The 141,885-nt window shown below is 47.5% G+C and overlaps 6 protein-coding genes and 1 long non-coding RNA gene across 7 annotated transcripts in view; 3 read left to right on the top strand and 4 right to left on the bottom strand.

The window, feature by feature from the left end:
• Positions 1–2,195, top strand: part of LOC120402117 (serine protease 27-like) — an 8,051-nt gene extending 5,856 nt beyond the window's left edge. The window contains exons 5-6 of the mRNA XM_039532517.1: positions 907–1,076; positions 1,525–2,195. Of these exons, the coding sequence (XP_039388451.1) occupies positions 907–1,076; positions 1,525–1,827 (473 nt within the window). The 3' untranslated portion in view covers positions 1,828–2,195. The remainder of the gene's footprint in view (positions 1–906; positions 1,077–1,524) is intronic.
• A 13,170-nt stretch (positions 2,196–15,365) lies between these two features.
• LOC120401567 (serine protease 27-like) lies at positions 15,366–18,675 on the top strand. The gene is made up of 6 exons (XM_039531677.1): positions 15,366–15,475; positions 15,908–15,934; positions 16,182–16,344; positions 16,529–16,800; positions 17,293–17,462; positions 18,160–18,675. The coding sequence occupies exons 1-6, from the start codon at positions 15,418–15,420 to the stop codon at positions 18,421–18,423; spliced, it is 954 nt and encodes a 317-aa protein (XP_039387611.1). The 5' UTR covers positions 15,366–15,417; the 3' UTR covers positions 18,424–18,675.
• A 12,224-nt stretch (positions 18,676–30,899) lies between these two features.
• LOC120401133 (serine protease 27-like) lies at positions 30,900–38,279 on the top strand. The gene is made up of 6 exons (XM_039530802.1): positions 30,900–30,917; positions 33,169–33,235; positions 33,747–33,909; positions 34,280–34,551; positions 37,290–37,459; positions 37,883–38,279. Exons 1-6 carry the CDS (start codon positions 30,900–30,902, stop codon positions 38,228–38,230), a joined length of 1,038 nt encoding a protein of 345 aa, XP_039386736.1. The 3' UTR covers positions 38,231–38,279.
• A 14,789-nt stretch (positions 38,280–53,068) lies between these two features.
• Positions 53,069–53,832, bottom strand: LOC120400466. Its single transcript, XR_005595826.1, has 3 exons — positions 53,768–53,832; positions 53,292–53,439; positions 53,069–53,112 (listed from the first exon to the last, which is right to left on the bottom strand). It is a non-coding gene; the product is annotated as an uncharacterized LOC120400466 (long non-coding RNA).
• Positions 53,833–76,691: 22,859 nt separating this feature from the next.
• Positions 76,692–88,914, bottom strand: LOC120401132. The gene is made up of 9 exons (XM_039530801.1): positions 88,866–88,914; positions 82,228–82,328; positions 81,397–81,492; positions 80,914–81,018; positions 80,429–80,564; positions 79,588–79,682; positions 78,950–79,102; positions 77,994–78,139; positions 76,692–77,061 (listed from the first exon to the last, which is right to left on the bottom strand). The coding sequence occupies exons 1-8, from the start codon at positions 88,912–88,914 to the stop codon at positions 78,038–78,040; spliced, it is 837 nt and encodes a 278-aa protein (XP_039386735.1). The 3' UTR covers positions 76,692–77,061; positions 77,994–78,037.
• An 11,200-nt stretch (positions 88,915–100,114) lies between these two features.
• On the bottom strand, positions 100,115–130,813 carry LOC120402197 (adenylosuccinate synthetase isozyme 1 A). Its single transcript, XM_039532643.1, has 13 exons — positions 130,577–130,813; positions 121,008–121,110; positions 118,510–118,572; positions 117,675–117,725; positions 117,216–117,282; positions 116,807–116,914; positions 116,351–116,432; positions 115,202–115,328; positions 109,562–109,716; positions 108,313–108,437; positions 104,360–104,457; positions 101,857–102,006; positions 100,115–100,377 (listed from the first exon to the last, which is right to left on the bottom strand). Exons 1-13 carry the CDS (start codon positions 130,757–130,759, stop codon positions 100,325–100,327), a joined length of 1,365 nt encoding a protein of 454 aa, XP_039388577.1. The 5' UTR covers positions 130,760–130,813; the 3' UTR covers positions 100,115–100,324.
• A 3,285-nt stretch (positions 130,814–134,098) lies between these two features.
• LOC120400149 (inverted formin-2-like) lies at positions 134,099–140,345 on the bottom strand. Its single transcript, XM_039528542.1, has 6 exons — positions 140,275–140,345; positions 138,666–138,783; positions 137,547–137,711; positions 136,833–136,935; positions 134,600–134,740; positions 134,099–134,200 (listed from the first exon to the last, which is right to left on the bottom strand). Exons 2-6 carry the CDS (start codon positions 138,765–138,767, stop codon positions 134,172–134,174), a joined length of 540 nt encoding a protein of 179 aa, XP_039384476.1. The 5' UTR covers positions 138,768–138,783; positions 140,275–140,345; the 3' UTR covers positions 134,099–134,171.
• Between the last annotated feature and the right edge of the window lie 1,540 nt (positions 140,346–141,885).

Genomic DNA, 141,885 nt, shown 5'->3' with positions numbered 1-141,885 from the left:
TGTGTGTGTTTGAGCAATGTCGCCATCTAGTGGGTGCAGCTCACATGGGGAGTCAATTCCTGGCGCAATGAATGGAGGTTCATGAGTGTGTGCCCCTAATGTGGGTTTCAAAGCACATCTGTGGGCATATTTGGCACCTGTATATTTACCAATGCCGGCTCCAGACCAATAGGAAGCAGTGTCAGAGGTGGCTGCCAGCTGGCACCCAGCAATATCAGAGCACACACCTAATTATATCTTCACAGCCATGTGATAACCTGGCCTGGAACTGAGCGGCATCTGCTCAGAGATTTAAACCCATTGAACCAAAGCAGGGCAAACTGTGTGTAGACAAGGCTCAAAATTTTCACATGCGCCCTACAGGCCTGAGTGTTAAAGGGGTTTAGGCACGTAACGATTCAGATAGGCTCCAAATGGGGCTCTCAAACGTCGCTGTGCAGGTTTGGTGCCTAACTCCCATTGACTCTCCAGTAGACTTAGGTTCGAAAGTGCCAGCTTTTGCAGATGCCTATGAGCTTTCCAGAATCCCACTGGGCACCTTAGTGCCTATTGGTGCCCGAATCCCTTTGACAATCTGGCCCCAAGTGGGGCTGCAAAGCTGAGCAGAGCAACACCTAAAATATCTTTAAAATCTGGGTTGTTGCCTTTAGCGTGAGTTAAACTGGCCGACTGCCCTGCCCCCCCACCACACACATGCACACTAGGCCCTGCTCCCCTTCCAGAGCCAGGCATAGCAATCAGGAGATCTGACTTCCAGCCCCACCTGGTCTAACCCATTAGACCTGGTACCCCCCTTCCCCGCCCCCCAGAGTTGGGAACTTCTTATAGATCCTTAATGTGACAGCTTTTTATGTGACTTCTCCTCACGCCGCGGGAGTCACCCAGCCCTCGGGCCTTTCGTTTCAGAGAGTTCTTCCCTAGCGGAGACGCTGCAGGAGCTGGAGGTGCCCACCATAGACACCACGATCTGCAACGATCTCTTCCGGGAAGCATTACAAAAGCCTGCGGGTGACAACCCCATCAAAGAGGACATGATGTGTGCCGGGCACATGGAGGGCTATAAGGGGACGGCCCCGGTGAGATTCTCTGACTGAGATCGGGGCCGCTTTGTTTTGGGTGTGGCACTGGCCCTGGCTGATATTGCAAACCCCACAGTTCCTAGCACGTTCTCCCTGTTGACTTGGTGGTGTGTGTTGGGGGGACCCACCAAACAGGGGCCCAGATGGAAGGGCTGAGCCCTGAGTTCATTCCCCGGTGTCTAGACAAGAGTATCGAGCCCAGAGAGAACAAAGTCAGCGGGGTCCATTAAATCATCCATTCTGACCTGTACGACCCAGTCTACAATCTCACTGGGTTATCCCTTTACTGAGCCCCAAGACTTGTGTCGGGATACAGCATCTCCCAGAAAGGCAGACAGTGGGGATGTGAAGCCATCACGAGATGGAAAATCCACCACGGCCCTTGTGGACGATGCAGACTGGACCCCCACCCCCCATCAAGCCCCTTTTCTTTCCCTGTCTCTAGGGTGACTCCGGGGGACCCCTGGTGTGTGAGGAGGACGGGACCTGGTACCTTGCTGGGATTGTGAGCTGGTTACTGAAAACAACAGTGAACAGTGTTGCTGCCGGTTACCCCGGGGTCTACGACCGCCCGAATGCCCACAACGACTGGATCCAGGAGAATGTGCCCAGTGTGAGTTTCATGGTGGTGAACTTCACTCTGAACAGTGCCAGTCCCTCTACCACCATCACTACGAACAGTGCCGGACCCTCTGCCAGCGTCCCTGAGGTCCTTCTCCTCACTGTGCTTCTGTGGCTGACCCTGTGACCCCCCCTCCTTGACTGGTTCCCCATCCCACACCAGCCCTTCCTCACCCTTGGTGCAGAGAGACCATGTCACCTGTGACACCAGACCCCAGTATTCACACCCTACACACTATTGTAACAATCTTTGTGCAAAATGCACCTTGTGAGGTATGATTTGAAAACTAATAACTCTCTGATCGTTCCTATCCGTGTGTGATGTACGTACGCAAGGGCTGTTAAGGGTTAGGGACATACACTGCAGTGGTCACTAAAATGTGTTCAAACCAGGTGTGGCCGGTGGAGTTGTTAAACAGGTCTCTCCCAAAGAAAGGACCGTGTTTCGCTCCATTTCCTAAGCAGCTCACAAACCCATCGAACTAAAAGGGGCGGAGGCAAAAACCTCACACTGAGAAGAGGGCGAGAAGACAGCCTGGTGTCTACACTCGGCAGGAGAGAGAAGCTCGGGCTGGGTTTTACTTTTCCGAAGGATCCGTTGCAAAGATTTACTGGGCTATAAAACAGGGGGGGCTGAACCTCCAGTGATAAGCTACCGAATTAACTGGCTGTGTACGATATTCCTGCATTAGGAGCGTGTACGGAGCGAGGCCTTTTCTGAGAGCCAGTGACATGCTGGTGATGAATGTCTTTGTGAAATGTCTGTAGTAACACTCTAGGGGGAATTATGGACACTCATTGGGGTGACCAGATGCCCCGTTTTTAAAGGGACAGTCCCTTATTTAAGCCCCTCCTGCAGGTGTCTCGACTTTTTCTTAAAAACGGGCAAATAGTCCTGTATTTTCTGACTCCCCCCCCATCAGTACTGGCGGGTCCTGCTGCTGGCCGGATCCCGGCTCACCAGGCGCCCACCTACCAGGGAGTGGGGTGGGGGGGTCCAGTGGCTGACGATGGGGGTGGGTTTGCGAGGCTGGTGGTGGGGCGAAGCTGCAGCGTGTGGAGCCGGTCGCTCCCCATGCTGGTCCGTCAGCACAGTCCCTGGCCAGCAGGGCCCTGCCCCCTTCCCGTTTCTGGCTGGCACAGGCTGCGCGCTGTGAGCTGCGGTGACTGGTGCGTGCGGGGAGGCCCCAGGCGGTGGCCTGTTACGTGTCACCTCTGCTGCCCACCCATCGCCCCCTCTCACTGTCCTCTCCCTGCTTTGCCCCTTCGCCCCCCCCAGCCCCGCTGCTCCTCCATAACCCCCCGGCAGGGCCCGTCCCGCTCCCAGCGCTGTGCGGAGAACCAGCCCCTGGTCGGAGCGCTCAGCTCACCAGCAGCCTGGCCGGCGGGCTCCTTCCTTCCTTCCCCCACTGCCTCTGGCTCAGCCGGCACCCTGGGAAAGATCCACTGGCCAGGAGGAGCCGAGCCCTGCATGTGCCAATGCCCTGCACAGCGCTGGCAGGGGGGAGCCTCTCCGCCGCTCAGCTAAGCTCTGGAGTGGTGGGCGGGGGAAGTGATTTCCAGCTTGTTCCCGTCCCGACCCTGCAGGCTTCACAGCAGCCCCCCAGACAAGGACTTAGCCCCCTCTTCACACTCCCCCCTTCCCTGGGTCCTGCCCCCAGGGAGTGTGGGGCTGCTCCGTCCCCTAGGCACCGTCCCCTGCTGAGCCGCCTCCCCGAAGGCCCTGCAGTCAGGTTCCCTGGGCCCTGGTGCACAAGGCATCCCTAGGGCTTAACCCCTTCCTGCCCCCGCGGTTGGTGGAGGCGGCTGGGTTATGGCGGTGGCCAGCAGCAGCCGCTAGGTGTTAGTTGCCTGTCGACACTGTGCGGGCAGGAAGGGACGGGAGCTGGTTCCAGCCACAGGGGATGGGAGTGGGCAGAGGCCATGAGCTCTGTAAAGACACGAGCCAGGTCATCCCTTTCCCCCACCTCCTCCCCTGCGGCTGGAAGCAGCTCCCGTCCTTCCCTTCCCGCACAGTGTCGAAAGGCTGCAGCTGGCCACATTCTGGTGTGAACCCTGGCAGAAATCTGGCGGGGGGTGGGGCACATGACCCTATGTGCCCCCCACATGTTGCCTCGGGAAGATGCAGCACCAGGTACCAGTAGAGGTCGGTCCGTCCCGGGGGCCCAGCCAGGCATGGAGGGCGGAGAGCACTGGGAAGGGAGGGTCGGGTCAGTCAGCCAACCCCCCATTGAGAGAAGTGTGTGTGTGTGTCACCCCTCCCCTTGCGTGTGTGTGGGAGTAGGGGTGTGTGTGTCACCTCTCCCTGTGTAAACCCTAAAGCCTTAAAGACCAGAAGGTAAATTAAAAAATCCAACTACACAGTATTTCATAGAATATCAGGGTTGGAAGGGACCTCAGGAGGTATCTAGTCCAACCCCCTGCTCAAAGCAGGACCAACCCCCAGACAGATTTTTGCCCCAGATCCCTAAATGGCCCCCTCAAGGATTGAACTCACAGCTCTCAGCTTAGCAGGCCAATGCTCAAACCACAGTTCTTTGTAAGAGGAGCTCAGTCAACCTGATGTTAATCTGAATGTTTGTGCTGCATAGTTCTGATTTGGTTGCTGTTGAATTTGCTTGAAGATGAGTAATTTTCCCAGGGGTCCCATATTCAGCACAGGGAAATACGGTCACCCTGACACTCCTTGATAATATGTTTGAAAGCACGTGGAAGGAGCAGTTCCTGCCCAAGCGGGGAGGCTATTTACCTGTCTCTTAGGTAAATTAAGCCTGGTGGGATGAAAACAATGGAAGCCCCTTTTATACACAGGGGGACGGGAAGTCCCAGGCAGGAAGAACAGCCTGAGGCCGTCCTGCCTCTTGAAACAAGCTCGTTGAACTTTGGGAGATATAAGCCAGGAGAGACGCCATCTTTGGCCTCCGTCACTACACGCTGTGGCAGGGCCCCTCCTCCGTCTGGCCGGGTTCAGCACTACCCCGCTGGCGGGGCCGGGGCTGGCAGTAAATCAACCCCACTCTGGACAGGGCTTGTCCGCCCCCTCGGTGGCTATTGATCAACGGTCTCTGGCTAGGCCTGGGGCAGGCCCGACAACAGAAACACATTCACAAACACAAAATAGAGGGGGACCCCTTCCCCTGCCCCCTCCCTGGCTGGGGGGTGTTGACCCGTTGACCCCAGGGTGCCAGCCCTTCCCCTAGACAGGCACTCAGTTTGGTTTTTCCCTTGCCAGGAGGAGATCAGCCACCGGCAGCCCCACCAATAAACTCCTCCCGCACCCCTACAGCACCTCCCACCGGCCAGCGGCCCCACCAATCAGCTCCTCTCCCTCCCTCCCAGCGCTTCCCGCGTGCCGCGGATCAGCTGTGCAGCGGCATGCAGGAGGCGCTGGGAGGAGTGGGGGTGGGATGCACTCAGGGGAAGGGGCCGAGAGGGGTGGGAAGAGGTGGGGTGGGGATGAGGCCTTGGGGGAAGGGATTGAGTGGGTGCGGGGTCTGGGGCAGAGCCGGGGTTGAGCACAGCGGGAGAAATGAGAAAGCCGGCGCCTGTGGGGAAGGGTGTGTCGAAGAAAAACTCAGTTCTCACTTTTTGTTTGGATGCAGCAAAATCAAATACTTTATTATTTCTCCAGTAATTACCATGGAGGGAGAGAGTGCCATAGGACACAGGGTCCTGGACAGGTCTCTCAACTGGTAAAACAATCACAGCAAGCCTTTATACCTTTTACAGACAATTTCTAGCAATAATACAGACAGTAAAAAACAACAAATACATTTTGTTTATACATAAGTTTTCCTGCTATCTCACTAGAAAAACAAGACTGCAAGACTGCACATTGCAAGGTCGTAATAACTTTCACACAATTCACTCTGTCTTACATTATCTTGCTTCCTCACGTCACCAGGGTCACAGTTAACCTAACTCATGCTAACTAACATTCATTAAGATCTCTTCAAAACCTTGTTAATTATTTACTGGCTTCCACACTCCCCCCTTTTGTACTTCTAGTACAACAAACATTGCAAATCCCAATTTGCATCAAACCATGGATATCAGATTCTACAGCAAATATGTCAATCTTAGGGTTTTCATGGGATGTAATGACAATGCATGATCAGCACGAACATGAAAGGTATTGCTATTCTTACGTTATTTACAACAACAACAACAACAACAATATAATCCTAAATAACTAACAACACTACATATAATAACAATCCTATAGGAATAATATAATGGGGCTGTTGTACAATCGTGAACACAAAGCACAAAACATCATACCTAGTACATAAAGTAAACACTCTATAAGCTGTATGAAAGGCATTCCTTCCAGCTTGATATACATTCTAAAACATGGGAATTTGCCCTTGCAATTCAGAGATTCTTTGAACCTTTGGTAACAATGAAAGCAAATTTTGAAACTAATCAATCACGATTCTAGTCCAATCAAAATATACCTAAAATCTAAGAGCTACTTACAATATTCTATCTGCATTCTATCTGCAGGCCAGTAAATTATAGGATTGCCTGCAGCAGTGGTAAGATCAATATGTATATCTTGTAAAGTGGTGTCATTAACGCACACACAGCTATCATTAGCTTGAAAAAGTGGGTGTCCCGTCAGGGTAGTTCCTTGACCTCCACCCTCTCAACAAATATTATCATAAACAGTGATAACTTCCCCTAGCGTCAGTTCATAGATACACTGAGCTGTGGTGGTTCTAACGGCCAAAATGTCCATTGACTCTCTATTCTTATCCAAAATGTCAGGTGTCATTCCAGGGGTACTGTCTAGAAATCAGTTGGAGATACCAGGTGGTCTAATTTCCCCAGATGTCTCGGTAAACAATTACAGTCCCACAGGCATCCTCCCCATGGACCCAGCAGGATTCGGTATGTGGGAGCCGACACCCATCCTAACCGGTCCATATGCTTGGAAGGAGCACTGTGAATGTCCACACTTCCATCCAGAAAGTGTCCAAGTATGTCTTCATGACCACAGATCAGATGGTACTCCTGACGTCTGTAAGGGCAGTGGGCCAAGTCTAGTCTAGATCCCACTGCAATGCCTTCCCAGCCTCAGTGATATTCAATACCATCTCTGTCAGTAACTTCTGGGTCATAGAACTAAGGGTGGAAATTACATGTAACTCAGCAACTCCAGCCTGTACTGAAGATAGCTGAGCTTCAAAAATAAGACTAGTGGCATTTTCTAGTTGCCCCAATTTCCTATCATGTTCTTGGCCTGGAAGAATAGTCCAAATGGCTACTACACTATTGGCCAAATGAAATAACCCAGCCCACAGGGATCTGGTCAATTCCCTTTTTGTCCAGAGGAAATAACCCAGGCCTTGTTGTTGTGCTAATCTAATGGTAGCCCCTTGTGAGCAATCTGGGTATGTAAAAAACTGGATAAGGGCAATGTCAGGTAAAATCCAATTAGGGAGGGCAATACATACTGAAGGATTTATCCAGAACACAGGGCGCAGCCTGTAGAATAAACCCCCAAATCCAATTAATACCACAGTCCCAAGCATGGGTCCCACAAAGTTCTTCTTGCCAGTATGTAATTCTTTGTTTCTTCACCAGGGTCAGTTCTCAGTGTCCTTTTCAGTCAGGAATTCCTGGACTTTGGCAATGTCAGTGGAGTGAGTGTGTCTTCTTCTTTCCCAAAACAATCGAGGTTTAGCATCCCACAGGGGAGAGGTTTCCAGCACATATCACCCTGTAATAGCTGTGCTCTTTTCTAGAAAAGTCTAAAGGCACAGTTGGTCTGTCAGTGGTCAAGGAGCTTTTTCCCTGCTGTCCAGAAGTACAGTAGAACTAGAAGAAAGAATAGGCTAATCATCAATAGGAAAATTCTTCTGATGTGGAGGGGTCTTTTTGCAGTGAGAATCCTGGGTCCAAGCAGTCAGTTTGTGGCACTTCACAGCGGTGTCGGTAGTCAGCAGGACTGGGAAAGGGCCTTTCCAGCATGGAGCCAAGGCAGTCTTTCGCTGAGGGATCTTTATGTAGACCCAGGCTCCTGGTTCCAACGAGTGGCAAGGTTGCACAGGATCCTTTGGTAGTGCTTCCATCACCTGTGTATAAAAAGACTTAACACATTTCATTAGTGCCTGACAATATTTAAGCATTATGTTATCCAGCAAATGAATGTCCATCTGAGCTGGGGTCAGTGGGGGTGCAGTTGGTAGTCAGCATTGGGTGTCCTGTCAAATTTCATGAGGGCTGAGTCCAGTCGTTCGATTGGGAATGGTTCTCATACACATTAGTGCCAAAGGAAGGGCATCTGGCCACCTTAAGTTCGTTTCAGCACAAATCTGGGCCAGTTTATTCTGTAAAATCCCGTTCTGGCGTTCCACTGTCCCAACTGTGGGTGGTGAGGGCAGTGAGTTGCACATAACTCCTTCACAATCGGTCCAGTAAAATGAATTCCACGATCACTGTTGATACCCACAGGGATGGCAAAACGTGGCACAAAATCTTTAAGCAAAATGTCACAACAGTCCTGACACCTGCTTTCCTGCAGGGAAAAGCTTTAACCCAATTGGTAAATACATCAACTAAAACAAATACATATCCATAACCACAACATGTAGACATCGAAATAAAATCAATCTGAATATTTACAAAAGGTCCCCAAGGAGGAGAGTGGGCTGGCCGCTGCACACCAATCTCGTGTAACTGTAGCAACCATTCCCCCTCCCCTTCCCTTGGTAGGCAGCCAGCGGTGTCCTTGACTGGGGCCAGCGCATGTTAGCCATTCTCTACTTGGCTTTTTTTTTTTTTTTTTCTTCATGTAACCTACAAAGGAAACTTTTACTCTTCAATTATACACCTTTTTCATACCATGAACACATAAACAGTACTGTTATACAGTACAGAAGTATTATCATTCAATGTATGCCACATATACCCTTTCACTAAAATAACCTTATTACAGAACTTTGGAAGAACAAGCCAGGACAAGCACACCCACTTTGAGAAGTTCACTTAATATAACTTCTAGTCCAATAGCTATCCACCATCCCCAGCCCTCTGGCTAAAGTCTGAGGTACCCAGAAGGATCCCTTGTACAATATGGGGAGTGGGTTAACTTTTCATGTCCTTGCTTCCAAAGACTGTCAGTATGCAAATTTTAACAACAATTCTCAATTAAAAGATTTGGCCAATGTAGTTTCTTTCCCTTACTGAAGAAAATGTATTAGACTTTAGTATATCACACTTTTCTGATATAACTAAACACTTTGTACTCTAAGTTGAACAAAACAAGTATCTGCATTGCAATGCAACATTTTCGCTTGATGTCAAATCAGACCATCTCATGAAAATATTAAACACAACAATTCTTTGGCAAAACACCACAAAACAGAACATAGAATACACAACATAATTGTGACTGCCAGTAAATCATAGTATGTTGAATGCTGTGTAGCTGGCATTAATGTTCTTTGATTATCTGAAAGACAAAAACAGAGGTCCACCCCTTCGGGACAGTTAAATACTTAAAATATACAAATACTCTTGTTGATTCTAGGCAAAACAGAGGAATTACCCCATATTTTCTCGTATGTGCTTCTTAGACAGCCCTGGTTCAGCGGCCTCTACCTTATCAGTTAGTTAATTTGCATTAACACAGATGCTCTCCGGCTTGTTTTTTTTTCTTTTAACTCCTGCTTTTAAACACTGAAAGAAAACATCACTACTTATAGTGCCTGTAGGGCCTAATAAAATGTCATTACATAGCACTGTATACATTCTTCAACTGATTTAACAAAATTGTTCATAGCCAAATGATTGCAATCTAATAAGTTCTTTGCCTGAATTCATTCACAAACATTTCATAGACACCAAAAACTGTTCTCTTAAAAATCACTTGCTTTTCCCTTCCAACAGCCACTTTTATCAACTTAAATCACCATTCCAAATATCCTTCTGAGTATTTGAAATCCTCATGCTTATATTCACTTACTCCTTCTTTCCACTACACCCTCAAAAGTTTCCAAACCTCTCTGTCTGTTGCCCGCCTGCCTGGGCCCGATCCTTTTTCCTCACTGAATCGTCCCGTCCATGGACACGAGCTTGTTCCACAACCAGTTCTTAGCTAGGAGGGTGAGCTCCTCAACTAGCCCCACCCTTCTGGTCTTTTCCCAAAACATTTCTACTCACAAGACTACCTGAGTCCTTCCTAGTAAGGCTTGCCACCTGGGCAAAATTACATGGCCATTCACTTAACACATAATCCAAACCCTATGGGGACTACCCGGAGACCCACCCATTTGTCTGCTGACACTTAAACAGAAAAGAAAATTACACAAAAAGCAAAGAAAATTACAGTCTAAGCCAAATTTTTCTACTTCTATTATATTGTCCGCTATGGGGGGGCGGGACCGTAAAATTTCAGGACAACCCCAGAGCTTCATCGCACACATGGCTTCCACCCTGAGGAATTACGAACGAGAAGTTCAGTTCCGCCACACACCTAACGCCCAAATGAACAGAGCAGAAAAACATCAGTAACCGGTTAAACAAAACAGAGCCAAAGCTAAATAGTGCACCAAAACCAAATAGTGTTTCCTTATTCTATTAAAGCTCACCTATAATCATGCTATTCTTAACACCTAACACCAACAGTACCAAACAAAGCAAACATAAACTAACAAGGGTAAAACAGATAGATGGTGTAAATTCTACAGTGCTTTCCAATTCTCTATTGCTCACCAAACTGTGACAAATTTCTGTTACCAATTATCCCTTATGTCAGGCGATCAAACTGACATTGCAGGACTGGGGGGGTAGATAGAGAAATCACACCATATATCCAAATGTTAAAGCTTCATTAAAAATAATAAAACAACAATGGAGAGTGTTGGGAATGCTCCCACATCACTCGGGAAAAATATGAATGCCCCAAGCCTTAAGCCACTTTAATACTTACACATATCCAGACTGGCATGTCTGTGTATAATGTTCAGAGAAGGGAAATAGGTGGACGGGAGATTATCCTGTATACAGCTTGTCCAGCATTTCCAACATGCTGCCACTCTTGGGATGGCTGTTCTTTTACACCCTGGAATCTCCTGCGGCGTCTCTTTCAGAGATTCCAGGTCAGGTCAGCTGCCTGTCCGGCTTCAGGGTTGCAAAAACTGTTGGATCTCACTGAACCGTTAAGTTTTGCAAATGCAATCTCAGTTTTGTAACTTATACTGCTTTTTTTTTTTGGTTTGCCCTTTTTTTTTATTTTCCACAACCAGTTGGGGCTGAAGCAGTTTTACTTAGCACTTAGCATAGTCCGCACTAATTCATGACCTTGAAGACAAAACAACTTCTCCCTTATCTCAGGGCTAAGCCGAATTTCAAATTAACCCGTTCCTAGACAAATTGCTCACACTGTAACAGAGGTTTTCTTTGTGATTAAAGCTCCACTGAGATATATGATCTTATCTAGATTGAAGGTACCTTCTAATGGGCATTGTTTAAATGAATTTTCACGCGTATACAGATTCCAATCATTTAAATACCTGCAGGTTTTAGGACCATAATGTACGTACATGTAATATGCTGGGGTACCCTTAGGGGGTAAGGTGGAATATTTAGACAGTCCCTTACCCATTTTCCACTCACACAGGAGAGACTCACAAGGAAAGGGGAGGGAAGATGGGTTCACACACTCCTAGACCCAGGCAGCTTCCTCGCCGGACTATGCCAGGCTGAGTCAGCCCACCGTGGGTCGGATCTCCTAAAGATCCAGTAGTAACTGGGCTAGCCCGATAACAGCCACTCACACTGGTGTACACACACACACACCAAGGCCTCTTTTTCTTCCTTTTTCTTTTTCTGTCTTTTTTTTTTAACCCTTTTTCAACCTTTTTATCTTTTTTTTTTTTTTTTTTTTTTTTTTAAACCATGATGCATCTTTACCTGGTCCGGACCAATACCATGAGGCGGTATGACAACCCCTCTTGAGGCGGTAAAAACCCCTCAGCACCGGTGCATTCTAATGCATTTACCTATGCATTACCTTATGCATTTCCTTGGCCAACTCAGCAGTTCCCAGTACTGCAATAAACTAACCTTATTGGGGCCTCTCCCCAATACCACTTTGCATCTGATCCTGCTGCACAGTCAATAAGTTCAGATGGCGTGAGCCCAACAGAGAGACAGACGTCCTCACGGAAAGTCCTCCTCCGATACCCCAATAGAGATTTCAAAAGGTCTCATACCTCTCATGTGGCGCCATGGGGTTCGAAGGGGAATGATCCGTAGTAGTTGTCTGTGGGTCCGTGGGCGTTGCCATCCCGGACGAGCCCCCAAATTGTCGAAGAAAAACTCAGTTCTCACTTTTTGTTTGGATGCAGCAAAATCAAATACTTTATTATTTCTCCAGTAATTACCATGGAGGGAGAGAGTGCCATAGGACACAGGGTCCTGGACAGGTCTCTCAACTGGTAAAACAATCACAGCAAGCCTTTATACCTTTTACAGACAATTTCTAGCAATAATACAGACAGTAAAAAACAACAAATACATTTTGTTTATACATAAGTTTTCCTGCTATCTCACTAGAAAAACAAGACTGCAAGACTGCACATTGCAAGGTCGTAATAACTTTCACACAATTCACTCTGTCTTACATTATCTTGCTTCCTCACGTCACCAGGGTCACAGTTAACCTAACTCATGCTAACTAACATTCATTAAGATCTCTTCAAAACCTTGTTAATTATTTACTGGCTTCCACAGGTGTATCTACCCCCAATTAAGTTAATAAGCTGTGATGTGCTCATGTGTCTTTAAAGGAACAAACGAACCTTACGCTTTCTCTGAGCTGTCCAGGAGAGGGCTGGACACTTCAGGGCACAGAATGGGGAGAAATGGAGGACTGGGGGGCTGGTGTTGGGGTCACTCCTGCTGGTTGTAACTAAGGTTGGTGGAAGGCAGAGTGGGGTTGTGGGGCTGTAGAATTTGTTGGGTGTTTTGAGAAAAAGTTTTTTTTTCATGGGAAAATGGGTGTTACGGTGTCCTCACGTGAGGACAATTGTTTCTGTTCAAAGTGGCAGTGGGAGAGTCCTTAGAAAAAGGTGTTTTACTAATCAAAGTAGAAATGAAGGAGTAAAACCAACTTATTTCGGGAGCGGGTAGCATTGTGCCCGGTGCTGGACAGACTCTGGCCAAGAGTTCAGGGCCCCCTTTGTGAGAGGCGATTCATAGACCCCAACGGAGACCAGGGCCCCTGCGTAGACCCGGATGGAGCACTTACAAGACAGAGGGATCTAAGTAGACAGAGCAAAGGTTTTGGCCGAGCCTGCGAAGTCCCTTACATGCAGCTGATCGGCGCCGCTCCGTTCGGATGTTTGTCTCCCTGGCTGTAATACGGTAGCTTTTAAACACCACATCCAATCTACCACCATTTCTGGGAGGGGCGCTTTGTGCGCTGTTGATATCACAGAGCTGATTCTCTCGGGCAGAATGCAGTGAGTCATATTAGGACGGTGCCAGCAGGCCTGGGTTCATTTAGCAATTCACGGGCACACCCCTACGGCAGTTAAAAGCCAAAAATAGCCTAGTTATTTACCATTGTTCACACCAAGGCAAATTAAACAGCAGCAGGTGGCTTTTGGAGGTGACGAGCTGCTACCTTCTCGGTATTGACAATGTCCTGGGGAGACGTTACATAGAAAATGTGACCCAACTGGCCCAAAATCTTTCAGTAACATTTGGGGGCTTTGCCAGATTCTTTGTGTAAGAAGAAGAGGCTGATGCTATGAGTCAGGTCGATTCTTTGGGGCAATCCTGTTTGTTCACAAAGGACGCACACACAAAGCCCTGCTCCCCTGAACTCAGCAGGGACAAACCACAGCAGGCAGTTCTGTTGCTCAGAAATTCTTAAGGCTACAAATCCAGCCAGTCCGGTGCTGGAAGAAGCTCTGTCTCTTTGCCTTCATGCTGTCCATGGCTTCTCCTCTCAGACACAGTTTGCCCCTGCCTTTGCAACCAGTCCCTCAGCCTCCACAGCTTCACTCAGGCTTCAGCTTGGGCGGTGGCTTCTACTGTGTCCAGCTCTCTCACATCACAAAGGAGCTTAGTTGCTTCTTCCGTTTGGCCTGAATGAAAGAAGCTTAGAATACCCATCACTTAAACCAGGTCTGTCACTGTATAGTTTTCCTTTGATTTCATTTCCAATTCTTTCTTTCTTTCTTTCTTTCTTTCTTTCTTTCTTTCTTTCTTTCTTTCTCAATCTCTTTTATATTAACATTTAAAAAAATAAATCCAGATAATTTTCAAAATAAATCTTTCTTCAAAGTGATACGCCCAAATGTGTTTTTTGGACTATATCAAAAAAACAATTCCACTTTTTAGAATTTTTTGTTGTTGAAACTATTTGGCAAATTCCATCTGAATTTGTGAATAGTTTTGGTAGACTCCGAACTGCATATTTCAGCAATTAAACTATTCCTCAAAAAGACAGCACGCAGCTCTGCTGACTAGCGCAGTAAATACACAGCTCTAGACAAAATAGGCAGGACGCCGACGTGCCTCTCCCTGGCTAGGGTTCCTCACTGATAGGGAGAGTCCTTTAGTTTTAGACAGAGCCCCTGGAGTACCCCATATCCTTCATGCACAGATCATAGGTTTTCTTCCAGATCATGGTGTTTTTCCCACTCAGAAAGCTTTCTCTGACCTTGGCTAGTCCACAGCTAAACAGCAATCCCCTCCCAGCTATGAAAGCATGCTCCTCTCCTCCCCTCTCCTTCCCATCTCTTCCCTCCTTCTCCCCATAGTTTCCTACTGCTGTGAGTCTTTCCTCCAGGTTATGTGTCCCTGTCCCAACACTTGGTTTCTTTGTTCTCCCATGGTTGATTTTCCTCTTCTCCCTCCCTGCAGAGCAGTTGTAGAGATAGACCCTGCCAGCCTCAGCAAACCCATTTTCCAAGTTGTTTCGGCCTGAATGGGTGACCTTTTAGGGTCTAACAAGTGACCATTGTCCATAGTCTTGCTGACCCAGCCTTCCCCATTAAGAAATGTCATATTCCACATGGAGGCTCTCCACAGCACAACACTGTCACAATAATGACTTCACAGCATCAGCTGGAATTTGCAAGACATACGGGACAGATCCCCCAAATCTAGAGTGATGCAAGGAGAAGTGCCGCACGATCCAAGCAACAGGGCAGATAATGTCACTTAGCCCGAACCCCATGATAACCCTAACTCCATGATACCCTTATCCCTAATCCCCATGATAACCTTTGCCCTAAATGCCACAATAACCGCAACTCAACAATAACCCCAAAGCCAGCATAATGGTCACTCCATGAGAACCGTCTCACTCTCCTGTGTACTGGTTTTGGCTCTCTCTGCTTGGCACACTCAGTTGGCAATGACATGGGGAAGTGAAAATCACCGGCGGCCTCGACACAGTGACCTCGGCCATCGCGTGTTTTCGTTTGGTTTTCCAGGACGCCCATCCTGGGGTGACACCAGGCAGAGCAGAATGAAAGCGGTCACAACCAGTTCAGCACGTTGAATTTAGTAGCACTTATTTCCTTGCTTGGGTTACCAGGAAATCAGTCCCCATTATACTCTATAGATCCAGGGAGGGGCACACAGGTGTCCATAAAAACCTGCCCCAGAACTTTTATTCCCCAGTCGGGCTTTGGTTGGAGCAATGGAGGCAGCTGCATGCAGCCAAGACAGGCCTGCAGAAGGCTGAACCATGGGACTTCTCTGCTCTCCACTGGCCCTAGCACTGCTGGCGATGACACTGCTGCAGGGTGAGTGTGGGGTGGGGATGTAGGGACCAGCCCCTCCCTCCCAGGGGGAGAGGAGCGAGATACAGGTTGTGGGGGAGGGAATTGGCTAGTGACTATCAGGGAGATCCAAGCCCTTGGCCCTTCATAGACCCCTCCCCCCCCGCAGCCTGGATTGGTGCATTCAGTACTGAGCTGCCCCACTCAGATTAATGGGGAGTGTTGATTCTTGAACCTACTGGTGGTAAATCAAATAGAAACACGGCTATGAATTTCTGCTGGCACTGAGGATGGCAGGGCTGGTCTGGGGCAATGGGCGGAGCTTGGGAATTATGGGTGGAGCTACTGGAACTTACCTCCACACACCTTCTCAGGTTCCAGCAATGACTGTGCATAAACCTCCACCCCCGACACTCCCACATTAATATCTTTCCTTTCTTGTTCTTCACTCCCTAGGTGCTCAGGGGAGCTGGAAACAGGCAGGTAAGACACTGCCCTGGATTAGTGCCATGAGAATGAGGCTGGGAGCCTGGACTCCTGGGTTCTCTCCCCGGCTCTTGGAGGGGAGTGGGGGCTGGTGGTTAGAGCAGGGGGACTGGGAGCCAGGACTCCTGGGTTCTCTCCTCAGCTCTTGGAGAGGAGTGGGGTCTAGTGGGTTAGAGCAGAGAGGGGCTGAAAGTCAGGACTCCTGGTTCTTTGCTCCTCCCATGTCAATGCTGTTCCTCTCCAGGGTGCGGCCAGCCCAGGATCTCAGGCCGAATTGTTGGGGGCGGGGACGCCCCAAGGGGCCGGTGGCCGTGGCAGGTCAGCATCCAGCGCAATGGACAGCACTTCTGCGGCGGGTCCCTCATCTCAGCCCAGTGGGTTGTGTCAGCAGCTCATTGCTTCCAATTGTGAGTAACTGGGGTGGGTAGGGACCGGTGCAACAGACAGATGGCCTGCCTGGATCTATGCCAGGCAAGCCAACCCATGCGGTGTTGCTGTGTGACTGGTCCCTAGCTGCCCCGCCCCAGACCCTGCTGCATTTTTGGCCAAGTTTGCAAGCCATTTCATCAGCCTTTTCTCCCCCATTCCCAGATCTGCCCTTTTCTCTTCCTATCGTGTGAATCTGGGGGAGTACCAGCTCTCCGATCCCTCCCGGTGCCGGATCTCATCCCCCGTGAGCCAGATCTTTGTCCATCCCAACTACAGCAGCACGTGGAAGTCTGCCGACATCGCCCTCCTGCAGCTGACAGAGCCAGTGCAATACACTAATGAAATTCTCCCCGTCTGCTTGCCAGGCGCCTCCCTCTCCTTCCATGACAACCACACGTGCTGGGTCACTGGCTGGGGGACAACAGCCTCTGCGGGTAAGACCATCCCCCGGGAGGAGGCGCTATCACTCTGTGCCTGAAGCCCCGAGCTCCTGGAGCCCTGTGATTTCTGCAGCATCTTGCAATAATCCCCGCCCAGCTCTCTGCTGCCCTCTGCCAGCTGGCTACCCTGGATCGGCTGTATCCCTCAGCCATCCGTGAGACAGCTGATCCACAAGAACCTAACACAGAACCTTCTGTGTTAGATACAGATGGTCCCTGGTTCAATCCTCTCAGAAGAGACCCCCTCTAGGGGCAGCGGCACAGACTGGGTCCTATGGGGCTGGGTGCGGCTCTGGAAGCTGGGTGGAGATGGGGAATGGATGCAGGGAGGTGAAGGGAATGGGACATGGGGAGGGGATGGGGTGGAGGATGGCTAGAGGGGAGGGGAGTGGGTGGGGGAGGTAGATGGGGACAGGAAATTGTCAGGCATGGGGGTGGGTTGCAGGAGGCGATGGATCCAGTACCCTGGTTCTCTCCCCCCCCCAGTCTCTCTCCCGCCCCCCAAGACGCTGCAGGAGGTTCAGGTCCAGCTGATCGACACTGCAGCCTGCAACGCCCTCTACAACATCGACCTGGCCCCGAACATCGGCAGGGACCCCGTCAAACCCGACATGATCTGTGCCGGCTACGCCGAAGGGCAGAGGGACTCCTGCCAGGTGAGCGAGGGCTCTGGGCCGACTGGATGCACGTGAGCCGCAGTGTGTCTCCCTATCGCCATGTAGGGCCTGCAGTGAGTAGAACAACTGCTGCAGCTGTGCAGTTCCACAATCTGGCTTCCTTCGAGCAGGCGGGAGCAGCTCTGGCTTTTACATGCCTGTGGACTCACAGTCCCATGTCTAGGCCCCAGTTCTCGGAGTCCTGTGATTAGGGCAGAGCCCCAGCTTTATTTTTATCTAAAGTAATAGATGAATCTCTGCAGGTGGATAGAAAGGAGTAAGAATGTGGCTAGAGTGTAACCTGCCCCCACCCCAAGTTTGCAAAGAGCCTAAGCCAGTGGCTCCGAGATGGGAAAATACCCCGTGCATCTTTATGGAAGCTGTGCGCTTCCAGCCCCACTGCGCCGTGGAGCCCTTCCAGCCCATCCCGAGCGGGGTTCTCTGCGTAGGGCAGGAGCAGAAGGACACAGCCACCCTTTCTGCTGTGACTGTATTAGGGATCCCACTTTTACCACCAATGCATCCTTCAGAGAAAGGAGGGAGGGGCACAATGCTCCTTTCACTTCTCAAGTGGGTGTGGCAAAAATATGTGGGTGGGGCCATGGGATGGTCCATGTGCCTAGAGCTCCCAGGGGCTGAGCTGTGGATACTTGGGGCTGGGGGGGTCTCACTAATCCCAATTTCTCTGCCCCTCTAGGGTGATTCTGGGGGGCCGCTGGCCTGTGACCACAATGGGACCTGGTTCCTCATGGGGATTGTGAGTTGGGGGTACGGCTGTGGCCAGCCCAATCGTCCCGGTGTCTATGTCCGGACGGTGTCCTACGGCGAATGGATACGGGAGCACGTTGGCTCCGGAAGCCAAGCCAGCACCATGGGGAACTGCACCTCAGGGACGAATGATGCCAGACCCTGCTTCAGCAGCTTCATGCTTCTCTTCACCACTCTCCTGATATCACTCTGACTCCTCCTCCCATTGGGATGCCCCCCATCTCTTCCTCCTCCGTTCGCCCCCTAGTGAAACCTTGCACTGTCTGGGGGCAGTGTGAGATGCAGATAGGACCTGAGAGTTGCCAGCAACACCCACATGCCTGAGTCTGCAGAGAGCCTGAGCCAATTGCTGTGAGAAGGGGGAGCTGCTCCGAGTGTGGCTGACGCTGTTTCAGGTGGGATCTCTCAGGGATCTGTTTATGGCCCTATGCTAAGAATAGGGTCCATCTAGCCCAGTTTCCTGTCTTCCAACAGTGGCCAATGCCAAGTGCTTCAGGGGGAATGAACAGAACAGGGCAGTTATTGATTTATCCATCCTCCGTCGTCCACTCCCAGCATGTGGCAGTCAGAGGCTTAGGGGCTCCCAGAGCATGGGGCTGCTCCCTGCCCACCCTGGCTAATAGCCATTGTCAGACCCGTTCTCCATTAATTTATCTAATTCTTTTTGAACCCAGCCATACTTTTGTCGTTCGCAACGTTTCCTGGGAACGAGTTCCACAGGGTGGCTGTGGGTTGTGCCAAGAAATACTCCCTTTGGTTTGTGCTCAACCTGCTGCCCATTCACTTTATCAGGTGGCCACTAGCTCTTACCTCATGTGAAGGAGCGAATAACACTCCCCCATTCACTGGCTCCACACCAGTCAGGATGTTCTGGACCTCCAGCAAGGCCGTCGCTTTTCCAAGCTGAAAAATCGCCGTCTTTTTTCTCTCTCCCCATGAGGAAGCTGTTCCACGCCAGTCATCATGTGCGTGGCCCTGGTCTGTTCCTTTCCAACCCTGGTAGCTCTGTTGTCAGCTGTGCCGATCAGACCGCCACACCAGACCGTGGATTTACACTGCAGCCTTTTATTGAGTGAGGATGCAGCGGGGTGGTCACTGGAAGGGTACAAGCAGCCCTGGGCAGGGTGGCGGCTCTGAAAGCAGGGCTGATTGGGAAGCAGCCGCAGCTGTAGCTGGCTTGATAAGGGCCCAGCTGGCCCTTACAAGAGAGCAGTGGGCCAGGAGCAGGCAGGCTCCCTCTGGCTGAGGAGAGAGATGGACGTGGCCGCCTGAGCGCTAGAGGGCACTGGAGTGGAGCCGGGCTGGGGAAAGGCCAGAGGAGCTGGGGAGCTCCGGGCCAGCAACTCCCCAGGCTGCAGGGCCTGTCCAAGGCCCCTGGAGGTACTGGGCTGCAGGGACATGCAGCAGGTCAAAGCCGCCCTTGCCTATGACGACTGGCTTATACAGACGGCAGTCAGCCCAGTGAAAGGGGCTAGATGGTGACTGGCAGTAGCCCATAGGCTGAGGCAGGGTGGGGACAGAGGGTGGGGGTTCCCTGGGGAGGGGAGACCCAGATCTGTGGGGTATTGCCTGGAGGGGCAGCACCCCAGGTAAAAGGGCACCGGGGTCCTGGGAGGGACACGGGGGGCCAGCGGCAAGCAGGACACCGGCCTGCAGAAGGCGCTTTGAGAGCTGGAAACAGAGCTAATTCCCAGGAAGCAGCAGGAGGCGCCGCAGGGGTGAGTCCTGCCCCGTTACGGATGTTTTATTACTCCACCGTGGGTTCAGCTCTGGATGCCACAGTTTCAGATTCCATTATGAAAGTGGATTTTTCTCAGGCATCAGCATCTAGGGGTATTTGCCAGTCCCCCCTCATTAGATCAAGCGTGCTTATAAACCTAGCTCCTCCCAGTGTTTCCAGCAGATCCTCTATTCTGGGCATGGGGTAAGGATCAGGCTGTGCGATAGCATTTAGCTTCCTATAATCCACACAAAACTTCATGCTTTTGTCTCTTTCCGGCACCATCACAATAGGAGATGCCCAGGGGCTTTGAGACTTGGTAATTACTCCCATTTGCTTTCTACCTCTTCCTGAATCTGTGTCTGTCTTTGTTCCTCTGCCAGGAGCTGGGTGGGGACCTGCAGTTTGAATGGAGTGTATCATCTTACCAGTGAGCCCTGGCTTGTTCAAGAATGTTTGCCTAGGATGCTTTCATAGAGCCAAAGTTTCCCTCTTGTGAGTTGAAGTTAAACTCTCCCCCACCTCAACGCTCTCAAGAGGTGTCTCCTCTTTGCTTTCTGTAACCATATCAGCTAAAGGGACAGACATAGTCTCTTCATGGGCACAAGATATACCCACATCTACCTCCCTTTCATGGCATGCCTTCGTCCTGCTAACATGCACTGTCTGCCCAACTCCTTTTCCACGGGGTTTTCTCACATCATAAGGTAACCTTGTTAACTCCTTCTATTACTTCAAAGGGTCCGTTCCAAATGCCTTGCATTTTATACTTCCTCACCGGATCTAGCACCAACCCCATGTCCCCTATCTCAAGCGCTCTTTCCTCAGCATGTCTATCATATCAACGCCTCCTGAGCTTCCTGGCTTACCTTCCGGCTTTGCTGAACCAAACCCATCATACTCTGCAACTTTTCCTGAAACTGAGACACACACTCCGTCACTGGTTGCGCTGTCTCCTTGGCATTACCTTCCCAAGAATCACGAACCAGATCTAGAGGTCCCCTGACCTGCCTCCCCTAGAGCAGTTCAAAGGGAGCAAAGCCAATAGATTCTTGGGGTACACGCCTGTATGCATACAACAGATCCCACTCGTTCCGGCGCCTGTCCACATACATTTTCAGCCTAGATTTTAAGGTTCCATTGAACCTTTCCACCAGACTATTGGTGTGTGGGTGGTAGGGAGCAGCTTTTAGATGCGTTAGCCCCCACACATTTCCCGTAACTCCTTAAAATCGACAGACACGGCCAGACAATATTTCCCTGGGAAAGCCCACTCTGCTAAAAATTGCAAAAAAGGCTGTTGCCACTGTATCTTCCTCAACATCACACAATGCTACAGCCTCCGGATGTGGCAACATCTATCAGCACAAGGATATACTTCTGCCCATAGGTGCCGACACCATGGGTGCTCCGGGGCTGAAGCATCCATAGAAAAAATATGGTGGGTGCTTAGCACCCACCAGCAACCCCTCTATCAACACCTCCCACTCCCCCCAGCGCCTCCGGTGGGCCTTGTCCATCAGCACCTACCGCTCCCTCCCAGTGCCTACCACCTGCCATGGATCAGCTGTTTCGCGCATCAGGAGGTGCTGGGGGAGAGGGGGAAGGAGTGAGGGTGCAGCATGCTTGGGGGAGGAGGCAGAACTGGGCTGGGAAGAGGTGGGGTGGAGGAGGGGAGGGGGTGAGAAGAGGCAGGGCAAAGGAGGCGTTGGGGGAAGGGGTGGAGTGGGGGCGGGGCCTGGACGGAGTTTTGGGGGGAAGCTCCCCCCCGCAGATTGGAAACTCGGTGTCTATGCTTCTGCCGGTTCCTGGAAGGCTGAGGGAGTGGTCCCACAATACCCACAGACTCTCTGGCAAATGCCTCCCCAATAATGGGTAGAGGCAGGTGGGGCACCTGACCAGGTCCCCTTAAACCTTTGCACTTCTGGCACAGATCACAGCGCCTGCAATCATCTCTCACTGACTTAAAAAGATGAGGCCAGTAGAAATTTTGCTTCAATCTGTCGCACATTTTGCCTACACCCAGATGTCCTGCAAATGGTCCATCGTGAGCTAACTTCAGCAAGTCATTTCGATATCCCTCAGGTATCATATGCTGTTTGCACCCCCTCTCCCCCCGGGAACGCTTTCTTCATGAAGGAGATTCTCTCTACAACAACCCATCCTGCATGAAAAACCTGCCTCTTCCTTCCCCGGCTGGGACTTGACCCTGAGCATCGTTCTTTGCCCTTTCTAGGGACACATCATTCTGCTGCACCATATTGAATCCCTTCTGTGTTTCACTCAAGTTTGGAACCACCTCTGACACCTCAGACAAATTCTCAACTGGCCTAGGCCGAGAGACACCCTTGGTCTGTTCGCAGCCTCCCTTACTGTCGCCAGGCAGAGTATCTGCCTCAAAACCGCACGCCCTTTGTGATCTGGTTATGACATTAACTTGGTCAGGCACAGCTATTATGTCGTTCCCAAGCAAAACATCCATCAAATGAAATCCCGGACACCAAGCAACACGGCATCTTTAAATCCTTCCCATTCGAGGTTGACGTTAGCCACCGGCAGTTTTACAGAGTACTCAGAGAGAGTTACCACAGTTATACTCTTCACTGGCAGCCCATCTTCTGGCCTCACACGATGTCCTTTGACCAAAGTAATGTCAGAGCCCGTATCTCGCCATCCTGTCCCTTCAACTCCATTGACTTTTGCTCCCTTTATACATTTCTCATTTCCCTTCAATGCCTCAGTCCTAATGTAGTTTGTAAATTCAAATCCTTCGCCCACATCATCAGAGATCATTGGGGTAGTATTAACGACTGCAGCGACTGCATTTGGACGTAAGATGGCAGTGTTGGGTCTGCCTGCGTGGGCAGAATAACTGGATTAGTGTTTACTGGGATATTTGAGGGTGCCGGTTTTGGGGTGTTCCTTAGATTTTTCCTATCTGGCTTTCTATGGCCAGGCATACCACAGAGCTGGCATATAACTTCCCTTTAAGGTAGGAGTTCTTTCATTCTGGGCTCCCCTGAGTTCTCTTATTGAAGTTGGGGTTAGGTTTATTTTTAAATCCTTCCCTCCATTTAAAGAGGGGTGAATAGTGATCACTCTTCCATGGGGTTTATACTCTTTGCAAACCCTATTTTGTGTATAAGCATCTGCAATTTCTGTGGCCCACAAAACGGAATTGGGTTCTCTATCCCAGACAGCTGCTCTAAGATTTTCAGGAAGAATGTCCAAAAAATCATTCCAAAGTGATTAAATCTAGCAATTTTCGGAACTCTCATGACTCTTTGCTCCCACAACCCACTTTTTAACAAAACCCGTTAATTTATGAGCACATTCCACAAAAGTACAACCATTAGACATTCTAAAACGTCTAAAGTTTAGCCTGTACGATTCAGGAGTGACCTTGAATTGCTTTCACACGAGATCTTTAAATAGCTCATAATCGAACACTTCCTGCTCTCTTGGTTCATTGAATACCTCTCTGCCTTACCCAGTCAACCTGGTTAGCAGGACAGACCTTCCTCCTTCCGTAGGATGAGCGGCTGTTTCTCTTTCGGCAACAATTTCTTCAGTTCCAGCGAGCGTTTCTTTCTCTTGTGTTTGGAGTTTGCCCAGCTTTTCTTCACGTTCTAATTGTCGCTCATTTGCTGCCGGTTTCCTTCTAATTGCTTCTGCAGGGGGTGCATCTGGGATAGGCCACCCTGCTTTCTGATTGTAGTAAGAGGAGGCCCTAAGATATAAACCTTGGTATCAGAGGCCTGGTATGAGGCCTGAGGCCTAAACTAAAGTAATGGTCAAGACTTTGCTAACATAAAGCAAAGTGAAGCTGTGAGCTAGAGGCAGGCCCTGCTCACAGAAGCTGGCAAGGAAAGGGCTGATGCTGCAAGAAGAGACGTACCTAAGAGGTACTGAACACTAGATATCAGAACATTCACATACTTGCACATTCCACACAGATAACAAAGAACAGGCTGGCCCATCCCAATGACAGGGCCAAAAGGGTAATATGATGGATAGAGTTGTTTTGATCGAACCAACATGTACAAGGTGAGAGGCGGCACCTTAATACATAGAGGGGTTGTACCTTGCTGCGTAGAGGGGTTGCACCTCATACGTCAGGAGTGATGTGTAACTTGTTTGTACCTGTGTATAAGAATGCATCCCTGGGGCGGTGTCTTTGTCCGGCCTAGGGGGCAGTGGAAATTCCCGCCACTAACTGAGCCGGATCCATTGCCAAGAGGCACTTTCTCGTAGTATGCCCTGAGTTAGGCTAAGAAACCTACAGGGAACTGCCATTGTGTCCGAGGTCGCAATAAACCTAGTCGACGTGGCTTTGCATCTTACTAGACTCTGTGGTTATTGGGGGTTCTCGTTGGGTCTGCTGTGTCAGCTATCTGCACAGAGCTGGGGCAGCACACAGAGGGAACTCACGCACGCAGCCGAGTGATATCAACATTGGAGAAAGCAGAGCACCACACCGGTAGCACTCTGACAACACTCTGACAACACTGATCACTGGCCAGGAATGGATTTTGAAGTTCCTGCTCTGGGGCCTAGTTCCTAAAAGTCAGTCCTCTCCGTGAAGGCATTTTCTGTCAAGATCTTCATATGATCTTGGCTCACTCGTTGTAATTGATCTTTAACCCTTAAACTCTCAATATCAAAATGAATTCTTCACAAGAACGGGGTTCTGATCCCAAACCGAATTGCCGGTGGCAGTGTGTATCCTAGCCAGACTGTGCCAATGTGACTGGGTCCCCAGGGGGGGACACTGAGATTCCTTAATCGGGGCACACGGCAAAGAATGGGGCAAACAATCTGCGAAACGGGTGGTTATTTCTAATACTTAGGGTACGTCTTCACTAGTGCAACAGCGCTTTCACATGGCTTGTGTAGTCGCAGCATAGCGCTGGGAGAACTCCACCTCCACGAGGGGAATAACGACCTCCACAGGGGAATAGCTAGCTCCCAGCGCTGGGAGAGCGGCTCCCAGCACTGGTGCACTGTCTACACGGGCACGTTACAGCGCTGACACTTGCAGCGCTCAGGGGGGTGTTTTTTCACACCCCCAAGTGAGAAAGTTGCAGTGCTGTAAAGTGCCCACGTAGATAAGCCCTTAGATTCACCAAGCCAGCCACAAAACAACTTCTGCAATACCTTCCTGGTTACCCAGAAGCCAGAAATAAGAACAGTTCCCTTAAAACAATCCAGCCTTGGGCTCCCACTCCGACAGCCAAGTCAAATATGAGGAGGATTACTGAAAATCTTGTTAATCAGATAAAAGGATTGGCCACATTATCCACTACGTCACTGAATATTTCAGATCTTACCCAAATACTAGCTTACAGCCAATTCTCATTAACTAAACTAACATTTATTAAAAAAGAAAAGAGAGTGTATTGGTTACAGGATCAATATACATCTAGGTATGAATGAAATTCTTAGCTCAGTTTCATAGCAGCGCCGGTGAGCTTCAGAGTTGCAAAGAATTCTTTCAGAATTAGTTCCACAGGTTACAGGCCAATGTTCAATACCAGGGTGCTCCAGACTGGAGCTGGAGACCTCAGTCTCGATTCAGATGTGGTGTCTCAGATACCAAGTTTCTAATTGCACCAAATTATATTTGTTTACATTTAATTTGGCGTTTGACTTTCTCTCCTTCATGCTTTTTAATACTGTGTGGACAAGACCAATTCAAGATCTGGTTATCCCTAATTAATTCTGGCACTTTTCTCAGGTCCAAGAATTGTAAAGTATTATCAATAGTGTCTATTACATATTCACCATATTCTGAACCAATAATTTCCTTTCCGATGTTGTGATTTTTCCCCCCTGATCATTATTATATTTTACCAATTGAATAATCTTAATCTGAGTTCAATTGAATATTTTGGTTATTTCATGTGTATTATACACCATCAATCATTCTTCAGTTGCTAAACCATAAATTCCCAGTGACATGGGGTTAATTACTTTGTTAGCTTCTTGCTGAACCATGTAATTAATATGTCTTCCCCCCCCCCCCCAATATCCACCTGTGACGCTGGCAGACCAGGTGCCAGCTCATGTGGAAGGCCCAGGATAATTCACTTGTGTATTAGTAAAAACATAGGAGACAACATTTTTATCACTATAATTTACTTTTATAAGCAAGTTCTCTGTGTTTTTAAGCCTGTGATGTTTCTGCATGCTCACTTTTTATTGAAACATATGCGTAAGTACTAAATGAAGGAATGTGTCTTCATATAGGTTTGTCTTTTAAAGTGTTTATTGTGATACAGCATGGCCAGAGGGCAGCAGGAGAGGGTTAGAAGGGAGCCTTATTCCCTCTAAAGGGAAGAAAGTTTGCTATAGATTAACTAGAGCACCTGAAGCCAATTAGAGCACCTGCAGTCAGTCACCTGATAAAAACCCCTGCTTCAGTCAGACAGGGAAGGAGTTGGAGCAGAGAGGATTGGTGTTGGAGCAGAGAACAGTTTGGAGGGGTCAGAGCAGAGAGGATTGGTGTTGGAGCGGAGAACAGTTTGGAGGAGTCGGAGCAGAGAGGATTGGTGTTGGAGCAGAGAACAGTTTGGAGGAGTCGGAGCAGAGAGGATTGGTGTTGGAGCGGAGAACAGTTTGGAGGAGTCGGAACAGAGAGGATTGGTGTTGGAGCAGAGAACAGTTTGGAGGAGTTGGAGCAGAGAGGATTGGTGTTGGAGCGGAGAACAGTTTGGAGGGGTCAGAGCAGAGAGGATTGGTGTTGGAGCAGAGAACAGTTTGAAGGGAAGCAGAGGACAGTTTGGAAAAGTGCTGCGGTGGGCTAAGAAGTCCAAGACCCTAGGTAAGGGGCACCTGGCTTGTACAGAGGGAGGGCAGGAAGCCCCCACAAGCTGAAGGGCAGGAGAGGGAATTAGCCCAGGGGAAGGAACCGTCAGTACAAGTGGTTCATCACTATCCTCAGGGCCCCTGGGCTGGGACCTGGAGTAGAGGGCGGGCCCAGGTCCCTCCCTCTCCACTCCCCTCCTCCAGGACACTAGTGGGGCAGTTAATATTCCAATTCAGGGGCAAGAAATGGCACCGTGAACCCCCTCCCCCAAAGAAGAGACAGCGCGAGACCCATCATAATAGTGCTGGCAATTTGCCACATTATAAAGCAGAGCTTTATTCCTTTACTAGACTTAATGTAACTTTTACTTGCATTTGTTAAAAAGTTTGGGAAAGAAGCAGCCTTCCTATCTTTGATGTACTGACTCACGGACGCTGTTTTTGCTAACAGGGGCTTTGCTGCAGCTTCAAATTGTTCTTACTGAAAAAATGACCAATGTTAGTCTAAAACATAGGGGGAAATGTTTAAAACTTGGTTGTTACTAAGGGCTTATGGTTTTAACATTTATTAAAGCCCTTGTATAAAAGGGCTACATGGCAGGAAAAATGATTGGGGTCTGTTTTTTTAGATAAGAATAAGGCAGTTAAAGCAGTGGGGGGAGTAGAGAGGGGAGGGAAGGGAGATGGTTCTTGTTTAAAAACCTTGGGACTATAGAATTGATTCAGGGAAATGAATTCTATGACACTGCTGTAGAACAACATCTGATTGTGCCAATACAAAGGCGGCGATAACAAGCCTGAAGGGCTCTGACCCTGGGAAGTTGCCTCTTTCAGCAGACTCACTTGGAAGGGTAAGATCTCCCTCTCTCTGATTCACACACATGCTGTCTATCTTTGCCCTTTGCAAAGGGACTTTCTTTTCCCTTTTCTAGTCCTGTTCTCTCTTTTAACCTCTCTTTAGATGTTTCTCTTTTATTTAACTCTTTAAAAATGTTCTTTTTCTTAACCCACCCTTATATTTAATACACCTTTTACATTTATCTCATTTTTTAAATTCTTTAATAACATACCAAACTAGGCCTTTAAAATCATCTTTCCTTACTCAACCTCACCAACAACCTTTCTTTCCTTTTTTTCCCTATAAACCTTAACAAAGCTTTCTTTTTTAATCTTTAAGCTCTCCCACGCTATTCTTTCAACCTTTTTGTCTAAACAAACAATCAAATGTGTGAAAGCACAAGGACACAACATACCCCCTATCCAAACATAATTTTTTTCCAAAATGGCCAATGGTGCCAAACTTCGATGCCAACAGAAATGGGGATGGAGGGTGGGACATAAGCCCTAAATGGGGCGTGGAAACCTGTCAAAAATACACAGTGATGAATGCTATCGAGGTGTATACTACTGAAGTATGCCACGTGTTCTCATTATTCATTCTGGATCAAGTGGGTTAAAGGTATTGGCGTCATCTGTTGGACTTACAAGCTGCAAGGACTTTCATCTCTCATGGGAGAGATCCATACTTAAGGTTGTCTCCCAGCCTGCACCTGCACTGAGTTTTGTAGTTCACTGGGTTTCTTCTAATAAAGGACACAATTTAGGACAAGCCTGCAGCACTTCGTGACTTTTTCCCCTTTAGTGAATTTCCTGTGGCTGAAATTCTCTTCCTTCAGTGGCTAATCTCCGTCTTTTCCATCTCCTGTTCTAACCATTTAACATCCCTCTCCTCCTCTGACCTCTCACCAAGACTGCCTGTTTGTATTTCTTCTTCCCTTTCTTCATTGCTGACAAGCTCTTCAAATCCACCCTGTGCTCCCCCCTGAATCTTTTGCATCCGACAGTTCCTCTTTTTCTGGCTCTTCAGAGCGTTCATTAGTCCCTTTCTGTTCTTCATCTCGTCTGCATTTAGCCCTTGACCAGGTAGGTGAGGTGAGGGTCTATGTCCTAATGCTAGCGTATCCTTCCCAGGTCGCACCATAGCTAATGGAATATAGGAGTTGGGTCACCTGGTACTACACTAAAAACATAGACAGGTGGAATTTGCATCTCTGTACACATCTGTCTCACTCTTTATCTCTGGGACACCTTGGGCTTCCTGACCAGCCTCACTCAGATGCTATATATACTACCTGCTGATGCATGTCCTCCAGGATATCACAGGTTTGTTCTAGCGCTTCAGTTCCCTGAACTAATTCTGTTATTTTCACTTCTTGCCCAAACAAACATCCCTGCCCCATTGCTGCTCGAGCTCTCCACATTGTAATCTGGTCACCATCTCTTTGTAATTGCTGTTTATGGCAAACCAGTTATCTCTGATATATAAACACAGATTTTACTTCCAGTTGCTGAATAAGTTGCTCTCTCAATGTCTCACTCATCCCTTTCTCCTGCGATAACGCTTGTCTTGCCTGATCCAAATGCTCTATTTTCCTCTTCAATTTTCTCCCCAAAGTATTACCTACAATATATACACAGCCCATTGCTATATCTTTCACCTCCTGTATTTTTCTCTTTAATTTTTCTTTCTTAAAAATGGAATACCTTGAGTTCCATGGAGATGGGTGGTGGGTGAGGGTTTGATTATTCAGCAATTTTGCTAGCCCTCCATTGTAGATTTCAATGTAGTCCAGCAGAGAGGCCTGAATTGGCCTGAATTGGCAACTGACCTTGTTCAAATGTTACCTGGGGTTCCCCTTGAACCCAAAGCTCTTGGGAACCCTTGTCACCTGAGGTTGCACTGAACCCCAAGCTCATGGTAACTTTACTCTTTGCGAGTCAGTATCAGGACAGACCAAGGGAGACACAGCACCTCCATCTGCTATACGGCTGGCACAAACAAATCAAAACTACGTGCTTTCACTCAAAGCCAGTACTTTATTAGTCTCCAGTATTCCCATTAGAACATCTTTACTCAAAGTCACTGCTTTGTTTAGTCTCAAGCACACACAACACAATAGGTTATAGAGCATCCCAAATTGGAAAATACCCCTCAGGACTCTGGAGCAGTCTTTGGGTGATTTCAGCCACAAATTTCCAGTGACCGGTTCCGCCTGTGGCCGGGGATCTTCTTGATGTGTCCATGAAGTGTTCTGCTTGACCCAGACTCCCAATTCCTCTTTTATAGCCTGCGGCAGAGCTCTGACCTTGCCCCCTGTGGGTCCTGCGCTTCTAGGCGGTTTCACTAGCCTCAGTGGCTCACTGTGAGCCTCCACGGAGCCCTTCTCTCTCCAGGGCCAGGGTTACAGTCTACTGAGCCCTTTTCATCACAGGCTGCAAGGCGGTTGGTGAGAGAACTCCCACAGTCTCTGTTGTCCCTGGGGGCTTATTTCAGAACACTTTATCCTCCTGTCCTGACAGGGGCCTGACTTCTGTTCCTGTAGTGGTGGGTTGGGGGGAACCCGGGCCCGCCCTCTACGCCGGGTTCCAGCCCAGGGACCCTAATGGCAGCAGTTGTTGGCAGCCAACCTTTCACTGCCAGAGTTGCTACATGTCCCTGGGCCACTTCCCCACAGCTCTCCTGCTTCTCCCTTCTTCACCCTTACCTTAGGGCTCTCTTACCGATGGTTTAGGGTGTCTTCAGTAACCAGCCCTTCAGCCGCACTTCCTCTCCTCTGGCTCCCTGACTCCCCTGCCTGACTGGAGTGAGCCCTTTTTATAGTATCAGCGGGGCCTTAATTAGAGTCAGGTGGTCACATTAGCTTAATGGCCTCACTTGACTCTTTGCAGGTTAGAGTCAGGTGTTCTCATTAGCCTGGAGCAGCTCCTGCTCTGGTCAGTCAGGGAACAGAAAACTGTTAATCCAGTGGCCAGTATATCTGCCTTCTGCTACTCTGCTGTACCCAACTGGCCTGGGTCTATCATAACCCCCAAATTTACAAAAACATGCCAATCAAAAGTATGACATAGCTGATCAAATGGAGCAAAAACAAAGGTTACAAGATATGCCAAAAACAAGATGTGGTTTCTGCTTGTTTGCCTGTTTGATTCTTGATCTAGTCTGACTAATATGGGTGAACAAAGGGATCTTTACTCATGTGTATAAACAAAGGACAAAGACACTATGTATGTTGCTTCTGCCTAGCCAGAGGAGTTTGTTAGTATAATGGGAACAGATAAAAGCAGTGGAAGTGTTACCGGGCATGGCGGGAGTATCATATGTTAGTGCACACTTGAAAACTGCCTCAACTCCTATCTTAAGGCAAGGTCAGTCAACCAGTCAAGAGGGGCAAGGGGGGGAAGATATAAAACACTAAAAGGCCAGAGAAATGCCTGTCCCTGACCGTAGCCCAGCCTCACTCCTTACCCCACCCATGGGGTACAGAAGAGATGGGACAAAGACCCCAGACTCACGACTCCCCAAAATGGAACATGACCATAAATTGCGAGGGGTGGGACTGAGGGTGTGCATTGCAGGTAGGATCATGTCTGCTAAGGAGGGGGGACAACGGGACACTGGGACACAAGACTCTGCAGCGTCAGAGTTATGGATACACTTGCTGGAAACTAACCCAAATAAACATCGCATTGCCTGCACCTCAGACTTCTGGTCTTCTGCTTTCCGTCTGCGTGACAAGAACCTGGGAAGGGGATGAAGGGAAAACTCTCTAACAATACTCACATGCTCCAAGATGTTCTAGGATCCGACGGACCTCTCGCCAGTTGATCAGCAGCAGAGGGATAGTTCCTGCTGGGGGGTTTTCAGTGGGTATTCCCACTTTTATCCAACCAGGGAACCATTTATATATTGTAATTCTAACTACGCCTACCACCTTATGCACATGCATGAAGGTGGCAGCCCTCTTTCCCTTATCTGTACTTCCACACCCCAGGAACGTTGGGGTACCCCATTTTTATAGGTTGTTCAGAGTTCCTCTTATTCGTATTTGCCTTTATGCACAACATGTGTTCTGTGGTCTGGACAGACATTCAAAGACGTTATGATCAGGTGTCTTGTGGTCTCAGACAATACATTTGCGGTTTATTGCAATCCATTTTCCGTAACCTCAGCTATTGACAAATCTTATTCAGTGACCTTGTGACCTTGTAACCAGAGCAACCAGGCAGCCTGTGGTGAGAACCATCTAAGTTTGTAAGGGCACTGAAAGTGTTAAGAGCAGCTTAGAATGCATCTTGCTTTTATTTAATTTGACCAAATCCGACTTGTTATGTTTTGACTTACAATCACTTGAAATACATCTTTATAGTTAATACATCTGTTTGTTTATCCTATCTGAAGCAGTGCGTTTGGTTTGAAGTGCGTCAGAGAGTCCCCTTGGGATAACAAGCCTGGTACATATCAATTTCTTTGTTAAATTGATGAACTCCTAGAAGCTTGCAGCGTCCAGTGGGCATAACTGGACACTGCAAGACGGAGGTTCCTAGGGTCGTGTCTGGGACCGGAGATATTGGCTAGTGTCATTTGGTTGCACAATCCAAGGAGCAGCTGACACGCCAGAGGCTGTGCGTGACCAGCCCGGGAGTGGGGGCTCTCACAGCAGAGCAGGGTCAGGCTGGTTCCCAAAGTCAAGGATTGGGGTGACCTAGCTGATCACCAGTCTAGAAAAAACCAGAGGGGAACGTCACAGGCTGCACCCAGGAATTGCAAGGGAATCCAGATTTTTTTGCCTCCCAGAATTAGCCTTGTGATTTCAGTGGGATTCAGGATTCTCTTTTTCAATTTCTTGTCCCCCTGTATACCACCCTAGCCCGAGCCCTGATAATAACCATATACCCATGATAACCTTAACCTAATCTCCATGGCAGTCTCAACCCCATAATAATGCCAGACCTGTCTGCTCTTTCTTCACGCCCTAAGTGCTTGTGATACAGACACACCCAAACTCTGCTGGCAGGAGTGTTATATCTATACCTGACCACATACACCAAAAGGGACTCTTTAGGTCTCTGAAGTTGAGCTGATTGTGGCTTGTTGTGGGAATGGTTTTAGAGCTATTCACATAGGATGTTTTGTTCCAAATCCGATGGGGCATCTGATAGCTGGATACCCATAGACACCGCCTCTGTTTACTGTGTGGATGAGATGCAAGCTGGACATTTACAAAAACAAATGAACCGCCGGAGGGTTCTCAGAAGAGGGGCTCCCTGGGCTAAGAGGCGATACCTTGTGACTGGATAAGAGCAGAAGATTGGTGCACGTCTCAGAAATGGTAGATCCCGGCTTTATGGGCTGGACAAGGGCTGGAAGAACTAACGACTGAGTGAGTAACACCTTATCAGACAAGCCAGCACCAACGTGTGCAGGCGGTAGACTGTGTTTTATGTTTTTCATCTACCTGTAACCTCATGTTTCCACCTCCTGTGCCTGTATTTTGAATCTCTCCCTCAGCATCTGCTAAATCAGTCTCAGCTTGGTGTTACAATAAACACCTCTGAGTGCTGGGTGCAAAGGAGAGGGTTGAACTGAGGGGAAGCCGGGAAGTGCAGTTTCTACGGAGGCAGCGGACGGCTACACATTGTGAGTGCGCAGAAGACGGGGGACTGGGCACTGGAGTGTAGCAGAGGCAGGGGGTGTAAATTGCTGCCTGCAGAGGGATAGAGCAGGGCTCGCAGAGCACCAGGAATGCCAGCAGCTAGTGGCTGGGAGAGTTTCCCCTGGTGGGCACAAACCGGGCTTCCCTTCCCGCACCCGGGGCCAGGGGTAGTGGGGCAACCCAGACACCACGGGTCACCGGGAAAAGTATCAAAATGCTCGTGGGAGTTGGAATCCCATGTAAGATTCCAACAACAAAATACATTGCCCTGCATACGTGGAAACAGAATGTGGCTGGGAGCCAGGACTCCTGGGTTTCTTCACCCACTCTGGGGTCTAGTGGATTAAAGCAGAACCAGGACTCCTGGGTTATCTCCCTGGCTCCAGAAGGAGAACGTGTTGCTCTCTTATCATCAGGTAACACATATAATTATTTCACTTTCCTCACTTCAGCTCCCTTGCCCGGGGATAATGTAGTTTCCTCTTTTCTTCCCAGGCTGTGGCAAGTCGTTGGTCTCGGGGCGCATCTTGAATGGTCAAGATGCCAAGGCCGGGGCCTGGCCCTGGCAGGTCAGCGTGCAGAGAAACCGCTCCCACATCTGCGGCGGTTCGCTCATCTCCGAGAGCTGGGTGGTGTCAGCAGCTCATTGCTTCAAGCTGTGAGTACCCCAGGCAGGGCAGAGAGAGTGACTGCAGCCGTTCTGAACAGATTCTCTCTCCCTTTTCACTGGCTTGCTGTTGCGTGGCATCGCTGTGTTGCTGTTCCTCAGCTGCCCTGCCCCAGAGGTGGCTGCATCTCATTGCCAAGTGAGCCATCCCTTTGCGGTGTTATGTATGGCTGTTCCCCAGGTGCACCGCTCCAGACATGTCTGCATCCACGTGCCAGGCAAGCCCTCCCTGTGCAGCACTGCTATGGGTCTGTTCCATAGATGTCCCACCCCAGAGCTGGCTACATTTCAGCACCGTGAGAGCTATCCCTCTGTGGTATGACTATTTGGCTGTTCCCCAATCAGATTTTCTTGCATTCAGGCCTGTAGTCAATTCAACGTATTGGGTGCAGCTGGGTGAAAACAGGATTGTCGGTGAGACTCCAACCCAGATGTTCTCATTGGTGAAGCGGGTCGTCCTCCATCCCAATTACAACAGTAGCACTTTCCTTGCCGACATCGCTCTGGTGGAGCTGGAGAAGCCAATTGCCTTCGCGGCCTCCATCAGCCCCGTGTGTCTGCTCGACGCCTCCGTCCATGTGCCTGCTGGGGACGCCTGCTGGGTGACTGGCTGGGGGAACATTCACCCCGAAGGTGAGGCAGACTTGTAGCTGTTAGAGAGGGGAAGGGCAGGGGAAAGTCCCAGCACCAGATGATGGTCACAGGCTGGGTGATTGTAGCCCCATATGTACGCAGATGGACTGAGAGATACAGGGTTACGTGGGTACACGGTTATACAGCCATGGTTACACTGTTATAGGATTATACAGGCACATATTATGCTTGTACACATGCACAGTTACAGGTGGGATGTGATATATGTCCATAATATCATGACCGGTGTGGAGAACGTGAATGGGGAAGTGTTATTTACCCCTTCACATAACACAAGAATGAGGGGTTACCCAATGCAATCAATAGGCAGCAGATTTAAGACAAACAGAAGGAAGTATTTCTTGACACAGCACAAAGTCAACCTGTGGAACTCATTGCCAGGGGATGTTGTGAAGGCCAAAAGTACAACTGAGTTAAAAAAAAGAATTAGTTAAGTTCACGGAGGATAGGTCCATCAATCGCTATTAGCCACGATGGTCAGGGACACAACCCCATGCTTTGGGTGTTGCTAACCCTCTTACTGCTAGGAGCTGGGGCAGGACAGGGGATAGATCACTCGAAATTGCCCTGCGGTGTTCATTTCCTCTGAAGTACCTGGCACTGTCGGCTAGATCAACCGTTAGTCTGACCCACTATGGCCGTTTCTTAATGTTATACAGCCTCAGTTGTACGGTTACTCTGTTATATTTTTATACACATATGGTTGGACTGTTTTACAGCGATACGGTTATATAGCCATAGTTATATGATTGTGCAGTTGTATGTTTATACAGATACAGTTATACAGGTCTATGATTATATGATGATGTAGCCACAATGATCTGGTTCTACAGTTATCTAATTAGATAGACACAGATGTACAATTATACAGTATATGATTCTGGAGCCACAGTTATATGGTTGAACAGTTATGTAGTTATACAGGTACAGTTTTACAGTTCCACAGTTAAATAGTTATATGGTTGTACAGACACAGTACTATATATAGGTAGTTATTCAGGTATGTACATTGGACAGATATACAATTATGCAGCCATAGATATATGGTTATACAGTTATATAGTTATACAGGAACAATTAGAGTTATACCGTTGTACAGCCACCATTATATGGTATACAGATCCCATTGTACACTTATACATTGTGTGATTATCCAGTTATATGGTTATACAGGTACAATTGTACAATTATACCTTTATAGAGCTATAGTTGTATGTTATATAGTTATACAGGTATAGTCGTACGGTTATATGATTATACAGCTGTACAGATATAAAGACAGTATTATACACAGGCTTAGAAGGATTCAATTGTTATTGCTGAAATTCTGTAAATGTTGATTTCGCCATAAAAACACAAAACAACAAAAAATATTTCCATTGGTAATAACTGAAATTTACAGATAGACAAAGTCAGAAAAATGCTGCTTGAAAAGTTTTGAGAGTTTGATATAACGATATTTACTTTGTATTTTTTGACATGAGATACTGACAATTTCGTATGCATGGTTACACAGCTTTGACTCTCAACCTCCACTAAATCATTATTGTCTGACCTGCAAATGTGAAAATTTCCTGCAAATGTGAACATTTAAGCCAATAAACATTTTAAAAAGTGCTTAACAACCACCATTTTGCACAACTGTGGAAATCTAAATTGATACAGATTGGAAACATATTCTTAAAGCTCAACATCTATACGAGTCATCAAGCCTAGCTATACAGATACGCAGCTGTATAGGAACTGTTATACCGTTAGACAGTGATATAACTGCAGCTCTATGATTCTATACGTCAGTTATGCACTCCTCCTAAGTGTGGTATTAAGGACTGGTCTACACTACCGCGCTAAATCAATCTATTACGCAAATTCAGTTACTTGAATAATGTAACTGAAGTCAACATAGTTAGAGCCACTTACCGCGGTGGCTACACTGCGCTGTGTCGACGGGAGAGCCTCTCCATCGACTTCCCTTATGCTTCGCGGGGAGGCGGAGTACACAAATCGATGGGTGAGTGCTCCCCCATCGATTTAGCATGTCTTCACCAGACCCGCTAAATCAACACTCACTGCATCAATTGCAGCAGTGCCGATCTACCGGTCAGTATAGACATGCCCTGTGACACGATCTAGTGACTCCAGTATCTCTGGCCGTGCCAATGTTCCTATTTTGCTTTAAACCTGTGTCGTCCCATTTTACCGTAGCTCATTTCTGAGCAGGTTTAAGCTAACCGAAAATAGCCACTCTCAGGGCTGCACTGCACAAAGACGCCGCGCCAGTTTGGTGTCAATCTGTTTTGTGTGTGTGTGTTTGAGCAATGTCACCATCTAGTGGCTGCATCTCACATGGGGGATTCAATTCCTGACACGATGAATGGATGTTCATATTTGTGGGGGGGCCTGTATGTGAGCCCGAATATGGGTTTCAAACCTCCCCTGTTGGTGTAGTTGGCACCAGTATATTTACCGATGCCAGTTCTAGCCCAATAGGAAGCAGCGTCAGAGGCGGCCGCCAGCTGACACCCAGCATTATCAAATCACACACCTGGTTATATCCTTACTGCCATGTGTGTAGCGCTGGTCTGGAACTGAGCAGCATCTGCTCAGAGATTAAAACCCTCTGAACCAAATCAGGGCAAACTGTGTGTAGACAAGGCTTAAAATTTTAAAACACTCACGCCAGGCGAGTCACCTAGCCCTCGGGCCTTTCATTTCAGTGAATTTTTCCCTAGCGGCGACCCTGCAGGAAGTGGAGGTGCCCACCGTAGACACCACGATCTGCAACGATCGCTTCCGAGTAGGATTACAAAAGCCTGCGGGTGACAATCCCATCAAAGAAGACATGATGTGTGCCGGGTCCATGGAGGGCTATAAAGGCTTTGCTTCGGTGAGATTCTCTGACTGAGATCAGGGCCCCCATGATTCCTGCCCCATTCTCCCTGTTGACTTGGTCTTCTGTCGGGTGTGGGGGGCGGGACCCACCAAACAGTGGGTCTGGATGGAGGGGTGGAGCCTTGACTTCGCTCCCCAGTGTTTAGACAAGACAGACACATCTTGGAATTGTGGATGCATCATAGAGTATAAAGTCAGCAGGGTTCGTCCATTCAGTCTGACCCGCTGTATAACCCAGCCCATAAGTGCACCCGGTTCCCCCACCACTGAGCCCAGGGACTTGTGTCTGGGTAAAGCATCTCCCAGAAAGGCAGCCAGTGGGGATGTGAAGCCATCGAGAGATGGAGAATCCACCACGGCCCTTGTGAACGATGGAGACTGGTCCTTCCTCAAACCACATTTCTTTCCCTGTCTCTAGGGTGACTCCAGGGGACCCCTGGTGTGTGAGGAGGACGGGACCTGGTACCTTGCTGGGCTTGTGAGCTGGTCACTGGTGAGAGAAGTGAGCGGGGTACTCACTATTTTTCCCGGTTACCCTGGGGTCTACAACCGCCCGAATGCCCACAACGACAGGATCCAGGAGAATGTGCCTGGTGTGAGTTTCACGGTGGTGAACTTCACTCTGAACAGTGCCAGTCCCTCTACCACCGTCACTCCGAGCAGTGTCCATCCATCTGCCATCATCACTTGGAAAGGTGCTGGTGGCCCCTCTGCCACAATCCCCAGGGTCCTTCTCCTCATTGTGTTTTTGCAGCTGACTCTCTGACCCCTCGACTCGAGTGGGACCCCATCCCACACCAGCCCTTCCTCACCCTTCACGCACATAGACCATGTCGCTTGTGGGATCAGTTCCAGTGTTCTAAACCTGACTTTGATCATCAAATTGAAGTTACATTTAATATTATAACTGCTCTGTTTGTTTGGCTCCTGTATGGTTATTACCTGGCAATAAATAACTTTAATGGTTAAGGTGGTTGCTTCTTTCTCTCTCTCTCTCTCCCTCCTCCCACCTCCCCGTGGGTGTTTTTTTGGCTTCCTCATTTGCTCTGCAGCAACGCTCCTCGTACCTAAGCTAAAGATCCCTGCAGCGCCCAAAAATCCTGTGGGGTTTGCTCATCCAGTGGGTTACTGCCAGAACAATTGTGATGTGAAAGTGGGGATAGGGATGTGCTGAGCCTGGGACATATGGGGGTGGCAGGTGGAAAGTGCTACTCGATCCAGCCTGCTCAGGCGGGCTCTGTTGTGGTGCGGTGCCCATGGCATGTGAGGGTGACAGCTCGGTGGTGCTGTTCGACCCAGCCTGCTGAGTCCAGGGACATATAAGGGGTCAGCTTGGGAGTGCTGATTAACCTGGTCCTCTCAGACACGCTCTGTTAATATGTGTGTGTGTGTGTGTGTGTTTTCATTCGGGGGCTGGAAGAACCCAGCCCAGGGGAACCCAGGTCCTGCAGGGTAGCTCCATTGGGAGGGACCTTGCAGACAGGAGAAGCAGAGCCCCGTATGAACACACAAGTGACACAAGCAGCACATTGATAGAATTCCAGAACCCCCCACCCTCAGAAGAGTAACGCTAATAAATGAGCATACCCCAAAGTAACGGGCAAAACTGGTAACATAGGAGAAGAAATGTCCTAACAGATGAAGATGAGCTAATCACAGAACTAAAAGTTAGTGGGTGCTTAGGTACAAGTGACGATGTACAACAGAAGAAAGTCCAGAGAAGTGACAGAGATCTATGTAGTGCTTTAATAGGGCCAATTTCACACAGCTAAAAACAATTCTGAGACACAGCGACTGAGAGGAAGGATATAATCAGAGAAATGTGAATGATAACTGAGAAGTGTTTAAGAACACCGTACTTGAACCCCCCAAAGCCACAATCCCACAATTGAGGAAGAAGATTGTGCTGGTTAACAAACCGACCTGGTTTAGAGGGGAAGTGAAGGCAGCTGTAAAACATTAAAAAAAAAATCTAGCAAGTGGAAGAAAGGGGAAGTTGATAGCAATGAATATAAATCAGAAGTTAGGAATTGTGGAAAATTGATAAGGGAAGCATAGTGGCATAAGAAGAAATCTATGCCCACCAGAGTTAAGGACAATAAGGAGTTTTTAAAATGTATTAGGAACAAAAAGAATCCTGACAATGGTGTTGGTCCATTACTAGATCAAAATGGTAGAATTATCAATCATAATGCAGAATAGCCTGAACTATTCCATAAATATTCCCATTCTGTATTTGGGGGGAAAACAGATGATATAGGGTACACCTAGACTACCCGCTGGATCGGCGTGTAGTGTTCGCTGTATCGGGGATCAATTTATCGCATCTCATCTGGATGTGATAAATTGATCCGCTAATCGACGCCCATACTCCACCTCGGCAGGAGGAGTAAGCGGCGTCGATAGGGGGAGCCGCGGCAGTCGACTCGCTGCTGTGAGGACGGGCAGGTAAGTCGAACTAAGATACTTTGACAAGTTACGTATCTTAGTTCGAACCGCCCCGTTAGTGTAGCCCAGGCCTCTGTCTCATGCTATGGGAATCATAACACTCTTTCCAGTCCTCTAGTGTCTCTGAGGAATGTTAAACAGAAACTACAAAAGTCAGACACTTTAAAATCAGCAGGTCCAGATATCTTGCATCCAAGAGTTTTAAAACAGCTGGCGGAGGACCTTGCTGGACTGTTAATGCTGCTTTAAGTCTTGGAGCACTGGGGAAGTTGTGGTGCTAATTTTAAACAGGGTAAGTGGGATGATGCAGGTAAGTATAGGCCTGTCAGCCTGACCTCAACCCTGGGCAAGATCATGGAGTGGCTGAGATGGGACTTGATTAACAAAGCACTAAAGGAGAGTAATAGAATTAATGCAAATCAACGTGGGCTTATGGAAAACAGATTCTGTCAAACCAACGGATGTTTTCTTTTGTACGCAGCGTTGTTGTAGCCATGTTGGTCATAGGGTATTAGAGAGACCAGGTGGGAGAGTTAATGTGAGAGAGACAAGCTTTCAAGCATCCACAGGTCTGGGAACAGGGTGACCAGACAGCAAATGTGAAAAATCGGGTCTGGGGTGGGGGTGGGGGGTAATAGGAGCCTATATAAGAAAAAGACCCCAAAAATAGGGCTGTCCCGATTTTCACGCTATCTGGGAAACTACCTCAGAGTGTCACTGCTAAATACAAGGTGGAACAGTTTGTTTAACACAATTAGTTACCAGATATTTCAAGGCACCATTCGAGGTGGAGAGGCCTGTTAACACTGGTTCAGTCACTGGAAGGTAGGGCGGGGGTATGGAGTGAGGGGGGGTTGTTAGTGGGTGACAGACTGTTGTAATAAGCCATAAATCCGGTGTCTTAAATTCACAACTTCGCGAGACACTAAAAATCACGGACTGAACAGAGACACTGAATTTATGGCTTATTACAACAATCTGTCACCCACCAGCCCCCTCAGCTGATTATTCCCCCTTTCCTCCCCGTGCCTGGAGAGGTGTTCACGAACCTCTTTACCTCGAACGGCCCCTTGCAATACATGTTAACTACATATACTAAAGGGTTCAGGCTTGTATTTAGCAGTGACACTTTGATAAGGTTTCCCAGACCCGAAGAAGAGCTCTGCGTCAGCTGGAAAGCTTGTCTCTCCCCAGCAGAAACTGGTGCAATAAAAGATATTCCCTCCCCCGCCTTGTCTCTCTAGCTTTTTTGATGAGGTTCCAAGTTTCATTGATAAAGGCAATACAGGTAACGTAATATCTGTAAACTCCTGCCACGCGTATCAATTGGCGCCACACGATATTATGGTTAAAACACTAGACCAGGGGTCGGCAACCTTTCAGAAGTGCTGGGCCGAGTCTTCATTTATTCACTCTGATTTAAGGGTTCGCGTGCCAGTCATACATTGTAACGTTTTAGAAGGTCTCTTTCTATAAGCCTATAATAGATAACTAAACTATTGTTGTATGTAAAGTAAATAAAGTTTTCAAAATGTTTAAGAAGCTTCATTTAAAATTAAATTAAAATGCAGAGCCCCCCGGACCGATGGCCAGGACCCGGGCAGCGTGAGGGGTCAGAGAAGAGCCGTGAGAATTGACTGAAGGATTAGAAAACCTGCCTTAGAGTGATAGACTCAAGGAGCTCGGTCTATGGAGCTTAAGAAAGAGACCGTTTGTGGGTGACTTGATCCCAGTCTGGAAATACCGCGGGGAACAAATATTTAATACTGGGCTTTTCTGTCTAGCAGAGGAAGGTCTAACAGAATCCAATGGCTGGAAGCTGAAGCTAGACAAATTCGGACTGGAAATAAGGTGTAAGTTTTTTTCACAGCCAGAGTAAATAACCAGTGGGACAATTAACCAAAGGTTGGGGTGGATTTTCCATCACTGACCATTTTTTGCATCACGACTGGCAGTTGTTCTGAAAGTTCTGCTCAAGGGGTTATTTGGGGGCAGGTCTCTGGCCTGTGTTATGCCAGGGGTCAGACTGGATTATTAGAATGGTGCATTCTCAAGTTAGACTCTATGAACCCCACCGATAACCGTACCCCCACTACAATCTTACCTTTGCCGGGCATCTGTCACTGGCCAACTGTTCTTGGCAAAATCAATTGCTAAGGATACTCGGAAGTGAAAATCACCCCATGTTAACTTTGGCCACTGTACTTTCATGTTTGGGACAATTTCAGGCAGAGCAGCATGAGAAGTTCGTGCTGAATTCAGCAGCATTTGTTTCCTCGAGTGGCTCATTGTGGGACCGGTCACATCTGTTCTGTAGACCTGGGGAGGGCAGAGGCAGGAGCTGGTGTCTATAAAAACCTGCCCAGGGAGTTCAGTCCCCAGCTGGTATTTGGTTGGAGCGATGGAAGCAGCTGGGTTTGGCCAAGATGGGACCAGGCAAGGCTGGATCATGGGGCATCTCTGCTCCCTGCTGGTCACTGCACTGCTGGTGACAAGCCTGGTGCAGGGTGAGTGTGGGGTGGAGTGGAGATGGGCGCCTGGACCCTGCCTCCCCGGGGGCAGGGAGAGAGAGATGGGCTTGCAGGGAAGAGAATTGGGCTAGTGAATAACAGGGGGATCCAACCCCTTCACCCTTCATAGATGCCCCTGCCTATCTAGCCCCTAGTTCTGCTTTCACTCCTCAGCCACCCCATTCAGAGCAATAGGGATTGTTAACTCTGGAACCTACAAATGGCAAGCTGAATAGTGACTCTGCAAAGATTTTTAACTGTTGCTAAGGGTAGCAGGGCTGTTTCAGGAGAGTGGGTGTAGCCTGAGATTTATGGGTGAAGCTACTGGCACTCATCCCCCCAGACACATCGTGTCAGACCCCAGCGATGGCACCACCAACATCCTAATATCTTCCTCTTCTCTTTCTTCACTCCCAGGGCAGACAGAACCAAGCACGTAAGACACACAGCAAAACACCAGCCTCCCCTCCCCTGGGCATGTGGAATGAGAATGAGGCTGGGAGCCCGGACTCCTGGGTCCTATCCCAGCTGTGCTTGGGGAGTGGGGTCTAGTGGGTTAGAGCTGGAGGGATAAGATGGGGTCATGGGGGTTAGGGACAGGCGGTTAAAGTTATCATAGGGTTGAAGTTATAATGAGGTCAGGACGTTATAGCATGAGGGTTATCATGGGGGTGAGGGTCTGAGTTGAAATGTGGGGTTTCTTTCTTTCTTTCTTTCTCACATAGTGGCAGAATGAAGACAGGATGAGTTAAAGTTCTACCAAGATGGTTCGTATTAGCAGGGTTCTGGAGTCCTAGGCTGGCAGGGAAAACAGGCCCAGAGGCAGTCTCAGCACATCAGGTGGCAGGCCCAAGGGGGTGTCTGTGACACAATCTGTCACACAAACCACACCTATTGGTGGAGTTTGCATCTGTATATTCACACAGGCCGGCTCCAGACCAACAGGACGCAATCTCAGAGGCAGCCAGCAGATGGCACCCAGCAGCATCAAATCACACACCTAGTTATAGCCTCAGGTCCCTGTGTTAGGCCTGACCTGGAACTGTGCAGCATCAGCTCAGAGATTTAAACCCCTTGAACCAAACCAGGGCAAACTGTGTGTGGACGGGGCTCAAAATTGTCAAACGTGCCCCACAGGCCTGAGCGTCAAAGGGATTTAGGCACTTAATGGTGCAGCTGTGCTCCTTACAGGGTATTCAAAGGAGCTGTGCAGATTAAGTGCCTAATTCCCATTGACTCTCTATCATACTTAGGTTCGAAAGTGCCAGCTTTTATAGGTGCCTAGGAGCTTTTCAAAATCCTGCTTGGCACCTTCCTGCACTCATAGGTGCCCAACTCCCTTTGACTATCTGGCCCCATGTGTCTGTATTATGATTTAGGCTCCAAAATCAGTTCAGGGCTGCAAGGCTGAGCAGAGCAACACCTAGAATACCTTTAAAATCTGGGTTGTTGCCTTTAGCATGTTTTAAACTGGTCAACTCCCCCTCCACCCACCCACACACCCTCTCTCTCCAATCTACTAGACACACCACTCCCCTCCCAAAGGTGGAGCTAGAACCCAGGAGTCCTGGCTCTGAGCCCCAACCCCCGCTCTAATACACTGGACCCCACTCCCCTCCCAGAGCAGGGAACTTCTTATAGATCCTTAATATGACAACGTGTAGTGTGACCGCCCCTCACGCCACCCGAGTCGCTCTGCCCTCGGGCCCGTCATTCCAGCGGGTATTTCCCGCCCATCGCCGCTGCAGGAGGTGGAGGTGCTCGCTGTAGGCTCCATGAGCTGCAACAGTCTCTTCTGTGAAGCATTAAAAGAGCCTGCGAGTTACAGCCCCGTCACAGAGGACATGATGTGGGCCGGGTCCATGCAAGGCTGTAAAGGCTTTGCTTGGGTGAGGTTCTCAGAAGGAGACCTGGAGACCCCCTCTCTGTGTGGGGTGCTGCAGGGACCCCCCCACCTCATTGCTCCTGGCCCATTGTCCCTGTTGACTTGGTGTTGGGTGTCAATGGGACCATAGGGGCCATCGGGGCCCCATGGCTCAGCTCCTCCCCCTCCCTTTCCCCCCAATCCTCCCACCCACTGGCGGCCCCACCAATCAGCTCCTCCCCCACCTTCCCAGCGCCTCCTGCCCACCACAGTCAGCTGCTCAGTGTCATGAAGAAGATGCAGGGGCGAGGGGAGGGTGGGAGCAGGGAGAGGCAAGGGAGGGGGCAGAGTGCAGTGGGAAGAGGAAGAGGTGGGGCAGGCATGGGGGGGTTTGGGGGAAGGGGCAGAGTGGGGATGGAGCCTGGGGTGGAAGGGGGGTCAAGCACCCCCCCCCCCAGCAACTCAGGAAGTTATCACCTCTGAGTGGGACCCACCAAACCGTGGTCCTGGATGGAGGGGCTGAGCTCTGAGTTCATTTCCCAGCGTTCAGACATGACACCTCTTAGCGTGAGGCTGCGCCATAGAGTATAAAGTCAGCAGGATCCATCAGCCCATCCAGTCTGACCTCCTGGATACCCCGGACCATAACTGGACCCGGTTACCCCTTCACTGAGCCCAGGGACTTGCGTCTGGGTAAAGCATCTCCCAGAAAGGCAGCCAGTGGGGATGTGAAGCCATCGAGAGATAGAGAACCCACCACTGCCCTTATGGAGCCCAGACCCCACCCAAAACCCTATTTCTGTCCCCGTCTCTAGGGTGACAGTGGGGGACCCCGGTGTGTGAAAAGCAGGGGCGGCTTTAGGCACCAGCAAAACAAGCTGGTGCCTAGGGCGGCAAAATCTAGGGGGCGTCCCCTGCGGCCGGGGGGGGTGGCAGGCTGGGCCGGCGGACTTGCCGCAGTCATGCCTGCGGGAGGTCCACCGGAGCCCCGGGAGGACCGGAACTGCCGCAGGCATGACTGCGGAGGGGGCGCTCGTCCCGCGGCTCGGCTGGACCTCCCGCAGGCATGACTGCGGCAGCTCAAGCGGAGCCGCCGGAGCCGCGAACCGTCCGCTGCCGTGGGAGGTCCAGCGGAGCCACGCGGGACCAGCGGTCCCTCTGCAGTCATGCCCGCGGGAGGTCCGCTGCTCCTGCGGCTCCGGGGCGCCTCCCGCGCATGACTGCTTGGGGCGGCCAAAAACGTAGAGCCGCCCCTGGTGAAAAGGATGGGACCTGGTATCGTGCTGGGATTGTGAGCTGGTCACTGAGGACATCATAAAATACTTTTGCTGGACGTTCGCAAGGTCTCCTTAATTTGTTTCTTAAGAGCCAGAACAATAACACATAAGAACCCAAAACTCAGAGGGAGAGAACGCAGGCTACTGCCTATCACAGAGAGGCACAACTCACTGGGGACCTGCTGACTGGCTGCTGCTATGCCCCGATTGTGTGCTGCCCTACCAAGCTCCCCAACATGCAAGCACGCCCAGGAACCCTGCCCAACATTTAAAGTCACAGTATTCAATTTTAACAACCACAAATGCACCAGAGCATCAACATTTCCTGTTTTACAAGGCCTCTCCTTTTTTGGAACCCTTGTTTCTAAACATGCCATGTGGGATTTGAATCAAATTTCAGTGACAAATTACCATGCGGGTGGAATCACCATTACTGTGTATTCTGGGTAGTTATGTTGTTGGCTTCTTTAGGAAATGTGTGAAAAGAGGAGCACTGGGAAAGCCTCCCCCCCCCCCACAAACACACACACATCACACATTTGTTGCCCACTGGTGCTGCCTGAGCAGTAGCCTTGTCCAAAGAAGTGTTGCCCTGGCAGCCTCAATTCAGTCCTCTTGCGCATTTGCAGGATGATGCAGACTTTAATGACATGATCCCATAGTATTTTTTTCCCACAGGACCCCTGCCTTATTCAGCGCACAGGGTTTTCTGCTCTGGGGCTGGGTATTGAAGGAGTCTGTTGCCTGTAGGATCCCTGCCTCATTTCTTGCAGAGTTAACGTTGCACAGGCAATGCTCATTCTGGTATTTCCTAACTTGAGAGTGCTTCACTTTGCAGCCTTTTAGTCCTCTGTGCATTTCCTAATGTTTAGAGCTTGCTTTACTGAGGAGAACAGTCTCCATAACAAAGGGCTTGGTTATTTTTTTGTGTGTGCGATGTCTCCATTATTTATCTGGTCAGTGTCACTAGTGTGCACTTTACAAGACAGAGAAAGTAAGGACACTCCCTGATACAAAGCCCCTATGATCTAAGGAAGACTGTCACATACAAAGAAAGCAGGAGATGTAAGAATTAGGACGTTCTTTCTTTCTTCTGATGAATAGTAATTTATTATGAATTACACTGGTCTGCAATTTTTGAGAAGTCGTCTGCTTCAGAGATAAAAAGTGGTATTTATTATGTATTTTGATGTGCTGAATTCAAATATGACAATTAAAACAACTGATTGGCTACTGTTTCTTAGATATATAAGTTTTTACATTTTATGTCTATGTATATTGTGTAGATAGTAGAGTATTAATCATAAATTGTAAACCTAGGTCTTTTCATGTGTTTATGGTTGCTTTACATGATAATATTTCACCTGTCCTGTTTATGTAACACTTTAAAAATCAGCAAAAGGGTTATCTAACTAAAATTTATTATGAAACAAAAGGCAAAAAACTATTATGTACATAGTTTAGTCCTATTCAGTGTCTACTCAGCGCTTCTTGGCTTGTCTCTTGTATTCATTAAATGGAGCATCTCTTGTCACTGTCCAGCAATAGTCTGCAAGCATTGATGGGCTCCATTTGCCCTGATAGCGTTTCTCCATTGTTGCAATGTCATGGTGAAATCTCTCGCCGTGCTCGTCGCTCACTGCTCCGCAGTTTGGTGGAAAAAAATCTAGATGAGAGTGCAAAAAATGTATCTTTAGTGACATGTTGCAACCAAGGCTTTTGTATGCCTTGAGGAGGTTTTCCACCAACAACCTGTAGTTGTCTGCCTTCTTGTTTCCAAGAAAATTTATTGCCACTAATTGGAAGGCTTTCCATGCCGTCTTTTCCTTGCCACGCAGTGCATGGTCAAATGCATCATCTCAAAGAAGTTCACGAATCTGAGGACCAACAAAGACACCTTCCTTTATCTTAGCTTCACTTAACCTTGGAAATTGTCCATGGAGGTACTTGAAAGCTGCTTGTGTTTTGTCAATGGCCTTGACAAAGTTCTTCATCAGACCCAGCTTGATGTGTAAGGGCGGTAACAAAATCTTCCTTGATTCAACAAGTGGTGGATGCTGAACACTTTTCCTCCCAGGCTCCAATGACTGTCAGAGTGGCCAATCTTTCTTGATGTAGTAGGAATCTCTTGCACGACTATCCCATTCGCAGAGAAAACAGCAGTACTTTGTGTATCCAGTCTGCAGACCAAGCAAGAGAGCAACAACCTTCAAAATGCCACAAAGATGCCACTGACGTTGGTCATAGTTTATGCACCTCAAAAGTTGTTTCACGTTGTCATAGGTTTCCTTCATATGGACTGCATGACCAACTGGAATTGATGGCAAAACATTGCCATTATGCAGTAAAACAGCTTTAAGACTCGTCTTCGATGAATCAATGAACAGTCTCCACTCATCTGGATCGTGAACGATGTTGAGGGCTGCCATCACACCATCGATGTTGTTGCAGGCTACAAGATCACCTTCCATGAAGAAGAATGGGACAAGATCCTTTTGACGGTCACGGAACATGGAAACCCTAACATCACCTGCCAGGAGATTCCACTGCTGTAGTCTGGAGCCCAACAGCTCTGGCTTACTCTTGGGTAGTTCCAAATCCCTGACAAGGTCATTCAGTTCACCTTGTGTTATGAGGTGTGGTTCAGAGGAGGAGGATGGGAGAAAATGTGGGTCCTGTGACATTGATGGTTCAGGACCAGAAGTTTCATCCTCTTCCTCTTCCTCATCTGACTCAAGTGAGAATGATTCTGGTGCATCAGGAACCGGCAGTCCTTCTCCGTGGGTACTGGGCGTATAGCTCATGGAATGTTTGGATAATGCACAGTCCACTTTTTCTTCTTTGACACACCTTTCCCAACTGGAGGCACCATGCAGAAGTAACAATTGCTGGTATGATCTGTTGGCTCTCTCCAAATCACTGGCACTGCAAAAAGCATAGATTTCCTTTTCCTGTTCAACCACTGGCAAAGATTTGTTGCACAAGTGTTGCAGCATATATGTGGGGCCCACCTCTTGTCCTGATCTCCAATTTTGCCGACAAAATAAAGGTGATAGGCTTTCTTAACCATAGTGGTTATACTGCGCTTTTGTGATGCAAAAGTCACTTCACCACAAACATAGCAGAAGTTATCTGCACTGTTCACACAAGTACGAGGCATCTCTGCTCACTTTGGCTAAACAGAAATGTGTCCCTTTGCAAAATCAAACACTGACAAATAAGAGAGCACAACACTGTATGATTTCTAGAGCTGATATAGGGCAATTTGTTCAGCAGAGTGATGTAAGCTTCGTTACGATTGCATCATCCATGACGTCTAGGAATAACATGATGCAATGCATATCATGTATGACGCAATACCAGCTTCAGATTGCATCATTCATTGTTTTGCCTAAAAAGCAAGTACTGTCCAAACCACATGCAGCTGATCTGAAGTGCCGCGCGGTGCTAGGTTTTGGGTAGCAAGCCCCCTCACAATGGCAAAGAGCCTTTTCAGAACTCTGATGCCATCTTCCCTTGATGCTCATCATCTCTGGTGGCCTTTAACCTTAGGCTCATCTCAAACTCTTTCCACCTCTGGATGCTCTCTGCTGATTGGCTGCCTTCTCGTGGCATGCCACATTTCTAGCCAGATTTGTCCAGTCCTTTGTTCCTGTAGAACTCAGTGTGGCTGGAACATTAGACTGGAAGAGTTTGCAACAAAAACAGTGTGCAGCATTCTGGGGTTTTGAGTACTGTGGCAGAGCTCTGCCCTTGCTCCCGTGGGTCCTGCGCTTCTAGGCGGTTTATGCTGCCTCAGTGGCTCACTGTGACCCTCCACGTAGCCCTTCTCTCTCCAGGGTCAGGGTTACAGTCTACTGAGCCCTTTTCATCATAGGCTGCAAGGAGGTTGGTGAGAGAACTCCCACAGTCTCTGTTCAGCCTCCTGTCCTGACAGGGACCTGACTTCCCCTCCCAGGAGCTGTTCCTGTAGTGGTGGGTTGGGGGGAACCCGGGCCTGCCCTCTACTCCGGTTTCCAGCCCAGGGACCCTAATGGTAGCAGTTGTTGGCAGCCGACCTTTCACTGCCAGAGTTGCTACATTTCCCTGGGACACTTCCCCACCGCTCTCCTGCTTCTCCCTTCTTCACCTTCTTTAGCTTAGGGCTCCCTTAACGATGGTTTGAGGGTGTCTTCAGTAACCAGCCCTTCAGCCGCACTTCCTCTCCTCTGGCTCCCTGACTCCCCTGCCTGACTGGAGTGAGCCCTTTGTATAGTATCAGCAGGGCCTTAATTAGAGTCAGGTGGTCACATTAGCTTAATGGCCTCACCTGACTCATTACAGGTTAATTAGAGACAGGTGTTCTCATTAGCCTGGAGCAGCCCCTGCTCTGGTCAGTCAGGGAACAGAAAACTGTTAATCCAGTGGCCAGTATATCTGCCTTCTGCTATTCCGCTTTACCAAACTGGCCTGGGTCTATCACAGTACATAAGCCATGGCCTCTCCGCTTTGTCACCATTGGGGATTTCACACCAGGAATGTGGTGGATGGAAACTTCTATTTTCATTGTCTTTGGGGAACATGAAGTTTTTCACTCGCTGTGGCCCAGGCAGTACGAGGAAGTCCCTCAGGCTACTGCTCAAGTGGGTCCACAGTCCTGGATCATCTAGATTTAAGGAACTGAACTCAGCAGCAGCTGTTTCTTGTGCCTCCACCACACTCTTCTCTGATCTACACTTTTCTTCAGGAATGTACATGGTTACATCCATCTGAGATGGAGATATGGATGCTGCAGTAGCTGTCAGGTCACCTGCACTCTGACTACCTGGAAGATCAGGCATCTCCTCACCACTCACATCCTCACTGGGGCCGGAAGGCTCACCGTGAACATTTGTGTCTCTGTATCTCAGGAGAGCTCCTTCCTGCTTAGACAGAAAAGCTTCCTTTGCTTTCTTGCTTTTTCTGAATGCTGCCCCAGAGGGGCGTTTTCTTCTTTCACTCATGACTGCTGTTCTGTGCCAGCTAGAGTGACAAATAAGCAGGCTGGTAGCGGGGTCTGAGCGAGGGAAGAGATCAGCGTCTTAAGGGCCTACTCGGCTCCTACAACTTCAGTTGACTGCCTGTTCTCCTCAAGCGGGTTCAGGGAAGCAGCAGGAAATAGGAAGCTCCCTGACAAGCTGGTGTTAGTCCAGACTCCTGGGGGTGCTCAAGAGGTACATTAGAGGCTCCTCCTCCTCTCTCTCCCTGCAGCTCCTGTTGCTTTCTGTTATTCCCTCTCCCCGTTTCTCCTGCCTGTCTGTTATGTCTCTTGTGCCCCCTTCCTCCAGCACAGGACTCCACAAGCTCTGTGCATCTACAGCAGAGAGAAAATATATGCACCAGCACCAGACAAAATTTTCTACGCTCTGGGTCCTAGTGGTGCCCTGCCAGAGTTTGGCACCTGCGGCAGCCGCCTCAGTTCGCCTCATGGTAAGGCCAGCCCTGTCCTGTGGGTACGGAGAACCTAACTCCCATTGAGGTCAGCCAGGGAGGCTGGATGTGCACATTGCAGGAAATAGACGGTCAGGGCAGCATAATCCACTGAAAAAACCGCGACTTGCTAATTGCAACCCAGGCTCTCCCTGTGTGGCTCTTCGTCCTGCCTCTGTTGGCTGGAGCATGAGCAGAGCTTTCTGAGACAGCTGCTGCGGCTGTGGCCAGCCAGCGAAGCGCGTTTCCCATCGTCTCTCTTCTGGCTGTGGATGTTTGACTGCAGCAGCCCCGCAGAGGTCCCGGCCTCGCTCTCTAATGTCCATTCTCCTCTTGCTTTCACGGCGATTCTTGGACCATTCAGTAGCCGCAGGAAAACATCTCAGCTGTGGACACAGGCACCAGCACCGATTCCCCAAGCCAGAGTCCCCTTTGCAATCCAGGGAACCAGCCTGGGTTGTCTGGAGCGCAGGGTGTGGCCCACGGTGACTGCAGACCCTGCCCCTGCTGCACAGCGACTCCTGGGACCCTCTAGCCCATCAGCACTCGGCTCTCCCGCGTTCTGCTGAGCGGCTGAGATCTGGGGGAACAGAAACCCTTTGTTAGAGATGGAAAATCTCCTCCCAGGAACACTCTGTCAATGGCTGCCAGAGGCCGTCCCTGTGAAACCCCAAATGTGCAGCCCCTTGGATTCCCACAGGGGAGATCTCAGCTCATTCACTTGTCACCCGTGGCTGCAGTCTCTGACAGGGGGAATATAGAGGGTATTTTTTTGCCAATGGTCCCTTCTGCAACACCCATAATGGGAGGAGGTTTGGCCTTGTGATGTGAGGCCTGGGTCTGAGAATCAGGGCTCCTGGGTTCTGGGGCTCTGGAATGGGGTGTGGTCTAGTGGGTGGAGCTGGATTTGTTGACAGTGAATGAGAGGGGCTTGTGCTGAAGGACCCTGGGTCAATCCCCACCAATTCCTGTGATGTCTACATGTGGCCATGATTTTACTTACCTCTCAATGTAGGTTATTTAGCCCATTCCTGGACACGTGTGTTACATCTGCTGCTGGCCACCCCTGAGATGTAGGTCCTTCATCCACACAAGGACATGGCACATCAAGGTCAATCCAGCAGCTCCCATCCGGTCTTCACCTCCGCAATGGAGGGCGAGCTCTAACCTGACCAGAGAAAGACAGGGTGGTGTCCTTCAGGGGAATCTGCTGGAGCTCCTGCATCCCCTGCTCCACCTCACACCCCAACACGCTAAGGGTTTTCCAAAGATACCACTAATGTTGGATAAATAAAGCAGCTGAGATGAGGTCAGTGTGGGTGGATTTACTGAGCAGACTGGTTCTAATGGAAGAACAGATTTCTCCCCTGCTCTGGGGAGATTCCCATAGGAAAAGTCTCGGATGGTTGGGGTGGGGGCAATGCAAACCCTCAGCCCCTTGAATGGCAGGAAATCAGGACTCAGGGAGTTAAGGGGTGTCTCTCTCCAGCTGGAGGGAGCAGATCTGGAGAGCAGGAAGAGCACTAGTGGCATTGTAGGAAAGCCAGTGACTTCTACCTGTGAAGGTGGCTGAAGCTTCTGGCAGACACTAGAGTCCCGGATCCTTACACCTCCTTTGGGGATCCTTTCCCTAGGAATAAAATAAGGACACCACACAGAGAATGACATTTGAATCCCAGGGAAAAGGGATGATCTCAGCCAGGCTACGTACCAGGAACCCGATTTTTGCCCCAAGAGCCACAATTACCCAGAGGAGGTTTTCTTCCCCATTTGCTTTCAGGTTATTTACTCACAGTATTCATTTGTCTGCTTTGCCGGGTCTCCACTCTCTGCAGCTGTTCATTGGTTTTAGTAACAGTCTTTCACTTTTTGCTTCTGTTTCCTCTTCTTACAGGGTAGCATCTGCTTAGCACTTTTTTAAAAAATAAAACAATTCAAAACAAAATCCTGATCCTACATGGAAGAGGAAGGTTCCTGAGAATTTGGCTGCAGAACTTTAGTGTCTGCATATTTCAGTCCCTATTATTTATTCAGGTGCAGGTCTGATGCCATCTGCACCCCGAAGAATGCGCATATGATGCACGGGGGGCCCTTAGAATACCTGTTAAAAGAGAAGAAGAGAGTAGATTAAAAGGTGGGGAAATCAACCAATGCATCAGCCCTTCTCTGCATCATTGAAGCACCAGGCATGGGAGCGAAACAGGTTACAAATCCCCATGGTTCTTTCCCACTAGACAGACATCCAGAAAGAAAAAGGCCTTCAGCCAATTATTTCCTTACACTCGGAAGGGGTGAAATTCAGCCCTGTGCAGACAGCCAGGGCAAGGTCTGTGCATCACAGCGGGATTAAGTGGCACTTCACTGCCCAGGTGCTCGGAGACTTCGGTGGCACAGGTGTCCTCTTGGACTGGAACAGCCAGCTGGAATCCTGTGAGGTACAGAGCAGAGAGAGGTTTGGGCCACAACGTTCACCTCAGAGGCTGAGCTTCTGCAGACTTTTGGGATGTTCCCATCTGAGGAGGAGGATTTTGGCCAGCCCCAGCTCAGAGCTTTCAGTCACTTCAACCACTGATTCTCTGGCACAGTTGATCTAAAGCAGCTGAACTTTTCAGGCCTTGCCCCATCTCCGACCCCCCTCCCACCTCGCATTGCCCTCTAACAGCCCTCTCCCTTCTCTCGATCCCTGCCAAGCCCAAATACAGAGCCTAGCCCACGCTCCTCCTCTCAGACCCTCTCCTCACACGACCCTCCCCTACCTTTGAGAGGCTGATCCCAGTGCCCTTTACACAGCTCCTGGAGAAATCATGGCTCCTCAGGACAACCTGGCAGTGGGTGGTTCCAACCTCTGTGTGGGGTGCGTGGTTTTCCGTCTAAGCTTCACTGAGAGCCAGCATGTCTCGATTTCACAGGATGAGTGAAGTCTAGGAAGCGCTGCACTTCTTGAGGACTTCCAACTTCACCCCATTTATCAATGGCTTCCACCTTATTTGGATCAATCATAACATCTTCTGGGGAGAGGATGTACCCCCAAAACTCTGTGGAGAGTTGGCTGGAGGTTCCGCTTTTCCAATTCTGCCTTGAGACCATGCAGCCAAAACCTCTCCAGGTTTGGATGTGCTGCGCGTGCTGCTCTGGGTTCTCCAGAAAGAGACGTATGTCACCCCAATAGATGACACTGTCCCCAAATACATCACTGATTAAGTGTTTCAAGGTCAGGGGACCGTTAGTTAGCTCAAATAGCATATCAGACCGTTAAAATGTCCATCATGTGTTTTGAAATCTGTCTTCCATTTGTCCCTTGCACAAACAAGCCTTAGATTGGAAATTTGTCCCTTTACCCAGCTCCTGGAGAAATCATGGCTCCTCAGGACCCCCTGGGAATGGGTGGTTCCAACCTCTGTGTGGGGTGCGTGGTTTTCCATCTAAGCTTCACTGAGAGCCAGCATGTCTCGATTTCACAGGATGAGTGAAGTCTAGGAAGCGCTGCACTTCTTGAGGACTTCCAACTTCGCCCCATTTATCAATGGCTTCCACCTTATTTGGATCAATCATAACATCTTCTGGGAGAGGATGTACCCCAAAACTCTGTGGAGAGTTGGCTGGAGGTTCCGCTTTTCCAATTCTGCGTTGAAACCATGCAGCCGAAACCTCGCCAGGTTCGGATGTGCTGCGCGTGCTGCTCTGGGTTCTCCAAAAAGAGACGTATGTCACCCCAATAGATGACACTGTCCCCAAATACATCACTGATTAAGTGTTTCAAGGTCAGGGGACCGTTAGTTAGCTCAAATAGCATATCAGACCGTTAAAATGTCCATCGTGTGTTTTGAAATCTGTCTTCCATTTGTCCCTTGCCCAAACAGGCCTTAGATTGGAAATTTGTCCCTTTACCCAGCTCCTGGAGAAATCATGGCTCCTCAGGACAACCTCGGAGTGGGTGGTTCCAACTTCTGTGTGGGGTGCGTGGTTTTCCATCTAAGCTTCACTGAGAGCCAGCATGTCTCGATTTCACAGGATGAGTGAAGTCTAGGAGCGCTGCACTTCTTGAGGACTTCCAACTTCGCCCCATTTATCAATGGCTTCCACCTTATTTGGATCAATCATAACATCTTCTGGGAGAGGATGTATCCCCAAAACTCTGTGGAGAGTTGGCTGGAGGTTCCGCTTTTCCAATTCTGCGTTGAAACCATGCAGCGAAACCTGTCCAGGTTCAGATGTGCTCGCGTGCTGCTCTGGTTTCTCCAAAAAGAGACGTATGTCACCCCAATAGATGACACTGTCCCCAAATACATGACTGATTAAGTGTTTCAAGGTCAGGGGACCGTTAGTTAGCTGAAAGAGCATATCAGACCGTTAAAATGTCCATCGTGTGTTTTGAAATCTGTCTTCCACTTGTCCCTTGCCCAAATGAGCCTTAGATTGGAAATTTGTCCCTTTACCCAGCTCCTGGAGAAACCATGGCTCCTCAGGACAACCTGGGAGTGGGTGGTTCCAACCTCTGCGTGAGGTGCGTGGTTTTCCATCTAAGCTTCACTGAGAGCCAGCATGTCTCAATTTCACAGGATGAGTGAAGTCTAGGAAGCGCTGCACTTCTTGAGGACTTCCAACTTCGCCCCATTTATCAATGGCTTCCACCTTATTTGGATCAATCATAACATCTTCTGGGAGAGGATGTACCCCAAAACTCTGTGGAGAGTTGGCTGGAGGTTCCGCTTTTCCAATTCTGCGTTGAAAGCATGCAGCGAAACCTCTCCAGGTTCGGATGTGCTGCGCGTGCTGCTCTGGGTTCTCCAAAAGAGACGTATGTCACCCCAATAGATGACACTGTCCCCACATACCTCACGGATGAAGTGTTCCAAGGTCAGGGGACCGTTAGTTACCTCAAATAGCATATCAGACCGTTAAAATGTCCATCGTGTGTTTTGAAATCTGTTTTCCATTTGTCCCTTGCCCAAACAGGCCTTAGATTGGAAATTTGTCCCTTTACCCAGCTCCTGGAGAAATCATGGCTCCTCAGGACCCCCTGGGAATGGGTGGTTCCAACCTCTGTGTGGGGTGCGTGGTTTTCCATCTAAGCTTCACTGAGAGCCAGCATGTCTCGATTTCACAGGATGAGTGAAGTCTAGGAAGCGCTGCACTTCTTGAGGACTTCCAACTTCGCCCCATTTATCAATGGCTTCCACCTTATTTGGATCAATCATAACATCTTCTGGGGAGAGGATGTACCCCCAAAACTCTGTGGAGAGTTGGCTGGAGGTTCCGCTTTTCCAATTCTGCGTTGAAACCATGCAGCCGAAACCTCTCCAGGTTCGGATGTGCTGCGCGTGCTGCTCTGGGTTCTCCAAAAAGAGACGTATGTCACCCCAATAGATGACACTGTCCCCAAATACATCACTGATGAAGTGTTCCAAGGTCAGGGGACCGTTAGTTAGCTCAAATAGCATATCAGACCGTTAAAATGTCCATCGTGTGTTTTGAAATCTGTCTTCCATTTGTCCCTTGCCCAAACGAGCCTTAGATTGGAAATTTGTCCCTTTACCCAGCTCCTGGAGAAATCATGGCTCCTCAGGATAGCCTGGGAGTGGGTGGTTCCAACCTCTGTGTGGGGTGCGTGGTTTTCCATCTAAGCTTCACTGAGAGCCAGCATGTCTCGATTTCACAGGATGAGTGAAGTCTAGGAAGCGCTGCACTTCTTGAGGACTTCCAACTTCGCCCCATTTATCAATGGCTTCCACCTTATTTGGATCAATCATAACATCTTCTGGGGAGAGGATGTACCCCCAAAACTCTGTGGAGAGTTGGCTGGACGTTCCGCTTTTCCAATTCTGCGTTGAAACCATGCAGCCGAAACCTCTCCAGGTTCGGTTGTGCTACGCGTGCTGCTCTGGGTTCTCCAAAAAGAGACGTATGTCACCCCAATAGATGACACTGTCCCCAAATACATCACTGATGAAGTGTTTCAAGGTCAGGGGACCGTTAGTTAGCTCAAATAGCATATCAGACTGTTAAAATGTCCATCGTGTGTTTTGAAATCTGTCTTCCATTTGTCCCTTGCCCAAACCAGCCTTAGATTGGAAATTTGTCCCTTTACCCAGCTCCTGGAGAAATCATGGCTCCTCAGGACAACCTGGGAGTGGGTGGTTCCAACCTCTGTGTGGGGTGCGTGGTTTTCCGTGTAAGCTTCACTGAGCGCCAGCATGTCTCGATTTCACAGGATGAGTGAAGTCTAGGAAGCGCTGCACTTCTTGAGGACTTCCAACTTCGCCCCATTTATCAATGGCTTCCACCTTATTTGGATCAATCATAACATCTTCTGGGGAGAGGATGTATCCCCAAAACTCTGTGGAGAGTTGGCTGGAGGTTCCGCTTTTCCAATTCTGCGTTGAAAGCATGCAGCCGAAACCTCTCCAGGTTCGGATGTGCTGCGCGTGCTGCTCTGGGTTCTCCAAAAAGAGACGTATGTCACCCCAATAGATGACACTGTCCCCAAATACATCACTGATGAAGTGTTCCAAGGTCAGGGGACCGTTAGTTAGCTCAAATAGCATATCAGACCGTTAAAATGTCCATCGTGTGTTTTGAAATCTGTTTTCCATTTGTCCCTTGCCCAAACGAGCCTTAGATTGGAAATTTGTCCCTTTACCCAGCTCCTGGAGAAATCATGGCTCCTCAGGACAACCTGGGAGTGGGTGGTTCCAACCTCTGTGTGGGGTGCGTGGTTTTCCATCTAAGCTTCACTGAGAGCCAGCATGTCTCGATTTCACAGGATGAGTGAAGTCTAGGAAGCGCTGCACTTCTTGAGGACTTCCAACTTCGCCCCATTTATCAATGGCTTCCACCTTATTTGGATCAATCATAACATCTTCTGGGGAGAGGATGTATCCCCAAAACTCTGTGGAGAGTTGGCTGGAGGTTCCGCTTTTCGAATTCTGCGTTGAAACCATGCAGCCGAAACCTGTCCAGGTTCGGATGTGCTGCGCGTGCTGCTCTGGGTTCTCCAAAAAGAGACGTATGTCACCCCAATAGATGACACTGTCCCCAAATACATGACTGATTAAGTGTTTCAAGGTCAGGGGACCGTTAGTTAGCTCAAATAGCATATCAGACCGTTAAAATGTCCATCGTGTGTTTTGAAATCTGTCTTCCATTTGTCCCTTGCCCAAATGAGCCTTAGATTGGAAATTTGTCCCTTTACCCAGCTCCTGGAGAAACCATGGCTCCTCAGGACAACCTGGCAGTGGGTGGTTCCAACCTCTGTGTGGGGTGCGTGGTTTTCCGTCTAAGCTTCACTGAGAGCCAGCATGTCTCGATTTCACAGGATGAGTGAAGTCTAGGAAGCGCTGCACTTCTTGAGGACTTCCAACTTCACCCCATTTATCAATGGCTTCCACCTTATTTGGATCAATCATAACATCTTCTGGGGAGAGGATGTACCCCCAAAACTCTGTGGAGAGTTGGCTGGAGGTTCCGCTTTTCCAATTCTGCCTTGAGACCATGCAGCCAAAACCTCTCCAGGTTTGGATGTGCTGCGCGTGCTGCTCTGGGTTCTCCAGAAAGAGACGTATGTCACCCCAATAGATGACACTGTCCCCAAATACATCACTGATTAAGTGTTTCAAGGTCAGGGGACCGTTAGTTAGCTCAAATAGCATATCAGACCGTTAAAATGTCCATCATGTGTTTTGAAATCTGTCTTCCATTTGTCCCTTGCACAAACAAGCCTTAGATTGGAAATTTGTCCCTTTACCCAGCTCCTGGAGAAATCATGGCTCCTCAGGACCCCCTGGGAATGGGTGGTTCCAACCTCTGTGTGGGGTGCGTGGTTTTCCATCTAAGCTTCACTGAGAGCCAGCATGTCTCGATTTCACAGGATGAGTGAAGTCTAGGAAGCGCTGCACTTCTTGAGGACTTCCAACTTCGCCCCATTTATCAATGGCTTCCACCTTATTTGGATCAATCATAACATCTTCTGGGGAGAGGATGTACCCCCAAAACTCTGTGGAGAGTTGGCTGGAGGTTCCGCTTTTCCAATTCTGCGTTGAAACCATGCAGCCGAAACCTCTCCAGGTTCGGATGTGCTGCGCGTGCTGCTCTGGGTTCTCCAAAAAGAGACGTATGTCACCCCAATAGATGACACTGTCCCCAAATACATCACTGATTAAGTGTTTCAAGGTCAGGGGACCGTTAGTTAGCTCAAATAGCATATCAGACCGTTAAAATGTCCATCGTGTGTTTTGAAATCTGTCTTCCATTTGTCCCTTGCCCAAACGAGCCTTAGATTGGAAATTTGTCCCTTTACCCAGCTCCTGGAGAAATCATGGCTCCTCAGGACAACCTCGGAGTGGGTGGTTCCAACTTCTGTGTGGGGTGCGTGGTTTTCCGTCTAAGCTTCACTGAGAGCCAGCATGTCTCGATTTCACAGGATGAGTGAAGTCTAGGAAGCGCTGCACTTCTTGAGGACTTCCAACTTCGCCCCATTTATCAATGGCTTCCACCTTATTTGGATCAATCATAACATCTTCTGGGGAGAGGATGTATCCCCAAAACTCTGTGGAGAGTTGGCTGGAGGTTCCGCTTTTCCAATTCTGCGTTGAAACCATGCAGCCGAAACCTGTCCAGGTTCAGATGTGCTGCGCGTGCTGCTCTGGTTTCTCCAAAAAGAGACGTATGTCACCCCAATAGATGACACTGTCCCCAAATACATGACTGATTAAGTGTTTCAAGGTCAGGGGACCGTTAGTTAGCTGAAAGAGCATATCAGACCGTTAAAATGTCCATCGTGTGTTTTGAAATCTGTCTTCCACTTGTCCCTTGCCCAAATGAGCCTTAGATTGGAAATTTGTCCCTTTACCCAGCTCCTGGAGAAACCATGGCTCCTCAGGACAACCTGGGAGTGGGTGGTTCCAACCTCTGCGTGAGGTGCGTGGTTTTCCATCTAAGCTTCACTGAGAGCCAGCATGTCTCAATTTCACAGGATGAGTGAAGTCTAGGAAGCGCTGCACTTCTTGAGGACTTCCAACTTCGCCCCATTTATCAATGGCTTCCACCTTATTTGGATCAATCATAACATCTTCTGGGGAGAGGATGTACCCCCAAAACTCTGTGGAGAGTTGGCTGGAGGTTCCGCTTTTCCAATTCTGCGTTGAAAGCATGCAGCCGAAACCTCTCCAGGTTCGGATGTGCTGCGCGTGCTGCTCTGGGTTCTCCAAAAAGAGACGTATGTCACCCCAATAGATGACACTGTCCCCAAATACATCACTGATGAAGTGTTCCAAGGTCAGGGGACCGTTAGTTACCTCAAATAGCATATCAGACCGTTAAAATGTCCATCGTGTGTTTTGAAATCTGTTTTCCATTTGTCCCTTGCCCAAACGAGCCTTAGATTGGAAATTTGTCCCTTTACCCAGCTCCTGGAGAAATCATGGCTCCTCAGGACCCCCTGGGAATGGGTGGTTCCAACCTCTGTGTGGGGTGCGTGGTTTTCCATCTAAGCTTCACTGAGAGCCAGCATGTCTCGATTTCACAGGATGAGTGAAGTCTAGGAAGCGCTGCACTTCTTGAGGACTTCCAACTTCGCCCCATTTATCAATGGCTTCCACCTTATTTGGATCAATCATAACATCTTCTGGGGAGAGGATGTACCCCCAAAACTCTGTGGAGAGTTGGCTGGAGGTTCCGCTTTTCCAATTCTGCGTTGAAACCATGCAGCCGAAACCTCTCCAGGTTCGGATGTGCTGCGCGTGCTGCTCTGGGTTCTCCAAAAAGAGACGTATGTCACCCCAATAGATGACACTGTCCCCAAATACATCACTGATGAAGTGTTCCAAGGTCAGGGGACCGTTAGTTAGCTCAAATAGCATATCAGACCGTTAAAATGTCCATCGTGTGTTTTGAAATCTGTCTTCCATTTGTCCCTTGCCCAAACAAGCCTTAGATTGGAAATTTGTCCCTTTACCCAGCTCCTGGAGAAATCATGGCTCCTCAGGATAGCCGGGGAGTGGGTGGTTCCAACCTCTGTGTGGGGTGCGTGGTTTTCCATCTAAGCTTCACTGAGAGCCAGCATGTCTCGATTTCACAGGATGAGTGAAGTCTAGGAAGCGCTGCACTTCTTGAGGACTTCCAACTTCGCCCCATTTATCAATGGCTTCCACCTTATTTGGATCAATCATAACATCTTCTGGGGAGAGGATGTACCCCCAAAACTCTGTGGAGAGTTGGCTGGACGTTCGCTTTTCCAATTCTGCGTTGAAACCATGCAGCCGAAACCTCTCCAGGTTCGGTTGTGCTACGCGTGCTGCTCTGGGTTCTCCAAAAAGAGACGTATGTCACCCCAATAGATGACACTGTCCCCAAATACATCACTGATGAAGTGTTTCAAGGTCAGGGGACCGTTAGTTAGCTCAAATAGCATATCAGACTGTTAAAATGTCCATCGTGTGTTTTGAAATCTGTCTTCCATTTGTCCCTTGCCCAAACCAGCCTTAGATTGGAAATTTGTCCCTTTACCCAGCTCCTGGAGAAATCATGGCTCCTCAGGACAACCTGGGAGTGGGTGGTTCCAACCTCTGTGTGGGGTGCGTGGTTTTCCGTGTAAGCTTCACTGAGCGCCAGCATGTCTCGATTTCACAGGATGAGTGAAGTCTAGGAAGCGCTGCACTTCTTGAGGACTTCCAACTTCGCCCCATTTATCAATGGCTTCCACCTTATTTGGATCAATCATAACATCTTCTGGGGAGAGGATGTATCCCCAAAACTCTGTGGAGAGTTGGCTGGAGGTTCCGCTTTTCCAATTCTGCGTTGAAAGCATGCAGCCGAAACCTCTCCAGGTTCGGATGTGCTGCGCGTGCTGCTCTGGGTTCTCCAAAAAGAGACGTATGTCACCCCAATAGATGACACTGTCCCCAAATACATCACTGATGAAGTGTTCCAAGGTCAGGGGACCGTTAGTTAGCTCAAATAGCATATCAGACCGTTAAAATGTCCATCGTGTGTTTTGAAATCTGTTTTCCATTTGTCCCTTGCCCAAACAGGCCTTAGATTGGAGATTTGTCCCTTTATCCAGCTCCTGGAGAAATCATGGCTCCTCAGGACAACCTGGGAGTGGGTGGTTCCAACCTCTGTGTGGGGTGCGTGGTTTTCCATCTAAGCTTCACTGAGAGCCAGCATGTCTCGATTTCACAGGATGAGTGAAGTCTAGGAGCGCTGCACTTCTTGAGGACTTCCAACTTCGCCCCATTTATCAATGGCTTCCACCTTATTAGGATCAATCATAACATCTTCTGGGGAGAGGATGTATCCCCAAAACTCTGTGGAGAGTTGGCTGGAGGTTCCGCTTTTCGAATTCTGCGTTGAAACCATGCAGCCGAAACCTGTCCAGGTTCGGATGTGCTGCGCGTGCTGCTCTGGGTTCTCCAAAAAGAGACGTATGTCACCCCAATAGATGACACTGTCCCCAAATACATGACTGATTAAGTGTTTCAAGGTCAGGGGACCGTTAGTTAGCTCAAATAGCATATCAGACCGTTAAAATGTCCATCGTGTGTTTTGAAATCTGTCTTCCATTTGTCCCTTGCCCAAATGAGCCTTAGATTGGAAATTTGTCCCTTTACCCAGCTCCTGGAGAAACCATGGCTCCTCAGGACAACCTGGGAGTGGGTGGTTCCAACCTCTGTGTGGGGTGCGTGGTTTTCCATCTAAGCTTCACTGAGAGCCAGCATGTCTCAATTTCACAGGATGAGTGAAGTCTAGGAAGCGCTGCACTTCTTGAGGACTTCCAACTTCACCCCATTTATCAATGGCTTCCACCTTATTTGGATCAATCATAACATCTTCTGGGGAGAGGATGTACCCCCAAAACTCTGTGGAGAGTTGGCTGGAGGTTCCGCTTTTCCAATTCTGCGTTGAAAGCATGCAGCCGAAACCTCTCCAGGTTCGGATGTGCTGCGCGTGCTGCTCTGGGTTCTCCAAAAAGAGACGTATGTCACCCCAATAGATGACACTGTCCCCAAATACATCACTGATGAAGTGTTCCAAGGTCAGGGGACCGTTAGTTAGCTCAAATAGCATATCAGACCGTTAAAATGTCCATCGTGTGTTTTGAAATCTGTCTTCCATTTGTCCCTTGCCCAAACGAGCCTTAGATTGGAAATTTGTCCCTTTACCCAGCTCCTGGAGAAATCATGGCTCCTCAGGATAGCCTGGGAGTGGGTGGTTCCAACCTCTGTGTGGGGTGCGTGGTTTTCCATCTAAGCTTCACTGAGAGCCAGCATGTCTCGATTTCACAGGATGAGTGAAGTCTAGGAAGCGCTGCACTTCTTGAGGACTTCCAACTTCGCCCCATTTATCAATGGCTTCCACCTTATTTGGATCAATCATAACATCTTCTGGGGAGAGGATGTACCCCCAAAACTCTGTGGAGAGTTGGCTGGACGTTCCGCTTTTCCAATTCTGCGTTGAAACCATGCAGCCGAAACCTCTCCAGGTTCGGTTGTGCTACGCGTGCTGCTCTGGGTTCTCAAAAGAGACGTATGTCACCCCAATAGATGACACTGTCCCCAAATACATCACTGATGAAGTGTTTCAAGGTCAGGGGACCGTTAGTTAGCTCAAATAGCATATCAGACTGTTAAAATGTCCATCGTGTGTTTTGAAATCTGTCTTCCATTTGTCCCTTGCCCAAACCAGCCTTAGATTGGAAATTTGTCCCTTTACCCAGCTCCTGGAGAAATCATGGCTCCTCAGGACAACCTGGGAGTGGGTGGTTCCAACCTCTGTGTGGGGTGCGTGGTTTTCCGTGTAAGCTTCACTGAGCGCCAGCATGTCTCGATTTCACAGGATGAGTGAAGTCTAGGAAGCGCTGCACTTCTTGAGGACTTCCAACTTCGCCCCATTTATCAATGGCTTCCACCTTATTTGGATCAATCATAACATCTTCTGGGGAGAGGATGTATCCCCAAAACTCTGTGGAGAGTTGGCTGGAGGTTCCGCTTTTCCAATTCTGCGTTGAAACCATGCAGCCGAAACCTGTCCAGGTTCGGATGTGCTGCGCGTGCTGCTCTGGGTTCCCCAAAAAGAGACGTATGTCACCCCAATAGATGACACTGTCCCCAAATACATGACTGATTAAGTGTTTCAAGGTCATGGGACCGTTAGTTAGCTGAAATAGCATATCAGACCATTAAAATGTCCATCGTGTGTTTTGAAATCTGTCTTCCACTTGTCCCTTGCCCAAATGAGCCTTAGATTGGAAATTTGTCCCTTTACCCAGCTCCTGGAGAAACCATGGCTCCTCAGGACAACCTGGGAGTGGGTGGTTCCAACCTCTGTGTGGGGTGCATGGTTTTCCATCTAAGCTTCACTGAGAGCCAGCATGTCTCAATTTCACAGGATGAGTGAAGTCTAGGAAGCGCTGCACTTCTTGAGGACTTCCAACTTCACCCCATTTATCAATGGCTTCCACCTTATTTGGATCAATCATAACATCTTCTGGGGAGAGGATGTACCCCCAAAACTCTGTGGAGAGTTGGCTGGAGGTTCCGCTTTTCCAATTCTGCGTTGAAACCATGCAGCCGAAACCTCTCCAGGTTCGGATATGCTGCGCGTGCTGCTCTGGGTTCTCCAAAAAATGACGTATGTCACCCCAATAGATGACACTGTCCCCAAATACATCACTGATGAAGTGTTCCAAGGTCAGGGGACCGTTAGTTAGCTCAAATAGCATATCAGACCGTTAAAATGTCCATCGTGTGTTTTGAAATCTGTCTTCCATTTGTCCCTTGCCCAAACGAGCCTTAGATTGGAAATTTGTCCCTTTACCCAGCTCCTGGAGAAATCATGGCTCCTCAGGACAACCTGGGAGTGGGTGGTTCCAACCTCTGTGTGGGGTGCGTGGTTTTCCATCTAAGCTTCACTGAGAGCCAGCATGTCTCAATTTCACAGGATGAGTGAAGTCTAGGAAGCGCTGCACTTCTTGAGGACTTCCAACTTCACCCCATTTATCAATGGCTTCCACCTTATTTGGATCAATCATAACATCTTCTGGGGAGAGGATGTACCCCCAAAACTCTGTGGAGAGTTGGCTGGAGGTTCCGCTTTTCCAATTCTGCGTTGAAAGCATGCAGCCGAAACCTCCAGGTTCGGATGTGCTGCGCGTGCTGCTCTGGGTTCTCCAAAAAGAGACGTATGTCACCCCAATAGATGACACTGTCCCCAAATACATCACTGATGAAGTGTTCCAAGGTCAGGGGACCGTTAGTTAGCTCAAATAGCATATCAGACCGTTAAAATGTCCATCGTGTGTTTTGAAATCTGTCTTCCATTTGTCCCTTGCCCAAACGAGCCTTAGATTGGAAATTTGTCCCTTTACCCAGCTCCTGGAGAAATCATGGCTCCTCAGGATAGCCTGGGAGTGGGTGGTTCCAACCTCTGTGTGGGGTGCGTGGTTTTCCATCTAAGCTTCACTGAGAGCCAGCATGTCTCGATTTCACAGGATGAGTGAAGTCTAGGAAGCGCTGCACTTCTTGAGGACTTCCAACTTCGCCCCATTTATCAATGGCTTCCACCTTATTTGGATCAATCATAACATCTTCTGGGAGAGGATGTACACCCAAAACTCTGTGGAGAGTTGGCTGGACGTTCCGCTTTTCCAATTCTGCGTTGAAACCATGCAGCCGAAACCTCTCCAGGTTCGGTTGTGCTACGCGTGCTGCTCTGGGTTCTCCAAAAAGAGACGTATGTCACCCCAATAGATGACACTGTCCCCAAATACATCACTGATGAAGTGTTTCAAGGTCAGGGGACCGTTAGTTAGCTCAAATAGCATATCAGACTGTTAAAATGTCCATCGTGTGTTTTGAAATCTGTCTTCCATTTGTCCCTTGCCCAAACCAGCCTTAGATTGGAAATTTGTCCCTTTACCCAGCTCCTGGAGAAATCATGGCTCCTCAGGACAACCTGGGAGTGGGTGGTTCCAACCTCTGTGTGGGGTGCGTGGTTTTCCGTGTAAGCTTCACTGAGCGCCAGCATGTCTCGATTTCACAGGATGAGTGAAGTCTAGGAGCGCTGCACTTCTTGAGGACTTCCAACTTCGCCCCATTTATCAATGGCTTCCACCTTATTTGGATCAATCATAACATCTTCTGGGGAGAGGATGTATCCCCAAAACTCTGTGGAGAGTTGGCTGGAGGTTCCGCTTTTCCAATTCTGCGTTGAAACCATGCAGCCGAAACCTGTCCAGGTTCGGATGTGCTGCGCGTGCTGCTCTGGGTTCCCCAAAAAGAGACGTATGTCACCCCAATAGATGACACTGTCCCCAAATACATGACTGATTAAGTGTTTCAAGGTCATGGGACCGTTAGTTAGCTGAAATAGCATATCAGACCATTAAAATGTCCATCGTGTGTTTTGAAATCTGTCTTCCACTTGTCCCTTGCCCAAATGAGCCTTAGATTGGAAATTTGTCCCTTTACCCAGCTCCTGGAGAAACCATGGCTCCTCAGGACAACCTGGGAGTGGGTGGTTCCAACCTCTGTGTGGGGTGCATGGTTTTCCATCTAAGCTTCACTGAGAGCCAGCATGTCTCAATTTCACAGGATGAGTGAAGTCTAGGAAGCGCTGCACTTCTTGAGGACTTCCAACTTCACCCCATTTATCAATGGCTTCCACCTTATTTGGATCAATCATAACATCTTCTGGGGAGAGGATGTACCCCCAAAACTCTGTGGAGAGTTGGCTGGAGGTTCCGCTTTTCCAATTCTGCGTTGAAACCATGCAGCCGAAACCTCTCCAGGTTCGGATATGCTGCGCGTGCTGCTCTGGGTTCTCCAAAAAATGACGTATGTCACCCCAATAGATGACACTGTCCCCAAATACATCACTGATGAAGTGTTCCAAGGTCAGGGGACCGTTAGTTAGCTCAAATAGCATATCAGACCGTTAAAATGTCCATCGTGTGTTTTGAAATCTGTCTTCCATTTGTCCCTTGCCCAAACGAGCCTTAGATTGGAAATTTGTCCCTTTACCCAGCTCCTGGAGAAACCATGGCTCCTCAGGACAACCTGGGAGTGGGTGGTTCCAACCTCTGTGTGGGGTGCGTGGTTTTCCATCTAAGCTTCACTGAGAGCCAGCATGTCTCGATTTCACAGGATGAGTGAAGTCTAGGAAGCGCTGCACTTCTTGAGGACTTCCAACTTCGCCCCATTTATCAATGGCTTCCACCTTATTTGGATCAATCATAACATCTTCTGGGGAGAGGATGTACCCCCAAAACTCTGTGGAGAGTTGGCTGGAGGTTCCGCTTTTCCAATTCTGCGTTGAAACCATGCAGCCGAAACCTCTCCAGGTTCAGATGTGCTGCGCGTGCTGCTCTGGGTTCTCCAAAAAGAGACGTATGTCACCCCAATAGATGACACTCTCCCCAAATACATCACTGATTAAGTGTTTCAAGGTCAGGGGACCGTTAGTTAGCTCAAATAGCATATCAGACCATTAAAATGTCCATCGTGTGTTTTGAAATCTGTCTTCCATTTGTCTCTTGCCCAAACGAGCCTTAGATTGGAAATCCTTGCAGAGGAAGTTTGATGAAACCCTTTGCAGATTTCCTGTGAGCCAAGGTGGTAGGTCAACAGGGCAGTCATAGTCCCAGTCCAGAGGTAACGAGTCCACATTTCTTTCCCCGGTATCCATGTAATCTTGCTATTTATCAGGAACGCCACCATCAATCAAACCCTAACCCCTCCCCTTGACCCACCCAAGCCCTACCCGTTGACCCCTTATTCCCTCCCACCTGTCACCGGAAGTCCCGCCCCATGGGGGGTTTTAACTCCGGGGTCAAGGTGGCCACATGACTGGAAGCAAGGTGTGTCATGTGACCCCTCTACGAACTCCTCCCACCACTCTCTACCAATCAGGATGGGTTTCATCCCAGAAGGACCACCCTGAGAGGAGATTTGACCAGTCAGGGTGAGTTCTGAGGTGGGGTGACCCATCCAGAAGTGGGTCGTGTGACCCCTCCAAGAACTCCTCCGACCGCCATCTACCAATTAGGATGGGTTTGACCCGATAGGACTACCCTAAGAGGAGATTTTGACCAATCAGGGCGAGTCCTGGGGCAGGGTGACCCATCCGGAAGTGGGCTATATGACCCCACTAAGAACTCCTCCCAAGGCCCTCTGCCAATCAGGGTGCAGCACCATTACCCCATAAGTCCCAGCACCAGACAGATGAGGCCATCTCTTACCAAGGACCCATGGTTTAGAAATCGTGGGAAGGCTGCTGAGAAGAAACCTGGACTCCTTCACCACCCCCGTGAGAACTTCAGACTCTGTCTTCACCCCGAGGGTCTTTGACCATCCGTGGAGAAAGCGCTACATCAGCGACAGTCCCGAGCAGGAGGAGGGAGCGACCAAGGGGAGCCCTTCGGCCCAGCCATTGATGGATAAACCGGAACCGGAACCCCAAACCCAACTGCTTGTGAGACAGCCCAATGAGCATGGTGGCCTCTCTTTGTCCACCCGCTTAGAGGTGGAATGCGATTGAGGCTCAGGGTGTCACCAGTGGAGAAGGTGAACAGAAAAGGCGTCACACAGGTAAATGAATGATTAAGAAATCGCTTCTAGAAGGAGCATCATTGAGCTGTTGCCATAATGGGTAAGGAACCGGGGTTGTGTAAATCTAAAAACAAGCAGTGGGCTGCTTACACTGCTTCTGTTATGAAAACCAACAGCTCAATGATGCCTTTCTAGACGGCCTAGAAACCCTGGACAGCGTTGCATCAAGCAGGGAATATAACCGGGCCCACCTTGGTTTTGCTCAACACCGATACAAGTTGTTGGAGAGGACTCTGAGGATGATGGCCATGAGGTATTTCAGAGGAGGCTTGGCATAGAACTAACTGAGCCAGTGCCACGTCGTGAGCGTAAAAAAGTCACGTGGACTATTGTATGTGTTGCTGTTTATGCTGCCCTTAAGCACTGCCTGAGGGAAAAGCTTTGTGAAGAATGCGAGGGACGTGTCATAGATTTGCCAGGTCAACGGCCCATGACTGGGTGACTTGGACTTCAGTGGATATCAACGGCAAGCTCCGGGGCCTATGTGCTGAGCTGGGTTTGGAAAGCTGATTAAACACCGTTATTGCCAGAGGTTCTGCTGTGCAATGTCTGTGCCTAAGCCAAGAACATTTAGCGCAAGGGGGAACCTTGTTCAATGCTGTGCAATTGAGTGGAGCCCCTGACTGTGTTTTAAAGAAAATAACCTGCTTACAGCTGGGGTGGAAAAATTGCAGGCACCTTCTGGTTCATTTTCTTTAAAACACAGTCAGGGTCTCCACTCACTTGCACAGCATTTCTCCAGTTATGGCAATCATGTGAACAAGGACGTGTGCATCACGAATTGTGGGTTTTTGCTATAAAACCTGTTGAAAAATCTCTATTCAGGGGGATGACAGTTTGCTGCCCCCCCTCCCGCCCGGCATGCTCGTAATAAAGGGGCCTCGGGTGATTCTGATCCAAACACAACGCGGGGTCGTTTTTCCACGACACGGCGTGATATTGGCCGTCTAGTCTGCACAAAAAGTTACAGATCCCTGCTTAAGGAAAAGACTATTTGTAAGAAATCTAAAAGGATTCAGCTAGAGAATGGTGAGGGGACAAACACACGATAGAAAACTTGGTAGCTGTAAATTAAAAATAAAAAACCCTATTGAAAAGAGCTTTGTGACTATCTGTGTTTCTGTTCAAAGGCCTTTGGCCCTTAAGTGAGCTAGAAGTGTTAATGAAGCGTCTTGGTTTGGTTTCAAGGAGCTGTATGTCTTTTCAATCAAAAATCAATTGTGTGTGAGAACCTAGTGCTTGTGGGTTTTGTGTGTAAAAGTGACCCATTTACAGCAAAAAGCTGAAATGTATGTTGTGGGTGGGGGGAAAATCCTAAGAAATGTGCTTACAGTAAAACAAACAGGCTGTTCAGACCTGTGTTTGTATACAATAGAGTTGACTTATCCTGTTGAACTGGGTGGGTTTAACCCCCCCCCTCCACTGAATAGCCAGGGTGACTGTGATTACTTACCCTTGCTGCCATAGGGTTAAATTTGATGGGGGTGGGTGGGGGTGGATGGTGAGTTCTGATTAATATGAAATGAAATAAAACCTCAGGAATTCACAGATGCCATTGGACAGTTTCAATATAACTGCTGGAGTTGGCAGAACTCAATTAGACAGTTTCAATATGACCCCAGGAGTTGGTGGAATACTATTGGACAGATTAAATATGGCCCTGGAGTTGGTTGAATGCTCTGGGTCATTCTTTCTAGAAAACACCTCCACCCCAAACTTTAAGCATGAAAGAAACGTGTTTAAAAAAAAAAAACCCAAGCCCCAAGACATTCATTGATCTCTGCAAAGGGCCCCCCGCTTGGAAATGGGGACTGTTCAATACTCTAAGAAGCCCCCACAGAAACATTTATTTTAACTTACAGAAAAAAGGAAAAAGAAAAAAAGCCCTGTTGTGCAGACAGCTTGGTTCCCCATCCCAGATCACCACAGGGGTGCTGCAGGAGGTGCCTAAAGTCCTTCAGGATCTATTAGTTCAGAGCTGTGGGGATTAAATTAACCTGCTAGCTACTCTGCTGAAGTCTGTTTGAAACAATGGGCTAAGATGGTAAAAACCTCAGGTCTGTTGGAGACTGTCCTTTTCAACAGAACTTTTTCTTGGAGGCTGGATGGCAGACAGAGGTACACAGCTGGCTGGCTTGAAAACTGAAACTATATATTATATAATGTACCTCTTTGCCCAGGCTGTTTTAAAATAATAATGGTGCTCATCTTCATTGCAGCATATTCTGCTTAGCATGAACTTTAAGCTGCAGTCACCCAGCCACCACAAGGTAAAAACAACAGTTTGTATAGGATTTGGTGTTAATAGTAACTAACATTTTGTTTGTTCTCTTTACCTAAAGGCCCCACAACACATGGGGACAGGCAAGCGTGCCTGTTTTATGATCCCAATGAAAAAGTGACTTTTGCAACGGGTGGGGTTATTGAACAGTATATGGAGGCAAACTTGGTTTGGTGTGTTTCTAAAGCTGCTAATTTGTGTGTGAGAGGGGTCTGGGCAAGGCATAGATGTAGGGTTTTAAAAGTACTTGGTTTGTTTCAAACCAACAGGGTTTTTTTCCTGTGCAAAATGTGGTTTAAAATGGATTTTAAAAGCAGTTTGGTTTTTATTCTGCAAATTGAGATGTATTTTAAAAAATTTTTTTTGAGGTTTTTGTTGTTGTTTGTTTGTTTGTTGTTTTTGTTTTATGTTTTAAGTGGTAGAAATAAACTCAAAACCCGTGTTTCTAGTACAGCCTGAACTGGATGATTTGTTTTAAAGCTGTGACTTTTAAACAGAAACCCCCCCTAATGAATATTTAGTTTTGAAGTTTACAAGACGGTTTCCTGTGTTTTATAATAATGCTGTTTGCTCCACAGTATGGTGGAAACATGAGAGATCCTTAGAGCAGAGGGAAAACAAGCTCAGAAGAAAAGGAATGAGACAGCTGAAAGGAAAATTCACCAGCATCAGTGACTGATGATGGATGGATGAAGCCCAGTAAATATATTTTGCTTATTGGTTGGGTTGTTCTGTGAGGTTTTGTATTTGAAGTGAATACATGGGTGTGGGGAGAAAGTTGGTAAAGTTCAGTTTTGTAAAATGGTTCCCCCCACCCCCCATTGGCCTGGGCAACTTTTCTGACAATGCTTAGTCAGCGCTACAAGGACACCTCCTCCAGAACCACCAAAGAACCAGGAATCTGCTTGTAGACCTTTAACAACGCAAAACAGCACAAGAGTGCAGATGAAACACCCGGGCAGTCCAGACCTCATATCCGTCAAACCCAAGGGCAAAACAAGACTCTGGTAAACAACAACCACAACTGCAGTTCCTCAGCGGCCACTGCCACAGCAAACCCTGAGTAAACACCCACATTCACAAACCCGGGCATGCGCTCGAGGGGCTCTGAACATGCGCAGAACCACACACATTCACAACCCCAGAGCATGCGCTCGAGGGGCTCTGAACGTGCACAGAACCACACACATTCACAACCCCAGAGCATGTGCTCTAGGGGTTGTGAATAAAACACCAAGGACTGACAAACCATTCTCCCAAAACCATACGCTCGTCACCGCTCCCCTATATTCTAGTATTTGGGAACAGTTTGATGGTTCATTCAGAAAACTGATGGACGCTGTGTCCCCCGGGGGGTGGGGGTGGGCGCTAAAAGAACGGCATTCTAAAGAGAGTCGGGAAAAATCTGACGCTTCACTCAGAACACTGGTGACCTCTGTATCCTCAGGGGGGCCTAACGACCGACCACAACTCACTTACTGGATGCTGAAACGAGTCTGTTCTTCAAAGAAACGACTGAGCTGAATACTAAAGGGTAAACCTTACAGCGCCGAGCTTCAAAGGTGCCTAATGTAGGTGAAGCCGAGCGATGCGGAGAAAGTGAAAATCAGTCTGTTTCTACCAGCACAGGGACTGAATGTAACTGCAACCCCCCAGAAACACCAAAGAGCTCAGAGTCTGTTGCTCAGCAGGTGCTGGATAACGCTAAGAAGCGTTCTAAGAACAATGCATTCGTACTGCTAAAGAAGCTGGGCCAGGCTACAAATCTCTCTTCATGGAACGATAAAGGGCTTTTGTGTACAAAGGCTCTGTGGTTAATGGTTCTAACATGCTCGACTTAGTCCGGGCCGTGACCCAGACGTGCTCTGTTCCTAGCAGACATGGACCTTAAAGATGGGATGTATATGAATGTCATGGCGGAGCAGGAACGTACCACCTTCCGTCATGGGCACTGCGGCCAAGAGAGCTCTAGGAACGCCTCACGACCTCGACCGCCACTTAATCCAGAGGTGACAGTAAGCCTGTACGGGCCAGTACGGAGTACCAGCCAGAGCCAGTACGCCGTGCCATACCGCACCAGCTTCATCGGCGGGATTTAAAGGGCTCGGAGCTCCGCGGCTGCAGGAGACCAGAGTCCTTTAAATTCCCGCAGCTCCAGGAGCCGGGCTGGGGCTGGGATTTAAAGGGCTCACAGCAGCAGGGCCGCCCAGAGGATTCCGGGGCCCGGGGTCTTCGGCAGTGGGGTGCAGCCAGGTCTTGGCGGTAGTGGCGGCGGGGCCCCCGCCGCTGGTCTTCAGGGCACTTCGGCGCGGGTCCCGGAACGGAAGGGCCCCGAGCCGCGATTACCGCCAAGACCTGGCTTCATTTCAGCAGCGGGTCCCACTCGCGGTTCGCCAGTGTGGGGTCCTTCCGCCCGAGTGGAAGAACCCCGCCGGCGAAGACCGAGCGGAAGAAGCTCCTGGGCCCGGCCCTGCAACAGTTTTCCGAGCCCCCCGGAGCGAGTGAAGGACCCTGCTCCGGAGGCCCCAAAAAACTCTCATGGGGGCCCCTGTGGGGCCCGGGGCCTGGGGCAAATTGCCCCTCTTGCCCCCCCACTCTGGGCGGCCCTGCACAGCAGGGGTGAAAGTAAGTTCCAGGACTTACCAGTACTGCTGGAGTCCTGAGGGGGCGTGGCCTCAACTGGAAGAGGCGGGGCCTCAAGATTTAAAGGTCCTGGAGCATCGGCTATGGCTGGGAGCCCCAGGGCCTTTAAATCAACCCTGGGCTCTGAGGCAAATTAAAGGGCCCAGGGCTCAAGCCGCCGCGGAGCCCCGAGCCCTTTAAATTCCCCCGCAGCTCTGGCAGCCGGGTTCGGGTGTGGATTTAAAGGGCCCGGAGCTCCCACGGCTGCAGGGAGCCAGAGCATTGGCCGGGCTGGGGCCGGGATTTGAAGGGCCCGAAGCTCCTGCCGCTGCAGGGAGCACAGAGCTTTTTAATTCCCAGCCCCAGCCCGGCTGCCGGAGCTGCGGTGGGAGGGGAGGAGGGATTTAAAGGGCTCTGGGCTTCCCGCAGCTGCGGGAGCTCTGAGCCCTTTAAATCCTGGACCCAGCCCGGCTGCCAGTGCTGCGGGGGAAAATTAAAGGGCTCTGGGCTCCCTGCAGCTGCTGGAGCTCTGAGCCATTCAAATCCCTGCCCAGGAAGATGGTGCGGTCCAGCACGGCGTATTGGCTCTTCCTGGTATGCCGTACTGGACTGTAATGGCTTATTTTCATCTCTGCTTCAGAGATCCCACGGCTGCGGGGAGCCCAGAGCCCTTTAATTTCCCCCCGCAGCTCCGGCAGCTGGGCTGGGGCCAGGATTTAAAGGGCTCAGAGATCCCACGGCTGGAAGCCCAGAGACCTGTAAATACCCCGCAGCTCCGGAAGCCAGGCTGGGGCTGGGAATTAACGGCTCAGAGCTCCGTGGCTACAGGGAGCCCAGAGCCCTTTAAATTCCCGCAGCTCTGGCAGCCGGGTTCGGATGTGGATTTAAAGGGCCCGGAGCTCCCACGGCTGCAGGAGCCAGAGCATTTCCGGCTGGGGCCGGGATTTGAAGGGCCCGGAACTCCTGCCACTGCGGGGAGCACCGAGCTTTTTAATTCCCAGCCCCAGCCTGGCTGCCGGAGCTGCAGTGGGAGGGGAGGAGGGATTTAAAGGGCTCAGAGCTCCCGCAGCCGCTGGAGCTCTGAGCCCTTTAAATCCCGCTGAGGAAGCTGGTGTGGTCCGCACAGCGCACTGGCTCTTGCCGCTATGCTGTACTGGCCTGCATCGGCTTACTTTCACCTCTGGCTCAGAACTCCTATGGCTGCGGGAGCCCAGAGCCTTTAAATTCCCCGCAACTCCAGGAGCTGGGCTGGGGCCGGGAATTAAAGGGCTCAGAGCTCTGCGGTTGCTGGAACCCAGAGCCCATTAAATCTCCCCCCCTGCAGCTCCAGCAGCTGGGCTGGGGCCGGGATTTAATGGGCTCACAGCAGGGGTAAAAGTAACTTCCAGGATTTACTGGTACTGCATGAATACTAAGGGGGCGTGGCCTAAACTGGAAGAGGCGGGGCCTCAAGATTTAAAGGTCCTGGAGCATCGGCTGCGTCTGGGAGCCCCAGGGCCTTTAAATCAACCCTGGGCTCAGGGGCAAATTAAAGGGCCCAGGGCTCAGGCCGCCGTAGAGCCCCAAGCCCTTTAAATCCCCCCCCCCCCGCAGCTCCGGCAGCCGGATTCGGGTGTGGATTTAAAGGGCCCGGAGCTCCCATGACTGCAGGGAGCACCGAGCCCTTTAAATCTGGCCCCAGCCCGGCTGCTAGAGCTGCGGGGGAAAATTAAAGGGCTCTCGGCTCCCTGCAGCCACCAGAGCTCCTGTTCAAATCCCTGCTGAGGAAGCCGGAGTGGTCCGGCACGGCATATTGGCTCTTCCTGGTACGCCATATTGGACTGTAATGGCTTATTTTAATCTCTGCTTCAGAGATCCCACGGCTACGGGGAGCCCAGAGCTCTTTAAATTCCCCCGCAGCTCTGGCAGCCGGGTTCAGATGTGGATTTAAAGGGCCTGGAGCTCCCACGGCTGCAGGGAGCCAGAGCATTGCCAGGCTGGGGCCAGGAATTAAAGGGCTCAGAGCTCTGGCAGTTGCTGGGAACCCAGAGCCCATTAAATCTCGCCCCCCACCCCCCCGCAGCTCCAGCAGCTGGGCTGGAGCCAGGATTTAATGGGTTCAGCGCTCCCCGTGGCTGCATAGATCCCAGTGCCCTTTAATTGCCCCCCCCACAGCTCCAGCACCCAGGCTGGGGCAGGGAATTAAAGAGCTGAGAGCTTTCCGCAGCGGCAGGAGCTCCGGGCCCTTTAAATCCTGGCTCCAACTGGGTAAGGCTCAGGCTCCCCACAGCCATGGGAGTGCCGGGCCCATTAAATCCACGCTCGAACCCGGCTGCCAGAGCTGCGGGGGGAATTTAAAGGCCCTGGGGCTCCCAGCCACAGCCGATGCTCCAGGATCTTTAAATCTTGAGAGGCCCCGCCCCTTCGGGTTGAGGCCATGCCCCCTCAGGACTCCGGCAGTACCGGTAAGTCCTGGAAGTTACTTTCACCCCTGACTTAATCATTCCTTTACCTGTGTTCACCTTGTGCGCCGGTGACTCCCCCGAGCCGCAGTCGCATTCCACCTCTAAGGGGTGAACAAAGAGAGGCCACCATGCTCGTTGGGGTGCTCGTTGGGTTTTGGGTTCGGGTTCCGCGTATCCATCAACAGCTGAGCCCAAAGGGCTCCTCGGTCGCTCCCTCCTCCTCCTCGGCACTGTCGCTGATGTAGCGCTTACTCCACAGATGGTCAAAGACCTTTGGGGCAAAGACAGAGTCCGAAGTTCTCACGGGGGTGGTGAAGGAGTCCAGGTTTCCTCTCAGCAGCCTTCCCACGATTTCTAAACCATGTGTCCTTGGTGAGAGATGGCCTCGTCCGTCCAGCACTGGGACTTAGGAGGTGATGGTGCTGCACTCTGATTGGCAGAGGGCCCTGGGAGGAGTTCTTAGTGGGATCATACGGCCCTCTCCCAGACAGGTCACCCTCCCCCAGAACTCGCCCTGATTGGTCAGAATCTCCTCTGGGGGTGGTCCTGTCAGGACAAAACCGATCCTAATTGGTTGAGGGCAGTGAGAGGAGTTCTTAGAGGGGTCACAAGACACACGTCGGGATAGGTCACCCTCCTACCCCAGAGCTCGCCCTGATTGGTCAAATCTCCTCTTGGGGTGGTCCTTCTGGGAGGAAACCCATCCTGATTGGTAGAGGGTGGTGGGAGGAGTTCTTAGAGGGGTCACATGACACACCTGGCTTCCAGTCATGTGGCCGCCTTGACCACGAAGTAATACCCCCATGGGGCGGGACTTCCGGAGACAGGTGGGAGGGACTAAGGGGTCATGGGGCGGGGTTAGGCTTTGATTAATAGTGGGGCCTGTCTACTGCTGCTGGGTGATGAGTGTTTGCAGGCAGAATGGGAGCCAGTGTCCATGTCCAGGCCGGAGGTCGAAGCCGGGTGGTCGGAAGTACGAGGCAAAGTCCATATCCATGCAAAGATCGAAGCCATGCAGTCGAAATTGAAGGGGTTGGGGAAGATCAGGAGGAGAAGGAGGTGGCAGGGCTGGAGCGGTGGCTGGAGGGCCTGGAGCGAGGCTAGAGAAAGGCAAGGAGAATACTGAGCCAGGGTTCAGAACCCAAATCTGGAGCCAAGAAGGGTCACGCCAAAGTCATCGCCAGAGACCGGAGTCAAGAGTCCAGCCAGAGTCAACAGCGAGAAACCGGAGGGCAGGGCAGGGCAGGGCAGGGCAGGGGGTACATGCGGGCGGGAATGAGGATGACTTACTGGAGCCCCTCATCGGGGGGACTCCCTTCCTAGCAATAACAGAAGGACAGCGGGGTGACAAAGATGTCTCTGAGCCTGGGCTCCAAGCCAAGGGGAGCTCCCATCCAGGCTGTGTGCCAGGACCCCGCCACCCTCCCTGTTCATTTCACACTCACAGACCCGTGGCCGGAGGAGAATAAAGGGCAGCAGCGACGGTGCCCCTGGGGGAAAGGCTCTAGGCCGGGACCCAGTCCACTTCCCAGATCTACACCCAGGATTGTGTGACCAGGCCCACAGCCCTTCCTCTGCATCTCAGTTCCCACCGGCCGGACGGGGAGGCTCCTCCCCTGCCCTAGGGTGTTCGGGGGGAGTTTCATTCCCGGCTGGGAAGGGCTCAGATACCAGGTGGGTGGATTGGGCCCCGGCTGGGGGATGGTCGGACATTCGCTGAGTCAGGGGTGACAGGGGCCATGGGAGGGTCTGAGCAGTGACGACGGGGGAGGGGCCCCATGTCAGGCCACCCCTCCCAGACTGCAATGGCTATTGAGCACAACCCCTGGCTCTGCAGATGCTCTCACTTCTGGGCCAGCCCCACAGCCTGATTCTTCCCAACCAGTAACTGGCCTGGCCCCAGCCCCAGGGGTCGGGTGGGGCAGGGTGTCCAGAGAGAGGTGCTCAGCCTTGGTTTCTCTCAGTGCTGTGGGGGGCTCTATGGCCGCTCCCCCCAGCCCTTCCCCCCAGGCACAGTGAGACAGAGCAGTACCTGCGGCAGGGGGTCCGAGCCGGTCATGTGAGGGTGGGGGGTCTTCAGTGCTGCCCCACGGAGCACAGCCCCTGCAGGGCGTCGGGCACCTGACCCAAGACCCTGATGTTAAACAGCTGGACCTTTATGTAGGCTGCGATGTCCTCCTGTTGCAAGGGAACAAGGATCAATCAGAGACTCCGATACCCACGAGAACGAAGGGTATTAACGGCACCGGGAGCCAGCAACATTTCCTCCCCATGTCTGAGGGACGGATTCCCCCGCCCAACCCCCGAGACGAAATCTTCTCTCTTCTCTAGTGACTTCCATCCCCTCTCCCACCATTGTGGAACAAACTCCTGCCCCCACTCCTCTCAGTCCCCCTGAGAGCTGTTCTACCTCCCAACCCAGCGGGAATCCAGCTCCGCTCCCCAGAGTCCCCTCAGCCACTCTCGCCTCCTCCAGCCGGGGGCTGGGAGGCTTTGGGCAGTAGTGCCGGCGGGTGAGAGGAAGTGGACACCTTTCCCCAAGGGATCCCCATGTCCTTAATGTGATGCCATGGGCAGTGGCTCTGGTGAATGGGGCACTTATGCAGCCTCTGCTGACTGACTCCTCCAGTTCTCCCAGAGCAGGTGGGGGCTGGGATAACACGATACCAGAGCTCTAGGAACCGGCCTGAGGCCCCGAGGGGGATGAAAGGCTCACAGAAGGGACTAGGGGAGTTGGCAGCCCCTAGCATGAGCAATGGCAGCGTGTCGTGCTGATGTGACGCCTGTTAGGAAATAGCCTTGCTGGGGAGCTGGGTCTGCCCTGCTTTGAGCTGCAGGGAGAAGCTGGCACCGACCAATGGCACCTGTCTGGGGTCACCCTCTCCTTGCTCCCTGGTCAGCGCATGGGGATGGGATGGAAGTGATTTTCAATGGCCTGGAGGTGAAAGGCCCTGGGGGTCTCTCCCGAGGTGACCCCTCTTTGGTTACCTCGTCCTCTAGCAGCTGGCCAGCTTCCCCCAGGATGGAATACGTCAGCACCAGGCCAGCCTGGCTGATGCAGAGGAGGGGGTGGTGAATGGCCAGCAGGCCCGCCTGGAGGAAAGACCTTTCCTGCTCCTCTGTGAACAGCTCGCCAAAGGCCTAAAACCAAAAGAACCAGAGCCCTTACAATGGCCCAGAACCTGGCTCCAAATCCCTCGAGTGTCTCACAAGGTGGAGAAGAGTCCTGGGGCAGCCAACCTTTGGGGCCCCATGGACCAGGAACCCCCGTCAGTAGGAGGCTGCAGGCACTGAGGCCTCCAATAGCTCTTATGGAGCAGGATTCACTGTAGGTGCCATGAGATGCTGGGAATGTGTCTGCGTGCTCTGGAACCCAGCTCACACAGACAGCCCAGGACCCGTGCTGCTCCCAGCAGCGATAGCTGCTGCAGCTCACCCGCTAGAGGTTTGGGGGTCTTTTAGATCTGGTTCATTCCCACACCTCACCCCACGGACATTCCCAGGAGCCTCACATACTCTGCTGGAAATAAGGAGCAGGCTCTTGCCCTGTGTCCATGACACACTCACTGCAGCGGGAGACAGCTCCACACCTGAGCTGCTGCAATGCACCGGCGGAGAGTCCTTACCTCTCCCACCCTGGCCAGATTTCTATACCCCAGACGCTCGGGGTCATGGAGCCCGTCCCGGCACCACAAGTCTGGGGCCTCGCTGGTGTTGAGCCCTGGGGGAGAAAGACACACCCATTGGGGAGGTTTGGCCTTCCGCTTTCAGTGCCTGTTTCCTTCTGGGTGCACACTGGCCAGGCTCCTCCTGGCATCCGCAGCCCAATGGAATCGCAGGGTCCATGCCAGGCGGGTTAGTACCAGAAGGGGGATTTGTTTCAGCCATCACCGTAATCATGTGACCCTTACGGTCATGGGGATGTCTAATACTGAGAACCCCCCGCACCCACTGAAGTCAAGATCTGGCCCTGGCTACCCGACTGGTGACACCCTACAAGCTTTGTGTCCGTCCCCTGTAGTGCCTGCTCCTGCCCCTGCCCTCATGATGGGCTCTTTCCCTCCATGTGTCTCAATAGCTCCGTTCCTGTCCCCTCACGAGCTGGCTGCCCCGTACTGGGTGGGCTGATTTCCCTGGGCTGGGGGACAGAGCCGGGCTCTGAGATAAGGCAGCCAATTTCCTTGGCACTTTCACACTCATCTCCCTAATTCAGAGAGAGGGGGAGAGAAAGAGTCACCATCTAAGCTGGGGTCAGTCTCAGAGGAGGGGGCTTCTTTCTGTAGGGTCCCACTGCCCAGCAGAGGGAGTCTCGAAGGAGGGGCCTTGTTTCTATTGGGATTCCTCTTCCCCGCTACAGCGGGTCTAAGCAGAGAGGCCTTAGTTCTAGAGGCGTCCCAATGGCCAGCTGGAGCTAGTCTCCCAGAGGCTCATTTCCATGGGGTCCCATTGCCCAGCTGGGTTTCTTACCCCTCTTCCGGAGCAGGAGCCAGTAAAGCCAGTATATCCCACCCCTGGCATGCCGACTGATGTTACTGGCTGGGTGGGATATCCAGAGACCCAGCTGCAGAACGAATTCTCCTGCCTTGGAGAAGGCGGAGGAGGTCTGGTGGAAGGAGAAGGAGAGGGGAATCCATCACTATTCTCCCTTCAGCTCCCCAGCGCCCCTGGACCTGAGCTCTGCTCCCACCCCTCTGTAGGAGGCGCTGGGGGAGAGGAGCGACAGCCCTCTTCCTCTCTGCCCCCAAGGGAGCTCGGAGCAAAGGGAGCAGGGCAAGGGCCCTCGCTGAGCACTCGCTGCCTCGCTGCTCCAGAATAACAAGGGCCCTGAGGCCAGGCACGACCCTGCCACCGAGCGGCCTATGGAACGCAGTCCCTTACGGACCCGGGGGGACCAATTAGCCAGGGGATGAGGAACTTGACTCTGCAGGACGCTGGGGTCAGAGGTCACTTACGTCAAATCCAGGCAGGGAGGTGGCGAACTGGAGCAGGGCCGCACTGGTCTGGACGGCCCTGGCTCTCTCCTGGGGGTTGTTTGCCAGGAGAGAGCGATGGATGTGCTGCAGGAGAAGGAGGCAGGGGAGGGTCAGCGGGCAGGCGTACATGCTCTACAAACCAGCCTCTCCCCCTCCCCAAGGGGCTGACACTTTGTGCTCAGGGTGGAATAGCCGAGCCCTGGTGGCAGAGCTTGAAAAGGGGGTTCAGTCTCTCAGGCCCCAGCCAGGCCTGGTGCTCACTGTTAGTGCTTAATGCAACCGTGCAGAGCTCTGGCTGACAGTCCCAGCTCCTTCCCCCTGCACTGGCAGCTCTGGGAACGTGTGGCCGGCTGGGTCCAAGCTGGGAGGACACAATGGAAACGTGGCTCTTCTAGTCTCTCCTTTACTGCCCTCCCACAGGGCTCAGGGGCAATTCCACCCCAGACCGTCCATTCTACTCACCTCCAGGAGGTGCTGCAGCTTCTCCAAGGTGGGGGTCTCTGTTAGCTGGCTCCTGAGGATGGTGTCCAGGCTCCGCAAATAGCGGTTGTGCAGAGCCTGCAAGAAGAGGGAGCACCCGTCAGTCATGGGACATGGGGCTACACCAGTCAGGGGACAATGAGGAGGATTCTCCAGGAGCCCTGGCAAGACTCAAAAGGCACATCCTGGCCTCTCTCATTCACATCACTCCAGGGACACTTCGCAAGAGTTCATGGCCGGATGCCTGCTGCCTCGTCAATCCTTGCTCTTCGCAGTTCTCTGTGCAGGGCCTGGTACCCAGCAGAGTATGGACCAGCCAAACTGCAATGGGTGGGAGTTAGGATCCCCGGGAGAGTCCAGGCAGGAGATCAGAGAATGAGGAGAGGAGGGAAGGCTGGGATCAGCCACGGAGGGGTAACGCAATCCCCTCTGAACCCCTGATCCATGAACAGCACGTCAGGATCAAGGCACATGCCCTGGACCCCACACCCAAACCAGCTCCAGGGCTCAGGACCTCCATGGGGTTGGACAGGGAAAGCCGTCCCCTTCCCGAAACCAGTGTCTCCCTGTGCAGACAGGGGTTGGAACATGGACAGTGTCTGCAAGGACCTTGGCCTGTGTGGGACAAATGTCCCCACTTTGGGGTGCCAGATAACAGAGGAGATGTGTCCCCCCCATTGGGGGTGAGGGATTCTCTGGTGCAAGACCCCCCTGCCTGGGTGGGGACGGAACAAGGAGCAGGACAGACTGGGGGGCAGCACAGCTGGGGGATTTTTGTACCTCAGCTCCGCCCTGCAGGTGCTGCTGGATCACCAAGATGATGTCTTCCTCAGGGCAGAAATCCTGCTCCTCCTGCTCCTCCTCCTCCTCGCATTCCTCCTCTTCAGGCCACGACACCTGGGCACTGGGGGTGTCTGCACCAGGGAGGGAAGGAGAAAGTTTAATCCCTTCTGCTGCTGGGGGGATGCAGTGGACAGAGAAGGCTCCACGTTTCCCCTTTCTCTGTAAGGAGCCCCGTGACGGCGAGGGCCCCACCCTGCCCCTCCCAGAGATGCCCTCAGCCCCATCAGCCTCAGGGCCCACGTGGCAGTCAGACCCCCCCCCAACATGATCAGGGGAGGCTGGAGCTCCCCGACTCGGCCCAGCATCCCCTGCCTTGGGGTGTGGCTGTGCCACCCCCACTGGTGTTAGGGGGGGCTCATGTGGGTCAGTCCCAGCGCCTTGGCGAGCCCATGGGCACAGGGTGTTACTAGTCCCCCACCGCCCCAGTCCTTCTCCCTTTCCCCTGGGTCTCCCCTCACCTCCAAAGAAGGAGCCTTCAAAGACAGGGCTGCCAGACCCCACGGAGGAGCTGCTGGCCCCGCAGGAGTATGCGGAGCTGCTGGAGTTTGTCCCGCAGTCACTCAAATCCTGCTTGCGGCTGGTGGGATGCTCCTCTATGGCCAGGGTAGGGCTGGCAGGAGGCTCCTCCGTTGCTAGGGTGGGGCTGGCGGGAGGCTTCTCCGGGGCCAGGGTGGTGCCGGCGGGAGGCTCCGCAGTCGCCAGGGTGGTGCCGGCGGGAGGCTCCGCAGTCGCCAGGGTGGGGCCGGCAGGAGGCTCCGCAGTCGCCAGGGTGGGGCCGGCGGGAGGCTCCGCAGTCGCCAGGGTGGGGCCGGCGGGAGGCTCCGCAGTCGCCAGGGTGGGGCCGGCGGGAGGCTCCTCTGGGGCCAGGGTGGGGCCGGCGGGAGGCTCCGCAGTCACCAGGGTGGGGCCGGCGGGAGGCTCCTCTGGGGCTAGGGTGGGGCCGGCGGGAGGCTCCTCTGGGGCCAGGGTGGGGCCGGCGGGAGGCTCCTGCTGGGCCCTGGGGTGCAGCTCCTGGCTCCTTGGCTTCCTGCAAAGGAAGCCCCAGAGCTGCCGTCCCCGGCTCCTGCCCCCCCCTGGCTCTCTGCTCCATGGCTGAACCCGGGGCCACCTCCGTTTCGACCCAGAAGGTGCCTCCGGGTCAGCTAGAGGAGCTGCTGTCTTCCGCCTCCTCCAGCAGGCGAAGCAGCTCCTCCCTTTCCCCTGGGCACGAGCCTCTTCCCTGCCCGCGGGGACAGAGGGGCCGCTCTCTGCCTGGGCAGGCTGGCTGATGTCTTCTGGCTGTGGAGCCACCTGCCCGGCCTTCCTCCTCAGCATCTGCCGGATTCGCTCCATCCTGGAAGTGAGTGGGGAGCAGCCATGAGTCTGGCTTCAAGGCAGCCTCTCATTAATGAGCCTGCCTGCTCCCCTGCCCACCTCCCCTCTGCTGAGGCAATTTCTCCTCCCGACACATCCCACCCCAGGGCACAGGAACCCTCAACCTGGGGAACAAACCCTGACAAGGGACGGGCTGGGAGCCCTAGTGGTGGGATATTCCCACCACACTGGGGATGGCTCTGGAGAACTCCACTTACTTACTCTAGATCAGATGGAGCAGGGTGGCAGATGCTGAGGGTTGCTCCTCCCTTCACCCTCCTCGACCTCCTGCACCCAGGTGGCCGGCAACGGGTGCCGCTCAATGCCCTGCCAGCAGGGCAAGGGGTAGCAACCAGCTATCGAAACTGGCTGTGAAAACAATACAATGCCACTAGTGGAACGCTCCTGGGACACTCCATAGCTGTACCCGGGGCCACCTCCATTTGGGCCCAGAAGGTGCCTCAGGGTCAGCTAGGGGAGCTGGGGGCTTCCTCCTCCTCCAGAAAGCCAGAGCTGGCAGTGCCAGCAGGACTCGATTCCCAGTCTCCCTGGCTCCGAGTGGGACCTGTTGTAGTGACTGACGGATTTGCTCCTTGTCCCCCATCCAAAGCCAATAACACATCTCTGGGTTGGCAGTCATGAGTTAGACCTTCTCAGCACCCCTCTGTCTCCCGCAGCCCTCAGCTGTTCCTTGTACTGCCGTGGCTTGGACGGTAACAGGAGTGGATACTGTTACTGGCTCACTGGGTGGTTCTAGCCAATGAGGGTCTCAGTCTAGCCTCAGAGGCCCACACCCCCAGACACTACAGGTCAGGGTGGATTGATTTCATTCCAAATGTTTTGTAGTTGTATTTTTGAGTGATTTTCCTAATGAGGGATTGATTCTCATGAAATTCGTAGTGGTGACCGATGACAGAACACGGAGCAATGGTCTCATGTTGCACTGTGGAAGGCTTAGCTTGGCTATTAGGAAACACTAGTTCACTAGGAGGGTGGTGAAGCCCTGGAATGGGTTCCCTAGGGAGGTGGTGGAATCTCCATCCTTACAAGTTTTTAAAGGTCAGCTTGACAAAGCCCTGGCTGGGATGATGAAGTTGGGGTTGGTCCTGCCTGTAGCAGGGGGTTGGACTAGATACCCCTGAGGTCTGTTCCAGCCCTAGTCTTCTATGATGCTAGGAATAGGGATCCATTCAAACATGTTGACTTGCTGGTTTTGCAGGATACAGAAAAACAAAAAGGTTGACAGAACCATTTCAAACAAACTGAGGTAAGGCAGTATCTCTAGTTCGTGCACTGAACTGATTGTTCCTGCTCATAATGTCCTTCCAGATTTTAGAAGTAGTAGCTCACACCTCCTCCTCTCTAGCCTTTATTCATATTTTACAAGGGGAAAAGAAGCCTTCATCCTTTTTCAACTCCCAATCAGTTTCTTACATTTGAATGAAGTAGCTGCATCAACTGGAATGAAGAAAATATTCTTTCCGCACCCGCAGAAGAGGCTAGTGCTGCCAAAATCTGGCTGAGTGTTTCAATAACTTCTGGACCCCCAGGTGCTTAGGCAATGACTTCCAACAGTTCAGTGCTTTGACTTCCTCTGACACTTGGCAGCAAACATGGACTTCTTCATATATGTAGTTATTTAAATTACTTTAATAGGCTGGAGCAACTAGAGGCCTTAACATCACTTGTCATCATTTCAAATTTTATACTTGATAAGTTTAAAAAAAAAACCTTTTCAATATAAATTTAAAATACCCAGTTTAAATAAAAATAAAATCTCTTTTGGGGGGATTGAGGTTGGGCTGTGAAAAAGCCACTGATTGGTCTTGCCCTTGATTTTAAAAGAACTACTTCATCTGAGAGAATCAGAAACTGCTTGTATTCTAGTCAAGGAGAGGAGGCTGCAAAATTCATCCTAGCAGTAATTTGTTGGGCCTTATTTGCTCAGTCTCAAACAAACAAGTGTGCAAAACTCTAGCTAGTCTCTTTTATGTAGGCCCAGCTAAGAGGTGGTGGGAGGGCAGGAATGCTGTCTCCTCCCGGATCCAGTAGCAATTGCACAGGATATTGCCACAAAACCTACATTTTACTGCCAAACTCTCTAAGCCAGTCCTCTTCTGCGCTTCCTGGGTTCTAAGTTTCAAATCCACAAAACCTTCCCCTTGACAGTCACTGCCCAGGTGGTGCAGCAGGCAGAGGAACCTGAGCAGTAACATTGTGACACCAGAGGGAACTCAGCCACCTGTCGCTCCCTGACTCCACTAACCCTGAGCATAAACCCGAAGCCTGAGCCCTGCCTTGGGCATGGCTCCCACGGAAACCTGCAGGTTCCTTTACTGACTTATGCAAATCACCTGTGGAGAGTCAGCACTGACTGGCTGAATTCACTCTCAAGTCACAATGCCCTTCAGCTTACAGCACGAATGGAAGGGGCACAGGGTGGAAATCAGGCTTTTCTGGTGACCCGTTTTCCAGTTGAGAAGAAGGGACAAGAGGGAAGGAGGAAGAGGGAAGCAAAATGGCCACATTCCAAACGCCCCCAGCGAGTCACAGGTTAATTCCAAGCCCAGAGGAAACCACTGTCGTCTGACTTTCTCTTTCACTTCGGCAATAGAATGTGCCTCAAAATAATTCCCATAGGAATTAGAGCAGGTTTTTAGTAAGACACCCAAGCTTGATTTTAAAAGAGGCCAGTTGTGGAAAATCCAGCACAACCCTCAGGGAATTGCTCCAAACTCTGATGTTAAAAATGCTCCTCGCCTTCTTTCCAGTGTGTATTGGTCTAGCTTCAACTTCCAGCCATTGTCTGCTCATAACCTTTCTCTGGTAAAGCGAAGATGGAGGCTTGCGGTAGCAAGGCTACAGGGATCTGCGAGGTTCCCCTTGCCCTGCATCCCTGTCCTGCCTGGCTGTTGGCAAGGGAGCTCTGTGAGGTCACAGATGCCTCACTCATAGAATCATAGACTATCAGGGTTGGAAGGGACCTCAGGAGGTATCTAGTCCAACCCCCTGCTCAAAGCAGGACCAATTCCCAACTAATTGTCTTTGCTCAATGGGCTGAGTTCCTGCCAAAAGTCACTGCCACACCCACCTTTCCCTGGCAGGCCTGACCTCTGCCCCTGGCCAGCCCAGCTGGATGTTTGAGCTGCACCCCGGATCACCCCACTTGCTCATTATTGATTCTGGGGAGCAAGCAGGCTACCCAGTAAAACAGCAGAGTCTGTTCCGCACCCCACACTGAGTTTTTCATAGAGGCATCGGTTGTGAAACAATTCAGTCTCCTAATGTGGCCTCTATTTCACGGGCTATGAAATTTCACACTCTTAGCACCCTATTGAGCCCAATTGCTTGTAATTCACTAAAAGGCACCTTCACAACCAGTTATGATGGTAGGACACCAGGAAACAGAGACTCCACCTCTCCCCTGGGTAATTTCTTCCAGTGGCTAGTCTCCCTCACTGTCATAATTAGATTGGAAATTGACAACCTCTGATAAGGGCCCAATTTATGACAATCTTTTAAATAATTTAAATAGAAGAGAAAAAATAACATTCAGTAGAACATGTTCACTGCCAAGTTTTTCAGACAGTCGCACCACTGATGTGATAGCTAAGGCCCTGGAAGCAGAGTTAGCTGAAATGCTAACACAGCTTTGGGCAGCAGTAGTTTCCTTGAAAGGTGCAGAAAATATTGTCTTCCTTTCACTTTATTCAAATCGTTCAGTTCAATCGACTAGTTTGTTGAAATTCAAGAAAGCCATTGGGAATTCACAAAACAGGCAAACTTGTTTTCCTCCTCAATCTAGGGATAAAAACTAGGGGATAGATCTACTGGTTCATCAATCTAGAAACTCGTGGAGACAAGAATGTATCATTTCACTTCACTAACCACACATCAAATTGCCTTTGTTTAAGAAATTTGTTAGTTTGAAATGCAAAACATTTTGATACAACTTCTTTCTTATGCTTCTCTTTCTAGCTCTGGCATGGCCTTGCTGTGTGACCAAAGAGAGGTATCCCTCGGTATCATGGGGGATGGAGAAAATTCTCTCATCCCTAGCAGGAGAGAGATTTGAGCAAGTCAGGCACGTTAGGGACCTCGTGCTCTAAAGGACAATGGGCGACTGTTGTTTGGGGCAAGAATCCCGACGGATTTGTTACTTGTCCCCCAACCAAAGCCAATAACACATCTCTGTATTTTCAGTCATGAGTTAGACATTCTGTCTCCCGCAGCCCTCAGCTGTTCCTTGGATTAGGGAGGCTTGGATGGTAAGAGAACTGGAATTATTTTAACGGCTTCTTGGGTGTTACTAGCCCATGAGGGTCTCAGTCTGGCCCCCAAGGCCCACACTACCTGACACTAGAGATCAGGAGGGGTTGATTTCACTCAAAGTGTTTTGTAGTTGCGTTTTTGAATTATTTTCCTAATGAAAGATTGATTCTCATGAAATCTTAGAGCTGGCAGATGACAGAACAAGGAGCAATGCTCTCAAGTTGCAGGGTGGAAGGCTCAGATATTAGCAAAAACTTTTTCCCTAGGAGGGTGGTGATGCCTGTGAATCTGCTAGGATAGAGTCCCCTATCTTGTACTTAGAGCCTATATTTTTTCTTACCTTCTACACAGATGACTACGTCTTTGAAATAAATACACACGGGAATGAAAAACACACGCACTGACTCTCCTGCACACCAACGGCTCTTGGTCCTTGGAGAGAGACCGCAAGCTGGAGGCTTGCTGCAGCAAGGCTACAGGGCTCTCCGAGGTTCCCCCTGCCCCACATCCCTGTCCTGCCTGGCCGTTGGCAAGGGAGCTCTGTGAGGTCACAGACGCCTCATCATCATTGCCCAATAGGCTGAGTTCCTGCCAAAGGTCTTTGTGACGTCACTGCCACACCCACCTTTCCTGGCAGGCCTGATGTCTGCCCCTGGCCAGCCCAGCTGGGTGTTTGAGCTGCACCCCGGATCATCCCACTTGCTCATTATTGATTCTGGGGACCAGCCAGGCCACCCAGTAAAACAGCAGAGTCTGTTCCCCACCCCACACTGAGCTTTTCATAGCGGTTATGAAACAATTCGATCTCCTAATCTGGCCTCTATTTCACAGGCTATGAAATTTCACACACTTTGCACCATATGAAGCCCAATTGCTTGTAAGTCACTAAAAGGCACCTTCCCAACCAGTTATGATGGTAGGACACCAGGAAACAGAGACTCCACCTCTCCTGGGTAATTTGTTCCAGTGGCTAGTCTCCTCACTGTCAGAAATGTGGGCCACGTCTCCTTTGAACAGGGCCGCCCAGAGCATTCCGGCCGGTCTTCGGCGTGGGGCCCTTCCGTTCGGGACCACGCCGCGGGCCTTCAGGGCACTTTGGCAGTGGGTCCCGAACAGAAGGCCCCTGGCGCCAAGACCCGGCTGCGCTGCCGGCGGCGGGTCCCGCCCGGCCCCGCCCCCGCTTCCCGCTCCGGCGCCTGGCTTCCCGGCCCCGCCTCGGCCTCTTACCGGCGCGCTGCGGCAGGGCCTGAGCGCCGCCCCGCGCTCAGCGTGGTGAGGCGGGCTGCGAGCTCCACGCCCGCGGAGGCAGCTGCCCCGCCTCCCCCGCCCTGAGTGGGGCTCAGGCCTGATGAGCTCAGGCCCACCACACGGATCGGGCGGCTCAGGCTCGCCGCCCCTCACCACGGATCGGGCGGGGCTCGCTCGGCGCTGATGCGCTAGGGCTCCAGGAGAGGGGCGGAGGCGGGAGCCTCGCTCTCTTGGGGCCCTCAGGAGCCGGGCCCGGGGCAATTGCCCCTTGCCCCCTCTGGGCGGCCCTGCCTTTGAATTTCTCTGGCTTCAGTTGGCAGCTCTTGGTTCTTGTTGAGCCTTTTTTGGCTAGATCAAATTAGCCCTGCCCCGTGAAATCAGATCTCCCCGTCCTGCTGGGAGCCCCCCAACCAGGAGAACCCAGTAGGGGCCTCGTAGCTGTTTCTCTGCCCGGCTGGTGACAGGACTTCCTCTCCGTGGGGATATCAGATGCACCTGCAGAGGCAATGCAGAAGTGAATGTGCTGCATCAGCCCAGCATTGGGCTCAGGGCTTTGGCCTTGGCAGCTTCTGCTCCAGTCATGTCTCTGGCTGCCCGGACTCAGAGCTTCTGGCCCCCTGTGGCTGCAGTCAGTGCTGGGGCACCGGGCTCAGGACTTTCATGCCCCTCCCCACTCCTGCCGGCGCTCTGGGTGCCTGGGCTCGGGGCTTCTGCCTGGCATCTGCAGCGGGGGCTCTGGGCTTCCCTCGCAGGTCCTTCTGGGGCTCAGGGGTCCATTTCTCTGGATGCCCCCAAAATGGTAGGAGTTGAGGTGCTCCCAAGTAGTAGGTAGGAGCCAAGGTGCTGCCAACAGCGGGGCCCCACCTGCACATCTGGGAACCTCCTCTAGCTTCAGAAAGGTTGCTGGCTGCTGCCCTTGGAGCCCAGCTCTGAAGGCAGCACACAAGTGAGGGTGACAATGCTGTGACCCCCCCACAACAGCCTCTGAACTCCCCCATTCTCCCAGTTTGGTCGGGACCCCCATGGTTACAATACCAGGAAATGTCAGGTGGAAACATCGAAATGGTGACGTTGGTCAAGTTCAAGGCCAGAGGGTTTGTAAACTAGTCAAAGTGAGCCCTGAATTTGGTAGGGACCTGGCTATTATGGAGGCCCGAGCAGGTTTGCACTCCCAGTTCTCCTGAAAGGCCATGGAGAATTCCTGCTGCCTGAGAAACTTTCCAGAATAAGCTACCAGGACTGGGAGAGAAATGAAGGAAACCAACCAAAGCCTGAGCTAGGATGGAGAGCATTGATCCAAGCCGTGTTTGAACCCCTCCACCCCCACCTGCCTGCCCGCGGTGAAACGGACAGAGGGGCACTGATTTCTAGTTGTGAACTTGCTACCGACCCTGGGCTTTAGCACAAGCCGTACAGCCCATATTCTGAACGCTTGGATAAACAGCAAAGCTGGCTTTTCCGAAACCTTTCCCCCCAGTGCCCTGCATCCACTTGGGATTGTGCCCAGCAGAGGCTGGTGGAGGGGAGGGGAAGGGAGAGGAGGCCATGCAAATGTTGTGGCGTCTGCACTACCCCACAGACACACACACACACAGCAATGCAGGGCGTAATATCCAGGACAGTAAATTATTTGGCCATAACCTACCAAATCCACAGTGTTGAAAGTCCAATTTCTCTAGAAAACAATGGGAGGGAGGGGTTAGAGAGCTGCAGTAACCACCTGGACTTCCAGTCTCTGGCCAGGCACATCCCCCTCTCCAGAGTTTTCACTGCTATCATCTCCAAACTGGCCCTCCTGATCTGATGTGAGGTCACATCCTGGCCTTTAGGGCCATTGGCAGGATCTTCCCTGTTCCCAGCTGCAGCATCACCCTCGTTATCCTGCCTGATAAGGATCCCGCCAGGGCTCAGCTAAATGGCATGTGTCATGACAGGCTCTTTGCTTTAAAGGCTGCAGCCAAACAGGGAGACACAGGTTCTCTTACAGACTGCGGGGGAGGGGGGCGCTAGGTACCTGTCTCCTATACAAATTAAGCCTGGTGGGATGAAAACAATGGAAGCCCCTTTTACACACAGGGGGATGAGAAGCCGCAGGCAGGAAGAACAGCCTGAAGCCATCCTGCCTCTTGAAACAAGCTCGTTGACCTTTGGGAGATATAAGCCAGGAGAGAAACCGTCTTTGGCCTCCATCACTAGAGAGACCCAAAGGAACAGAGCTCTTGCAAGCTGAGGAAGTTGTGTCCTTCAACCAAGGGGTGTGGGTGTGGGCTGAAGTTTCTGGAACTGAACATAGATGAGAAACCTGCTTAGGCAAAGATCTTTCCCCTAGGCAGACAAGGGAAGCCAGCCCCTTGTGCCTCCGTGGAAGGTCCTGCCTGAGGGAAAGCAAGCAGGACTGACTGCTTGTGGTTGCTACACACCAAAGACTACAAAAGATTCAGGTTGCTCCCAGTCCTAAGAGACCAGTCACTTGTCTCAGATCAATTTGTACCTCAGACTTCACACCAAAGACAATGCTTGCGGCCAGCCCTGTCATGAACTAAGGATCATGGGCGCCAACTTATATGGGCTCTTGGAGCTAAAGCCCCAGGAATATTCATAATCAGGGGCTCTGCTCCACCAATATTTGGAGCTAGATTTTTCCCCCTCCCCGACAGCTTCCCTGCCTGAATGTAAAGAGAGCGCACAGCGTCTCTCTCCTTTGCTGCTGCTGCCGTAGCCTAAGGGCTGCAGCATTAGCATAAGAGGAATGCTAACGACTGCTGAAGCACTCAGGACGGGGAGGGGAGTGGAGGGGGCCTCCCCTCTCCTGCCCCTACCTGGAGGAGACACAAATGGGCCAGGAGACAGACATCATTCACCTTAGCAGCTGCTGGGGCTTCCGTGAGTGTTTGACCCTATGATTTTTTATTATGTTTGAGTGTTTGACCCTATGATTCCCCCCCTGCCCCAGCCCCAGTCCCAGCCCCTACTCCTACCCCCAGTGAGGCACAGCAGGCTGCACAGGGGAGGCAGGAAGCTACATGTGAAGGCAATGCCCCCTCCCCAGCACTCCACCAACCCACCCGCCACAGGAGGGATGGGAGAGGAGGCTTCCTAGACCTGAGCAGCTGGGGCTTGGGTGAATTTTATGACACGCTGCTCCCCGTCCCATAGCCAGCCACCACCCTGCCTACCCCACTTCTGCCCCATGCTGGGCAAGGGGCAGCCCCATCTACAGTGAAGTTATGGTGAGGGGCAGCAACATGGAAGGCCACCTGTGCCCCCCCCCCCAGTACCCATCATAGGGGAGGGGAGTGAGCTTTCTGGACCTGAGAGGGGCTCTAGGAGCATGTGCAGAGTGTGTGCCGTGCGGGGCAGGAGGGGTCCCTCCCCTGGAGCTTGCTGCTGCCAGTGGTGGTGATGGGGAGTCCTCTCTGGCCCTAGCCCTGGGGCAGCCTGTCTGCACCCCAAGTTCCTCATCCTCAGCTCTGCCTCACCCCAAAGCCTGCACCCCCAGCACCGAGCACGCTCCTGCACTGTGAACCCCTCATCCCCAGCCCCACCCCAGAACCCTCACCTGAGGGGAAAAACATGCAATTTAAATTTGGTGGTCAGTTTGGAGTATCATTGTATTTAGCACAATATTTGATTATTTTACACCCTTCAAAGTATGTAACTGGTCGTATACAGGTGTTTTCTCTGAATACTGTCTGTGTGCCTCAGTTTCCCCAATGCATTTCTTAAGGCTCTAGATGGTGGGATAAGGAGGTGCGATTGTTGTAAAGTCCTAGAGGGCCAGTGTGATGCTGTCTCCACAGAGAATGGCCGACACCCTGTCTCCAGGCAACTGATGGCCTGGGCCACTCTCCTGCAAGGTGCCAACTGAAGGTGTTTGGAGTATCATTGTATTTAGCACAATATTTGATTATTTTACACCCTTCAAAGTATGTAACTGGTCGTATACAGGTGTTTTCTCTGAATACTGTCTGTGTGCCTCAGTTTCCCCAATGCATTTCTTAAGGCTCTAGATGGTGGGATAAGGGGGTGTGATTGTTGTAAAGCCCTAGAGGGCCAGTGTGATGCCGTCTGCACAGAGAATGGCTGCAACCCTGCCTCTAGGCAACTGATGGCCTGGGCCACTCTCCTGCAAGGTGCCAACTGAAGGTGTTGGAGAACAAAGAGATCAGGTGGCCTCCTAATGCTTGGAAAAAAGACAAAGGCCAGAGGAGGGAGTGTCAGTGCCTGTGCAGACTTCCGGGAAGCGCATGGTGTGGAAGGGGATGCTGGGATGCTTTGGAACAACTCCATACAAAGCCAGTCAGGACTCTGGGGGAGCCTCCTCTCTGAGCATACTGTCTGCAGGGCAAGAAGCTGACACCTTCCTGGGTCTGACCTCGGAGCATTCAGCCCTTCCACACTGTGCACTTTCCGCAGCGAGTCTGCCCAGGCAGGTCCTGGGGCAACCAGAGATCCCTGTACCCCAACTCCACAGTCAGATGTGACTCTCAGCCAGACAGTAAAACAGAAGGTTTATTAGATGACAGGGATACAGTCTAAAACAGAGCTTGTAAGTACAGAAAACAGGACCCCTCAGTCAGGTCCATCTTGGGGGGTGGGGAGCCCAGACCCAAGTTCTGGGCCTCTCCTGATTTCCCCAGCCAGCTCCAAACTGACACTCCCTCATCTGGCCTTTGTGTCTCTTCCGGACAAGGAGGCCACCTGATCTCTTTGTCCCCAACACCGTCAGTTGGCACTTTGCAGGGGAAACTGAGGCACCCACACAGTATTCAGAGAAAACATTAAGAACATTCCCACTTTGTCACAACAGGTGCAACAAAATTTAATACCGTATATTAGGTATTAATAGGCAAGTGCTGCTTCTGACTTTCCACTTTTAATTGACCCTTGTAATCTTGTGGTGCTGACGCATTGTAGCTTCATTTTATATCAGCTTACAGGGTGAGAGCGGGGGGGGGGGGACCACCATTTTGGGCCCCACCAAAAATTATACGAACCTGCCGCCTATGCCTACTCACTCTTCTCTCATAGGGCTGGCTCTAATCTTGCAATTCACTTGAGTAATTCCTGAATTGGGAATTCATAAATTGGGCCATAAGTTAGGGATTTCTCCCTGATTATTCTGTTGGGGTGGAGGGAGAGTCCAGTCTTTTCACCCCATTTAATAGGCTGCAGTACCAATCTGCAAATCCTGAAATCCCTCAAGATACAATGGTGGCCAGGGTTTTTTTCTGCAGAGTTTGATGAAGTGGGCTGTAGCCCACGAAAGCTTATGTCCAAATAAATGTTAGTCTCTAAGGTGCCACAAGGACTCCTTGTTTTTTTTGCTGAGAGTCTTTGGCACCAGGTTTTCTGGCCGTTTAGCTTTACTGGAGCATGCAGCCAGCACTTCTGCATCTGATGACTGCCTGGGGAACTCCTTTAATGGGGTGTCTACACCATAGAGGAGGAACTTTTAGAGAGATAACACAGTTGGGAGCTGTCTTTTCTTTCTGCCCTGATTCCTACAGGATCCACTGGGATGGGGAGGGACAGATGATGCACCAGCCCACCCACTGTGTAGATTCCCAGATGCACAGAGTGCTCTCTGAAAGACTGTTTGTGTGTGTGGGGGAGAATAGAGGGGATGGAGGTTGGTATGGAGAAGGGGTGAGAACCCCCCCCCCACTCGCTCAGGGGAGGAGTGTGATCCATGCATACAGGCCCACATGTGTGTGGATCAGGCCCTCTGTAAGGAGTAAGTAGGACCTGTGAAATTTGGCTCCATAAACAGTCATTATTGTTAGAAAATGGTTAGGACCAGGAATGCCCTTTATTTAGTATGTTTCTACAAAGTAAAAATGGTTACCCAGTTACCACAATATTTCTCATCATGCCCCCCTCCTTCTTTCTGAGTCTGGACCAGGAGAGGAGTAGAGCATTCTCCACTGCCCAGCTGGACTGATCACAAAGCAGAATTTTTCCCATGGAGGGCTCCTGACTGGTAGCTTCAGCAGACAACCCAGTCTCCATTCTGCCTCTGGCAGCTCCAGACACACCAGTGCCTTATAAATTGGGCCCTGTGTAAACCACAATTTCATGGAGGACACAGAAATCATGAAAATGCCCCCAAACTGTGAACGTTAGTCAATTCCAAGGATGGAATGAATTCTACAAGTTAACAGTCAATTTCCAGGATGGAATACATTTTAGTTGTAAAACTGATTAAATTAACTTGTAAAATTCATTTCATCCTTTGAACTGACTAATGTTAACTTGTAAAATTCTGTGCAAACTCAGTGAAATTCAATACTTTGCCATTTGCACTGTCATTAGTTTTCTTTAAAAAAAATAAATTGATTTACACAAGTCCTTATTTATGGGGTGTGATGAAACTGCTTTAGAGGCCACAGTTACCAGTCAATGCTCATTCCACTGAGAGTGTCTTCATGTGACTGTCGGAAAGCGAGTCAACCTTTGTAGGCAAGATCTATCAACTGGCAACACAGAAGTCTCTCCAGTCCCTTGTCAGACATTACCTTCAGTAGATGTACTGACCTGGTCTCTTGCTCATTGGATATGGACACTGAAGTAAAAGGCCTGTTGTTGCAGATTGGTTTCAGGAGATAATGAGAAATGGAGATTTTCCTGCCTGTAAAACAGGATCCCGAAAGTCCCTACCCCCACCAATCTGAAGGCCTGCCATATTGTAGGGGTTGGTCTTAGTTATATTAGGTGAGATCATTTTTTCCTTCCTTTTCCCAATGGTGTGTTATGGATGGATTTGTAATGATAAAGAACTGTAGAGAGTTAATTGTTCAAATTTCTTTAAGCAATTTATCATGGAAAGAATTCACTGGAGTCAGTCACGAGATGTTCAAAGGGAAAAGTTCTGCTTCATGAGTGAAGTAAGTGTTTGTGTCAGTTAAGTAGGAATTGCTAGCCAGGGCTCCAGATTGGTGGAGATAGTGGTAAAATCCCCAAACCTGGTTTATAAGTAGGAAAATCACCCTATCCATTCCTAAGAATATACGAATGAAATGCCAATAGTAAATATCTGCTACTCATATCTAGAAAGAAAATGTCCACTTCTCACGCAAAGCTTCTTGATAATTATTTTAGAAGCATTAGGAAACACTTGACTGTTTCTGGATTTGAAAGTAGTGAATTTTGTCCCCAAACTCTCAGAAATATTTGTTTTTAAATGAATTTAAATGTGTCTTTGAGGGTAAAATAATGAGGTGAGATTTCAAAGTTTTCCTGCAAAATCTACATGGGTGCGTGGGAGTGTGTATGTACATTTTGCACATTACTTTGAAAACTCTTCATTTTATTTATATCAATTTATAAAATGCAGCTGGCCAGTGCTGTAAGAGCATATACAGGTCAGTTAAAAAATACAGGGAAACCACCCAAAAAGCTAGCATATGTTAGGAAGTGTACACCTGATTATGAAGGCCACAATGTGATGGCAAGTCTGACAAAAACCTGTCAAATACATGTTTTACCTGAATGGTTTAGTAACTTTTTTTACTGTAATCCATCACAATATAATACCATATTAGTAGACATTTCCCCTTATTCTCCCATCAATACATCTAACAACATGATACGTGAACAAATTAAAAAAAATATTACATTCAACCTGTGTACAAAGAAAAATTAAATTAGCCGCAGTGATTATTATTACAATGAAATTCCAAGCAAAGGTTCCAATCTAAACTAGTCTGCCACAGGAAACAGTCAAGATAAATGTGTGGTTTACATCAAACATGTTCCTTTTAAAAGGCTGTGTCACTACATAGCCTGTAAAGAACTTCTAAAAATAAAGGCCTGAACCTGTTCACACTGAATACAGTGGCAAAATTCCCAGAATTCTGTAGGGGAAGAAATCTGATTTAAAAAAAACCTATTCAATTAAATTAAATGCAAGAGATAACAGTGTCACAGGATAATGGTCTGCTGATGTGGTGCAAATCAAGGGTCTCAGTGCGCTTGGATGAGGCCCTAAAGCAAAGGCAAAATGGAACGGCACTTCATGGAAAATAAAGATCTAGGTCAAGCAAGAGACATTGATCCTGTGACAATCAATTTATAACAACTTCATGTTTAATGTACCAAAATGATTTATTTAGGGTTGATCATTTAATCTGATGGTTGTTGGTACATTGTGAGTAACTGTTACTCACTGCGGCCCTAATCCTATAAAACTGAACAAAGCCCAAATAAAATGGCTATGCGCTAATGAAAATGTGCTGAGCACAGCGGGCTGAGGGAAGGAATCAATCTGAACCATCTAATGGATGACTGACACGAGATTGAGCCCATTGGAAATGAAACTTGATTAGCAGTGCATTGCCAAGAGTGCTTGTGCTTAAGATACCTCATAAAATGAGCTACATTTTACAGTGTTAATAATACTACTTAGCACTTACAGAGCACCTTTCAAAAGTGCTTTATAAACATTACATAAGGTTTGAATCCTACAGTCCTTACGCTGGCAGAATTCCCATTGACTATCAATGGGGGTTTTGCCTAGTAAAAGAGAAGAGTAAGTACCACAGGATTTGGCCCATATTAATTAATCCTCATAAAACCTATAGTAAGTATTATTATCTGCCATTTTACAGATGGCAAAACTGAGGCACACAGGTTAAATGACTTGCCCTAGGCCACAGAAGAAGTCAGGGTTAGGACTCAGGTGTTCTTGTGCTTAAATCACTGGACATAAAGGACTAGAGTGTGGCATAGAGCCATAGGAGCCAGGTTATATGGGCTCATGGGGAAAGCGGGCCCATCCCCAGCCATGGTTACCTGCCTGACTGGACCAGATATGAGTGGCACTGAGATCTGGTGCAGAGGGTCACAATGACACTCCAATTTGGCCCAGCTACCCCTCTGCCAGGCTTTACCAAGTATAGGGGTCTCTGCTCCTTATACCCCCACTGAAGGCTTCACCCTCTGACTCCTGGCCCCCTACACAATTTTTACAAACCCAGCACCTATCCAAAAAGCCACAGGCTGTGCTGGATGGGGTGTGAAGAGACTGCCCTGCAGCCAGAGGAGGGTGCAGAGGGACTGTACTACAAGCCTCAACGCATCTTTGTACGATAATATAAACAGCTTTACTACCTTGTCATTATACAAGCCATGGCTGCTCATATGTCATGTTTACTTTAAAAAAATACAACAGACCTTAAATGTTAAAAGATATCTAGATAATTGTAAGAGATGGGACAACATAGGGGAGTGCACACGAGGTCACTGGATCTGGAGGTCCATGGACAGATCTTATTTTTCCCCATTCTGCACCCAAGGGTACCACCATTTTGGATGCCATCACTCCTGGAAGTACTGTCTCAAAAAGGGGCGTTTTCACAAAGGAAATCATGGCATTAATGCACTGGGAACCAGCAGAGGCGGTGATGCCATTCCTAGATGTGCGCCAAGGCATCTGGGAATGTTGTAAAAATATTGGGCTATATTCTCCCCACCTGTGGAAAAACTTACAGAATAGTCAGTGTGCTCTGAAAATTCCACAACTTTTGGAATAATTCAGTTTCTGCGGCATTCTCCTCTCTAAAAGAGGGGCTTGGGCCACACAGAGAGGGCAGACAGCACGGCCTTCTAACCATGCAGAACCAGAGGATCCATGAGGAAATCCAGATCCATCCCTGGAAATTTTGGAACCTCTGTGCTGTACCTCCTTTGTCCAAACAGCTCAGCCCTGTCAGGAGCTGTGCTGTCATATGCTCCCTCCTTTACAGGGGCGGCTCCAGGCCCCAGCAAGCCAAGTGCATGCTTGGGGCAGCATGCCGCGGGGGGCGCTCTGCCGGTCGCCGGGAGGGCGGCAGGCAGGCCGCCTTCGGCAGTGTGCCTGCAGAGGGTCCGCTGGTCCCGCAGGTTTGGTGGACCTCCCACAGGCGTGCCTGCGGAGGGTTGGCTGGTCCCGTGGCTCCACCGAAGCCGCGGGACCAGCGGACCCTCCACAAGCACGCCTGCGGGAGGTCCACCGGAGCCGCGGGACCGGTGACCAGCAGAGCGCCCCGCGCGGCATGACGCCGTGCTTGGGGCAGCAAAATGTCTAGAGCTGCCCCTGCTCCTTTAGCACCAGGTATCACCGCCTACAGTTTGGTGAATGGGGTCAAAAGCTGGGAAAGAGAGTTAAGGCTGCAACTAGCAGCATTAAATCATACACAGATTTATGCTTGGAAATGCACCAGATTTGGAGGACAGCATGCCACCATACAGCTGGTGCTCTCCAGTGCCTCACCACCTATGCCCAACAAAATCCGGGTTGCTCCAGACGTACAGTCTTTGCATGGAGACACATCTCAGATTCAGGGAGAAGGTGCCTCCCCCACACGCCATTTCTGTGGCTTTGGGGGCCCTTTAAACCCTTCACCACTCCTCTGATTTCCTTTATTTTGAGGGGAGGAAAGCTCCTCTGCCAGCCTCCATGTGGGGTGCCTGTTGGTAAACAGGAGATTTGAAGGAAATACATAGGCAGCTCAGCTATCTCCAGTTTGGCTCATCCCCAAAAGTTACCTCAGTTACTGGCTTGTGTCACTGTGTGATACAATCACTGTAGCTTCTCTCCCATTTATTTAATAGGTTGTAAAAAAAATCTCAGGCTTCAAGCTAATCGCATTTGTCTTGCTTTGTGTAATCAAAAATGCCTACCTAATTTTATTGTGTTTTAGGGATTGAGGATCTACATAACCAGGCCAATTTTAAATGCAATATATATGTCCTATTGCTGCCAACCCACAGAGACAGGAATTATAACTTTTCCCTTTGAAGAATAACTTCAGCTTTTCCAATCGTTCAGTAACTACTGGAAAATGTTCAGTATTGTCATCAGTCCGAAGAAATAACTCCATATGGACGTAAAACACTTCTGAATAGCAACATGGCTCAAGTCAGAGAAAAAGAAAGAAAAACACTTGATTTTTCATTCCTGTTCTTATTCAGTTACTGACTTCTTTATGCTTTCGCATATGTGTGTGAGATAAAGATGGTGGCTACCAAACAGATTTTTATCACTGACCATTTGCATTTACTGATAAATGAAAATATTAAAGTATACAATATATATTTCTTTCTAATAATTTCCTAGAAGAACATTTTGGTTTTAAACAGCATCTCCATTTTAACTTGGGAGTAGTAAGGAACAGATGAACATTAAATTGTGCTTCTCATCACTGAAGTTCATTTAAAATAGCTGTATCACCGACTCTCTTGATTTTCCAACTCCAACCCATTTTACTGGCGAGGGAGAGAAGGGGAGAGAAACGACTATTAGAACACTGACTGGGAGTAAACAGTATAATTAATTAATTTTAATATTTTTCATTTTTCGATACAAAATCACCAACAAACTCCACACCTGAAACAATGTGCTGAAAAAGTGTCTCTGTTAAATAGTTTCTCCTGCTGTATCACTAACACACAGTATACTGGAGGTTTGAAAGCATGGAGTAATTATGCCATAAACACAAAGCATTGCAGTTTGAAGGCCTAACAGAAGGGTGAGGCACTTCAGTTGCATGTTCAGCTGTCATTATCTGGGGTGATGGGGTGTCTAGCTAAACCCATGCAATCTACAGCAAGAATTCTGTCAGACTTTATAGTTGTCTTGATGTGGACATGAAAACCATGAGACACAAACACCATAGCATGGTTAAATATGTAGGTTGTCACTTTATTTTAAAATGATTACACAGATGAGGTAATCATTCCAACTATCTGGCAGGGTTCATCCAGTGAAGCTCTCCACTGGCACCAATGTCCTTGGGTACTACAAATGTGAGGGTCGGTGTGAAGGCCATGCCCTCTCTACACTCTAAAGGCTGCCAAGGGACCCTGACTGGAAGTTAGCATCCCAAACACACTCGCCTCCTCCACGTCAGAGGTAGAAGATGTAAGATGAGCAGGGAGCTACATCTGCATGAGACATGGAGACATATCTGCTCACCATGCATTGCTGCTCCCAGGACCATATCCAGGCAGCCCACTGAGTTACAGGGACCTCCATGAAACACCTTCTAACCTACTCCTCAACTGCACTGGAATATGCCAAAGTTGTGACAAGTAATTGACAGTCACCAAATCCAACCTCCTGGGTGTTGGCTGGAAGGTGAAAACCCATATGGTAATTTGCCACTTTTGACATATGGGGAAAAATCCTTTCAGACCCCAAAACTAGGGATCAGTCTAATCCTGGAGTCAAAGGAGATCTGTCAACTATATCAAGGGAGGAAATGGTAGGGCTGAAATAGGTAGCCCAAGATAGCTACTTGGCTAGGCAGGAGATGGTAGCAAACTGCCTCCCGCTCCAGCTCCTGCAGGCAGGAGCCAATCCCATGGTCCCATTACCACCCCCACCACCATTAACAGCAGCAGTGGGTGGGACAATCTCCAATACCTGACTCAATATGTGATACCCTTCCCCCTTCACACATACACCCTGAAGCACAAAGAAGGGGGTTGGAGGAAAGGGAAAGAAAAAAGCAACATCCCCCCGACACATAAGACAAGTGGGAGGAAGGGGGAGGCAGAGAGAGAGAACATACAGCATGCTGCCTTAGTTGCTCCTGGTTGAGTTCTCCCACCTGCTCTGCACTCTGGTGTCTCCACTGCTTCGGGCTCCATCAAAGACCTATACTGGCTAGCAGGCTGAGTATTCATTCACAGCCTCATGTACATGTCATGGCCTCTCCATGAGCACAGTGAAGAGACATTTACCTGGCACTCCAACGTGGTTTTCCACACATCGAATATAATTCTGTGCCTTGGGTGGGAGATCCTCCCATTTCCTCGCCCCGGTCGTGTCAGTCTTCCACCCAGGCATTGTTTCATACTCTACTTCCACCTTCTGCAGTATCTCCTGATTAGCTGCGAAATCACAGTTAGCAACAAGAAAGACTACAATAGCTTCACTTTAAAAGATATCTAAAAAATCTTGAGCAGGAAAATTTTAACTAAATGTTTAAAAAATTTTTAAAAATGACTTATGAAAAAGGAACATTTATAATGCTGAGCCATCAGTTCACTCTATTTACTAGTACTGTTGTTGACTGTATATCCAAAGATAAACAGAGAGCACATCTACACTACAAACGTAAGTCGACCCACGTTAGATCGACTTACAGCCATAATAGTAATTACTGCGGTGGCTGATGTCCACACTACCCTCCTTCTGTCGACGGTGTGTGTCCTCACCAGGAGTGCTTCCACCGACTGAAGAGGGGCAGTGTGGGGTGCTGAGAGCCAGGGCACTCAGCTCTGCGCAGCTCCCCGCCAGCTGCCTCCCGGACTTCTCGCCTCCCCGCTCTCAGCCGGGAGCAACGCCCAGGGCTTATCACCTCCAGCAGAGATATCAGCACCCAGAGTCAGGTTGGCTGGTGTGCTCCCAGCGGGGATCTGGGACCGGGGGGGAGGGGGCGGGCCGCAAGTCTCCCAGTGGGGAGCCTGGGCAGCAGCCCAAGCCAGAAACCTGGGTGGCTGCCTGGCTTGGAACGAAGACCTGGCAGCAGCCCGGCTGGAGACAGCTAACAGCTGATGTAAGGAACGCAGTGTATACACAGACACTGCATCCCCTAACTAGACCAACATAAGCCCTACGCCTCTCGTGGAGGTGGAGTGATTATGTCGGTGTAGTACAACGATGTAAGAAGCAAGGCTGTAGTGTAAACACTGACATAGTTAGCAGCTTATGTCAACCTAGCTCTGTAGTGTAGACCAAGCTTCAGTCCTACAGAGGAAGACAATTCTGATTAAAAGGATCCAGTTTGTTTGGTTTCATTTCCTCAGTACCCTGTGATGCTATATATAGAGCTATACTAATGAGACACTATTTCTAAGAAGATAAGGAAACAATTATTTTAGGCCTTATCTACAGAAGCTTTTTTTTTTTTTATCAGTTCAACTGTAGAAGTGGTAGCAAAAATGGGAGCCAGCACATTAAGCGGTGTCTCATCTCTAGGACAGAGTAAAATGCTGACAGCTGCAGGCAGCCCCTTCCACACAGAACTCTCACCATCGCTACCACCCATGGAGCTGAACTATTTGAAATGGTGGGAAATTTTTGACCCAAAGGTCTACCACTGGCAAAGCCTTAGACCACTGTGGTTTGGTCAGTGGACTGTTCCATGACTGCTCAGTGTAGGCAAGCAGTCAGAGCAGTCAGGGACTCTGCATAAGTTAGGGAGACCCTGTGTTGTTTCATTAGGTCTAGGCTGTTTAGTTTGGGAACTAGAGAGCCAGGGGGAGCTGCAGGGTCACTTTGTGCAACAGTCTGAGTAAAAATAGCAAGTTTGTACTGACTACAAGTGAGTCTTGTCTCTTCCGAGGAGTGACATCAGCAGGGCATGGGAACAGCAACCACTCTTGGGAGAAAAGAGTCTACTTACTGTAGCCATTCTAATCAACTTAGGAGTTAAACTGAAAGCCTCCAGAGGGAGCCCTCCAGCTTAAAATGCAATGGGAGTTGAGCATCTAACTCCCTTAGGCTGCCTTGAAATCCCTAGCCAAGGATACTTTGGCACAATGCAGGGCCTTGGAGAGGGAGGAGTAAAAGTGAAAAAATAGGAGGGATCCTCAGGCTTAGAGAACACCATTTGGGTATGAAAATCAGAGCATGAAAAGCTACAAAGCATTACAAGGTAGGCTATCATTAGACCAGTAAGAGTCCTAACATCTGAAATCCCATGTCATTTTAAACAAAAGTCAAAAAAGTTTTAACATGTATTGAAATGGGAGGTATATTTTTATTAATTAAAATGCCACTATAATTAGCAGCCGTTGACACTCTGCAAAAAGAGCAAAGCTATTTGTGTCCAAGTCTCAGCTTTTACAACATAACAGTACTCCCTTTACTTTTCCTTTGCAAAGCATGATTTCATTGACTTATTCCTGAGGCTGCAGCAATCATTCATCAAAGATTAAAATGTAACAAACAGACAACCCTCCCCCACAAAAAAACAAAAACAACCCACCCAATATCAGTGTATATACACAGCCTGATTCTCCATTGTCCTATACCTTGGAGTCATTTACACCTGTACAAAGTGACTGTAAAACTATACTATTCTGATTTGGTGGGAGTATTTTACGCCACTTTGCTTTAGTGTAAATTCTTACAAAGTGCTGGGCAACAGAGAATCAGGTCTGGCTTTTAAGTACAAAATACTTAACAGAAAAGAGAGAGAAAAAGTGATCACCAAGGCTTTTTTTAAAAAAAACATACCTGGAAAATATGGAATTCTTTTTCCAGCCAGTTTGTAAGCAACACTGATTTTAATCTCATCAAGGACATCCAGAATATCCAGTTTTGTTAATGCCAGACTGTCCAGAAAAACATTGGATAAAGTTACACATAAATTGAATCCTTCTATCATCGTCTTCTTTAATCCCTTCCACCTGCTTTTTCTACTCTTGTACTCATAGACCAAGCTCAGCCAACCCAGTATAAAGGAAAATTCAGACATATTTAAATTATGAACGTTGTTAATTGAATTCATGCCTCTGTGATGACCAAATTACTGCACTTTACTTCCACACATTTGCCTGCTCATATAGGTGAACAACAGTGTGTTCAATCACATCCTTTAAATGTAATTATCACTGAAAAGTGATTATGTGAAATGCCACTTTTAATTATCAGGCCTGGTCACTGTATTTAGATGCACATCTTCTTACCTTAGTGGTACTACTGTTTACTCGCGTTATCCTTGGAGAACTAACAAGGCTAAGAGAGAAAGAGGTGAGTTCTATTTTTCCTTCTGCATCAACAGAATTGTTTAATAAGTTCCAGTTACAGGGCCAAGCACTTACCCCTGTGTAAACCCACTGATGGCATAATTTGGCCTACAGAACCTTTATTCCCAATGATGATATGCAGTCGGGAAAGATCTCAGCTTGACTTTCAGATCCCTAGGTGAGTTAGTTTATTTAATTAACAGCCTGGCTATCTTTTACCGAACACATTTCATGTAGAAGTCATAAAGGGATAAATAGTGGAATCTTAAGATGCCATTTTTGCAGAGTCACTTTTCAAAGTAGAACTGCATTTGAAAATAGTAGCCAAATATCTCTAAAAACAACATGTCTGTTCCTCAGTGGGTATCTATCGGTGTAGCGCCACTGATATTTGCATCAATCATCTAAGTATCTAGCCAGACATATGCAAGTTTTCAATGTTAGACTGACTTTGGGTGGATGAAAGAGTCATTTAAAATTTGGAAAGAGACGCACAGGGCTGCTGTTCTTTGCCTCATTCATGGCATATACCAGTAGTTCCAAGTTCTCAGTCAGGAATACACAGCGGTCTTCCACGTGGTACATCAACTCATCTAGATTTCTGCCTAGTTTTACAACAGGCTATGTAAAAAGCACTAGTGCAGTAAGTACAAACTAAAATGTCATACAATGACTTGTTTATACTGCTTTATATGCTATGAAATATAAGTACAATATTTATATTCCAATTGAGTTATTTTATAATTATATGGTAAAAAAGGAGAAAGTAAGTAATTTTTCGGTAACGGTGTGCTGTGATACTAACGTATTTTTATGTCTGATTTTATAAGCAAGTAGTTTTTAAATGAGGTGAAACTTGGGGTCTGCAAGACAAATCAGATTCCTGAAAAGGGTACAGTTGTCTGGATAGGTTAAGAGCCACTGGCATATACCTCCCATTGTTGCTTAGGTGTCATGAGCCCAAATCATCAGAAGTATTTAGGCTCCTTGCTTTCACTGAAATCAATGGAAATTAGAAGTCTAAATTCCTTTGAGGATCTGGGTCAAAGTCCCTAGGATTATCAGATTTGCTGATGGGGAAAACAGTAATTACATGTAACTGAAAAGAAAACAGAATATAGCTCTTTAATGTCACTTCCACAAAGAATGGAGCTGCATAGGTGAAAACAACATAGGGCCTTGGGTAAACACTAATTTTACAAAATGTTCAGATAACTTACTGCAGAAAGATTGTTTCATATTTGTTTCATGACTGATAAAAATCTATATTGTCACACCCTTAGAGACATAGTAAAGCTGACCTAAGCCCCAGTATAGGCACCGCTAGGTCAAAAGAAGAATTCTTCTGTTGACATAGCTACTGCCTCTTGGGGGGGGGGCAAAGGGGGGGATTTACTACAGCAATGGAAGAATGACTTTTGTAATTGTAGCAAGTGTCTACACTACAGCAGCATAGCTGTAGCTGTCTGGTATGATATGAATGGGTCGTTAAGGCAGCGGTTCCCAAACTGGGTCATGACCCCAAATGGAGTTGCATCATCAGCAGATGGGGTTGCAGTGATTCCTAGTGTAAGGAGCATGCCATTTTGCTCTTCCAAATGGCATCATCCATGCTGTCTGGGGTCTCAGCAGGAAATACTTCATTAAAATGGGGTTGTGCCAGCAAAAAGTTTGGGAAGTCCTGCATTAAGGACTGGCTGGGACCAACCCATATCAATGGAAGGCCCAACAGAGAGAATGGAAACCCCAAGGACTGAACAACTGACACTTAACAGGAGGCTCCCATCTTGACTGGTTGGAGCACATATGAACTCAGAAGGAAGACAATGCAGGGTGGTGACCAGAGGGGGTGATAAGAACTGGGCTTACATTGAGATTCAGAGCTCCTACCTGGGACCCAGGCTACGTCTACACTACAGCAGCTGTGCCGCTGTCAGGTCTCCCACGTAGCCGCTCTATGCCAATGGGAGAGAGCTCTCCCATCGGCATAATTAAAGCACCCCAAGGAGCAGGGGTAGCTATGTCCACACCGAGCTTCTGTCAGTGAAACTTATGTCGGTCAGGGGGTGTTTTTTTCGCACCCCTGACTAATAAAAGTGCTAGTGTAGATGTAGCCTAAGAAACAGGGACAGAGATAGGGAAAGGAAACAGAGATGGTTCCTATAGTTGTATGGCTCAAGAGGGAGCCCTGGAATTGGCCAGTATGAACTATGCCTTAACATTTGCTTCTCTGTGCAAACCTCAGGACTTCCCAACACTGTGTTCCAGTTCACTAACAAACCCTACTCTGTTTTGAAAATGCTACCTGGTGACACTGCAAATTCTCATGGAGGTGCATTGATCTCTGAAGATGGTGCAAGTCCCTGAACAGGAGTCTCTCTGAGTTGGGCTCAATGGGCAGAGCTCTCAGTTAGAAGAGGGCTGCAGCCCAGAGGTTCTGTCTCGGAGATGCGGAGTCTGCATGGCCTGCCCTTAAGGAAAAGTGGGACCTTTGGGGGCCCACTCCAAGGGACTGTTTGAAAGCTGGGACATTGCACAGTTCCATAGGCGCTGACTTCCCTGCTTTCCCCTGGGTGCTCGACTCCCCATCTGCTGCCGGACCTGCCCCCACTCCACCCCTTCCATGAGGCCTCACCCCCAGCCTACCTCTTCCCACCCCTGCCCCACCCCCATTCCAATCCCTTACCCAAAGTCCCTGCCCCAACTCTGCCCCCTCCCTGCCCCTATTCCAACTCCTTTCCCAAATCCCTGCCCCAGCCCCAACTCTTCCCCACCTCCTCCCCTAAGCACGGCATGTTCCCGCTCCTCCCCCTCCTTACCAGAGCCTGCTAACACCACCAAACAGCCAGGCGGGAAGTGTTGGGAGGTAGGTGGAAGAGTGGGGATGCAGCGCGCTCAGTGGGGGAGGAGGAGGTGGGGCGGAGGGTGAGAGGAGCTTGGCTGCCAGTGGGTGCAGAACATCCACTAATTTTTCCCCATGGGTGCTCCGGCTCCGGCCCCGGAGCACCCACGGAGTCGGCGCCTATGCACAGATCCTGTGGCTCTTTGCCAGGCACTCTAACTGACCAACCAATGTTTACTGGATTCAATGGGAGTCTTTCTGAATGCACGAGGTAAAGAATGACAGACTGAACAACTGCTGCAGCAAACTCTGATACACTGATACATTCAACATCAGTCATTTGGTGCAGAACAAAGTAGAGTATTGTATCAGAATGTCATTATATCACACAAAGCGTCTAGCTCTCAGAATAAACATATTCGCATTGCATGGGCATTTAGGTAGCAGTCTGAGATTATTTTCCCTATGACAATATTCTATTGCATTATTGCTTAAAATGTAACACCTAACTGCATTGATATTGATGTTACCTACATATTTTATTCTGTGGAGAACAAAATTATCAGTTCCAAATGTAGCGCAAAATCTGTGATGCTTACGCAGTGAATCCATTGATCATGTGAGCGTATCTCAAAATGACAAGGTCCAACCAGCCACAGCGCCTTTTTCTGCCTGTGGTTACTCCCCATTCATGGCCTCGGGACTGCAAGATGTCTCCAATTTCCTACAGGAAGATAAAGAGACACGGGTGGTGTTTCAACAACAGAGGTAACAAACCTCAGCCTGTCAAATCAATTTTTTTTTAAGTAAAGCTTAGTTCTCTTTAAAGGGGACTTCAGTTGAAGCTAATGCCCCTATCCACAGAAACTGGTACAGCACGGCATCAACAGTATGACTTTTCCCACAATATGCCTCAATATGCTTCAGTGTGACTGGTTCTTATTTTGGAGGAGCCCCTATCCCCCTTCATATAATGAGAAAATCTTCTTAGCAATTCAGCCCCTGATTTCTCTGTTAAGAGTTTGTTATTTCTTTGCACTCCCTCATCAGTATTTCTGTTTCCATCTGGTGGTTTTGGGGAGGAGGTGTGCCGTTTTTGTCTTTGACCGTAAGCTCTTTGGGGCAGTAACGATCTTTTTGTTCTGTATTTCACATAGCCTAGCACAATGGGGTCCTGGTCCATGACTGCGGCTCCTGGGCATTATGATAATACAAAATAATCAATATTAATAAAAAGTGTCATTATAATAATACAATTAACTAAAAGTGTGAGCTAGTGCCCATTGGCACGGCAATTTTTGTTATGTGAACAAAAAGAAGAGGAAAAACCTTCCCATGAGGAACTGAACCAGATCACCAATTGAAAGCTTGTCTCTCTCACCAACCCAATAAAAGCTATTACCTCACCCACCTTGTCTCGCTAATATTCTGGGAGCAACCCGGCTACAACAACACAGCATGCAACAATGGAAGAAATTTATATCTGTCATTTGTTATGACAGGTACAGAGATTGTAATAGAATGTCATCACATCAGTGTTGTCTGCTTTGACAATAAACATCTCAGGCTGCCATCAGCTGAGTTACACTAGGGATGAATATGGTCCCTTGACATTGCCTTGGCATTTATGTGTCAGCAGGAGATCATTATCCTGTTACAACATTCTATCCCATTGACCTTATTTCTCGGTTACTGTAATGTAATGGGTTTCAGAGTGGTAGCCATGTTAGTCTGTATCAGCAAAAAGAATGAGGAGTCCTTGTGGCACCTTAGAGACTAATACATTTGTTAGTCTCTAAGGTGCCACAAGTACTCCCTGTTCTTTCTGTAATGTAATGTTAAACCTACGTTTATCTGCTCAGTGGGAAAGGCTCCAATTCCCACTCTAGTAGTGTATGCCTTCACCACACCATATACTTCGCCAATGTTCTGAGGAGGAACACCAAGTCCAGTGCATACACCACCCACGGTACAGTTTGATGATGTCACAAATGGGTACGTGCCTGCCAAAAAACAAAACAAAACAGCACAACCTTGTTTCAGTGGTGATGGAAAACAAAGGCTGCCCTTCCTTGTATTAATCAAAGATGGGCTTGCATTTGTAACTTCACTTGGTTACCACAGTGGCTAAGGTGGATTGACACTACAGGAGAAGCTCTCACCACAGGAGGTGAGAGGGAGGGAGAAGTACTGTTTACCCAAGTCAAGGTGAGGAGAGGTAGCAGTTTAGCAGAGGAAGCTGAGCTCTGCTCCTCTAATACTCCCACTTGCTGATCAGACTATCTTCAGTTGTATAATTTTTTTCTCTAAAGTCTCATCAGAAATTTAAAGGTGACTTCATTCAAATTAAGATAACTTTATTGACTTGTGCTTCCATGTCTTATATGGGGGCTTTCAGAGTGCCCAAAATGTTACCTCTGCCAAATTAAGAAAACCACAGTACTTTCACAGTGAAATTTATCCTGATGCAGAAGGCTCACACAAAGTCATATGCATACATCTCTTGCATCCCATTTAAGACTGGCTGTCAAGATGACATTCAAAGCCAAGCCTAGGGGCTGCAATGCGGGATTGCTGGGGAAGCAGCTGCATGTGTCTACATCAGCCCCCTCAGTCTGGCCTGTAAAGCCACAAAAGAGCAGGGACTGTATAGCCACATTCATGTACATCAGACAGTCCTAGTAACCTATACAACTGGCAGAGGGCTTCAGCTTCTTTCCCAGTCTACAGGATGCTGTTCAACTGCCTTACACCTTGGATTTCACCTCCCTGCTGTTCTGCACTTCACCCTCATGGAGCCCAAGTACTCAGAGGCTTTATGTGGATGCAGTGGATATCAATCTTACAGCATAACAGAAGCATAGAGTATTGTACAGGCTGCCTGCACTGGGATGAATTTCATTCCCAGTGAACATGAATTATTCTCAACAGCATTTTAGTGAAACCTCTGTGTGTGTGCGTGCACACACATGCAAAACTGCCATTGACTGAAATGGGGGCCAGGATTTCACCTCTAGCCTCTTAAGAAAACTCCTGTTACTGGTGCACTGCCTGAGTAACCATGCTATCCACCTGGCAGATCAGCATATGTCAAGGGAAGGATAATTTTTTGTTGCTGCCTGACCATTGTACTGATCACCCCAAATCCTCTCTATACTGGGGTACCAGAAACCCCTCAGAGTACAGTTCCACAGTACAAGGTAAGCAGTAACCCCTGTGCAAGCTTGAAGAGGCGGGAAGGTTTGCCTAATGCCTGGTATGTATCCTCCTCATTGCATGCAGATCTCTGTGCACCAACAGGGCAGAAAATCTCACTTGGAATCTTCTACTTCCAGCCATAGAGCACAAAACATAAAAGATGAAAAGAGGACATGGCCATCTGCAGTCCACACATACAATATTGCTACATTAAAAAGACTTAGGATTCTGTCACCCAATGGATTGCCAAATATACAGAACTATAACAGTATCTGACCTATGAAGAAAGGTTAAAAACTGGGCATGTTTAGTCTTGAGAAAAGACAACTAAAGAGGGACCTGATAACAGTCTTTAAATACATTAAGGGCTGTTATAAAGAAGACAGTGATCAGTTGTTCTCCATGTCCACTGCAGGTAGGAGGAGGAGGAATGGCTTAATCTGCAGCAAGGGAGATTTAGGTTAGATATTAGGAAAAACTTTCTAACTCTAAGGGTATTTAGGCTTTGAAATAGTCTTCCATGGGAGGTTATGGAATCACCATCAGTGGAGGTTTTTAAGAAGATGCTGGACAAACCTAAGATGGAGAATATCTTATTGCCCTTATATAAATCCATGGTACGCCCACATCTTGAATACTGCATACAGATGTGGTCTCCTCATCTCAAAAAGATATACTTGCATTAGAAAAAGTTCAGAGAAGGGCAACTAAAATGATTAGGGATTTGGAATGGGTCCCATATGAGGAGAGATTAAAGAGAGTAGGACTTTTCAGCTTGGAAAAGAGGAGACTAGGGGGATATGACAGAGGTATATAAAATCATGAGTAGTGTGGAGACAGTAAATAAGAAAAAGCTATTTACTTGTTCCCATAATATAAGAACAAGGGGCCACCAATTGAAATTAATGGGCAGCAGGTTTAAAACAAATAAAAGGAAGTTCTTCTTCACACAACGCACAGTTAACTTGTGGAACTCCTTACCTGAGAAGGTTGTGAAGGCTAGGACAGTAACAGGGTTTAAAAGAGAACTAGATAAATTCATGGAGGTTAAGTCCATTAATGGCTATTAGCCAGGATGGGTAAGGAATGGTGTCCCTAGCCTCTGTTTGTCAGAGGGTAGGTCCATACTTACCCGCCGGGTCGACGCGGAGAGTTCGACTTCTCGGAGTTCGAACTATCGCGTCTGACGCGATAGTTCGAACTCCGAACGCGCTCCCGTCGACTCCGGAACTCCACCACCGTGAACGGCGGTGGCGGAGTCGACGGGGGAGCCGTGGAGTTCGATCCCGCGGCATCTGGACAGGTAGGAAATTCGAACTAAGGTAGTTCGACTTCAGCTACGCTATTCGCTACGTACGTATGTATAGCTACGCTATACATTCAGCTATTCGCGTAGCTGAAGTCGCGTACCTTAGTTCGACACCCCCCTCCGCCCCCCGTAGTGTAGACCAGGCCAGAGAGTGGAGATGGATGGCAGGAGAGAGATCACTTGATCATTACCTGTTAGATTCACTCCCTCTGGGATACCTGGCATTGGTTACTGCCAGTAGACAGGATATTGGGCTTGATGGACCTTTGGTCTGACCCAATATGGCCATTCTTATGTTCTTAACCGGTCAGGAATGGTCTAGATTTACTTGGTCCTGCCTTAGTGCAGGGGTCTCTAGTTCATGACTTCTTGAGGTCCTTTCCAGCCCTACATTTCCATGATTCGATAGTCTGAAGACAAACCATCACTGCAGTCAGTTAGGTCAACCTGCAGCTCCTCTAGTTGTCACAGGTTTAATCATGCAGTCACCACACCAGATTAAAGGTTAGGTTTTGGAAGTATCATTATATGTGGCTCCCTCATACATGGTATTTGACAGTTGTGAAGACTACTCTCTCCAGTTGTCTTCTCAGCAGGACATGCATTTTGAAGGGATGATATCAGATACATTTTTTCCGGGTTTCTACACATCTTCTTGCTGAGAGGTGAATCCCTTGACATTTCAGAATACCAGAGTAAGAAACATGGGTGTTTTTTCCTGTGCTCAGGCATGAGACTGAAGGAGCCAGATTTGTACCCATTGCCAAGTATCCAACTCAGATTTCATAGCCCGGAGAATGATATTCTCCAGGGAGTGCCATTTTATGTTCCTCATTGCTAAAGCTTACTTTGTCACGTTTCTACTAATGGAAATATAGGTGATTATACACATAGGTAGATCTCGCCTTGTTAGCTGTAGTGCACCAATCTTTTGTCCTTCAAGGTAGAGTCATAGGACTGGAAGGGACCTTGGAGGTCTTCTAGTCCTATCCTCAACACTGGACTAAGTATTATCTAGATCATCCCGTAGAAGATATTTGTCTAACCCGCTTTTAAAACCTCCAATAATGGAGATTCCACAACCTCCCTAGGCAATTTATTCCAGTGCTAACTGCCCTGACAATTAGGAAGTTTTTCCTAATATCCAACCTAAACCTCCCTTGCTGCAGTTTAATCCCGTTGCTTCTTGTCCTGTTCTCAGAGGTTAACGAGAACAATTTTTCTCCCTCCTCTTGTAACAACCTTTTATGTATTTGAAAACTGTTATCATGTCCCCGCTCCATCTTCTCTTCTCCAGACTAAAGAAACCCATTTTTTTCATGTTTCCTCATAGGTCATGTTTTCTAGACCTTTAATCATTTTTACTGCTCTCCTCTGGACTTTCTCCAATTTGTCCATGTCTTTCCTGAAATATGGTGCCCAGAACTGAACACATTACTCCAGTTGGAGAACACTTCAATCTCCCTGGTCACTCGATTACAGACCTAAAATTCGCAATATTACAACAAAAAAACTTCAAAAACAGACTCCAACGAGAGACTGCTGAATTGGAATTAATTTGCAAAATGGACACCATTAAGTTAGGCTTAAATAAAGACTGGGAGTGGATGGGTCATTACACAAAGTAAAACTATTTCCCCAAGTTTATTTCCCCCTCCCCCCACTGTTCCTCACAACTTCTTGTCAACTGCTGCAAATGGACCATTTTGATTACCACTACAAAAAGTTTTTTTTCCCCCTCTCCTGCTGGTAATAGTTCACCTTAACTGATCACTCTCGTTTGAGTGTGTATGGTAACACCCATTGTTTCATGTTCTCTGTGTACATATATATATCTTCCTACTGTATTTTCCACTGCATGCATTCGATGAAATGAGCTGTAGCCCACGAAAGCTTATGCTCAAATAAATTTGTTAGTCACTAAGGTGCCACAAGTACTCTTGTTCTTTTTGCGGATACAGACTAAACACGGCTGCTACTCTGAAACCTGTCATTACTCCAGTTGAGACCTTATCAGCATGAGTAGAGTGAAAGAATCACTTCTAGGGTCTTGCTTGTCACACTCCTGCTAATACATCCCAGAATGATGTTTGCTATTTTTGCAACAGTGTTGCACTGTTGACTCATATTTACCTTGTAATCCACTATAACCCCCAGATCCCTTTCCACAATACTTCTTCCTAGACAGCCATTTCCCATTTTGTATGTGTACAACTGATTATTCCTTCTTTACTGGAGTACCTTGCATTTGTCCTTATTGAATTTTATCCTCTTTACTTCAGACCATTTCTCCAGTTTCTCCAGATCATTTTGAATTTCAATCCTATCCTCCAAAGAACTTGCAACCCATCCCAGCTTGGTATCATCCACAAACTTTATAAGTGTACTCTCTAAATTATTGATGAAGATATTGAACATAACCGGACCCAAGACCGATCCCTGCAGGACCCCACCTAATATGCTCTTGCAGCTTGACTGTGAAGCACAGATAACTACTATCTGGGAAGGGTTTTCCAACCAGTTATGCACCCACCTTATAGTAGCTCCACCTAGGCTGTATTTCTCTAATTTGTTTATGAGACAGTCATGTTACCTAGGGTTACCTAGTGTTAAAAAGCAGCAAAGAGTCCTGTGGCACCTTATAGACTAACAGATGTATTGGAGCATAAGCTTTCGTGGGTGAATACCCACTTTGTGACGCATGTAATGGCAGGTACATTCCTCCTTCCTTAGAGGTTTTTATGGTCAGGCTTGACAAAGCCCTGGCTGGGATGATTTAATTGGGGATTGGTCCTGCTTTGAGCAGGGGGTTGGACTAGATGACCTCCTGAGGTCCCCTTTCAACCCTCTTCCAATAATCCCCAAATGATATAATAACAGAATTTTTTTTTCTGATTTCCTACTGTTAGCAAAGCTGATGCAAAGACAAATGAAAACTAGCCATCTCTCAGGAGTTAAACCTACTTTACAGGGTAACTTACCAAAGTCAATGTCAAGTAGTGCTGCATTGGCACCTTCAATAAGAATTTTCTTTGGGGAGCCATGAAGAGCTTCATACATAAAATAAACACCATCTCGGACCATTGGTCTTATTTTTTCAGCATACCCCTGAAAGTTTCAACATAAATGTACATTTCACCAAACAGTGCTGCCAGAATGAACAATATGATCAGCTATAAAAACTCACAAATAATTCTAACATGCCAATCTCAAAACTACATTTTACCTGGAAAACAAAACAATTAGTTATCATGCCATAAAAAAAAATCTGCACCTAGTCACTCACACAAAAAAAGACTATTAGAATGTTGTATACCATTTCTATATTGCACACCTCAGCAGCAATGAGGGACAGGGGGAGGGCAGGGATAGCTCAGTGGTTTGAGCATTGGCCTGCTAAACCCAGGGTTGTGAGTTCAATCCTTGACGGGGCCACTTAGGGATCTGGGGCAAAAATTGGTCCTGCTAGTGAAGGCAGGTGGCTGGACTCAATGACCTTTCAAGGTCCCTTCCAGTTCTAGGAGATTGGTATATCTCCTATTACAGCTACATCATATTGTAAATAGAACATAATCTAGCCATACTAATATATGGATGAGACAGAGATGCTCTGTTCAACACTAATTGCTAAAAATAGTTCTGCAATAGGCCTGGAAGTCTGCCCCATCATGGGCAGAAATATGAGAAAAGTTACTGCAAGTCTGTATTGCCCAGATCTCTTTAATAAAACACAATCATTTTATTGTGATACACGTTACATTAGAACAACAACTATGGTTTGAACATCTCTTTTTATTAGGACTTATTTTTAATATTCCTTATCTGAGAGCATTCTATTATAAAATATATTTTTTACTGTGATTCATCAGTTGTATGATGATGTATGTATGTATGTATTTCCTTGATATACTTTAATTTCTTATATCATTTTTGTAGTTTTACAATTGTTATTAATTTTTATAAGAAATAGTTCAGAGAGATTTTCAGCTGGATTTATATTTTAACATCTTTCTACCTCGGTTCTTTTTACATCTTTATATATGCAGGAGGTCAGACCAGATGATCACAGTGTTCCTTTGTGGCCTTAAAATCTATGACTATATGAATCTTCCCCAATATTAAATCTTTACCTTTAGTTTTTTCAGTTGCCCTTCTGTGTCTATTTCCAAAGTGGGAAACATTGACTTGTATTGGTGTGCCAGATTCTTGAACCTGCAAAACATAAAAAACTTGTATATGCAGAACTTGCACTGGTTTCCATTTTAAAAAATCTTTGGCAACAATTCAGTTTGCATCATAAAATAAGTATAGTAAAGGTTCTCCAGTGAAAACACATATGACTCACATATGAGTATAAACAACATCTATCCATGCCCTGAACATTTAAAGTGACTGGAAGCTGTGCACAACATAAGAAATATTTACTAAAGTTTCCCCCACACCTACTTCCTTAATTTTTTTTTATTTAAAGGATTTCCACAAAAACTCATACACACTAGTTTAAAAATGTCCCCTTATAAAGCCAACTTGTCATCCAAAATGTACCGTTCCTTGATGGACTATTTTAGAAGTATTAATAATTATACCTTGAAGAAAATTCATCAAAGTCTGAAAGGAGGTCACAAATACGAAGGCCTGTTCGTGCAGCTTTGGAAGAATATGTTGGTCCAATTCCTTTCTTTGTAGTACCAATACTAATTAAATAAAGAAAAGAGTATGTCTAGTGTGTATATAAAAATATGTTTTATGCTAGTGAATTTTATCAAAACTTTTCATTATACTACATATTAGGGAACTGTTCCAAAATGGAGATGAATATTTTATGAATAAAGCTCTAACTTTTTATTATTACAGTACACACGCATAATTATTGCTACTATGCACTGTGTGCAGAACAGGCCTCAATCCTTGGGTCTGGCTCAGCTCAGCTAAGAACCCCCAGGATCGGAGGGGTGTGTGTGTGTGTGTGTAATAAAGGTGTTGGTATATAATTACTTTTTTCCCTCTTGTGCTTGACGCTGTACTTCTTGAAGTCCATCAACTGCCTGGTGAAAGTCGAACACTGCACAGCAAAGGAAAACCACAGGAACAAGATGAGGCACCCAAGGAGAAAAACATTTAAAAAACAAAACAAAATGCACAGGTATTTACAATTTAAATGCTAAGTGCAAAAGCCTTTGTGATTGTTGAATGCGCACTGTTCTCACATGAAGTATTACAGAATATTATGAAAACAATAGTACAGAACTACACATTAGAAACTATAAATTCTATTAATATCTTACTGGTAAAGTTTATTCATTCCCTATAGCATGGGAAGAAACAATATTAGATACAAATACATGATTCCTTTTCAAGGTAAAATAGCAGTTTTGAATGCATGTGTTGGGCCTAGCATTTGCGTTTCCTATCAGTCCTTTCTATGCTTTAATCTTCACTTTGATGAATACTTACCAATGTGTGCTCTATCTGATATGATGAGTCTTTTCTCCCAATCCTTTAAACCTGTCAACAGATATAGATTAATATTCTGCTGATGTTGTCAGATTTGGGCATTTTCTTTTAGTTTTCCTGTATCTTTCTTCTAATTATTAAATGTATTGCAAATCCAGATGTATAGTTTACTTTAAATGGAGTAGAAGTCACCTTGGTTAAGACATAGCTGGCTATGTTACCATTTTCTATTAATCAACTGTTTTCATGTCAACTGTTTTCAACAGGACAATACTTTCTGATTTTGGTATGGACAAAGGTATCAGGTATTCTTCACAATCCCATTATACTGTAACACACATTCAATTTTTGTTATAAATTAAGTCAAAAGCTATTAACTGTGTTGTTAATGATGATACTTTAATTTTTTTTCCAAAGTGCTGCCTGTTTATGAAAAAAAGCTTTAACCAATTTTTTTAATTGTATCCACAATTTGTTCCCACCAAAGCACAGAATTTGCAAGTACAAACATTTCTGCACAGAAGCTGGGACACAGAAATCCTGGCCCTATTGAAGTCAATGGGATTTTTGCCACTGACTTCAGTGGAACCAGGATTTCATTTTATCTTTTGTTGCAACAAATAACTGCACCCATAAAATTCAGAGACTGTTCTTTAAAACTTGTCCCTAAGACACTTACATACTGTATTTTGTCAGGGCTGCTCTCTAAATGATTTTAAATCTGGAAAATTGCTATAAAGAATATTTATGGCAAGTGGTCAAAATCTGGGTCTGAAATATACTTTGTTTTAGCTACCATTATAAAAATATGTTTACAAAGTTAGTTGACACAAACCTTTCTTTTCATTTTTTTCAGCTTCTTCAAACAAGCCTGGTAAATGTATAACCACACCATTACCTTTGGGAAAACACAAAGATTTATTTTTAAAAGCAGGAGATAAAATATACATCCTTCAAAATGATTCATGTAAACACCATATTTTGTACTGAAAAAATCTTAGTAAAACTTCTCTAGGACTGAAGACTACCCTGTGCTCATCATTAACTGGTTTTAAGAACCATTGGAGCTAAATTCACATTTGGTATAAACAGGTGCTAAGTCCACTAAAGTCAATAGAATTGTACCTGCTTACATCAGATCTGAATTTGAGGTCTGATTCAAAGCCAACTGAAGGCAATGGAGTCTTTCCATTGATTGAAATGGCTTTTGGACCTCAATTCCTCCTTGGTTTAAGCTCAAAGAAGTCAGTGGACTTACACCAGGGACATATATGGCTGATATTATTTAAGTCTTCATCTATCAAATGCATTTGGGAATGGGCAACAGGGATGGATCACTTGATGATTACCTGTTCTGTTCATTCCCTCTGGGGCACCTGGCATTGGCAACTGTCAGAAGACAGGATACTGGGCTAGGTGGACCTTTGGTCTGACCCAATATGGCCGTTCTTATGGTCTTATATCTTTACACTGAGCTCAAAATAGCTACTGTGATACATGAGCAATGTCTTTTTCCTATAAAGCTGGAAATTAAGCTCCATAAACAATACAGTGTGTACTGGAGATGAGGAAGGATTAGAGATATCGTGGGCTGGAAACAGCTGCTACTTGCTTCTTCCTGGAAGCACCAGAAATACATGCAATACCTGCTTCTCTGCATAAATCTAGATAGGTCATTAGTTATTTTCCATGCTAACTGGAATCAGAACCAACCGTATTTGTCACCAGAAAAACAAGTTTTACCTGATATATTTTAATATTAAAACTAGAGATGGGCTGGAACCAGAACCACCGACCTGAGCACCTCCAAAATTTGGAGAAGGAAAAGATTTAAAATCTGGGATTGGATCTAAGAGCTGTGCTGCTGTAGCATTTCAAATGTAGACACTACCTATGTCGGCAGGAGGGATTCTCCCATCAGCCTAGGTAATCCACTTCCATGAAAGGCGGTAGCTAGGTCGATGGCAGAATTCTTCTGTTGACTTAATGCTGTCTACACTGGGGGGATAGGTTGGCTTAACTACATCATTCAGGGTTGTGGATTTTCACACCTCTGAGTGATCTAGCTATGCTAATGTAAATTCCCAATGTAGACCAGCCCTACCTAATCTGACTCAGGCCAACATTTAGAGTACTTATAACCGTATATTAGTGTAGTTTTTATGAGTTTGGTGTAAGGTTAAAGGAAAATTGCAGCTATTTTGATTAGTACAACATTGTAAAATATCAGAGTAAGGTGTATTTCATATAAGGAGTGTACTGTGACATCTACTCTTTCTAAAAGCTTTAATTACATTTGTCATTTCTTACATATTCCCTGTAACATCTATGTTGCTGACAAGTGGTATAATTAGGGACAATAAGCAAGATACAAACTATCCAAACATTAGTTTATTTGCTAAGGCCAAATATTCAAACTCAGATGCATAAATTGTGCCAAGAAAACCCAGGTTGTTCATGTAAAACAACCAATTTGCAAACAAGTGCATAGTTACCACTTGGGTAGGTTCAAGCACTAACTTCTTTTAAAATCTGACCATTGGCCTCTATTTTTTTAAATGGCCCATTAGTTTAGTTCAGCTAAAGTAAATATCCTGTTGAAAAATTATTCATGAAGTGCAGTTCATGCTAGAGATGGTCAGTATGTAAGAAATGGGCCTAGATACATTCTTAGAAATCCAGCTTCTGGTTTGCATTCTAGCTACCATGTTCAACAAGCCCAATGAATGCAAACAGTGTTGCAATTACATTTGTATCATGATGTTGTGACACAAAAATCATAATATTGCAATGTGACATCAGCACAGAAGAGCACACATTTCAAGATGTATAGATGACAAGAGACTGCCTGGAAGATATTCTGCCAAGTAAAGCACTGAATCTTGGGACCTATTTCTGAAATTTGGGAAAGGAGGAAAGGCTAGAGAAAAGTGAAAGGATCAGTTAGTGTATGTACAGATGTTTGCATCTGCAACGCGCAGGCACATGTATATGCATATGCAATTTTGTACATGCACATGTGGAAGACGAGAGTTGAACTCTCAAATAGCAAAAAAAAAAAAACAAACAAAAAAAAGGCAAGTAGACAGAAAGGAAGATTTATATTTTCACAGTTTCTCTAATAATGGATATTAAAATGACACGAATAAGAAATAATGGTGTGAAATGTGGCAAATAATCTTACAACTGTAGTAATAAAAACAAAAAAGCTGAAACCGAAAGAATCCTTACTCACAACCTTTCATGTTTTTGTTTGTTCGTTTTATAAAACCCTGATTATGATTGCCTTCCATGCAACATTAACTTTTGAACAGGACAAGATGTTTATCTTACCAATGAAGGAAATTGCCTTTGGATTAATTATGCCACTAGGAAAGAGGTGAAAATCATATTCTTTCCCATCAACGACGACAGTGTGGCCTGCATTATTCCCACCCTGCAAAAGAAAGACACAAACTGATGATTATGACATTATAATGTCTCTCTACTGTTGTAGCTAAACATTTGGTAGTTTGATCGTTATTATTTCTGCATCCATGTCTTATTTTAGTTTTTCAATTATGCCCAGCTTTCCCAAGCACAATAGTCTGGTTACATCTCATACGGATTTTATTAGTTTTGAAATATGAAAATGGGAAACTGCTTGTTTTTGACAGTTTTTGGTCAAACTCTGTTTTTATTATTTTGTTTGTTATTTGGAATTATTCTACAAATGGTTCATATGAACATATTTTAGCCTGCAGATTGCTCACCAGCTCTTTCCAGTGAAACTATTTGCTATTCGATATTTCCACTATGAGATTTGTCTCTCGAAATATATTTGATTGGGTGATAGACTCTAATAGAAAGTCACAGTATGGTTAAACTCCTCAAATCTAAGTCAGGCACCTAGGACAGGATATGAGTAACTCCCAGTTAAGTCACTCAGGCCTTGCAGTTGGAGGATAGGGGGGGAAATTTCAAAAGTGTCTAAGTTGCTAAAGAACCTAAGTCTCATTTTCTAAACTCATTTTCTAAACTTGTCTTAAACTTGCACTTAAAAGCCTAAGTCTAACTGAAAGTGACCCTTGAAAGCTAAGGTCCAGATTTGTAATGGTGTTTAGGCACCAAAACACACCGACAGGTGACTACTGGGATTTTCACAAGTGTCTAGGCATCCAACTCCCAAGTAGTTTGCTCAAGAACCCCACAGGACATTTTTTCCCCTTCAAGGGCTGACCATGGGTGCCTGGAGCCCTCAAGCTATATTAATTGTGTTATAGGATGTGTATTCAGTATTACAGTCTCAGAACATTCAAAACCCATGAGTAAGGGCCCCAGAATCATGGGATTGATTTAAAAATCATGAGATTTAATAACTATTAAATAAATAAAGGTTAGATTCTCTTTTAATTGCCTTCTGGGTTTTGAGCCTCTAGGATGCACTCAGGTCACATTTGCAAGCTTTTCTCCACAACCATGAGGGCCAAAAACTTGTTTCTTTTAATGAAATCAGAGATTTTCAGGTAATTCTATAGCTCTAGAAAATGGGGCTTTAATAAAAAACATCAAATATCACAAGACTTGTGACAAAAGGGCAAGAGTTGACAACACTGTGTATTCATTTCTACCTGGCTTATATTATATGAAAGAAAAATTAGGTATTTTAGTTTATTTTAATGCACTTTTATGTATATTCGTATGTACATAATGTTACTGTTATGTTACTTATTTTTACTTGTAAGTTATGTGGAATTTCAGTAAATTCCAGCCCAAAGGCTGCCTTCTTCAATACATAATTTTATTTAAAACTTTTCCAGTTTTAAAGATTTTGGCATTTAGGCCTATCTGTGATATTGTATTCCTGTATCAAACTTCAACCACCTCTGCAATTTACAGCACAACAACATGCCTCACATTAGCTCTTCTCATCCTCCCAATACAGTTTTAAAATATTGACAGAGAAAGAAAGAAAAAGGAGAACATGGAGGCGGGGGGATGGGAAAGCATGATGGAGGAGGAAAAAGAGAATGGTGGTGCATTGAGAGCCTTTGGCACGGGGGGAAAGGAAGTACATGCAGAGCTCCTGGTTTGGGGGAAAAGAAGGGACTGGGGAAGTGGAGGAGGCATACAGAGCCCCTAGCATGGGGAAATGTGAGTGCACGGAGCCCCTGGCATGCAGGAATAATGGGGACCCTGGCTGGCATGGAGGGAAAAGGAGATGGGAGGGGAAAAGGGAGGCACACTGAGCGCCTAGTATGGGGGACTGGCGGGCACCCAGAGCCCCTTGCTTTAAGAGGCGCGAATCCTGGGGGAGGGAGAGCGGGGGGGCACACATAGAGCCCCTAGCATGTGAGTGGATTGCAGGGAGTCCCTTAACAGAAGGGGATGCGAGGGTCACACACAGGGAGCTTGTAGGGTGGAATGGTGGGATACTAGGAGCCCCTGGTGCATGCAATGAGCTTGGCCTATAGAAGCTACGAGGTGTGCAACTCCTACTTTTATATATTTTTTAAATGCTAAGATGTTGAAATCAGAACAAATGTTTCAATCTTCTAAAGCCTAATGAGCTCATCGTTAGTATGATAAATAAATACAAATACACACAGCTTGAGACCTGAGCAAAGCTTCTGACCTGTGAAAGAATATACACAAAATATTTCTAAAGTTAATATCCTTAACTGCAGCTCTGTATTTCATACTTGTCAGACTTGTAAAGTTAAATAATTCTTGGTTGTAAATAGAACCCTTCTTCCCCTAGAACAAAACGCCAAAACTGGGCTGCAGAAGATGGGAAGAAAACAACATATTCAAAGTTTGTTACAGCCCATTCACTCAAAGTCCTAAACAGGATAATTAGACAACCTCATGAAAATGAGCAGAACCGAGGAATTAAAACCAGAACAGCATAAGATGTCTCTCATCTTTAGCCCTTCTCTTCTGCAGAAGTGTAGTGATGTTCCTGTGGGGAGTAACATGACCTAAGGACATGAACATTGGTTTTCTGATATCTGTAAATAAGTTAGTAACAGCTAGCCAGTCACACAACAAATGAAATAAAACTTGATCTTAATTTTCAGCTGTTTTCGTCTAATGATTATATCAGATAATACATTTAGTAGATTTTATAGATGATATTGGAAATTAGGCTTGTTTTCTTAGGAAGCTTTGGTAACTTTAAACCTGACGTTCTCGTTCTGTATTTATAATCCAGGTGGTCCTGACATGATCTCATTGGTACCCAAAGGAGAGGCCTAAATTTAAAACAGCTGTGTCACTATGTTGTTCTAAATCTATAATGATCTGATGTACCGTATATATATTTATTGCTACTATGAAAATATGACTCGGGGTGAGTATCACCACAAGCACCAGAACTGCTAAAAGAACTAATTTTAAGTTTTGATACTGTGCCATTACTTACACAAAGTTTAAATTCCTTTTATTGGATAGCTATAGAAACAAGTGCTAAGAGAAGATGGCACCCTCTCCTTCATGGGTTTTAGTAGTAATGTAAGCCTAGTGGGATACATCAGCTAGGTGGCAGTGCACTTCCTCTCTTCTCTTCGCTTGCACAGCCTGTTATCGATCGGTATGAAAAGGCTGACAAGGCATCTATGTGGATTGGGATTTCCACACGAGCTAGATCACCCTGGATCTCTTCACGTAATCTCCCCTGGAATTGATAGAGCTGGGCTGATTCATTCCATTCTGTATCAGAGCCGAATTGCCAAACATGGGTGGTGGAGGAGCCAGTCAGTCCCTGTTCTGGCCATAGTTTTCACAGGGCTTCTTCCACCAAACAAGCGTGGTGGGGGTCATCAAAAATAAAGGAGAAGGTGTCCCAGTATGACAATGTTGGGCTCTGTCGTTCCACTAGGGTGAAGCCCACTGCAGTACCTCTCCCATCAGGAGACTTTGGCCTGGTCAGTGGAGAAGAACTGGGGCCAGAGCAGGAACAGCAGGCAGTAGAAACAAAAGTGAAACTGTTTGAACAGCATATTCCAGAAGTCTTGAGGTCTTTCTGAGTGTAGCCTTCATTGATTTGAGATCTACCATACCTTTCTCTCACTAGAAGGGAAAACTTATAATGGCAGCAAGCCGTAAAAGAGACCCAGTTTGGAAATATTTTAATGAAGTTCCTCTATCTGTGGGTAAGACAAGCATGCATGTAAAATGCAAACAGTGCAACAAAGAAATGCAAGGTCTGGTTGCCCGAATGAAACAACATCATGAGAAGTGTTCCTTCTCAGGAGGAAGCTGCGTTGAAGATGATGAAAGGAACATGTCTGAACATGAAAGATCTTCAGGTTGGTAAACTTTTTTATTTCATACTTCTTTGTTAAGGGGTGCCTGTCTTCCTTCTGGACTATTCTTGAATTCTCATGTTTGAGCAAAAAATATAGTTGTTACTCTATGGTACTATCATTTTAGATGCAGTTGTGAAAAAAAAAGAGCTGAAATAGGCAGATCTTCCTTTTACAATTGCACCTTTAAAGTAGTACGGAGTGTCAGTGAATGCAATGAGTAATACTAAATGAGCATTATGGTAATGTTAATTAAAAAACTGCATTGACTTATTTTGTTTAGGGGAATCCATCCTCAACATACAGGATTCTGAAGACTATCCACCTTCAAGATCACCATCATTTTCTATAGTTTCAGAGTTATCTGCCAATGATAGTGTTTCAGTCACATCATGTATGTCACATAGCCACAGTATATCACCTGTAGCAAAAAGAAAAAAAAATCTCCATCATCATCCAGAAACAACCATAGATAAGTTTGTGATAAGAACCAGCAGATTACAAAAGAGGTAATTGATGAAAAATTGCCCCATTTGTTTATGCAACAAACTCTCCTTTCCGTATGATTGAGAACCCACACTTCATTAGCATGGTTCAGTCATTAAGACCAGGATACAGTCCACCCAACAGAGAAGATGTCGTAGGCAAATTGCTGGATAAAGTGTATGAAAGAGAAATCGAGCAGTGTGCAAAAGGTCTAGAGGGTAAAATTGTTAACCTGAGTCTTGATGGGTGGAGCAATGTCCACAATGATCCTGTTGTATGTGAATGTCTTCCTTACAGAAACAATTGATACATCAGGAAATGCACACACAGCAGAATACTTACAAGAAGTAGCAGTAAAAGCTGTAATAAACTGTGCAAAAATTCAAATGTCTAGTACACAGCTTCACACAGACAATGCTGCAAATGTAGCCGAGATGAGAAGAAAGAAGAGAGTACCAAGCTAATAACATATGGTTGCAGTGCTCATTTGATGCATCTTCTAGCCAAAGACTTCGGTGTTCCAGAAATAAAGGCTAATGTTGTTGAAATTGCAAAATACTTCCGTAACAACCACTTTGCAGCAGTTGCTCTGAAAAAAAGTGGGAGGAACCAAGCTAACTCTCCCACAAGACGTGCGATGGAACTCAGTAGTGGACTGTTTTGAGCACATATCAAGAACTGGCTTAATCACAAATGACAGTTTGTGAACAAAATTGTGAAAAAATAGATGGTACTGTCACAGCCAAAGTTCTCAACTTTGGCCTTAAGAGAAATGTTGAAAACAAGCTGAGTACCCTGAAGCCTATTTCTGTAGCCTTGAACAAAATGCAGGGAAATAGCTGTTTTATTGCTGATGCTGTTGAAATTTGGAAGGAACTGAGTGAAATCTTAAAAAGAAAAATGTGCATGACAGAGTTAAATTACAAGCATTAAAAAAAAAACAAATGAATGGGACAAGTACTATATCCAGCTCATTTTTGTGTAAATATTCTCAATACTCAGTACCAGGGTCAAATCTTAACTGCTGAAGAAGAGGAGTTGGCTATAACATGGACATCCAACAATCATCCCTCCATAATGCCAACCATAATAAACTTCAGAGCTAAGGGTGAACCATTCAAGAAATATATGTTCGCTGATGATGTTTTAAAGAAAGTCACACCAGTGAACTGGTGGAAGTCACTTAAGCACTTGGATTCAGAGACTATTGAAGTGATGATCTCACTTCTAACAGCAGTTGCTTCTTCTGCTGGTATAGAAAGAATATTTTCTTCTTTTGGACTAATTCATTCCAAATTGAGAAATCATTTGGGACCTGAAAAAGCAAGAAAGCTTGTTTTTCTTTTCCAGATTATGAATAAACAGGAAAATGAAGGTGAAGATGACTAAGTTAGCTGCAGAAGCTAATATTTTAAGTTTCTCATGTTGACCTGTGTGACATTGTCAATTTTTTTTTAAGATTTCATTTAACTATTTTAGTTAAAAACAATTTTAACAAAAACAAACCTGATTTTAAAAAACCTGAATAACTAAATTCAAAAATTCATATGCTTGTTTTGTTAAAATATTATATGTTTGCTGTTGAAGAAAAATCCAGAATATTTAACATTGTTGTTTTAGTTAAATAAAACAATTCAAATGTCTGTCTGGTGATGTTCTCCTCCTAATACAGCATGGCAAGAAAATCCTCCAAATATTAACAATTAACCTGTTGAATTTGAGATAGTTCACCTCTCAATTACTTCATAAATGTCTGCTTCAATTACCTTTGGTAAATGAAATAACCAAACAATCATTCATTTTCTGATATAGCTGTAAAACGAATCTGAAAAGTTTTCAAAATAATTCACTTAAAAAATGTATAGTGTGTACCTTCTAAAAATGAAACCTACATCTATCTCTGATTGTGAAGAATATGTATTAAGGTTATAATAACCAACAAGAATGCACTTTTATGTAGAAATCCATGATTAAATCAAGTCTTCCTGACTATGATTTAAATCATGATTTAAATTTTAAATCAAATCCACCCTGCTATTTACTAATGCAGTCCTGAACAACCCAAGTGCCAGTTGTATATGCCCAGAGCCTGTAAACCAAACATTACCATACTGAGAATCCTGGCCTTGACTCTGCGAACACTTAAACATGTGTATAATTTTACTGCCATAAGCAATCCCCACTGAATTCTCATATGAGTAAAGTCACACATATGCTTATGTGTTTACAGGACTGGTTCCTTGAATGTGAAACTGACTATAAACAAAAGCGAAAAGATTTCTTTGATTTTCATTGCCAATGATGAAACATATGCAAATAGTAAAGAAACAAGACAGTCAAAATTAAACAGGATTTTAAAAATTCTTTCCATTTTTATAATCTATAGTGTTACTATTAACACAAGCTACAATGATTTATTCACAATATATGATTAAGTTGATAGAATCTTTTTCAAATGTTGTCCTCTAAATAGCAAATTTGTAATCAAGATTAGCACTTTAAATATTTTATTTGGAAAAATACCACTTAAAGCACCTTAAGCTGTCTACTTCTACTTTTTTGCCACTCAAATATAAAAAATTGCTATTCTGATTTTATTTTTCCCTTCAAAATGATTAAAGTCTTCCCTCAACCACCACCCATTAAGACCCGAATCCTCCAGCCATATATGCACTGTGCTTAACTTTATTACCATCTGTGGTGGTAGTAGTGACAGCAGTAAAATTAAGCAGGATTTGGGCCTAAATAAAGTGTGTGTCCAGATCCAGTCTTAAGCTTTTCAAGCCAATTCCCTACCCCACTCTCCTAAAGTGGTTCTAAAACCAGGGTATACACTGCTGCCTATAAAAGTTTACAGAGAAACTTGTGGAGGAACCTTAAGTATATTCATCTGAATGCACATTCATTAGTCTCCATTTGTAGGGAAAACCTCCCAAGGTGATTCAAGATCCAGCAGCTTACCATACCAACTGAAAATACTTTACCCACATTCTTAATATTTAACTCATGTGTCAAAGTTTATTTACTTAACATATTTAATTAGGAAATGTCCTTGGGGTTATCTCAGTTTCAAGGATATCAGTGCTTTTCACTGCTTGCCCATTGTGCATTTTAAAACAGAAACATTTCATATAACCTGTTAACTGAGCTGAACTTGTATGAATACAATCAGAATAAAATGTATAGATTTATTATAACAGTTAAAAGATAACGGAGAGACAAGGTGGGTGAGGCAATATCTTCTAATGAGCCAACTTCTGTTGGAAAGAGACAAGCTTTCCGTCTATACAGAGCTCTTCCTCAGATAAGCATTAGTATGTATATTTGCATAAACACTTTCATGATTCATGCTTTGACTATCTTTTTTTTAAGTAAATAAGATTATGTATATTTGGATACAATGTCCACATTCTTTAGTTTATACTAAACAAATCTCTGTGTTTTGAGCCTCTTTGAACTATAATCTATTTAGTATTCGACCAAATCAGAAATAAATCTAAGCAAAGCAGTGTAACAAGTTCCATAACCACACAGAAACACTTCAAGTGGCTACTTCCTTTCTCTATTTTCACTATATATGTTCTATTTCAAAAGATTTTTAAAAGGCCTTTCAAGTAATTCTGTAGGAAACAAGATCTGCCCATCCAAAACACATGGCCGCAAAACTGAAGAAAACTCCTAAGATTTCTTAGAAGCAGCAAAGAATCCTGTGGCACCTTATAGACTAACAGACGTTTTGCAGCATGAGCTTTCGTGGGTGAATACCCACTTCTTCGGATGCAAGCAATCTTCGGATTCTTTGCTGCTTCTACAGAACCAGACTAACACGGCTACCCCTCTGATACTTAAGATTTATTAGTGACCAGTCTCTGAACTTTGAACTAGTTAGTAATTTCTCCCTTACACAGTAACAAAACTGGAACAGAATTAAATCCATTAAGTGCAAGTGGTCAACTGAGTGGAAATGGCTGCTAAACGAAAGATCTTGGGACCTGCTACATATAATCACAGAAATGTAGGGCTCCTGCAGAACCCAGCCCGATGAATTTTCCAAAGAGGAAGCATCCATGGATCATGAGGACACAGTGCAAGGAGGGGAGAGGGCAGGCCACCGGGAAACTCTAGCTGCTCCGACCTCTGGTCACCTTAGGCAATCATCTGACACCTGCTGCATGCATCCCCTCCCCAGCCAGCCGATGGGCCGCTAGCAGACGGCAGCAGACGCCTTGCTCAGACACGGCCCATGCCTGTCTGAACATCGGGATCTTGTGTCTCTTATCATGAACAGTCAGCTATTTATATTTATAGTTCAGGACTTTTTCTTTCCCAGTGACATTTCAATGTGCAACCAGAGGAGGGGGAAGGGTCCCAGCTCGGTCCTGGGGAAGAACCACACCTCCTCCTCGAGCACAGAGGCAAGGGAGAGAAAGTAAAACAGGGAATGAGAGAGTGGGGGAAAGGAGGAGAGAGAAACAATGAGAATGTGCTGAAAAGAAAAGAGGAGAAAGAGAGAGAGATGGCAGAACGAGATTGCAAAGACAGAGATGGCAGAACGAGATTGCAAAGACAGAGAGAGATGGTAAATTAGGGAGACTGGGAGAGATGGCAAAGAGATGGCAGAAACAGAGATAAAGATATCAGAGATAGATATCAGAGATGGAGAGATGGCAGAGACAGAAAGATAAAGATATCAGAGATAGATATCAGAGATGGCAGAGACAGATAAAGATCAGAGCTAGATAAAGAGAAATATCAGAGATAGTCAGAGATAGACAAATAAAGAGAAAGCATCATTGACAGATAGATGATAAGATAAGATAAGATTAAAAAAACTGGAGATAGAAAGAGAAAAGGGGGAGACCGAAAGGCAGATAAGAGGGAGGAAGAGAAAAGGGATCCGGGAAAAGGAGAGGAGAGAAGATGCCAGAGGGGTGAAAAGACAGAACAAGAGCCAAAGAAAAGCGAGACCAAGAGAAACGGAAAATCGGAGCGAAGAGAACAGTAAAGGCACCAGGGTAAACACGCCAGGAGCCCAGCAAGTCGCCAAAGAGCAGAAGAGAGCCGCGGAGCCAACCCCCTGCGAGCCACCATGGCCCCGCTCCCCGGCCGCCGCCGCCGCCCTGCACCCACCTGGCACCTGCAGACGATATCCGCCTCGGTGGCCAGCAGGTCAACCAGCTTCCCTTTGCCTTCGTCCCCCCACTGCGCCCCCAGCACCACGGTCACTCTGCTGCCGGCCGGCTCGGTGCGCGCGCGCTTCAGCCCCCCGCTGGGGTGCGCGGCGCGGCCGTTGGATGCCCGGCTGGCGGCCATGGGGCCTGCCTGGCTCGCTCAGCGCCGCCCGCCCGGAGCCCAGCTGTGTGCGCCCTACCCCGCCGGCCGGGCCCGCCGCCCCTTTAGCCGAGCCCCGAGCCGCCCCGCGCGCTGACGCGCGAGCCGCCTGCCCATGGCCCGGACCGCGGGAGGGGCGGGGCGGGCAGTGAGGGGCACACGGACTCGAGACCGGCTCGGGACAGACACACACACACACGGGACTGTTCCTAGACACACTACACCGACACACACATACTCCAGGGTTGTGTTACTGGACACACACACACTCTCTCTCCCTCCAGCCTGAGGCATCAGGGGTTGTGTTACTGGGGACACACACCTACTCCTCTCCAGCCTGAGGCATCAGGGGTTGTGTTACTGGGGACACACACTCTCTCTCCCTCCAGCCTGAGGCACAGGGGTTGTGTTACTGGGGACACACACTCTCTCCCTCTCCAGCCTGAGGCACCAGGGGTTGTGTGTTATTGGACATACACACTCTCTCCCTCTCCAGCCTGAGGCACCAGGGGTTGTGTTACTGGGGACACACACTCTCTCCCTCTCCAGCCTGAGGCACCAGGGGTTGTGTTACTGGACACCCCCCCCACACACACACACACATACTCCTCTCCAGCCTGAGGCATCAGGACTGTCACTGGACACACACATACACACACACACTACAGACTGAGGCACATGAGGCTATGTCACTGGGGACAGGGGCATCATTTCAGGCAAATACTGTCTGTGGGAGGAGGGTGATAAGGGTGAGTCAGCATATATAACGTTATAAATGATTCTATTATATCCTGAAAAGGCTGGAGTGGTGGTGGTGGAGCCAAAAGTAAATGTGGACCTATTCAAAGTCAGGGGAGGGGGGACTAAATGTCAGAAGGGCAACTGCCACCTTTCCCCATAGCAAGTGACATCCCTGACTGGGGACAGACAGACACTCCAGCCTGTGGTAGACAGGGCCAGAGGTGCTGGAACTAGAGGTGTGGGGGGTGTTGCCGCACCCCTTAGCTTGAAGTGGTTTCCATTATATACAAGGTTTACAGTTTGGTTCAATGGCTCTCAACACCCCCGCTATACAAATTGTTCCAGCACATTAATACCTGAGACGCAAGGGATTGTGTCAGTGTACGTGTGTAGGTTGGGAGGGAATGGACATAACAGCTTTTGGCTTGAGACACATGGGGCTATGTTGCTGAGGGAAAGCTGGATGGAAGAGCACAGAACACGTTCCAGTCTCATGCACCTGGTTCTCCATCATTGTGTGGGTGTGGCTTGGTGTATATTGAATACTAAACTTTCTTGGTCACATGGACCCATATGAATTTGTAGGATCTGGTGGATGGAGCACACAATCTTCACACTTTCTATAGAAATTACAAGACTCCTAGTATATTTAGAACTCTTTAGGCTCATATGCACACACACAATCTTGTCTACACTGAGGTTTTTCCTCAAAGTCTTCTGCCTAACAATAATAGTTAAGGAAGTTGAGATTGAAATTAATTCCCTACCTGTCAAAGCATTCAAGAAAAGATGAGAGGAGTGTAACAGACATGGAGCTGATATGTAATGATGTATAGAAACAATCATTTGATGAACATGATATGTGACTGGTCAGTGAGGGGAAGGTATTGTATATTGAATTACTAGACTTTCCTGTATGAATGCTTAATAGGGGACTACAGGAAGAATAAACAGGAAGGCAACACAATGGTTTCAGATAAGCAACATCCCAGCAAACACTGGGGGACAGTTACCAAACAATGGCAGGGTTCCAGGCTCTGACTAGGCAGAAGTGACGCAGCTGTTATATCAGGCTTGGAGGCTAGAGATCAAAAGAACACTAAACAGTTAAAAAACCTTCTGAGGAAAAGAAGGGGGGTGAGTTGCCAGGGGCTGTGCAGGGTGTTGCCAGTGAACTCTGACAGGGACACAAGCTGACAGAGAGGGGGCTCTGTGGAAGAGTCTTAGGAATTAGTCCTTCCAGGGTTCCCATGAGTGAGATGGTTAGATACCTTGTAAGCAGACATATATATAGGGTGGTTCATTGTTTTCAACATATGTTTTCTCTGAAATTCTTTTGTTGTAAATAAATGATACTTTGCTTTCAGAAAGCTGTTTGGTCACTGATTAGAACTGTCATTGCCCTGGAAGATACAGGACTGCAGGGTCTGTGTCTAGGTCAGACCAGCTGAGATAATCACAGTTAGTACTAAGGGACTGCAACCCAGAGCCCGGTCTGATAGTGAGAGAACCATATGATTCCACCCTGGGAGACAGGTGACCTCTAGAGGCCTGAGACCTAAGGGGTGTGCTTAGAGAAACCAGGAGGGCTCAGTTTAGTAAAAGAATTACCGTGACCATTTTTTTCTTAATAGAAAACAAAACATATACAACAGGCAACTTTGTTTAGCATTGTACTGAGATGAACAAAGACAAAATATGCATCAAGTACAAATAGAAAACAATACAATGTATACCTATTTTTAAACAATGCTCCATTAATAAACAGTCAAGATTCTATTTTACATTATATTTCAAAGTACTAATTATCAGACACTCAGTTTCTGTGTCTTGTTTCCTGCAGCCTATTCTTTGTACTTTTTCACCACACTACACTTTATCACTGCAAATCAATGATCAAAGAGGAAACAAGAAGCAAACAACAAAACTACATTTCCCTTCAACTGGTTTCACTTGCAGCTTGGATTCTTCCACCATTGTAAGTAGTAGATAAGGGTGGGCAATTAGTCACACTTCTCCAATTGATACGGACCATTTTGACATCTGTGAGCTTATTATTTAAGGAACAAAAGCTGAAGTCCTTTCTTGCTGAAGACAATTGGAATTTTGCCTAAGGGCTGCAGAATTCGGCCCTCATTAAAAAATTAACACTGCTTAAGAAACTGGTTTTGGGGTTTGCTTCTGCAGCTCTAGAAGTCAGTGACTGGTTTGAGAGCACAAAGATGTCAGAATAGGCCCTTATAATTCAGTGGAACTTCTGTACCATACGTTGAACTCTGTATTGCTTTTCATCAATTTAATGGAATTCTACTTTCTGCTACTAGTTTTTGTATAAAAATAAGTTGAATATAAGTTACCACCAGATGTGTGTTGCTTACACTTGTCATTAGACAGTCCGATATGAAAGACATTCTTTCAATATTGGCAATACAAGACATGTAATTAAATTAGTTCATATAAAATTCTAACTAATAAGGCACAAAAGAAATAATAGGAAAGTGCACATATGCATGTTTTCATTAAAATAAGCTCATCTTTCTCCCTTGATTAACTAAAGCAAAACAAATATTTCAGCATCTACACATAATATATAGACTAGTTCCTTGAAGCAAGCTGGTGTGATGCACTTCAACAATGTAACTGTCTGGTAACTTCAGGTAATGGAAGCTGAAGTAACAGAAGCTAAAGAAAAATGAAGCGGCAGAGAAAGAATCTCTTGTCCATTATAAAGCATCAAAAATAATGCAAATAAAATCACTTATGTCTGAGATTTCAATAGTAGCCTAAAAGAGCTAGGTACCTAAATTCTTTTGACATTCAAAGGGAGCTAGCTAGGGTGACCAGACAGCAAGTGTGAAAAATCGGGATGGGGGAGGCAACAGGAACCTATAAAAGAAAAAGACCCCAAAATCGGGATTGTCTCTATAAAATCAGGACATCTGGTCACCCTAGAGCTAACTTCCTAACTCCCTTGGGTTTCTTTGAAAATCCTAACTTATATCTTTTTAGCATTGTGCAATGGAAGACTGGAGTTTAATAGTTGTAGCCACATTGCAGGTGCAGTTGGATCTGTACTCTTACCAGTTTCAGTAGGTGAGGTTTTGGGAACAATTTCTGGCTCAGACTTGTTCCTAGTAGTTTTCCATAGCTGAAAGCCTTTCCTTATATCTACTAATAAGGCATCAGTGACACATGCTTCTGGTCTCACATCTCCTTTTTGAACTATAAAGAATGAGATTATAATACATATCAAAATACTTTGATGCAGTGCGCTCTGAAATCCTGAGAGACAGCTACAGCTAAGGGCCTGTCTGTCATCTGCAGACATGTGATCCTCAATTATATGCACAGATACAGAAACCAGATATTGGCTTGAAGGAACTTGTGACAGTCATTTGTGTCAGTAAATCAAAGATTAAGGTCCCAATCCTGCAAAGACTTATGCACTTAATTAACTTTATACAATATGAGTAGTCTCATTGACTCCAATAGAACTACTCACTGAGCAAAATTAAGCATGTGCTTAACTCTCTGCTGGATCAAGGCCTAAGAATCTGGTCAGTACATGCTAATAGGACTTCACCTAATCCATTGCCATCCAATTTTTCCTCTTTAAAACAAAAATCTAGTTCATCTACTTAAAAACAAACAAAAAACCCAAAACACCATTACCATGATTCTAAAATGTCTAGGTGTATACATAGGATGGGAGTTTTCAGAGGAGTTTAAATAAGACAAACACCCAGGTTCTAACTTTATCAGAGCTGATAGTCCCCCAGCTTACTTTAATAAAACTCAATGTGAATAGGAATTGCAGCTAAGAATGCCCACAAGTGCTGAAGTAGCTAGGCACAATTTTCTGCAATAAATATTGAAGAAGAAACTGCAGTCAAGATTTCCAACTCATGTTTGAGTTATCATAGAATAGGGTTAGAAGGGACCTCAGGAGGTCATCTAGTCCACCCCCCTGCTCAAAGCAGGACCAATTCCCAACTAAATCATCCCAGCCAGGGCTTTGTCAAACCTGACCTTAAAAACCTCTAAAGAAGGAGATTCCACCACCTCCTAGGTAACCAATTCCAGTGCTTCACCACCCTCCTAGTGAAAAAGTTTTTCCTAATATCCAACCTAAACCTCCCTCTGCAACTTGAGACCATTATTCCTTGTTCTGTCCTTGTTCTGTTATACCCATATAGGATGAAATTCACCTTGATGCATTGGGCCAACGCCACTTGAGTCCTTATTAAACCCAATTTGGAGAGTTTAAATGGTGCAGAGGGCCTTGTGCTGTCTCTCTGCATGGCGGGTAAATTTCACTCTTAATTTTATATTTAAGTAACTTTCCAATATATTAAATTACTTTTCTATTTACAGTAAAATGTAGATTATTCTAATTAGTAAGACTATATTAAATATTAGTTTACATTAAATGTACTGTTACATGCTAACGACACAACATATTGGAAATACAGTCTGTCCAATGACAATCTTGGCCCTCTTGTGGTTGGTTATCAAAATTCAGATTTTTCTTTAGAAGTTTCTAAAGATCAATAACTGGAACAGATGATATTAAAACGAATAGGACTAAAGAAGAACTGAGCTTTTTGGTCACAGATTCTTACTCAGAGCTTGTTGAAAATGCAAAATGTGTGTGTGTGAACATCCAATCAAACATTTACATGAATCCTGCTCGCTGTGCTAATACGCAAACCTTCATGTAAAATGAACTTAAAATATGAATGGAATTTTAAATTTACACATGCACACGTTTACACTAAAAATGCATATCACTTAGGTGCATACTTAAGTTTAAGAATGCAAGTCATCCAGTTCCTATTCCGCAAAGCATGTGCTTAACTTTAAGCATTTGCTGAATCAGAGCCCTAATCAGGGGGAAAAAAAAAAGGAGGAGGAGAATGGGAAGAGTAACATGTGCTTTGCCCAACACAGCTTAGTTTCAAATATTCCTTAACAGACTCATATCCTAAAAAGATGCAAATGAGTGTTAAAAGAAATGCAAAGAAATCAGAAGCCTCCAAACTGAAATTAGCCTCTATTTCTGCTAATGCATTGTTTACCGTGAGTGATTATTTTCAGCTCTAGCCCCATTGTGAGGGGTATAAGAAAAGAGGTGTGTACATTTTTATCATCCTTGTGTGAAAAGGGCTTCAAAATTAGTATTTTTTAAATTTCTTCCATATCTGATGGAATAACTATGCCAAGGACTTAGAAAATTAACCAATGCTTTTTTGGTCACAAATCAGATTGTCCTTTAAAGTAGCAAATAATTCCAAAATACTTTTGTGAGACTTACTGATATTTCCATATTCTCCTTTTTGCCGCTTAGCTTCCTCCTCTTCAAGCAGTTTCTTTCTTTTCTCTGCCTTTGTAGCTTGTTCCTTCCTTTCTTGGTTTTCCTACATCCAAACATCCAGATAGAATGTGAAATAAAACATCTGAGATAAACGTTAACTGGAGAAGAGCTGACGGAGATATTTGCAATTATAAGCAAAAGCTATTCCAAACATGCTTCTTCACTTGATACCCACTGCTGTGGCTCAGTCACTGGGCTGTTGGGATGAGTGGTAGAATGAAGGCTGTTCAGAGTAAACACCGGGTAGGCCTTGCCTACCATGTTTTGAGTCTTGCTATTCAGTAAGATCTTTACTCCCTTCTAAAAATGTATCAGTTTTGCTTACTCACTTTTACACATCGCTAGCTTTACTTCACTGAGGCCAGCCGGTCATTTTAAGGAGAACCCAAGAGATTGGAGCGTCCTTAATTCTTTGTAACAAATAGCGGATTTTTGTATTAGTTTGTTCACCCATTCTCTGCACACCTGCTTGGAGGTGGGGGGAACATAAGCAGGTGAATAGCCCCATTCACTCCTATGCACTGAGATCCAAGGTCTGGGTAGCCGATATATTGGTGTAAAAGGGCCTAGAAGGGAAGGGGAATTCATACTTCCATGCATGGGTGATAAGTTCAAATCACAATGTAGCCCTAATTATTCACAAGTGTAAACCACCTTTAGTGCCTTGATAAATAAATCCCTGAAGGTTTTCATTGTGTTAAACACATCTTGTAATGACAATTTGTTTCGATCTTCACAGAGGTAGTCCGCAAGTTCTGCCTTCTTCTTTTTAATGGCGGCAAGCTCCTCCTCCAGTTCCTTCAAACCGTTTATATGGCCCTGAGACATATTTACAATGCAATTTATTGAGGTTAAAAGCAACATGCATCTCAATTACCCGCAAGTCTCAAGGGGAGGGGCAAAATAGTTAACAAATCAACGCAATAGCGTTTAGAAAATCAGACAGAACTCTAAGTACTGCTTGCTTTGGAAACAGCAATTCATGGAAAGTTAGAACTAGTTACAGTATGCTACTTTACTTGTAATTACATTACTTGTTGTTTTCCTCAAAAATGTGTAACTATTGGGGAACCTCGCCTACCCTTAACACATCATGTAGTCTCACAGTCACAACATGACCACTTGGCATTCTTGGCCAGCATTACATGGCTAAGCAGAAGATTTATGAGGAACATGACTGTCTCCCTGCCCTTAATTAATATTACCCTGCTTTAAGACTCTCTCTAATATGACAGGCTCTGAAGGATGGTGTGATAGCGAATTATTTACTTTGGAGATGTGCAATACATATACAAAGGTTTAGTTTTGTTTAAGATGCACCTACTTTCTAAACATAGGAAGGGCCTGATCCTGTTATGTTAAGTTACAGAGTTAGATTGGACCCATGATAATCAATGCTTATAAATGCATGCAAAAGAACCTTTCTGTTCTTCAGGAATGTGAGCAGTTTTTTCAAGTAAAAAAACCAAACCAAAACAAAAAAACCACAACACAAATAACTCCTCTGCTTTTCTAGAAGATGTCATGCCACAGTGATACATCTGTATACTGTAGAATACTAGGCTTAATTTTAGCTTTTGAGGGGGATTAAATGGACCAGTGGTTCAACCATTTCCATACTGTGACTGCACATAAACTCTGAAAAAGGGTTCAGGACCTTCCTCCCATCTAGGTTTAAAGGTACACCTTCTTCTGACCTGTTTGTGATCTCCTAGAGATATATGACATCTTGGAAGAGGGAAGCATGAGATGGATCAGACCCATGTCACTTACTTGAATAGATTTTCCATACTGTGCTTTTAAATCATCTATTGATGACATGTTATGCTCAATTTTCAAAAGTTTCTTTAAATGGGCATCTGCCTCTGCCTTCATAACTTCAAAGTTGGTTCTGAAAATTCCACAGGAAGGTTGTAAACCAAGAGGATTGCAAACAATATAATGACTAGCCTGTTTTGTTAACAGAGGAAGGATGTAAAATCCCAATCCTGCAAAAGCATCCCAATGGGTGGACTTCTGTGTTCCTGGGGAACCTCAAAAGCATATGTGGCAGCAGCATAGGGGCCCCAACATACCTTCCAGTTTCTGATTATCCCTTCATGGTAGGCAAAGCATTGTATCCACATAACGTGAGGCAGAATTGTACTGTACATCCAAACGTAAACCGCTAAAGCAGCATTAAAGCCACCCCTCCTTTCATATTTACAGATGAAAACCTGGATATCTATTTAAATCAACAGGGTTTTTGGTTTGCAAATTTGTTTTGAAAATTCTCACCGAGTGGCTTAACCCCAATACCATTAAATTAATAAATATATGATGAGCATATTTATACTAACAGTACTCATATTTCAGCTTTAGGTAATGGGATATTTATACTTTACCTTCCAACAGCATTAGCAAGCTACTTCTTCAGAATTTAAGCTAAAACCAAAATGCTCCCTATTTTCTTAAAATTAATACACTCTTTGCATTTAATCGTTTAGCAACTGCTTGACTATGTGAGTCCATCTCCAGATTTACAGTTTCTCTCAGTGACTAGCTGCAAGGAAAACATCAGACTCCTAGAATACCATAGAGTTTCTATGAATGCATATAGTATAAATCAGCACTAATTATAATGTTAATTCTGATGTGGCGTTTCCCTCAATGACTGTGTTCCTCTTTGGATAAATACTTAGTCACTGGGCAAAAGAGAGAAAGAAAATTACTCTGTAATCCAGTGGTTATGGTCACCCCCCTAAAAGGAGAGACCTGGGTCCAGTCTTTCTTTCATTATTTATCCATAGTGGAATAGCTTTAGCAAGAGAAACTGAGGGAGCCCCACCTCAGAATATCCCATGGCTCAGTGGTTCTTGAGAGGTGAGAACCCCCTGTTCACATCCTTTCTTCACTTGTGCCTGAGAAGGGGGAAATGGGACCTGGCTTTCCCATATTCCAGGCAAGTGCTCCAACCACTGAGCTACAAAGTTATAAGGCAGATGGCAGCAACCCTCATCCAGACAGATTTTGAATCGGACCCGATCCAGCAGGATGCCTCTGAGCATGCATACTGGTCAGATCAGGCCTTGCATATGACTTATGCAGCCAAATGCCCAGCTTCCACTGGTTTGTGAAATCACTTTGGGGGATTAGGCAGTCTGCAGCAGTGCACATGCTCAGAGGCAGAATTATAGGCACCTTGGGAAATCTGACTCTGGAAACATAGACTCAGAGCAAGTTTAGGTGTCTACAGGGTTCAACAGGAGTTTTGTGGATTGCAGTAGAGCCAAAACTGGGACTTGAGTGCCTACGTTCCTGTTTTAGGCACCTAAGTCTGGGGTTTATGTGACTAAGTACTTTTATGATTCCCACATTAAAGATTAAAAAAAAAAGGTCATACCCTTCTGCCTTTGAAACACATTCAAGGTCATTGGGAAGCTGTAGTAGATCCGTGTGGTTTTTTTCAACTTCCTAAAATGTAAGTGAAATTTGTTTATTTTGTATGGTGCATTTCCTTATACATGTGGGCACTGAGACACTTAATTTTAAAAAGTGAGAACTGAGAAAGTATGGTTTACATGTATTGGGATAAGTTTAACCCTATTATTACTCCACTGACTTAAACAGTCTCATAGTTGTACATACGGGGAGTATCAGTATATCGGACTCTACTATGTTGTAATCTGATAATTGGTACATATAAGATAAATGCTGCATCTTATAGTAAGTGCTCCATGCTAGATCCTCCACATACCTAACAAGAAACTCTTCTTGAAGCAGATTTCTTGGGCAGAGCCAAAATGCATAGAAGTCAAATCAGAGGTGTATGAGTAAAGTTTTCTTTGAATTGCTCTGACCCTAGTGTGTTCCTATAGATGCTCTCCATTTGTGTTGACAAAGCAACCTGATGACTGTTCTGATTTGCGCTGGTCTATTTCACCTACAAGGGGCAAAAATGCAATCCAGGAATGGCATAGAAAAGGAGCATTCTGAAGACATCTTTCTTCTAACCACACCTCCTTTCCTGCCTTGCCAGCACCAGAGAGAATGTGGGCCATACAAGCCTCTGTTCCGGCTCTATGCCACTTGCAGGATCACCTTTCACTGGGGTGATGCTTGCCAGGGCTTGTGGCCAATGTTCACTAGCCATCCCATGCAATGCAAGAACCTGACCTTCTGTCTCTCACTAATAGAGGACAGAAAATTCATTTCATTTGGCAGATTGGCCCTAGCTTGAGAATAGCATGAATGAAGGTGCAAAGATAGGAGAGACGACAAAAGGAGCAACAAGGAGATATTACATTAAAGAAGCTTTAGAAATGGAAATCATGCCTCCCCAATCGATTAGAATTCTTTGAGGGTGTCAACAAGAACGTGGACAAGGGTGATCCATTGGTATAGTGTACTTGGACTTTCAGAAAGCCTTTGTCAAGGTCTCACACCAAAGGGTCTCAAGCAAATTAAGCAGTCATGGGATAAGAGGAAGGTCCTCTCATGGGTCAGTAACTGGTTAAAAGATAGGAAACAAGGGTAGGAATAAATGGTTAGTTTTCAGAAATTAATTAGCAGGGTCCCCACCCCAAGGACCAGTGTTGTTCCACATATTCATATGGAACAACATATGGAAGCAATGCTGTTCAACATACTCATAAATGATCTGGGAAAAGAGGTACACAGTGAGGTGGCAAAGTTTCAGATGATACACAATTATTCAAGATAGTTAAGTCCAAAGCTGACTATGGAGAGTTATCCAAGGGATCTCACAAAATTAAGTGACTGGGCAACAAAATTGCAGATGAAATTCAAAGCTGATAAATGCAAAGTAATGCATAGTGGCAAACATAATCCCAACTATACATACAAAATGATGGACTCTAAATGAGCTGTTGCCACTCAAGAAGATCTTGGAGTCATTGTGGTGATTCTCTGAAAACATTCACTCAATGTGCAGCAGCAGTCGAAAAAGCTAACAATGTTGGAAACCATTAAGAAAGGGATAGAAAATAAGATC

Source organism: Mauremys reevesii, linkage group 3 (assembly GCF_016161935.1).
Source record: "Mauremys reevesii isolate NIE-2019 linkage group 3, ASM1616193v1, whole genome shotgun sequence".
Taxonomy (NCBI): Eukaryota; Metazoa; Chordata; order Testudines; family Geoemydidae; genus Mauremys; species Mauremys reevesii.
Note: the sequence above shows the minus strand (reverse complement) of the source record. Positions and strands in the feature narration are given on the sequence as shown.

Coding starts and splice junctions, on each gene's coding strand:
- LOC120401132 (XM_039530801.1), bottom strand. CDS start 88,914: ATGCTCTGGGCGGCCCTGTTCAAAGGAGACGTGGCCCACATTTCTGAC. Junction 82,329..88,865: donor CGTGGCCCACATTTCTGACA/GTGAGGAGACTA, acceptor TCCCTGGTGCAG/ACACCCCCAGTGCCCAGGTG. Junction 79,103..79,587: donor ATCTGGCCAGGGTGGGAGAG/GTAAGGACTCTC, acceptor TTTTGGTTTTAG/GCCTTTGGCGAGCTGTTCAC.
- LOC120401567 (XM_039531677.1), top strand. CDS start 15,418: ATGGGACTTCTCTGCTCTCCACTGGCCCTAGCACTGCTGGCGATGACA. Junction 16,345..16,528: donor GCAGCTCATTGCTTCCAATT/GTGAGTAACTGG, acceptor CCCCATTCCCAG/ATCTGCCCTTTTCTCTTCCT. Junction 17,463..18,159: donor GGCAGAGGGACTCCTGCCAG/GTGAGCGAGGGC, acceptor CTGCCCCTCTAG/GGTGATTCTGGGGGGCCGCT.
- LOC120400149 (XM_039528542.1), bottom strand. CDS start 138,767: ATGAAGGCAGAGGCAGATGCCCATTTAAAGAAACTTTTGAAAATTGAG. Junction 136,936..137,546: donor TATTTATCAAGGCACTAAAG/GTGGTTTACACT, acceptor GTTTGGATGTAG/GAAAACCAAGAAAGGAAGGA. Junction 134,741..136,832: donor AGGAGAATATGGAAATATCA/GTAAGTCTCACA, acceptor CATTCTTTATAG/TTCAAAAAGGAGATGTGAGA.
- LOC120402197 (XM_039532643.1), bottom strand. CDS start 130,759: ATGGCCGCCAGCCGGGCATCCAACGGCCGCGCCGCGCACCCCAGCGGG. Junction 117,283..117,674: donor ATCAGATAGAGCACACATTG/GTAAGTATTCAT, acceptor TTTGCTGTGCAG/TGTTCGACTTTCACCAGGCA. Junction 116,433..116,806: donor TTTGATGAATTTTCTTCAAG/GTATAATTATTA, acceptor TATGTTTTGCAG/GTTCAAGAATCTGGCACACC.
- LOC120401133 (XM_039530802.1), top strand. Junction 33,236..33,746: donor GCAGCGGACGGCTACACATT/GTGAGTGCGCAG, acceptor TTTTCTTCCCAG/GCTGTGGCAAGTCGTTGGTC. Junction 37,460..37,882: donor GCTATAAAGGCTTTGCTTCG/GTGAGATTCTCT, acceptor CCCTGTCTCTAG/GGTGACTCCAGGGGACCCCT.